At 41.7% G+C, this 144,179-nt stretch overlaps 1 protein-coding gene across 1 annotated transcript; it reads right to left on the bottom strand.

Annotated features, from left to right (window-relative positions):
• Positions 1-50,422: 50,422 nt before the first annotated feature.
• On the bottom strand, positions 50,423-132,932 carry odad2 (outer dynein arm docking complex subunit 2; the record flags this gene model as incomplete). The annotated part of the gene is made up of 27 exons (XM_080793777.1): positions 50,423-54,067; positions 54,325-54,358; positions 66,715-67,149; positions 70,476-70,629; positions 73,128-73,287; positions 76,140-76,338; positions 80,113-80,157; positions 81,460-81,489; positions 86,413-86,524; positions 93,820-94,041; positions 94,274-94,462; positions 98,184-98,298; positions 101,699-101,760; positions 102,067-102,247; positions 109,474-109,628; positions 109,820-109,930; positions 111,073-111,318; positions 112,895-113,104; positions 113,520-113,666; positions 120,925-121,078; positions 123,133-123,353; positions 128,781-128,891; positions 130,113-130,249; positions 131,007-131,116; positions 131,290-131,491; positions 132,118-132,275; positions 132,724-132,932. 27 exons carry the CDS (start codon positions 132,930-132,932, stop codon positions 53,869-53,871), a joined length of 4,308 nt encoding a protein of 1,435 aa, XP_080649903.1. The 3' UTR covers positions 50,423-53,868.
• Positions 132,933-144,179: the final 11,247 nt, after the last annotated feature.

Genomic DNA, 144,179 nt, shown 5'->3' with positions numbered 1-144,179 from the left:
CGCAATTTCCGCAATTTCCGCAATTTCCGCAATTTCCGCAATTTCCATTTCCGCAATTTCCGCAATTTCCATTTCCGCAATTTCCGCAATTTCGCAATTTCACAATTTCCGCAATTACCATTTCCGCAATTTCCGCAATTACAATTTCCGCAATGTCCGCAATTTTGCAATTTCCGCAATTTCCATTTCCGCAATTTGCGGAAATTGCGGAATAAATGAAGAAAAAAAACGATGGGTTACAGCCCATGTTTTTTGAAATTTTGAAAAAAAAAATATCCTCGTTTCTCATCATTTTGGACGGTGGGCTATAGCCTATATCGTACGGCATAACCCCCAACCGTTACTTTTCAGGAAACAGGGGGAGAGAGCACCGTCTCCCGATGGTCCTTCCCAGCACCTTGATGTCATGACATGGGACTTGAACCGGCCAACTGTCTGAAGCTGGCAACTGGGTCAAGCGCTCCACACCATTGAGCCAAGGCACCTTGGGGCATTCAGCAGATGTCTCCTGGTGCTTTTGAGTTTTTATTTTTTATTCAAGAAATTCAGTGTGCAAAGCAAAGCATCACAGAGACACATGAATAATGTGGGATTTGAACCGTGGACCTGTGGATCACAACTAAGTACAGCCACTCATCACACTGAGCTAACTTCTGGTTACTACAACACAGCTTTTCTGTGCTAGTTGATGTTAGTGTGGAATGCAAAGTGTCAGTAAAGATTTGAGTATGTCGGGGTTCGAACCGGCACACTTCTACTAGGTATACTCAAATATCATTTGACTTATCCGTTGGTCCACTGAGGCACACAATCATGGGGAATTTCTGGGGGGGTATATAGCAGTCTGCTTTCACCATATAGTCTGATGCTTTGAGATCTATAATGAGAGAAAAGAGGAGGGTCAGTAAACACTTTAGCACCTTCAGGATCAGCTGACAAAACATGCCAGTGTTTCTCTATGATGCTACGTATATCATTGCTCAAAGGATTAGTAGTGATGCAGGCACATGAGTGTTTCTTTTTGGTCTTTGCAACCTGGTTAGGATTATTTAATTTAGTTAAAGCAGAGTCAAGCCATTTTCTGGGGTACCCTCTATCAACAAAGTTTCTGTACATGATGTCTCTCTCTTTTTCAAAATCTGACTGACTGTTACAGATTCGTTTCAGTCTGAGGAATTGAAACAGTGCAACTGTTTTAATTCAGCTCGGGGCTTATAATATATTACATGATCATGGTGAAAAGTTTTTTTTAAACATTGTATAGTTAACAAGTTGACAAATTAATTCATGAAGAAACATGGGCTATAACCCATCGTTTTTTTCATTTTTGTCAAATCATCAAAAATGATGAAATACGGCGCGCTATAGTATGCCGTACGATATAGGCTATAGCCCATGGTCCAAAGATTTGTTATAAAAAAAAAAATCCGCAATTTCGCAATTAAAAAAAAAAAAATCTAAATTCTAAATTCCGCAATTTCCGCAATTTTTCAAAAAAATCAAAAAACATGGGCTATAACCCATCGTTTTTTTTTTAAACACTCCGCAATTTGCTAATGTTTCCCATCCTTTCCGGTAAATACAACACATTGAGCAGGGCACTGCAGGGAGTTGAACCCCGTTCCGGTAAACCAGAAGTCCGACACCAGTGCCTTCATTTTTGTGTTGTTCATTTACAGGTCCAGGTGTGCATACGCATGTGCGCCTGTGCGTGTGTAGGTGCACGCTTCAATATAACCCATCGTTTTTTTCAATATTGTCAAATCATCAAAAATTATGAAAAACGGCGCGCTATAGTATGCCGTACGATATAGGCTATAGCCCATGGTCCAAAATGATGAGAAACTAGGCTAACTTTTTTTTTCAAAATTTCAAAAAACATGGGCTATAACCCATCGTTTTTGTCATTTCGTCATTTTTTTCAAATCCTCAAAAATGATGAAAAACGGCGCGCTATAGTATGCCGTACGATATGGGCTATAGCCCATGGTCCAAAATGATGAAAAATGAGGATAACTTTTTTTTAAAAATTTCAAAAAACGATGGGCTATAACCCATGTTTTTTGAAATTTTGAATTTTCTTCAAATCCTCAAAAATGATGAAAAACGGCGTGCTGTAGTATGCCGTACGGTAGGGGCTATAGCCCATGTTCAAAAATGATGAAAAATGAGGATAACATTTTTTTCAAAAAATCTAAAAACGATGGGCTATAACCCATGTTTTTTGAAATTTTGAATTTTCTTCAAATCCTCAAAAATGATGAAAAACGGCGTGCTATAGTATGCCGTACGGTAGGGGCTATAGCCCATGTTCAAAAATGATGAAAAATGAGGATAACATTTTTTTCAAAAAATCTAAAAACGATGGGCTATAAAAATTTTCTTCAAATCCTCAAAAATGATGAAAAACGGCGTGCTATAGTATGCCGTACGGTAGGGGCTATAGCCCATGTTCAAAAATGATGAAAAATGAGGATAACATTTTTTTCAAAAATAAAAAAAACGATGGGCTATAACCCATGTTTTTTGAAATTTTGAATTTTCTTCAAATCCTCAAAAATTATGAAAAACGGCGTGCTATAGTATGCCGTACGGTACGGGCTATAGCCCATGTTCAAAAATGATGAAAAATGAGGATAACATTTTTTTCAAAAATAAATAAAAACGATGGGCTATAACCCATGTTTTTTGAAATTTTGAATTTTCTTCAAATCCTCAAAAATGATGAAAAACGGCGTGCTATAGTATGCCGTACGGTAGGGGCTATAGCCCATGTTCAAAAATGATGAAAAATGAGGATAACATATTTTTCAAAAATTCAAAAAACGATGGGCTATAACCCATGTTTTTTGAAATTTTGAATTTTCTTTCAAATCCTCAAAAATGATGAAAAACGGCGTGCTATAGTATGCCGTACGGTAGGGGCTATAGCCCATGTTCAAAAATGATGAAAAATGAGGATAACATTTTTTTCAAAAAATCTAAAAACGATGGGCTATAACCCATGTTTTTTGAAATTTTGAATTTTCTTCAAATCCTCAAAAATGATGAAAAACGGCGTGCTATAGTATGCCGTACGGTAGGGGCTATAGCCCATGTTCAAAAATGATGAAAAATGAGGATAACATTTTTTTCAAAAATAAAAAAAAGGATGGGCTATAACCCATGTTTTTTGAAATTTTGAATTTTCTTCAAATCCTCAAAAATTATGAAAAACGGCGTGCTATAGTATGCCGTACGGTACGGGCTATAGCCCATGTTCAAAAATGATGAAAAATGAGGATAACATTTTTTTCAAAAATAAAAAAAACGATGGGCTATAACCCATGTTTTTTGAAATTTTGAATTTTCTTCAAATCCTCAAAAATGATGAAAAACGGCGTGCTATAGTATGCCGTACGGTAGGGGCTATAGCCCATGTTCAAAAATGATGAAAAATGAGGATAACATTTTTTTCAAAAATTCAAAAAACGATGGGCTATAACCTATGTTTTTTGTAATTTTGAATTTTCTTCAAATCCTCAAAAATGATGAAAAACGGCGTGCTATAGTATGCCATACGGTAGGGGCTATAGCCCATGTTCAAAAATGATGAAAAATGAGGATAACATTTTTTTCAAAAAATCTAAAAACGATGGGCTATAACCCATGTTTTTTGAAATTTTGAATTTTCTTCAAATCCTCAAAAATGATGAAAAACGGCGTGCTATAGTATGCCGTACGGTAGGGGCTATAGCCCATGTTCAAAAATGATGAAAAATGAGGATAACATTTTTTTCAAAAAATCTAAAAACGATGGGCTATAAAAATTTTCTTCAAATCCTCAAAAATGATGAAAAACGGCGTGCTATAGTATGCCGTACGGTAGGGGCTATAGCCCATGTTCAAAAATGATGAAAAATGAGGATAACATTTTTTTCAAAAATAAAAAAAACGATGGGCTATAACCCATGTTTTTTGAAATTTTGAATTTTCTTCAAATCCTCAAAAATTATGAAAAACGGCGTGCTATAGTATGCCGTACGGTACGGGCTATAGCCCATGTTCAAAAATGATGAAAAATGAGGATAACATTTTTTTCAAAAATAAATAAAAACGATGGGCTATAACCCATGTTTTTTGAAATTTTGAATTTTCTTCAAATCCTCAAAAATGATGAAAAACGGCGTGCTATAGTATGCCGTACGGTAGGGGCTATAGCCCATGTTCAAAAATGATGAAAAATGAGGATAACATATTTTTCAAAAATTCAAAAAACGATGGGCTATAACCCATGTTTTTTGAAATTTTGAATTTTCTTTCAAATCCTCAAAAATGATGAAAAACGGCGTGCTATAGTATGCCGTACGGTAGGGGCTATAGCCCATGTTCAAAAATGATGAAAAATGAGGATAACATTTTTTTCAAAAAATCAAAAAACGATGGGCTATAACCCATGTTTTTTGAAATTTTGAATTTTCTTCAAATCCTCAAAAATGATGAAAAACGGCGTGCTATAGTATGCCGTACGGTAGGGGCTATAGCCCATGTTCAAAAATGATGAAAAATGAGGATAACATTTTTTTCAAAAATAAAAAAAACGATGGGCTATAACCCATGTTTTTTGAAATTTTGAATTTTCTTCAAATCCTCAAAAATTATGAAAAACGGCGTGCTATAGTATGCCGTACGGTACGGGCTATAGCCCATGTTCAAAAATGATGAAAAATGAGGATAACATTTTTTTCAAAAATAAAAAAAACGATGGGCTATAACCCATGTTTTTTGAAATTTTGAATTTTCTTCAAATCCTCAAAAATGATGAAAAACGGCGTGCTATAGTATGCCGTACGGTAGGGGCTATAGCCCATGTTCAAAAATGATGAAAAATGAGGATAACATTTTTTTCAAAAATTCAAAAAACGATGGGCTATAACCTATGTTTTTTGTAATTTTGAATTTTCTTCAAATCCTCAAAAATGATGAAAAACGGCGTGCTATAGTATGCCATACGGTAGGGGCTATAGCCCATGTTCAAAAATGATGAAAAATGAGGATAACATTTTTTTCAAAAAATCTAAAAACGATGGGCTATAACCCATGTTTTTTGAAATTTTGAATTTTCTTCAAATCCTCAAAAATGATGAAAAACGGCGTGCTATAGTATGCCGTACGGTAGGGGCTATAGCCCATGTTCAAAAATGATGAAAAATGAGGATAACATTTTTTTCAAAAAATCTAAAAACGATGGGCTATAACCCATGTTTTTTGAAATTTTGAATTTTCTTCAAATCCTCAAAAATGATGAAAAACGGCGTGCTATAGTATGCCGTACGGGCTATAGCCCATGTTCAAAAATGATGAAAAATGAGGATAACATTTTTTTCAAAAATAAAAAAAACGATGGGCTATAACCCATGTTTTTTGAAATTTTGAATTTTCTTCAAATCCTCAAAAATGATGAAAAACGGCGTGCTATAGTATGCCGTACGGTAGGGGCTATAGCCCATGTTCAAAAATGATGAAAAATGAGGATAACATTTTTTTCAAAAATTCAAAAAACGATGGGCTATAACCCATGTTTTTTGAAATTTTGAATTTTCTTCAAATCCTCAAAAATGATGAAAAACGGCGTGCTATAGTATGCCGTACGGTAGGGGCTATAGCCCATGTTCAAAAATGATGAAAAATGAGGATAACATTTTTTTCAAAAAATCAAAAAACGATGGGCAATAACCCATGTTTTTTGAAATTTTGAATTTTCTTCAAATCCTCAAAAATGATGAAAAACGGCGTGCTATAGTATGCCGTACGGTAGGGGCTATAGCCCATGTTCAAAAATGATGAAAAATGAGGATAACATTTTTTTCAAAAATAAAAACAACGATGGGCTATAACCCATGTTTTTTGAAATTTTGAATTTTCTTCAAATCCTCAAAAATTATGAAAAACGGCGTGCTATAGTATGCCGTACGGTACGGGCTATAGCCCATGTTCAAAAATGATGAAAAATGAGGATAACATTTTTTTCAAAAATAAAAAAAACGATGGGCTATAACCCATGTTTTTTGAAATTTTGAATTTTCTTCAAATCCTCAAAAATGATGAAAAACGGCGTGCTATAGTATGCCGTACGGTAGGGGCTATAGCCCATGTTCAAAAATGATGAAAAATGAGGATAACATTTTTTTCAAAAATTCAAAAAACGATGGGCTATAACCCATGTTTTTTGAAATTTTGAATTTTCTTCAAATCCTCAAAAATGATGAAAAACGGCGTGCTATAGTATGCCGTACGGTAGGGACTATAGCCCATGTTCAAAAATGATGAAAAATGAGGATAACATTTTTTTCAAAAAATCTAAAAACGATGGGCTATAACCCATGTTTTTTGAAATTTTGAATTTTCTTCAAATCCTCAAAAATGATGAAAAACGGCGTGCTATAGTATGCCGTACGGTAGGGGCTATAGCCCATGTTCAAAAATGATGAAAAATGAGGATAACATTTTTTTCAAAAATAAAAAAAAACGATGGGCTATAACCCATGTTTTTTGAAATTTTGAATTTTCTTCAAATCCTCAAAAATGATGAAAAACGGCGTGCTATAGTATGCCGTACGGTAGGGGCTATAGCCCATGTTCAAAAATGATGAAAAATGAGGATAACATTTTTTTCAAAAATAAAAAAAACGATGGGCTATAACCCATGTTTTTTGAAATTTTGAATTTTCTTCAAATCCTCAAAAATTATGAAAAACGGCGTGCTACATTTTTTGAAATTTTGAATTTTCTTCAAATCCTCAAAAATGATGAAAAACGGCGTGCTATAGTATGCCGTACGGTAGGGGCTATAGCCCATGTTCAAAAATGATGAAAAATGAGGATAACATTTTTTTCAAAAATAAAAAAAACGATGGGCTATAACCCATGTTTTTTGAAATTTTGAATTTTCTTCAAATCCTCAAAAATTATGAAAAACGGCGTGCTATAGTATGCCGTACGGTACGGGCTATAGCCCATGTTCAAAAATGATGAAAAATGAGGATAACATTTTTTTCAAAAATAAAAAAAACGATGGGCTATAACCCATGTTTTTTGAAATTTTGAATTTTCTTCAAATCCTCAAAAATGATGAAAAACGGCGTGCTATAGTATGCCGTACGGTAGGGGCTATAGCCCATGTTCAAAAATGATGAAAAATGAGGATAACATTTTTTTCAAAAAATCAAAAAACGATGGGCAATAACCCATGTTTTTTGAAATTTTGAATTTTCTTCAAATCCTCAAAAATGATGAAAAACGGCGTGCTATAGTATGCCGTACGGTAGGGGCTATAGCCCATGTTCAAAAATGATGAAAAATGAGGATAACATTTTTTTCAAAAATAAAAACAACGATGGGCTATAACCCATGTTTTTTGAAATTTTGAATTTTCTTCAAATCCTCAAAAATTATGAAAAACGGCGTGCTATAGTATGCCGTACGGTACGGGCTATAGCCCATGTTCAAAAATGATGAAAAATGAGGATAACATTTTTTTCAAAAATAAAAAAAACGATGGGCTATAACCCATGTTTTTTGAAATTTTGAATTTTCTTCAAATCCTCAAAAATGATGAAAAACGGCGTGCTATAGTATGCCATACGGTAGGGGCTATAGCCCATGTTCAAAAATGATGAAAAATGAGGATAACATTTTTTTCAAAAAATCTAAAAACGATGGGCTATAACCCATGTTTTTTGAAATTTTGAATTTTCTTCAAATCCTCAAAAATGATGAAAAACGGCGTGCTATAGTATGCCGTACGGTAGGGGCTATAGCCCATGTTCAAAAATGATGAAAAATGAGGATAACATTTTTTTCAAAAAATCTAAAAACGATGGGCTATAAAAATTTTCTTCAAATCCTCAAAAATGATGAAAAACGGCGTGCTATAGTATGCCGTACGGTAGGGGCTATAGCCCATGTTCAAAAATGATGAAAAATGAGGATAACATTTTTTTCAAAAATAAAAAAAACGATGGGCTATAACCCATGTTTTTTGAAATTTTGAATTTTCTTCAAATCCTCAAAAATTATGAAAAACGGCGTGCTATAGTATGCCGTACGGTACGGGCTATAGCCCATGTTCAAAAATGATGAAAAATGAGGATAACATTTTTTTCAAAAATAAATAAAAACGATGGGCTATAACCCATGTTTTTTGAAATTTTGAATTTTCTTCAAATCCTCAAAAATGATGAAAAACGGCGTGCTATAGTATGCCGTACGGTAGGGGCTATAGCCCATGTTCAAAAATGATGAAAAATGAGGATAACATATTTTTCAAAAATTCAAAAAACGATGGGCTATAACCCATGTTTTTTGAAATTTTGAATTTTCTTTCAAATCCTCAAAAATGATGAAAAACGGCGTGCTATAGTATGCCGTACGGTAGGGGCTATAGCCCATGTTCAAAAATGATGAAAAATGAGGATAACATTTTTTTCAAAAAATCAAAAAACGATGGGCTATAACCCATGTTTTTTGAAATTTTGAATTTTCTTCAAATCCTCAAAAATGATGAAAAACGGCGTGCTATAGTATGCCGTACGGTAGGGGCTATAGCCCATGTTCAAAAATGATGAAAAATGAGGATAACATTTTTTTCAAAAATAAAAAAAACGATGGGCTATAACCCATGTTTTTTGAAATTTTGAATTTTCTTCAAATCCTCAAAAATTATGAAAAACGGCGTGCTATAGTATGCCGTACGGTACGGGCTATAGCCCATGTTCAAAAATGATGAAAAATGAGGATAACATTTTTTTCAAAAATAAAAAAAACGATGGGCTATAACCCATGTTTTTTGAAATTTTGAATTTTCTTCAAATCCTCAAAAATGATGAAAAACGGCGTGCTATAGTATGCCGTACGGTAGGGGCTATAGCCCATGTTCAAAAATGATGAAAAATGAGGATAACATTTTTTTCAAAAATTCAAAAAACGATGGGCTATAACCTATGTTTTTTGTAATTTTGAATTTTCTTCAAATCCTCAAAAATGATGAAAAACGGCGTGCTATAGTATGCCATACGGTAGGGGCTATAGCCCATGTTCAAAAATGATGAAAAATGAGGATAACATTTTTTTCAAAAAATCTAAAAACGATGGGCTATAACCCATGTTTTTTGAAATTTTGAATTTTCTTCAAATCCTCAAAAATGATGAAAAACGGCGTGCTATAGTATGCCGTACGGTAGGGGCTATAGCCCATGTTCAAAAATGATGAAAAATGAGGATAACATTTTTTTCAAAAAATCTAAAAACGATGGGCTATAACCCATGTTTTTTGAAATTTTGAATTTTCTTCAAATCCTCAAAAATGATGAAAAACGGCGTGCTATAGTATGCCGTACGGGCTATAGCCCATGTTCAAAAATGATGAAAAATGAGGATAACATTTTTTTCAAAAATAAAAAAAACGATGGGCTATAACCCATGTTTTTTGAAATTTTGAATTTTCTTCAAATCCTCAAAAATGATGAAAAACGGCGTGCTATAGTATGCCGTACGGTAGGGGCTATAGCCCATGTTCAAAAATGATGAAAAATGAGGATAACATTTTTTTCAAAAATTCAAAAAACGATGGGCTATAACCCATGTTTTTTGAAATTTTGAATTTTCTTCAAATCCTCAAAAATGATGAAAAACGGCGTGCTATAGTATGCCGTACGGTAGGGGCTATAGCCCATGTTCAAAAATGATGAAAAATGAGGATAACATTTTTTTCAAAAAATCAAAAAACGATGGGCAATAACCCATGTTTTTTGAAATTTTGAATTTTCTTCAAATCCTCAAAAATGATGAAAAACGGCGTGCTATAGTATGCCGTACGGTAGGGGCTATAGCCCATGTTCAAAAATGATGAAAAATGAGGATAACATTTTTTTCAAAAATAAAAACAACGATGGGCTATAACCCATGTTTTTTGAAATTTTGAATTTTCTTCAAATCCTCAAAAATTATGAAAAACGGCGTGCTATAGTATGCCGTACGGTACGGGCTATAGCCCATGTTCAAAAATGATGAAAAATGAGGATAACATTTTTTTCAAAAATAAAAAAAACGATGGGCTATAACCCATGTTTTTTGAAATTTTGAATTTTCTTCAAATCCTCAAAAATGATGAAAAACGGCGTGCTATAGTATGCCGTACGGTAGGGGCTATAGCCCATGTTCAAAAATGATGAAAAATGAGGATAACATTTTTTTCAAAAATTCAAAAAACGATGGGCTATAACCCATGTTTTTTGAAATTTTGAATTTTCTTCAAATCCTCAAAAATGATGAAAAACGGCGTGCTATAGTATGCCGTACGGTAGGGACTATAGCCCATGTTCAAAAATGATGAAAAATGAGGATAACATTTTTTTCAAAAAATCTAAAAACGATGGGCTATAACCCATGTTTTTTGAAATTTTGAATTTTCTTCAAATCCTCAAAAATGATGAAAAACGGCGTGCTATAGTATGCCGTACGGTAGGGGCTATAGCCCATGTTCAAAAATGATGAAAAATGAGGATAACATTTTTTTCAAAAATAAAAAAAAACGATGGGCTATAACCCATGTTTTTTGAAATTTTGAATTTTCTTCAAATCCTCAAAAATGATGAAAAACGGCGTGCTATAGTATGCCGTACGGTAGGGGCTATAGCCCATGTTCAAAAATGATGAAAAATGAGGATAACATTTTTTTCAAAAATAAAAAAAACGATGGGCTATAACCCATGTTTTTTGAAATTTTGAATTTTCTTCAAATCCTCAAAAATTATGAAAAACGGCGTGCTACATTTTTTGAAATTTTGAATTTTCTTCAAATCCTCAAAAATGATGAAAAACGGCGTGCTATAGTATGCCGTACGGTAGGGGCTATAGCCCATGTTCAAAAATGATGAAAAATGAGGATAACATTTTTTTCAAAAATAAAAAAAACGATGGGCTATAACCCATGTTTTTTGAAATTTTGAATTTTCTTCAAATCCTCAAAAATTATGAAAAACGGCGTGCTATAGTATGCCGTACGGTACGGGCTATAGCCCATGTTCAAAAATGATGAAAAATGAGGATAACATTTTTTTCAAAAATAAAAAAAACGATGGGCTATAACCCATGTTTTTTGAAATTTTGAATTTTCTTCAAATCCTCAAAAATGATGAAAAACGGCGTGCTATAGTATGCCGTACGGTAGGGGCTATAGCCCATGTTCAAAAATGATGAAAAATGAGGATAACATTTTTTTCAAAAAATCAAAAAACGATGGGCAATAACCCATGTTTTTTGAAATTTTGAATTTTCTTCAAATCCTCAAAAATGATGAAAAACGGCGTGCTATAGTATGCCGTACGGTAGGGGCTATAGCCCATGTTCAAAAATGATGAAAAATGAGGATAACATTTTTTTCAAAAATAAAAACAACGATGGGCTATAACCCATGTTTTTTGAAATTTTGAATTTTCTTCAAATCCTCAAAAATTATGAAAAACGGCGTGCTATAGTATGCCGTACGGTACGGGCTATAGCCCATGTTCAAAAATGATGAAAAATGAGGATAACATTTTTTTCAAAAATAAAAAAAACGATGGGCTATAACCCATGTTTTTTGAAATTTTGAATTTTCTTCAAATCCTCAAAAATGATGAAAAACGGCGTGCTATAGTATGCCGTACGGTAGGGGCTATAGCCCATGTTCAAAAATGATGAAAAATGAGGATAACATTTTTTTCAAAAATTCAAAAAACGATGGGCTATAACCCATGTTTTTTGAAATTTTGAATTTTCTTCAAATCCTCAAAAATGATGAAAAACGGCGTGCTATAGTATGCCGTACGGTAGGGACTATAGCCCATGTTCAAAAATGATGAAAAATGAGGATAACATTTTTTTCAAAAAATCTAAAAACGATGGGCTATAACCCATGTTTTTTGAAATTTTGAATTTTCTTCAAATCCTCAAAAATGATGAAAAACGGCGTGCTATAGTATGCCGTACGGTAGGGGCTATAGCCCATGTTCAAAAATGATGAAAAATGAGGATAACATTTTTTTCAAAAATAAAAAAAACGATGGGCTATAACCCATGTTTTTTGAAATTTTGAATTTTCTTCAAATCCTCAAAAATGATGAAAAACGGCGTGCTATAGTATGCCGTACGGTAGGGGCTATAGCCCATGTTCAAAAATGATGAAAAATGAGGATAACATTTTTTTCAAAAATAAAAAAACGATGGGCTATAACCCATGTTTTTTGAAATTTTGAATTTTCTTCAAATCCTCAAAAATTATGAAAAACGGCGTGCTATAGTATGCCGTACGGTACGGGCTATAGCCCATGTTCAAAAATGATGAAAAATGAGGATAACATTTTTTTCAAAAATAAAAAAAACGATGGGCTATAACCCATGTTTTTTGAAATTTTGAATTTTCTTCAAATCCTCAAAAATGATGAAAAACGGCGTGCTATAGTATGCCGTACGGTACGGGCTATAGCCCATGTTCAAAAATGATGAAAAATGAGGATAACATTTTTTTCAAAAATTCAAAAAACGATGGGCTATAACCCATGTTTTTTGAAATTTTGAATTTTCTTCAAATCCTCAAAAATGATGAAAAACGGCGTGCTATAGTATGCCGTACGGTAGGGGCTATAGCCCATGTTCAAAAATGATGAAAAATGAGGATAACATTTTTTTCAAAAATAAAAAAAACGATGGGCTATAACCCATGTTTTTTGAAATTTTGAATTTTCTTCAAATCCTCAAAAATTATGAAAAACGGCGTGCTATAGTATGCCGTACGGTACGGGCTATAGCCCATGTTCAAAAATGATGAAAAATGAGGATAACATTTTTTTCAAAAATAAAAAAAACGATGGGCTATAACCCATGTTTTTTGAAATTTTGAATTTTCTTCAAATCCTCAAAAATGATGAAAAACGGCGTGCTATAGTATGCCGTACGGTAGGGGCTATAGCCCATGTTCAAAAATGATGAAAAATGAGGATAACATTTTTTTCAAAAATTCAAAAAACGATGGGCTATAACCCATGTTTTTTGAAATTTTGAATTTTCTTCAAATCCTCAAAAATGATGAAAAACGGCGTGCTATAGTATGCCGTACGGTAGGGGCTATAGCCCATGTTCAAAAATGATGAAAAATGAGGATAACATTTTTTTCAAAAATTCAAAAAACGATGGGCTATAACCCATGTTTTTTGAAATTTTGAATTTTCTTCAAATCCTCAAAAATTATGAAAAACGGCGTGCTATAGTATGCCGTACGGTACGGGCTATAGCCCATGTTCAAAAATGATGAAAAATGAGGATAACATTTTTTTCAAAAATAAAAAAAACGATGGGCTATAACCCATGTTTTTTGAAATTTTGAATTTTCTTCAAATCCTCAAAAATGATGAAAAACGGCGTGCTATAGTATGCCGTACGGTAGGGGCTATAGCCCATGTTCAAAAATGATGAAAAATGAGGATAACATTTTTTTCAAAAATTCAAAAAACGATGGGCTATAACCCATGTTTTTTGAAATTTTGAATTTTCTTCAAATCCTCAAAAATGATGAAAAACGGCGTGCTATAGTATGCCGTACGGTAGGGGCTATAGCCCATGTTCAAAAATGATGAAAAATGAGGATAACATTTTTTTCAAAAAATCTAAAAACGATGGGCTATAACCCATGTTTTTTGAAATTTTGAATTTTCTTCAAATCCTCAAAAATGATGAAAAACGGCGTGCTATAGTATGCCGTACGGTAGGGGCTATAGCCCATGTTCAAAAATGATGAAAAATGAGGATAACATTTTTTTCAAAAAATCTAAAAACGATGGGCTATAAAAATTTTCTTCAAATCCTCAAAAATGATGAAAAACGGCGTGCTATAGTATGCCGTACGGTAGGGGCTATAGCCCATGTTCAAAAATGATGAAAAATGAGGATAACATTTTTTTCAAAAATAAAAAAAACGATGGGCTATAACCCATGTTTTTTGAAATTTTGAATTTTCTTCAAATCCTCAAAAACTATGAAAAACGGCGTGCTATAGTATGCCGTACGGTACGGGCTATAGCCCATGTTCAAAAATGATGAAAAATGAGGATAACATTTTTTTCAAAAATAAATAAAAACGATGGGCTATAACCCATGTTTTTTGAAATTTTGAATTTTCTTCAAATCCTCAAAAATGATGAAAAACGGCGTGCTATAGTATGCCGTACGGTAGGGGCTATAGCCCATGTTCAAAAATGATGAAAAATGAGGATAACATATTTTTCAAAAATTCAAAAAACGATGGACTATAACCCATGTTTTTTGAAATTTTGAATTTTCTTTCAAATCCTCAAAAATGATGAAAAACGGCGTGCTATAGTATGCCGTACGGTAGGGGCTATAGCCCATGTTCAAAAATGATGAAAAATGAGGATAACATTTTTTTCAAAAAATCAAAAAACGATGGGCTATAACCCATGTTTTTTGAAATTTTGAATTTTCTTCAAATCCTCAAAAATGATGAAAAACGGCGTGCTATAGTATGCCGTACGGTAGGGGCTATAGCCCATGTTCAAAAATGATGAAAAATGAGGATAACATTTTTTTCAAAAATAAAAAAAACGATGGGCTATAACCCATGTTTTTTGAAATTTTGAATTTTCTTCAAATCCTCAAAAATTATGAAAAACGGCGTGCTATAGTATGCCGTACGGTACGGGCTATAGCCCATGTTCAAAAATGATGAAAAATGAGGATAACATTTTTTTCAAAAATAAAAAAAACGATGGGCTATAACCCATGTTTTTTGAAATTTTGAATTTTCTTCAAATCCTCAAAAATGATGAAAAACGGCGTGCTATAGTATGCCGTACGGTAGGGGCTATAGCCCATGTTCAAAAATGATGAAAAATGAGGATAACATTTTTTTCAAAAATTCAAAAAACGATGGGCTATAACCTATGTTTTTTGTAATTTTGAATTTTCTTCAAATCCTCAAAAATGATGAAAAACGGCGTGCTATAGTATGCCATACGGTAGGGGCTATAGCCCATGTTCAAAAATGATGAAAAATGAGGATAACATTTTTTTCAAAAAATCTAAAAACGATGGGCTATAACCCATGTTTTTTGAAATTTTGAATTTTCTTCAAATCCTCAAAAATGATGAAAAACGGCGTGCTATAGTATGCCGTACGGTAGGGGCTATAGCCCATGTTCAAAAATGATGAAAAATGAGGATAACATTTTTTTCAAAAAATCTAAAAACGATGGGCTATAACCCATGTTTTTTGAAATTTTGAATTTTCTTCAAATCCTCAAAAATGATGAAAAACGGCGTGCTATAGTATGCCGTACGGGCTATAGCCCATGTTCAAAAATGATGAAAAATGAGGATAACATTTTTTTCAAAAATAAAAAAAACGATGGGCTATAACCCATGTTTTTTGAAATTTTGAATTTTCTTCAAATCCTCAAAAATGATGAAAAACGGCGTGCTATAGTATGCCGTACGGTAGGGGCTATAGCCCATGTTCAAAAATGATGAAAAATGAGGATAACATTTTTTTCAAAAATTCAAAAAACGATGGGCTATAACCCATGTTTTTTGAAATTTTGAATTTTCTTCAAATCCTCAAAAATGATGAAAAACGGCGTGCTATAGTATGCCGTACGGTAGGGGCTATAGCCCATGTTCAAAAATGATGAAAAATGAGGATAACATTTTTTTCAAAAAATCAAAAAACGATGGGCAATAACCCATGTTTTTTGAAATTTTGAATTTTCTTCAAATCCTCAAAAATGATGAAAAACGGCGTGCTATAGTATGCCGTACGGTAGGGGCTATAGCCCATGTTCAAAAATGATGAAAAATGAGGATAACATTTTTTTCAAAAATAAAAACAACGATGGGCTATAACCCATGTTTTTTGAAATTTTGAATTTTCTTCAAATCCTCAAAAATTATGAAAAACGGCGTGCTATAGTATGCCGTACGGTACGGGCTATAGCCCATGTTCAAAAATGATGAAAAATGAGGATAACATTTTTTTCAAAAATAAAAAAAACGATGGGCTATAACCCATGTTTTTTGAAATTTTGAATTTTCTTCAAATCCTCAAAAATGATGAAAAACGGCGTGCTATAGTATGCCGTACGGTAGGGGCTATAGCCCATGTTCAAAAATGATGAAAAATGAGGATAACATTTTTTTCAAAAATTCAAAAAACGATGGGCTATAACCCATGTTTTTTGAAATTTTGAATTTTCTTCAAATCCTCAAAAATGATGAAAAACGGCGTGCTATAGTATGCCGTACGGTAGGGACTATAGCCCATGTTCAAAAATGATGAAAAATGAGGATAACATTTTTTTCAAAAAATCTAAAAACGATGGGCTATAACCCATGTTTTTTGAAATTTTGAATTTTCTTCAAATCCTCAAAAATGATGAAAAACGGCGTGCTATAGTATGCCGTACGGTAGGGGCTATAGCCCATGTTCAAAAATGATGAAAAATGAGGATAACATTTTTTTCAAAAATAAAAAAAAACGATGGGCTATAACCCATGTTTTTTGAAATTTTGAATTTTCTTCAAATCCTCAAAAATGATGAAAAACGGCGTGCTATAGTATGCCGTACGGTAGGGGCTATAGCCCATGTTCAAAAATGATGAAAAATGAGGATAACATTTTTTTCAAAAATAAAAAAAACGATGGGCTATAACCCATGTTTTTTGAAATTTTGAATTTTCTTCAAATCCTCAAAAATTATGAAAAACGGCGTGCTATAGTATGCCGTACGGTACGGGCTATAGCCCATGTTCAAAAATGATGAAAAATGAGGATAACATTTTTTTCAAAAATAAAAAAAACGATGGGCTATAACCCATGTTTTTTGAAATTTTGAATTTTCTTCAAATCCTCAAAAATGATGAAAAACGGCGTGCTATAGTATGCCGTACGGTACGGGCTATAGCCCATGTTCAAAAATGATGAAAAATGAGGATAACATTTTTTTCAAAAATTCAAAAAACGATGGGCTATAACCCATGTTTTTTGAAATTTTGAATTTTCTTCAAATCCTCAAAAATGATGAAAAACGGCGTGCTATAGTATGCCGTACGGTAGGGGCTATAGCCCATGTTCAAAAATGATGAAAAATGAGGATAACATTTTTTTCAAAAATAAAAAAAACGATGGGCTATAACCCATGTTTTTTGAAATTTTGAATTTTCTTCAAATCCTCAAAAATTATGAAAAACGGCGTGCTATAGTATGCCGTACGGTACGGGCTATAGCCCATGTTCAAAAATGATGAAAAATGAGGATAACATTTTTTTCAAAAATAAAAAAAACGATGGGCTATAACCCATGTTTTTTGAAATTTTGAATTTTCTTCAAATCCTCAAAAATGATGAAAAACGGCGTGCTATAGTATGCCGTACGGTAGGGGCTATAGCCCATGTTCAAAAATGATGAAAAATGAGGATAACATTTTTTTCAAAAATTCAAAAAACGATGGGCTATAACCCATGTTTTTTGAAATTTTGAATTTTCTTCAAATCCTCAAAAATGATGAAAAACGGCGTGCTATAGTATGCCGTACGGTAGGGGCTATAGCCCATGTTCAAAAATGATGAAAAATGAGGATAACATTTTTTTCAAAAATTCAAAAAACGATGGGCTATAACCCATGTTTTTTGAAATTTTGAATTTTCTTCAAATCCTCAAAAATTATGAAAAACGGCGTGCTATAGTATGCCGTACGGTACGGGCTATAGCCCATGTTCAAAAATGATGAAAAATGAGGATAACATTTTTTTCAAAAATAAAAAAAACGATGGGCTATAACCCATGTTTTTTGAAATTTTGAATTTTCTTCAAATCCTCAAAAATGATGAAAAACGGCGTGCTATAGTATGCCGTACGGTAGGGGCTATAGCCCATGTTCAAAAATGATGAAAAATGAGGATAACATTTTTTTCAAAAATTCAAAAAACGATGGGCTATAACCCATGTTTTTTGAAATTTTGAATTTTCTTCAAATCCTCAAAAATTATGAAAAACGGCGTGCTATAGTATGCCGTACGGTACGGGCTATAGCCCATGTTCAAAAATGATGAAAAATGAGGATAACATTTTTTTCAAAAATAAAAAAAACGATGGGCTATAACCCATGTTTTTTGAAATTTTGAATTTTCTTCAAATCCTCAAAAATGATGAAAAACGGCGTGCTATAGTATGCCGTACGGTACGGGCTATAGCCCATGTTCAAAAATGATGAAAAATGAGGATAACATTTTTTTCAAAAATTCAAAAAACGATGGGCTATAACCCATGTTTTTTGAAATTTTGAATTTTCTTCAAATCCTCAAAAATGATGAAAAACGGCGTGCTATAGTATGCCGTACGGTAGGGGCTATAGCCCATGTTCAAAAATGATGAAAAATGAGGATAACATTTTTTTCAAAAATAAAAAAAACGATGGGCTATAACCCATGTTTTTTGAAATTTTGAATTTTCTTCAAATCCTCAAAAATTATGAAAAACGGCGTGCTATAGTATGCCGTACGGTACGGGCTATAGCCCATGTTCAAAAATGATGAAAAATGAGGATAACATTTTTTTCAAAAATAAAAAAAACGATGGGCTATAACCCATGTTTTTTGAAATTTTGAATTTTCTTCAAATCCTCAAAAATGATGAAAAACGGCGTGCTATAGTATGCCGTACGGTAGGGGCTATAGCCCATGTTCAAAAATGATGAAAAATGAGGATAACATTTTTTTCAAAAATTCAAAAAACGATGGGCTATAACCCATGTTTTTTGAAATTTTGAATTTTCTTCAAATCCTCAAAAATGATGAAAAACGGCGTGCTATAGTATGCCGTACGGTAGGGGCTATAGCCCATGTTCAAAAATGATGAAAAATGAGGATAACATTTTTTTCAAAAATTCAAAAAACGATGGGCTATAACCCATGTTTTTTGAAATTTTGAATTTTCTTCAAATCCTCAAAAATTATGAAAAACGGCGTGCTATAGTATGCCGTACGGTACGGGCTATAGCCCATGTTCAAAAATGATGAAAAATGAGGATAACATTTTTTTCAAAAATAAAAAAAACGATGGGCTATAACCCATGTTTTTTGAAATTTTGAATTTTCTTCAAATCCTCAAAAATGATGAAAAACGGCGTGCTATAGTATGCCGTACGGTAGGGGCTATAGCCCATGTTCAAAAATGATGAAAAATGAGGATAACATTTTTTTCAAAAATTCAAAAAACGATGGGCTATAACCCATGTTTTTTGAAATTTTGAATTTTCTTCAAATCCTCAAAAATGATGAAAAACGGCGTGCTATAGTATGCCGTACGGTAGGGGCTATAGCCCATGTTCAAAAATGATGAAAAATGAGGATAACATTTTTTTCAAAAAATCTAAAAACGATGGGCTATAACCCATGTTTTTTGAAATTTTGAATTTTCTTCAAATCCTCAAAAATGATGAAAAACGGCGTGCTATAGTATGCCGTACGGTAGGGGCTATAGCCCATGTTCAAAAATGATGAAAAATGAGGATAACATTTTTTTCAAAAAATCTAAAAACGATGGGCTATAAAAATTTTCTTCAAATCCTCAAAAATGATGAAAAACGGCGTGCTATAGTATGCCGTACGGTAGGGGCTATAGCCCATGTTCAAAAATGATGAAAAATGAGGATAACATTTTTTTCAAAAATAAAAAAAACGATGGGCTATAACCCATGTTTTTTGAAATTTTGAATTTTCTTCAAATCCTCAAAAATTATGAAAAACGGCGTGCTATAGTATGCCGTACGGTACGGGCTATAGCCCATGTTCAAAAATGATGAAAAATGAGGATAACATTTTTTTCAAAAATAAATAAAAACGATGGGCTATAACCCATGTTTTTTGAAATTTTGAATTTTCTTCAAATCCTCAAAAATGATGAAAAACGGCGTGCTATAGTATGCCGTACGGTAGGGGCTATAGCCCATGTTCAAAAATGATGAAAAATGAGGATAACATTTTTTTCAAAAATTCAAAAAACGATGGGCTATAACCCATGTTTTTTGAAATTTTGAATTTTCTTCAAATCCTCAAAAATGATGAAAAACGGCGTGCTATAGTATGCCGTACGGTAGGGGCTATAGCCCATGTTCAAAAATGATGAAAAACTAGACAACCTCGGAGAGGTCGCAATTTTAAAAAATTGCAGAGTGTGGTTGCCGCAGTGGCTTACATATATATACCCCTCCCACTGATATTGCCAGCCTGTTACAGTTTCAAGTCACACCTTAAATCGTGTGTAAGTAATTCGGAGGGGATTTAACCCCCGAAATTCTGGTTTTTCGACAAACGGTTACATTTATCGCGTTTGCGGCGCCCCCTATGGATGAAAATGGAATTGCTTTTGGAACTCGGTTGAACGAACCACCCCGGACATGTGATTCAAATTTTGGATGGATTGGACATTCCGTTCGTGATTTATGGCATTTTTCGTGCTATAGGCCCCTCCTACTGACTTCGGAAGACGATTACGGCCGAACGATACGCACTACCGAAAATCTGCGTTTGTGTTTTAATCGGATGGGTCCAGAGATCACGTGTACAGATTTTTGTGAGATTTGGACAAAATCTGTAGGAGGAAAAGCAAAAAGTGTGTTTTGGACAAAATTCAAAATGGCGGAAAATCCATCATGGCGGAAATGGGCGTGGCCTATATGGGGAGATGCGTCATGACCCAAGGAATCCAGGGAAAAAATAATTTTGATTTTACGACATACGGTTCAAGAGTTATGAGCCAAAAGGTAAAGTGGGCTGTTATAGCGCCACCATGAGGCCGACCTAAAAATATATATTTTTAAGTAATTTTAGTGATAATTAGGAAATATTCCTCCAAGTTTTGTAACTATAGTGCTTACAGTCTCAGAGGGAAAAATACTTGAATGTGATTTTTTGCATTTTTCCATTGAAGTCAATGGGATAATTTAATTCACTAATAAATTCATATCAATTAAACTATACAACATTTCTCTTAGCAAAGTACACGCCATCGATTCCCGATTTTTCCGGTCAATTTGACATATGGCTCAAGTGCGTACAGTCAAAACTGAGGGAGGGGTAGTGCGTCAAAATAAAGACTAGTGGAAGAAAAATAATAAGTGGAAGTGGAATAAAGTGTTACAATTACAAGAGTCTGGTTGCCCTGTTGGGCAACCACACTAATGAGGATAACATTTTTTTCAAAAAATCAAAAAACGATGGGCTATAACCCATGTTTTTTGAAATTTTGAATTTTCTTCAAATCCTCAAAAATGATGAAAAACGGCGTGCTATAGTATGCCGTACGGTAGGGGCTATAGCCCATGTTCAAAAATGATGAAAAATGAGGATAACATTTTTTTCAAAAATAAAAAAAACGATGGGCTATAACCCATGTTTTTTGAAATTTTGAATTTTCTTCAAATCCTCAAAAATTATGAAAAACGGCGTGCTATAGTATGCCGTACGGTACGGGCTATAGCCCATGTTCAAAAATGATGAAAAATGAGGATAACATTTTTTTCAAAAATAAAAAAAACGATGGGCTATAACCCATGTTTTTTGAAATTTTGAATTTTCTTCAAATCCTCAAAAATGATGAAAAACGGCGTGCTATAGTATGCCGTACGGTAGGGGCTATAGCCCATGTTCAAAAATGATGAAAAATGAGGATAACATTTTTTTCAAAAATTCAAAAAACGATGGGCTATAACCCATGTTTTTTGAAATTTTGAATTTTCTTCAAATCCTCAAAAATGATGAAAAACGGCGTGCTATAGTATGCCATACGGTAGGGGCTATAGCCCATGTTCAAAAATGATGAAAAATGAGGATAACATTTTTTTCAAAAAATCTAAAAACGATGGGCTATAACCCATGTTTTTTGAAATTTTGAATTTTCTTCAAATCCTCAAAAATGATGAAAAACGGCGTGCTATAGTATGCCGTACGGTAGGGGCTATAGCCCATGTTCAAAAATGATGAAAAATGAGGATAACATTTTTTTCAAAAAATCTAAAAACGATGGGCTATAACCCATGTTTTTTGAAATTTTGAATTTTCTTCAAATCCTCAAAAATGATGAAAAACGGCGTGCTATAGTATGCCGTACGGGCTATAGCCCATGTTCAAAAATGATGAAAAATGAGGATAACATTTTTTTCAAAAATAAAAAAAACGATGGGCTATAACCCATGTTTTTTGAAATTTTGAATTTTCTTCAAATCCTCAAAAATTATGAAAAACGGCGTGCTATAGTATGCCGTACGGTAGGGGCTATAGCCCATGTTCAAAAATGATGAAAAATGAGGATAACATTTTTTTCAAAAATTCAAAAAACGATGGGCTATAACCCATGTTTTTTGAAATTTTGAATTTTCTTCAAATCCTCAAAAATGATGAAAAACGGCGTGCTATAGTATGCCGTACGGTAGGGGCTATAGCCCATGTTCAAAAATGATGAAAAATGAGGATAACATTTTTTTCAAAAAATCAAAAAACGATGGGCAATAACCCATGTTTTTTGAAATTTTGAATTTTCTTCAAATCCTCAAAAATGATGAAAAACGGCGTGCTATAGTATGCCGTACGGTAGGGGCTATAGCCCATGTTCAAAAATGATGAAAAATGAGGATAACATTTTTTTCAAAAATAAAAACAACGATGGGCTATAACCCATGTTTTTTGAAATTTTGAATTTTCTTCAAATCCTCAAAAATTATGAAAAACGGCGTGCTATAGTATGCCGTACGGTACGGGCTATAGCCCATGTTCAAAAATGATGAAAAATGAGGATAACATTTTTTTCAAAAATAAAAAAAACGATGGGCTATAACCCATGTTTTTTGAAATTTTGAATTTTCTTCAAATCCTCAAAAATGATGAAAAACGGCGTGCTATAGTATGCCGTACGGTACGGGCTATAGCCCATGTTCAAAAATGATGAAAAATGAGGATAACATTTTTTTCAAAAATAAAAAAAACGATGGGCTATAACCCATGTTTTTTGAAATTTTGAATTTTCTTCAAATCCTCAAAAATGATGAAAAACGGCGTGCTATAGTATGCCGTACGGTAGGGGCTATAGCCCATGTTCAAAAATGATGAAAAATGAGGATAACATTTTTTTCAAAAATTCAAAAAACGATGGGCTATAACCCATGTTTTTTGAAATTTTGAATTTTCTTCAAATCCTCAAAAATGATGAAAAACGGCGTGCTATAGTATGCCGTACGGTAGGGGCTATAGCCCATGTTCAAAAATGATGAAAAATGAGGATAACATTTTTTTCAAAAAATCAAAAAACGATGGGCAATAACCCATGTTTTTTGAAATTTTGAATTTTCTTCAAATCCTCAAAAATGATGAAAAACGGCGTGCTATAGTATGCCGTACGGTAGGGGCTATAGCCCATGTTCAAAAATGATGAAAAATGAGGATAACATTTTTTTCAAAAATAAAAACAACGATGGGCTATAACCCATGTTTTTTGAAATTTTGAATTTTCTTCAAATCCTCAAAAATTATGAAAAACGGCGTGCTATAGTATGCCGTACGGTACGGGCTATAGCCCATGTTCAAAAATGATGAAAAATGAGGATAACATTTTTTTCAAAAATAAAAAAAACGATGGGCTATAACCCATGTTTTTTGAAATTTTGAATTTTCTTCAAATCCTCAAAAATGATGAAAAACGGCGTGCTATAGTATGCCGTACGGTAGGGGCTATAGCCCATGTTCAAAAATGATGAAAAATGAGGATAACATTTTTTTCAAAAATTCAAAAAACGATGGGCTATAACCCATGTTTTTTGAAATTTTGAATTTTCTTCAAATCCTCAAAAATGATGAAAAACGGCGTGCTATAGTATGCCGTACGGTAGGGACTATAGCCCATGTTCAAAAATGATGAAAAATGAGGATAACATTTTTTTCAAAAAATCTAAAAACGATGGGCTATAACCCATGTTTTTTGAAATTTTGAATTTTCTTCAAATCCTCAAAAATGATGAAAAACGGCGTGCTATAGTATGCCGTACGGTAGGGGCTATAGCCCATGTTCAAAAATGATGAAAAATGAGGATAACATTTTTTTCAAAAATAAAAAAAACGATGGGCTATAACCCATGTTTTTTGAAATTTTGAATTTTCTTCAAATCCTCAAAAATGATGAAAAACGGCGTGCTATAGTATGCCGTACGGTAGGGGCTATAGCCCATGTTCAAAAATGATGAAAAATGAGGATAACATTTTTTTCAAAAATAAAAAAAACGATGGGCTATAACCCATGTTTTTTGAAATTTTGAATTTTCTTCAAATCCTCAAAAATTATGAAAAACGGCGTGCTATAGTATGCCGTACGGTACGGGCTATAGCCCATGTTCAAAAATGATGAAAAATGAGGATAACATTTTTTTCAAAAATAAAAAAAACGATGGGCTATAACCCATGTTTTTTGAAATTTTGAATTTTCTTCAAATCCTCAAAAATTATGAAAAACGGCGTGCTATAGTATGCCGTACGGTACGGGCTATAGCCCATGTTCAAAAATGATGAAAAATGAGGATAACATTTTTTTCAAAAATTCAAAAAACGATGGGCTATAACCCATGTTTTTTGAAATTTTGAATTTTCTTCAAATCCTCAAAAATGATGAAAAACGGCGTGCTATAGTATGCCGTACGGTAGGGGCTATAGCCCATGTTCAAAAATGATGAAAAATGAGGATAACATTTTTTTCAAAAATAAAAAAAACGATGGGCTATAACCCATGTTTTTTGAAATTTTGAATTTTCTTCAAATCCTCAAAAATGATGAAAAACGGCGTGCTATAGTATGCCGTACGGTAGGGGCTATAGCCCATGTTCAAAAATGATGAAAAATGAGGATAACATTTTTTTCAAAAATAAAAAAAACGATGGGCTATAACCCATGTTTTTTGAAATTTTGAATTTTCTTCAAATCCTCAAAAATTATGAAAAACGGCGTGCTATAGTATGCCGTACGGTACGGGCTATAGCCCATGTTCAAAAATGATGAAAAATGAGGATAACATTTTTTTCAAAAATAAAAAAAACGATGGGCTATAACCCATGTTTTTTGAAATTTTGAATTTTCTTCAAATCCTCAAAAATTATGAAAAACGGCGTGCTATAGTATGCCGTACGGTACGGGCTATAGCCCATGTTCAAAAATGATGAAAAATGAGGATAACATTTTTTTCAAAAATTCAAAAAACGATGGGCTATAACCCATGTTTTTTGAAATTTTGAATTTTCTTCAAATCCTCAAAAATGATGAAAAACGGCGTGCTATAGTATGCCGTACGGTAGGGGCTATAGCCCATGTTCAAAAATGATGAAAAATGAGGATAACATTTTTTTCAAAAATTCAAAAAACGATGGGCTATAACCCATGTTTTTTGAAATTTTGAATTTTCTTCAAATCCTCAAAAATGATGAAAAACGGCGTGCTATAGTATGCCGTACGGTAGGGGCTATAGCCCATGTTCAAAAATGATGAAAAATGAGGATAACATTTTTTTCAAAAATTCAAAAAACGATGGGCTATAACCCATGTTTTTTGAAATTTTGAATTTTCTTCAAATCCTCAAAAATGATGAAAAACGGCGTGCTATAGTATGCCGTACGGTAGGGGCTATAGCCCATGTTCAAAAATGATGAAAAATGAGGATAACATTTTTTTCAAAAAATCAAAAAACGATGGGCAATAACCCATGTTTTTTGAAATTTTGAATTTTCTTCAAATCCTCAAAAATGATGAAAAACGGCGTGCTATAGTATGCCGTACGGTAGGGGCTATAGCCCATGTTCAAAAATGATGAAAAATGAGGATAACATTTTTTTCAAAAATAAAAACAACGATGGGCTATAACCCATGTTTTTTGAAATTTTGAATTTTCTTCAAATCCTCAAAAATTATGAAAAACGGCGTGCTATAGTATGCCGTACGGTACGGGCTATAGCCCATGTTCAAAAATGATGAAAAATGAGGATAACATTTTTTTCAAAAATAAAAAAAACGATGGGCTATAACCCATGTTTTTTGAAATTTTGAATTTTCTTCAAATCCTCAAAAATGATGAAAAACGGCGTGCTATAGTATGCCGTACGGTAGGGGCTATAGCCCATGTTCAAAAATGATGAAAAATGAGGATAACATTTTTTTCAAAAATTCAAAAAACGATGGGCTATAACCCATGTTTTTTGAAATTTTGAATTTTCTTCAAATCCTCAAAAATGATGAAAAACGGCGTGCTATAGTATGCCGTACGGTAGGGACTATAGCCCATGTTCAAAAATGATGAAAAATGAGGATAACATTTTTTTCAAAAAATCTAAAAACGATGGGCTATAACCCATGTTTTTTGAAATTTTGAATTTTCTTCAAATCCTCAAAAATGATGAAAAACGGCGTGCTATAGTATGCCGTACGGTAGGGGCTATAGCCCATGTTCAAAAATGATGAAAAATGAGGATAACATTTTTTTCAAAAATAAAAAAAACGATGGGCTATAACCCATGTTTTTTGAAATTTTGAATTTTCTTCAAATCCTCAAAAATGATGAAAAACGGCGTGCTATAGTATGCCGTACGGTAGGGGCTATAGCCCATGTTCAAAAATGATGAAAAATGAGGATAACATTTTTTTCAAAAATAAAAAAAACGATGGGCTATAACCCATGTTTTTTGAAATTTTGAATTTTCTTCAAATCCTCAAAAATTATGAAAAACGGCGTGCTATAGTATGCCGTACGGTACGGGCTATAGCCCATGTTCAAAAATGATGAAAAATGAGGATAACATTTTTTTCAAAAATAAAAAAAACGATGGGCTATAACCCATGTTTTTTGAAATTTTGAATTTTCTTCAAATCCTCAAAAATTATGAAAAACGGCGTGCTATAGTATGCCGTACGGTACGGGCTATAGCCCATGTTCAAAAATGATGAAAAATGAGGATAACATTTTTTTCAAAAATTCAAAAAACGATGGGCTATAACCCATGTTTTTTGAAATTTTGAATTTTCTTCAAATCCTCAAAAATGATGAAAAACGGCGTGCTATAGTATGCCGTACGGTAGGGGCTATAGCCCATGTTCAAAAATGATGAAAAATGAGGATAACATTTTTTTCAAAAATAAAAAAAACGATGGGCTATAACCCATGTTTTTTGAAATTTTGAATTTTCTTCAAATCCTCAAAAATGATGAAAAACGGCGTGCTATAGTATGCCGTACGGTAGGGGCTATAGCCCATGTTCAAAAATGATGAAAAATGAGGATAACATTTTTTTCAAAAATAAAAAAAACGATGGGCTATAACCCATGTTTTTTGAAATTTTGAATTTTCTTCAAATCCTCAAAAATTATGAAAAACGGCGTGCTATAGTATGCCGTACGGTACGGGCTATAGCCCATGTTCAAAAATGATGAAAAATGAGGATAACATTTTTTTCAAAAATAAAAAAAACGATGGGCTATAACCCATGTTTTTTGAAATTTTGAATTTTCTTCAAATCCTCAAAAATTATGAAAATCGGCGTGCTATAGTATGCCGTACGGTACGGGCTATAGCCCATGTTCAAAAATGATGAAAAATGAGGATAACATTTTTTTCAAAAATTCAAAAAACGATGGGCTATAACCCATGTTTTTTGAAATTTTGAATTTTCTTCAAATCCTCAAAAATGATGAAAAACGGCGTGCTATAGTATGCCGTACGGTAGGGGCTATAGCCCATGTTCAAAAATGATGAAAAATGAGGATAACATTTTTTTCAAAAATTCAAAAAACGATGGGCTATAACCCATGTTTTTTGAAATTTTGAATTTTCTTCAAATCCTCAAAAATGATGAAAAACGGCGTGCTATAGTATGCCGTACGGTAGGGGCTATAGCCCATGTTCAAAAATGATGAAAAATGAGGATAACATTTTTTTCAAAAATTCAAAAAACGATGGGCTATAACCCATGTTTTTTGAAATTTTGAATTTTCTTCAAATCCTCAAAAATGATGAAAAACGGCGTGCTATAGTATGCCGTACGGTAGGGGCTATAGCCCATGTTCAAAAATGATGAAAAATGAGGATAACATTTTTTTCAAAAATTCAAAAAACGATGGGCTATAACCCATGTTTTTTGAAATTTTGAATTTTCTTCAAATCCTCAAAAATGATGAAAAACGGCGTGCTATAGTATGCCGTACGGTAGGGGCTATAGCCCATGTTCAAAAATGATGAAAAATGAGGATAACATTTTTTTCAAAAATAAAAAAAACGATGGGCTATAACCCATGTTTTTTGAAATTTTGAAATTTCTTCAAATCCTCAAAAATGATGAAAAACGGCGTGCTATAGTATGCCGTACGGTACGGGCTATAGCCCATGTTCAAAAATGATGAAAAATGAGGATAACATTTTTTTCAAAAATAAAAAAAACGATGGGCTATAACCCATGTTTTTTGAAATTTTGAATTTTCTTCAAATCCTCAAAAATGATGAAAAACGGCGTGCTATAGTATGCCGTACGGTAGGGGCTATAGCCCATGTTCAAAAATGATGAAAAATGAGGATAACATTTTTTTCAAAAATTCAAAAAACGATGGGCTATAACCCATGTTTTTTGAAATTTTGAATTTTCTTCAAATCCTCAAAAATGATGAAAAACGGCGTGCTATAGTATGCCGTACGGTAGGGGCTATAGCCCATGTTCAAAAATGATGAAAAATGAGGATAACATTTTTTTCAAAAATTCAAAAAACGATGGGCTATAACCCATGTTTTTTGAAATTTTGAATTTTCTTCAAATCCTCAAAAATTATGAAAAACGGCGTGCTATAGTATGCCGTACGGTACGGGCTATAGCCCATGTTCAAAAATGATGAAAAATGAGGATAACATTTTTTTCAAAAATAAAAAAAACGATGGGCTATAACCCATGTTTTTTGAAATTTTGAATTTTCTTCAAATCCTCAAAAATGATGAAAAACGGCGTGCTATAGTATGCCGTACGGTAGGGGCTATAGCCCATGTTCAAAAATGATGAAAAATGAGGATAACATTTTTTTCAAAAATTCAAAAAACGATGGGCTATAACCCATGTTTTTTGAAATTTTGAATTTTCTTCAAATCCTCAAAAATGATGAAAAACGGCGTGCTATAGTATGCCGTACGGTAGGGGCTATAGCCCATGTTCAAAAATGATGAAAAATGAGGATAACATTTTTTTCAAAAAATCTAAAAACGATGGGCTATAACCCATGTTTTTTGAAATTTTGAATTTTCTTCAAATCCTCAAAAATGATGAAAAACGGCGTGCTATAGTATGCCGTACGGTAGGGGCTATAGCCCATGTTCAAAAATGATGAAAAATGAGGATAACATTTTTTTCAAAAAATCTAAAAACGATGGGCTATAAAAATTTTCTTCAAATCCTCAAAAATGATGAAAAACGGCGTGCTATAGTATGCCGTACGGTAGGGGCTATAGCCCATGTTCAAAAATGATGAAAAATGAGGATAACATTTTTTTCAAAAATAAAAAAAACGATGGGCTATAACCCATGTTTTTTGAAATTTTGAATTTTCTTCAAATCCTCAAAAATTATGAAAAACGGCGTGCTATAGTATGCCGTACGGTACGGGCTATAGCCCATGTTCAAAAATGATGAAAAATGAGGATAACATTTTTTTCAAAAATAAATAAAAACGATGGGCTATAACCCATGTTTTTTGAAATTTTGAATTTTCTTCAAATCCTCAAAAATGATGAAAAACGGCGTGCTATAGTATGCCGTACGGTAGGGGCTATAGCCCATGTTCAAAAATGATGAAAAATGAGGATAACATATTTTTCAAAAATTCAAAAAACGATGGGCTATAACCCATGTTTTTTGAAATTTTGAATTTTCTTCAAATCCTCAAAAATGATGAAAAACGGCGTGCTATAGTATGCCGTACGGTAGGGGCTATAGCCCATGTTCAAAAATGATGAAAAATGAGGATAACATTTTTTTCAAAAAATCAAAAAACGATGGGCTATAACCCATGTTTTTTGAAATTTTGAATTTTCTTCAAATCCTCAAAAATGATGAAAAACGGCGTGCTATAGTATGCCGTACGGTACGGGCTATAGCCCATGTTCAAAAATGATGAAAAATGAGGATAACATTTTTTTCAAAAATAAAAAAAACGATGGGCTATAACCCATGTTTTTTGAAATTTTGAATTTTCTTCAAATCCTCAAAAATGATGAAAAACGGCGTGCTATAGTATGCCGTACGGTACGGGCTATAGCCCATGTTCAAAAATGATGAAAAATGAGGATAACATTTTTTTCAAAAATAAAAAAAACGATGGGCTATAACCCATGTTTTTTGAAATTTTGAATTTTCTTCAAATCCTCAAAAATGATGAAAAACGGCGTGCTATAGTATGCCGTACGGTAGGGGCTATAGCCCATGTTCAAAAATGATGAAAAATGAGGATAACATTTTTTTCAAAAATTCAAAAAACGATGGGCTATAACCCATGTTTTTTGAAATTTTGAATTTTCTTCAAATCCTCAAAAATGATGAAAAACGGCGTGCTATAGTATGCCGTACGGTAGGGGCTATAGCCCATGTTCAAAAATGATGAAAAATGAGGATAACATTTTTTTCAAAAATTCAAAAAACGATGGGCTATAACCCATGTTTTTTGAAATTTTGAATTTTCTTCAAATCCTCAAAAATGATGAAAAACGGCGTGCTATAGTATGCCGTACGGTAGGGGCTATAGCCCATGTTCAAAAATGATGAAAAATGAGGATAACATTTTTTTCAAAAATAAAAAAAACGATGGGCTATAACCCATGTTTTTTGAAATTTTGAATTTTCTTCAAATCCTCAAAAATTATGAAAAACGGCGTGCTATAGTATGCCGTACGGTACGGGCTATAGCCCATGTTCAAAAATGATGAAAAATGAGGATAACAATTTTTTTCAAAAATAAAAAAAACGATGGGCTATAACCCATGTTTTTTGAAATTTTGAATTTTCTTCAAATCCTCAAAAATGATGAAAAACGGCGTGCTATAGTATGCCGTACGGTAGGGGCTATAGCCCATGTTCAAAAATGATGAAAAATGAGGATAACATTTTTTTCAAAAATTCAAAAAACGATGGGCTATAACCCATGTTTTTTGAAATTTTGAATTTTCTTCAAATCCTCAAAAATGATGAAAAACGGCGTGCTATAGTATGCCGTACGGTAGGGGCTATAGCCCATGTTCAAAAATGATGAAAAATGAGGATAACATTTTTTTCAAAAATTCAAAAAACGATGGGCTATAACCCATGTTTTTTGAAATTTTGAATTTTCTTCAAATCCTCAAAAATTATGAAAAACGGCGTGCTATAGTATGCCGTACGGTACGGGCTATAGCCCATGTTCAAAAATGATGAAAAATGAGGATAACATTTTTTTCAAAAATAAAAAAAACGATGGGCTATAACCCATGTTTTTTGAAATTTTGAATTTTCTTCAAATCCTCAAAAATGATGAAAAACGGCGTGCTATAGTATGCCGTACGGTAGGGGCTATAGCCCATGTTCAAAAATGATGAAAAATGAGGATAACATTTTTTTCAAAAATTCAAAAAACGATGGGCTATAACCCATGTTTTTTGAAATTTTGAATTTTCTTCAAATCCTCAAAAATGATGAAAAACGGCGTGCTATAGTATGCCGTACGGTAGGGGCTATAGCCCATGTTCAAAAATGATGAAAAATGAGGATAACATTTTTTTCAAAAAATCTAAAAACGATGGGCTATAACCCATGTTTTTTGAAATTTTGAATTTTCTTCAAATCCTCAAAAATGATGAAAAACGGCGTGCTATAGTATGCCGTACGGTAGGGGCTATAGCCCATGTTCAAAAATGATGAAAAATGAGGATAACATTTTTTTCAAAAAATCTAAAAACGATGGGCTATAAAAATTTTCTTCAAATCCTCAAAAATGATGAAAAACGGCGTGCTATAGTATGCCGTACGGTAGGGGCTATAGCCCATGTTCAAAAATGATGAAAGATGAGGATAACATTTTTTTCAAAAATAAAAAAAACGATGGGCTATAACCCATGTTTTTTGAAATTTTGAATTTTCTTCAAATCCTCAAAAATTATGAAAAACGGCGTGCTATAGTATGCCGTACGGTACGGGCTATAGCCCATGTTCAAAAATGATGAAAAATGAGGATAACATTTTTTTCAAAAATAAATAAAAACGATGGGCTATAACCCATGTTTTTTGAAATTTTGAATTTTCTTCAAATCCTCAAAAATGATGAAAAACGGCGTGCTATAGTATGCCGTACGGTAGGGGCTATAGCCCATGTTCAAAAATGATGAAAAATGAGGATAACATATTTTTCAAAAATTCAAAAAACGATGGGCTATAACCCATGTTTTTTGAAATTTTGAATTTTCTTCAAATCCTCAAAAATGATGAAAAACGGCGTGCTATAGTATGCCGTACGGTAGGGGCTATAGCCCATGTTCAAAAATGATGAAAAATGAGGATAACATTTTTTTCAAAAAATCAAAAAACGATGGGCTATAACCCATGTTTTTTGAAATTTTGAATTTTCTTCAAATCCTCAAAAATGATGAAAAACGGCGTGCTATAGTATGCCGTACGGTAGGGGCTATAGCCCATGTTCAAAAATGATGAAAAATGAGGATAACATTTTTTTCAAAAATAAAAAAAACGATGGGCTATAACCCATGTTTTTTGAAATTTTGAATTTTCTTCAAATCCTCAAAAATTATGAAAAACGGCGTGCTATAGTATGCCGTACGGTACGGGCTATAGCCCATGTTCAAAAATGATGAAAAATGAGGATAACATTTTTTTCAAAAATAAAAAAAACGATGGGCTATAACCCATGTTTTTTGAAATTTTGAATTTTCTTCAAATCCTCAAAAATGATGAAAAACGGCGTGCTATAGTATGCCGTACGGTAGGGGCTATAGCCCATGTTCAAAAATGATGAAAAATGAGGATAACATTTTTTTCAAAAATTCAAAAAACGATGGGCTATAACCCATGTTTTTTGAAATTTTGAATTTTCTTCAAATCCTCAAAAATGATGAAAAACGGCGTGCTATAGTATGCCATACGGTAGGGGCTATAGCCCATGTTCAAAAATGATGAAAAATGAGGATAACATTTTTTTCAAAAAATCTAAAAACGATGGGCTATAACCCATGTTTTTTGAAATTTTGAATTTTCTTCAAATCCTCAAAAATGATGAAAAACGGCGTGCTATAGTATGCCGTACGGTAGGGGCTATAGCCCATGTTCAAAAATGATGAAAAATGAGGATAACATTTTTTTCAAAAAATCTAAAAACGATGGGCTATAACCCATGTTTTTTGAAATTTTGAATTTTCTTCAAATCCTCAAAAATGATGAAAAACGGCGTGCTATAGTATGCCGTACGGGCTATAGCCCATGTTCAAAAATGATGAAAAATGAGGATAACATTTTTTTCAAAAATAAAAAAAACGATGGGCTATAACCCATGTTTTTTGAAATTTTGAATTTTCTTCAAATCCTCAAAAATGATGAAAAACGGCGTGCTATAGTATGCCGTACGGTAGGGGCTATAGCCCATGTTCAAAAATGATGAAAAATGAGGATAACATTTTTTTCAAAAATTCAAAAAACGATGGGCTATAACCCATGTTTTTTGAAATTTTGAATTTTCTTCAAATCCTCAAAAATGATGAAAAACGGCGTGCTATAGTATGCCGTACGGTAGGGGCTATAGCCCATGTTCAAAAATGATGAAAAATGAGGATAACATTTTTTTCAAAAAATCAAAAAACGATGGGCAATAACCCATGTTTTTTGAAATTTTGAATTTTCTTCAAATCCTCAAAAATGATGAAAAACGGCGTGCTATAGTATGCCGTACGGTAGGGGCTATAGCCCATGTTCAAAAATGATGAAAAATGAGGATAACATTTTTTTCAAAAATAAAAACAACGATGGGCTATAACCCATGTTTTTTGAAATTTTGAATTTTCTTCAAATCCTCAAAAATTATGAAAAACGGCGTGCTATAGTATGCCGTACGGTACGGGCTATAGCCCATGTTCAAAAATGATGAAAAATGAGGATAACATTTTTTTCAAAAATAAAAAAAACGATGGGCTATAACCCATGTTTTTTGAAATTTTGAATTTTCTTCAAATCCTCAAAAATGATGAAAAACGGCGTGCTATAGTATGCCGTACGGTAGGGGCTATAGCCCATGTTCAAAAATGATGAAAAATGAGGATAACATTTTTTTCAAAAATTCAAAAAACGATGGGCTATAACCCATGTTTTTTGAAATTTTGAATTTTCTTCAAATCCTCAAAAATGATGAAAAACGGCGTGCTATAGTATGCCGTACGGTAGGGACTATAGCCCATGTTCAAAAATTATGAAAAATGAGGATAACATTTTTTTCAAAAATTCAAAAAACGATGGGCTATAACCCATGTTTTTTGAAATTTTGAATTTTCTTCAAATCCTCAAAAATGATGAAAAACGGCGTGCTATAGTATGCCGTACGGTAGGGGCTATAGCCCATGTTCAAAAATGATGAAAAATGAGGATAACATTTTTTTCAAAAATTCAAAAAACGATGGGCTATAACCCATGTTTTTTGAAATTTTGAATTTTCTTCAAATCCTCAAAAATGATGAAAAACGGCGTGCTATAGTATGCCGTACGGTAGGGGCTATAGCCCATGTTCAAAAATGAAAAATGAGGATAACATTTTTTTCAAAAATAAAAAAAACGATGGGCTATAACCCATGTTTTTTGAAATTTTGAATTTTCTTCAAATCCTCAAAAATTATGAAAAACGGCGTGCTATAGTATGCCGTACGGTACGGGCTATAGCCCATGTTCAAAAATGATGAAAAATGAGGATAACATTTTTTTCAAAAATAAAAAAAACGATGGGCTATAACCCATGTTTTTTGAAATTTTGAATTTTCTTCAAATCCTCAAAAATGATGAAAAACGGCGTGCTATAGTATGCCGTACGGTAGGGGCTATAGCCCATGTTCAAAAATGATGAAAAATGAGGATAACATTTTTTTCAAAAATTCAAAAAACGATGGGCTATAACCCATGTTTTTTGAAATTTTGAATTTTCTTCAAATCCTCAAAAATGATGAAAAACGGCGTGCTATAGTATGCCATACGGTAGGGGCTATAGCCCATGTTCAAAAATGATGAAAAATGAGGATAACATTTTTTTCAAAAAATCTAAAAACGATGGGCTATAACCCATGTTTTTTGAAATTTTGAATTTTCTTCAAATCCTCAAAAATGATGAAAAACGGCGTGCTATAGTATGCCGTACGGTAGGGGCTATAGCCCATGTTCAAAAATGATGAAAAATGAGGATAACATTTTTTTCAAAAATAAAAAAAACGATGGGCTATAACCCATGTTTTTTGAAATTTTGAATTTTCTTCAAATCCTCAAAAATTATGAAAAACGGCGTGCTATAGTATGCCGTACGGTACGGGCTATAGCCCATGTTCAAAAATGATGAAAAATGAGGATAACATTTTTTTCAAAAAATCTAAAAACGATGGGCTATAACCCATGTTTTTTGAAATTTTGAATTTTCTTCAAATCCTCAAAAATTATGAAAAACGGCGTGCTATAGTATGCCGTACGGTAGGGGCTATAGCCCATGTTCAAAAATGATGAAAAATGAGGATAACATTTTTTTCAAAAATAAAAAAAACGATGGGCTATAACCCATGTTTTTTGAAATTTTGAATTTTCTTCAAATCCTCAAAAATGATGAAAAACGGCGTGCTATAGTATGCCGTACGGTAGGGGCTATAGCCCATGTTCAAAAATGATGAAAAATGAGGATAACATTTTTTTCAAAAATAAAAAAAACGATGGGCTATAACCCATGTTTTTTGAAATTTTGAATTTTCTTCAAATCCTCAAAAATTATGAAAAACGGCGTGCTATAGTATGCCGTACGGTACGGGCTATAGCCCATGTTCAAAAATGATGAAAAATGAGGATAACATTTTTTTCAAAAATAAAAAAAACGATGGGCTATAACCCATGTTTTTTGAAATTTTGAATTTTCTTCAAATCCTCAAAAATTATGAAAAACGGCGTGCTATAGTATGCCGTACGGTACGGGCTATAGCCCATGTTCAAAAATGATGAAAAATGAGGATAACATTTTTTTCAAAAATTCAAAAAACGATGGGCTATAACCCATGTTTTTTGAAATTTTGAATTTTCTTCAAATCCTCAAAAATGATGAAAAACGGCGTGCTATAGTATGCCGTACGGTAGGGGCTATAGCCCATGTTCAAAAATGATGAAAAATGAGGATAACATTTTTTTCAAAAATTCAAAAAACGATGGGCTATAACCCATGTTTTTTGAAATTTTGAATTTTCTTCAAATCCTCAAAAATGATGAAAAACGGCGTGCTATAGTATGCCGTACGGTAGGGGCTATAGCCCATGTTCAAAAATGATGAAAAATGAGGATAACATTTTTTTCAAAAATTCAAAAAACGATGGGCTATAACCCATGTTTTTTGAAATTTTGAATTTTCTTCAAATCCTCAAAAATGATGAAAAACGGCGTGCTATAGTATGCCGTACGGTAGGGGCTATAGCCCATGTTCAAAAATGAAAAATGAGGATAACATTTTTTTCAAAAATAAAAAAAACGATGGGCTATAACCCATGTTTTTTGAAATTTTGAATTTTCTTCAAATCCTCAAAAATTATGAAAAACGGCGTGCTATAGTATGCCGTACGGTACGGGCTATAGCCCATGTTCAAAAATGATGAAAAATGAGGATAACATTTTTTTCAAAAATAAAAAAAACGATGGGCTATAACCCATGTTTTTTGAAATTTTGAATTTTCTTCAAATCCTCAAAAATGATGAAAAACGGCGTGCTATAGTATGCCGTACGGTAGGGGCTATAGCCCATGTTCAAAAATGATGAAAAATGAGGATAACATTTTTTTCAAAAACTCAAAAAACGATGGGCTATAACCCATGTTTTTTGAAATTTTGAATTTTCTTCAAATCCTCAAAAATGATGAAAAACGGCGTGCTATAGTATGCCATACGGTAGGGGCTATAGCCCATGTTCAAAAATGATGAAAAATGAGGATAACATTTTTTTCAAAAAATCTAAAAACGATGGGCTATAACCCATGTTTTTTGAAATTTTGAATTTTCTTCAAATCCTCAAAAATGATGAAAAACGGCGTGCTATAGTATGCCGTACGGTAGGGGCTATAGCCCATGTTCAAAAATGATGAAAAATGAGGATAACATTTTTTTCAAAAAATCTAAAAACGATGGGCTATAACCCATGTTTTTTGAAATTTTGAATTTTCTTCAAATCCTCAAAAATGATGAAAAACGGCGTGCTATAGTATGCCGTACGGGCTATAGCCCATGTTCAAAAATGATGAAAAATGAGGATAACATTTTTTTCAAAAATAAAAAAAACGATGGGCTATAACCCATGTTTTTTGAAATTTTGAATTTTCTTCAAATCCTCAAAAATGATGAAAAACGGCGTGCTATAGTATGCCGTACGGTAGGGGCTATAGCCCATGTTCAAAAATGATGAAAAATGAGGATAACATTTTTTTCAAAAATTCAAAAAACGATGGGCTATAACCCATGTTTTTTGAAATTTTGAATTTTCTTCAAATCCTCAAAAATGATGAAAAACGGCGTGCTATAGTATGCCGTACGGTAGGGGCTATAGCCCATGTTCAAAAATGAAAAATGAGGATAACATTTTTTTCAAAAATAAAAAAAACGATGGGCTATAACCCATGTTTTTTGAAATTTTGAATTTTCTTCAAATCCTCAAAAATTATGAAAAACGGCGTGCTATAGTATGCCGTACGGTACGGGCTATAGCCCATGTTCAAAAATGATGAAAAATGAGGATAACATTTTTTTCAAAAATAAAAAAAACGATGGGCTATAACCCATGTTTTTTGAAATTTTGAATTTTCTTCAAATCCTCAAAAATGATGAAAAACGGCGTGCTATAGTATGCCGTACGGTAGGGGCTATAGCCCATGTTCAAAAATGATGAAAAATGAGGATAACATTTTTTTCAAAAATTCAAAAAACGATGGGCTATAACCCATGTTTTTTGAAATTTTGAATTTTCTTCAAATCCTCAAAAATGATGAAAAACGGCGTGCTATAGTATGCCATACGGTAGGGGCTATAGCCCATGTTCAAAAATGATGAAAAATGAGGATAACATTTTTTTCAAAAAATCTAAAAACGATGGGCTATAACCCATGTTTTTTGAAATTTTGAATTTTCTTCAAATCCTCAAAAATGATGAAAAACGGCGTGCTATAGTATGCCGTACGGTAGGGGCTATAGCCCATGTTCAAAAATGATGAAAAATGAGGATAACATTTTTTTCAAAAAATCTAAAAACGATGGGCTATAACCCATGTTTTTTGAAATTTTGAATTTTCTTCAAATCCTCAAAAATGATGAAAAACGGCGTGCTATAGTATGCCGTACGGGCTATAGCCCATGTTCAAAAATGATGAAAAATGAGGATAACATTTTTTTCAAAAATAAAAAAAACGATGGGCTATAACCCATGTTTTTTGAAATTTTGAATTTTCTTCAAATCCTCAAAAATGATGAAAAACGGCGTGCTATAGTATGCCGTACGGTAGGGGCTATAGCCCATGTTCAAAAATGATGAAAAATGAGGATAACATTTTTTTCAAAAATTCAAAAAACGATGGGCTATAACCCATGTTTTTTGAAATTTTGAATTTTCTTCAAATCCTCAAAAATGATGAAAAACGGCGTGCTATAGTATGCCGTACGCCCATGGTCCAAAATGATGAGAAACGAGGATAACTTTTTTTTTCAAAATTTCAAAAAACATGGGCTATAACCCATCGTTTTTGTCATTTCGTCATTTTTTTCAAATCTTCAAAAATGATGAAAAACTGCGCGCTATAGTATGCCGTACGATATGGGCTATAGCCCACGGTCCAAAATGATGAGAAACGAGGCTAACTTTTTTTTTCAAAATTTCAAAAAACATGGGCTATAACCCATCGTTTTTGTCATTTCGTCATTTTTTTCAAATCTTCAAAAATGATGTAAAACTGCGCGCTATAGTATGCCGTACGATATGGGCTATAGCCCACGGTCCAAAATGATGAGAAACGAGGCTAACTTTTTTTTTCAAAATTTCAAAAAACATGGGCTATAACCCATCGTTTTTGTCATTTCGTCATTTTTTTCAAATCCTCAAAAATGATGAAAAACTGCGCGCTATAGTATGCCGTACGATATGGGCTATAGCCCACGGTCCAAAATGATGAGAAACGAGGCTAACTTCTTTTTTCAAAATTTCAAAAAACATGGGCTATAACCCATCGTTTTTTTTCATTTTTTTCAAATCCTCAAAAATTATGAAAAATGGCGTGCTATAGTATGCCGTACGATATGGGCTATAGCCCATGGTCCAAAATGACGAGAAACGAGGCTAACTTTAAAAAAAAAAAGCTTGACTGTATTTGTGTCACTTAAAAGGCCGTAGTTCACATTCTGTATGTCTCTGTGCTTTGGTGGTCACATTGTGTGAAAGAGGACATGTGTGGCTACAAAATGACCAAAGAACATGCGTGTAAAATGAATACTTTGGCCAGGACGACAATTTGTTTGGTACATTTTCAAGGAAAGAATTTCAGTTTCCACACTCAGAAGCCCCGCACTCGAAACGGCCTGCGATTGAACTGCGATTTCGGAAAAACCATTTAACGTATTCGAATACGGTTTGAACCACGAAAAAGTCCAGAGTCGTGTGAGCGTTCTAAAGTTTAAATCACGTTTCTACGACAAAGTATGGCAGAGTAATGAGGCTGCAAAAGTGAGTTTGATTTAGAGATAAATACCATACATTGTCAATGGGAGGAAAAAACTATAAATAAAGTTAAATATTTTAAAAAGTATAAACTTTTTCAAAACAACTTTTTCACCAATGAAAGTTCAAAGATAGATGAACATTATAAAGTTTGAATGAAGTTTCAAAGTGAAAGTATGACGGAGTAATAAGAGCTCAAAAAAGTTAACTGTGAAAAATGGGACCTTTCTTCCATCGACTCTCATTATAAAGGATGTAAAAAAAAGTTAAAAAGTTAAAAAGTATAAAAAGTATAAAACTTTGTAAAAAGTTGTATGCAAGCACACATCACTGCAAAGAGCTGAACAGTTTGAAGTTTGAACTAAATTTCTAGCATAAAGTATGTGGAAGTAGTAGGGTGTCAAAAAAGACAGCGGAATAAAGAATAAAGAAGTATAAATATAGGCTGGCAATAACTAGTGTGTGCTCGCTGTAGCGAGCCCACAAATATAAACTGGCCATAACTAGTGTGTGCTCGCTGTAGCGAGCCCACAATAATAAATATAGATTGGGGATAACTAGTGTGTGCTCGCTGTGGCGAGCCCACAATAAATATAGATTGGGGATAACTAGTGTGTGCTCGCTGTGGCGAGCCCACAATAAATGACCTTGACCAGTGTAAGCCAGGTTTTAAACACATTTAGCAGTATTGCAAATATGACTGAATAAGACAAGACAATATCACCGACCATTGGCGTCTTTGGACTTGGAACATGCCTCGAGTAGCTCTTGCTTCTTGTCTCTGGTGTATTGTTTGTTTGAATGCTCCCTCCAGCCTTTTCAGGTGTTCCAGCTCAGCCAAACGAGCAGCCATCTTGCTGGTGCACTCTGGGAGATGTAGTTACCCGAGTGTGATGTTGGTTTTGACTCAACAATTTGAAAGAAAGACGAAAATCATTCCGAGACCATGGGCTATAGTCCATGGTCTCGAGTGATTTTTTCGTATATTCCTCAGCCTAGTAGGAAAGTCTGTGAAGGATTTCACGTAAATTGCATGCTGCGTTCATCATTTGAGGCATTTTGTTCCAAAAATGGTTTTTGCAAAAATCTACCTGTTGATGTGGTGCTATTACAGGCCAATGTGAAAAGGGTGGGACATATTCCTTTGCCTAGTAGGAAAGTCTGTGAAAGATTTCACGTAAATTGCACGCTGCGTTCATGATTTGAAATATCGGACATATGTCTATACTAGAGATAGTATGTAACGATTTGTGGGATTTTTGGACAGAATCTGGAGGAGTAATATCAACAAATGTGTTTTTCAAAAGTCGTCCTCCTGGTGGCGCTATAACAGGCCGTTCTGGAAAATGTGGGGCAGAGGTTCACCGTTGGCATCAAGGGAGTGTGTGTGTTGTTGGCATCGACCGGGTTAATGGTGCCGGAGATCGCTGTACACAGACACACACACACACAGACCCACACACACACGGACGGAGTGCAAAACATACTCTCTCCCCATGCCTTCAGCCTGGTGGAGACAACGACGTGTGTGTGTGTGTGTGTGTGTGTGTGTGTGTGTGTGTGTGTGTGTGTGTGTGTGTGTGTGTGTGTGTGTGTGTGCGTGTGCGTGTGCGTGTGTGTGTGTTTGTGTTTGTGTGTGTGTGTGTGTGTGTGTGTGTGTGTGTGTGTGTGTGTGTGTGTGTGTGTGCGTGTCCTTGTGCGTGTGTGTGGCTATTTTGTCTACACCTCGGTCCCACCGTGAGTGTCAATATGGCCCAGGTTATTATCCTGCTGGGCTCAAACCTCGCTTAACAGTGGCACTGGCTCCAAAACACTCTCCCCATCTCCATCTCGCTTTACTCACTAACACCATGGCCACAGGAACGGCTCTGTAATAAAAGACCTGAGTCCCCCCCTGGGGCAGAGAACAGATACAGTAACAGCAGTGTGTGGCTATAGCGTGGTTCTGCTTCCCAATGGGGCCCAACATTGGCTTCCTCAACCACAGGGCCCCAGAGGCTCCCATGCTCATGGGTGCTTTGGCACGGCATCACAGAGGGCGGCATGCTCGATGCTCAAATATTTACATTCATCCAATCAAACAGCAGCACATATATATGTGAGTTCATCGCCTGCTTATATCACCTCCACCGTAGAGACATAGGGCTTTATTTTGGGTGTCTTAAGCACCAGGTCTTATTATATAACTTAAGACCTGGAGGCGTGATCAATGCCATTTGGCTATTCTGAGTGGCCAAAGAGCATTGACCACGCCTCCAGGTCTTAAGTTAAGTAATAAGACCTGGTACTTAAGACACTACAGCCCATAGAGAGATACAGTCAAAAGTGTTGACTTAAACGGATACTTCTATCCTTTGCCTATCTGTTTATGTCTGTCTGTCTGTCTGTCTGTCTGTCTGTCTGTCTGTCTGTCTGTCTGTCTGTCTGTCTGTCTGTCTGTCTTCCATGCTTTGACCCCTCTCTCTCTCTCTCTCTCTCTCTCTCTCCTCTCTTCTCTCTCTCTCTCTCTCTCTCTCTCTCTCTCTCTCTTTCTCTCTCTCTCTCTCTCTCTCTCTCTCTCTCTCTCTCTCTCCTAGATGGCTACTATACAGCACCACATGCAGCCAGACCATAATAGCATAGTATTGTCAAAAAAAGCGCCTTATATCAAAATGTCACAGGTATATACCCTATCCATCCATTCTACCTAATAAATTATCACGTACCCTTCGCCTTTTCTTTAAGTTGATTTCATTTGTTTTATTATGTTTTTGTTGTTGTAAGTATAGGGCAGTGTGTTCTCTGACTGTGTTAAAGGGTTTACAGAGTTCCCTGTGGTACAGGCTAATGGTCCTGCATGGAGTCATGCAGCAGGCGCTGTACCGCTACTGTACACAGGCCTGTGGTCTGTGCCGAGGCAGATGAGCCATGGAAGAGCCAGAGACTACCACTGGAGAGGATGGGGGGGGGGGGGGTGACAGAGAGAGATAGAGAGACAGACATACAGAGAGGATGGGGGGGGGGGGTGACAGAGAGAGAGAGAGAGAGAGAGAGAGAGAGAGAGAGAGAGATAGGGGAGGGGGGCAAGCGTGGAAGAAGATGAAGAGCCAGAGTCTGCAACTGGAAAGAGAGGGGGAGGAGGGGGTGGGGGGGATCAGAGAAAGACAGAGAGAGAGAGGCCAAAGCATCTACGATGGCTAGCTTTTAGCCTCACATAACAAACATTTGCTACAGCCAAACAAAACAAAAACACTTGAGATTACCGTGTACTTCCTCACTCCCAATGCCTGCTAAACATGCCAAACTAGGCTTCAACTCGATATACCAAAACACTTTAGCTGTGTTAAAGTTATATTCAGTGATTTCACTCAAAAAACCTTAGGTTTCGTTTTTGGCTGTGGGACCTAAGCCTTCGTCCTTCAGGATAGAGAGTCAAAAACGAAACCTAAGGTTTTTTGACCCCCAGGGGTTAACTGGGGACAGGGAGGAACTCCTTATATGGTCAGCACACTCTATAGTAGAGAGGATTATCACAACAAAACAAAAAAATAAGTGATATTTGAATTAAGTGAAATCACTGATTATACCTTTAACTATAGGTGAATCCACAGCCATAGCTGCAGGCCATTAAGCGCAGTTTTACACTGCAGCACTGATTAGCTATAGCTACACCTGGTTGTGAGCTTGTATCCCTCTGTAGAGAGGCTATTTTCACTAGTTATTATTTTTTATTATGTTTGTTTGTTAATGTACACAAATAATAATAATAAATATATTTGTTTAAATGTAGGAAAAGAACATATTTATGGGTCACGACCCATAAAACTTTGTTTGGGAAACATTGATCGACACTACAGTCTTGCTTAATGTAAATCGCTCTGGATTAAGAGCGTCTGCTAAATGCCTAAATTGTAAATTGTACAGTATAGCTCCTCTGGATTCCTCCATTAATAATAATAATTCTAATAAAACTTTATTTGTATAGGACCTTTTATGACATGAAATGCAGCTCAAAGTGAAAAGGATATACGAGTGGATGATGAGCTCCTACAGAGTACAGGCTGCGGCTGAGGGCCGCTGTATAGCGTCAGAGCGAGGCTCCGCACTGTGAATCTCCGATAGAGGGATGATGAATCCAGACGTCTCTACCGCACTGTTTTACACGGGACACATGTATATATTTATCGGAGGAGGAGAAGAAAATACATAAATAAGGGAGTCCCATGGCCAACATCTGGAGGAATGGGCTCGCGCGCTGGCTGCCTGTGCCCATTTGATTCCAGATTTATGGTAACATTACAGTTTTGGCTGTGGCTTCAGGCTGGAGCAATGTGAGGCGTATTTATTTGCTGGCCCTGAAAAATGGCTGCCACACGTGTGCCGTACTGTCTGCCAGCCATGGGTCAGATTGTCCCCTACTCTCTCTCTCTCTCTCTCTCTCTCTCTCTCTCTCTCGCTCTCTCTCTCTCTCACTTTCTCTGTCACTTTGTCTTTCTCGTTCACTCCTTTCAGACGGATCCTGTGTGGTTAATATCTCATGGTCTTTACAGGAGTGAAGTGTTTCTTGTGTGTGTGTGTGTGTGTGTGTGTGTGTGTGTGTGTGTGTGTGTGTGTGTGTGTGTGTGTGTGTGTGTGTGCATGTGCGTGTGTGCGTGCACGTGTACAGTTATTTCTATGTTCACATTTCCTCTTCAATACCGCTGATGTTCCCTTAACACAATCCCTTTAAAGTATGAACTGTGAGTTTCAGTGGGCTGGCGCACATGGACAGCTTTGTGCATGGTTTTTCCATGCACCGGTCAGAGTGATCTGCTACCCTCCAGCGCAGGCAGACATGCGAATGAAGCCTGCTCCATCCGTCAACAATGTATCTTTGTGTTCCCAAACGCAGTGTTAACGTGAGAGGACCTTCCAGCCTCCTCGCAGCCCTGCACTGTCCGCTGCCAAACCGCATTCCTCCAGGCAGCTGCCATTTCTTACATCTGCAGCATTGACGTGGTTTTGCTTCACTGTACTGAGGAATTTATTTCGCTTTTTCTCTGATGAAATATTACACAGCTCTACACAGGGCCCCTGGCGCACCACTACGTCTTATTTGTGATCCCCCGGCTGTCATTATGTTATGAGAGGCTGTAGCTTCTGTTCTGCTCTGGGTCCTGCCCAGCGCTGTCGCTGACGCTACTTACAACCGCCGCCGCCGGCGAAGAAAGACGGTATGTTATGACCTCACAGGACAACCATGTCATAATGTGGACGTGGAATGCCAAATATGGTTTGAAAGTAGAGGGGAGAGGCGCGGTGGGTAGGCCGTTTGGAGATGGAAACTGAGAAATACTATAGTGAGGATAGAAGGGAGCGCAATTGTCGGAGTGGCACCGTCAGTGTATATTGCAAAACCTCACGAGATCGCATTACATTTTTTGGTCCAATCTCTTGGGCTGAAGCTGACAGTTTAGCTCCGGGAGAATGGCAGGCAGGTTTATCAGCTTTAGAGTACGAACCACACAGGGTGGAGTGGCGCGGTGAGTTGGTGACGCCGCAGGATTCAAAAACAACAATCATGTGTCTGACCGTGGCATGCAGCAGCGCTATACAGTGATTGTTATTTTTGAATTCTGCCGCGTCAGCCGGCTGAAACCGAGGAACCCCCCCCCCTCCCAAGCTCATCCTGCAAAAGTTGATGATAGGACCATGGTGTCTTTTCAATGTCGGGGCTCCAGCCCCAAACCAAACATGGCACCACGCTTCCATGGGCCAAATCTATAGACGGCTCCCAGTGTTAGCGTTCCAACCAATGACCATGATGGAGCTGGTTGCTGATTGAGAAAGAACGTTAGGGTTTTAGAAAACTCGCTCAGCCAAAAGACTCCTGGGAGAACATGCCGGCATTGTAGCGTTTCGATCCCTAACTACACACAAGGGAGCCGTTGTGTATTTTGCTCGCACCAGCAGAACATCAACAAACTGCCACAAGCGACGGCTGCGGCATCGGAGCCCTGACTTCCCGGCTTTCGCCCATCACAATCTGGAAACGACTGTTTTTTCTACTTTTGTCTTCATCCCCCATGATGCTGGCAGCCATGGCCTGGGCTCAGGCTCATTGTCCCACAGGACGCGCGTGGTCTTTGTCTGTAGCAGCTGTTTATCCCTCCGTCTCAGGAGCCTAGAGAAAGGCCAATTACTAAGGTCTGTTTACAGCTGAGAGGCAAGCAGCTATGTCTCCTTGTCCACCAATCTCACTCTGCGTGCGTGCGTGCGTGTCAGCCTCTGGTCCGCTGTGATTCTTGGCCTGGTGGAGATGTGGGATCGAGGGAGAAATTAACAGGCATTATCCTCCAGTAAACAACCAGAGCGATGCACTGCGTTTGGCTGTACACAGCAGGCCTGTTTACATGTTGGCCGTGGACTACACACCCCGCAGAGTGAACTTTGTGCTACAAGGCTTTGTGGTGAGATCGTAAGAAGGATTATGTCAGGTTATGACAGAGAGGAGGAAATGTTGAGTGGCTGGAGTCCGTGTATACTTTTGTCTGACCGAGAACAAGGCACAGGGCATGTACGAGCATAATGCGGTCGATGAAATCATGTACACGAAAATCTAAACTTTATATGCCAGGTACCAAAGCAGATATTTCCTGCTTTGTCTGTTTCGACTCCACCCTAACCATTCTCGTTTCATTATGGAAAGTGGTTCTCGCTTTTTTTGTGAGAAGATTTTCCCATGGCAAGATGTCTTTAATGGAGTGTTCTCGATCCATCCACAGTTGTCCATTTTCCCAAATTGCTCGAGTCAGAACAATGTGCATGCCTCCACATACTGTTCCTATAAGTGCAATTGACCCTTTTTGTTTAATGCTGGCATGTGTCACATTTTCCCCCAGTGCTTAAAGACAGAGGCCTATTCGAGAAGATGATGTCCACCTGGAATAACACCCAGCATGTCCTCATTTGGCCAAACTGAGCATTTTCTTGTGGTTTCTTTCTTGTAAGCGCAGCCTTCCCGCAACTCTGTTTCTGGTGGTTTGGGGGGAAGTTTATTATGATGAGGAATGAATGCAGGAAATATTTTTCAACTGCCTTAGGTTAGCAGTGCAAGGAGTGGACAAAATGGTTCTGGGTCCAAGAGCAGAGTTGAACAAACGCAGCTTTATAACAGAATAAAGAGAGCGAAACAATGGCAGGATTTATCCTACACTTTAGAATTAGCATGAGCAATGGTTAAGGAAACCATCCATTATGAAACAAAGGTTTAAAAAAACAAACGTATCCCAACTGTAGCACCAGTGGTATAGTCATATAAATGAATCATCTAATTCTAATTTCAGATTAAAATGGCTTCAATCAACACGTTCTCGGTTTCCCAGACACATGTATATCCAAGTGTTTTAGTATTCCTTGGTAGAAGTTCAGAAGTGAACGCTAACACTGAAATAACACTTTGTACACATTGCATAACAGCTTTATTGAACTAATTTATCTGTTCAGCAACGTCTCAAGGCATGCTTGCTGCAATTCATCCACTGTATTAGTCCAAAGGGCCAATGAAAAGCTGCTGCTGTCAAGCAACGCTCAAACTGCACTCATCTATAGAGACGTGTCTGCAAGGGCAATATGCTAATCTTTGGGTGGAATTTGTCTGTGCAATAGAATAACACGTCTGTGACCCTATCGACTCCCGTGTGATTAGCCTCGGTCTGCGTCTGCGCGCACATCGTCTCCTCCACTCCAAACAGCCATGAAGTTCCCGCTGATCCAAAACAGCCCTGGACCTCAGATGATTGCAAGGCCAGGCTGAGTTTTAATCAGTCAATTCTTTCAGGAATCTAACAATTAGGCCTCGTTATTTGTGTCCAAGGGCAGGAATCGGCAGAAGACAAAGTCCTGGCTCTAATGAACCGGGCCCTCAGGAGCATCCTTCACGGCAAAGCGGCTAATTACTTCAGCATGCCACGGGAGTCGTGTTCCCTCATCAAATGGGAAATGATTTTCAGAGCGCCTGCACTCTTGGATTTCGTTCCGTGCGTTTTCCGGACTGCAGCGGCACAGTCAAGTTCCTTGGCGGGGCCCAAATGGCCAAGGTGAAGTCTGGAGTCTGTCAAGCCGTGCGCCGCGCCAAGCGAGGATCTCCACTTGTCCGTCTCCTGCACCGAGATAACAGTGTGGTTCCACGACCCCTTTTTTAATCTTTCTGCAGAACAGTGAGGAGGCAGAAAAGTTGGGGGGGGGGGGGAGTGAGCCCAACTGTATGGAATATCACTTAAGTCTTTCAATGGAAAATATGGCTCAGTGCGAGCTCAGTGAAATGAGGGACAGGAGGAACGGGCCGGGGTCAAACCAACCTGATAGGATTATTTTGGGAAGTGTCAGGGTGAGGTATCTCACAGGCCACGTCTGAGATCCACTCGGGCATGCAGCCGGCGGATCCACCGCAACCTCCTCCAGTCAGACCTTTGGCCGTTCAGCAATCTGCAACCTGATTGGTTCCGACTGACACATGGAAACACATGGCTCTGGGCCGTCCAGCGCCCGGGCAGCACCAGCAGCTTGCGGTGTTCGCTGATATTGGCCGGGGATAAAGCCTGCTGTCTCCCTCTTTGTTCCTCTCATGCTGTTCCTCTCTCGCTTTCCCCTCTCTTGCACCACCTCTCCTCTCTCTCTTCTTGGCGTGAGAGGGGCTTTGGCCTCAGCTCTGTGGCACAGCTCAGGTTCGGGACTAGCTGTGGCATGGTAGAGCCATTACTAGACCCATGGACGAAGGGAGTGGGCCGCGGACGCTAAGCCCAAGCCCCGCGGATACAAGGACACACCTAGAGTCTATGAGCCATGAATTCACTCTTCCTCCTCAGACAAACTCATACTGCACAATGGCTCAGTTGTCTAGCATAGACAGTATCACACACTACCTTAATACCCTCAAGTGTTTGACTGAATGTGTGAAATTCCAGACTATATCTATTTCCACATTAGAGCAGCGGATACGTGAACCCAAACTTTATGACATTTATTTATTTTCTTAGACGCATTTATCTCTTGCCATCTAGGCCTCTTTGTATTTCTATCTCATCCCGGTTAACTGCAGGTCAGGAAAATAAAGTGAAATGCCAAACATCCTACTGAAGGTAGCAAAAAAACACAGGAGATAGTAAACTCTGAGGCCCAGACCACTAATGTGTGGTTTGCGGCTGATGCAGGCCCCACTGATGTACCCCGCTGTACTGTATACATTCAGCTGTTCCAAATGCTTGTCTTGATTTGCTTGTTTAGCTCTTAGAAACCACCGCGCCTTGTGTATCGCAAATAAACATCTCCCACATTGCGATCAGTGTCGACAGATCGACCTATGCGCAAAGTGAAGGGCTTAGCAGTGACATATATTTAGTTCAAAGCAAATTACATTGCTCTTTGTGTTTCAAAATTGCTGGTTGCAGAAATGAAGTTAAAAATAGCCACAAGCAGAAAGACAGCACAACAATGGAATTATTTTTTAAATGAAGTTGAAAGTGTCTACAGACAGCAATAGCAACATTTTAAAGATGAGTCGCAAATTCTCGCAATTAATTATTGTCTTTAGGCCTATATTTTTATAGGCCTATACTGTTATGTTTATTGGCAAATTCATGTCTGTATTCACATTTTTCAGAAGAAGACCTTTGGTTTGAATTTGATGGAATCGGACAGATGCCAGATTAAAGGAAGATCTACCTTACTGGAGACGTGCATCACTCGAAAAACATCTGCTCTGAAAGCAACCCGACATTTTGATTCACTATTAATGCATTTTCTTTCCCCTAATTGAATCAACTGGGTTTTTCAAATGCTGAAAGATGACTTCCATATATGTTTTCTCAAACTGGACAGCATTTAGGAGCGAGTCAATATCTTTCCACACTGTGGCTGGTTGTCCATCAAACAAGGGGTGCGAGGAACCTCAGATGCTGAGGTGGTTGAAGTGAATTGGAAGATACTGATTGACTGTACAACTTAAAAAACACTTTTTTTACAAAAGTAAGTTGATAATTATGTATATTGACCAAAAATAAATAAATAAAAATAAAGATATAGAGTGCTGCTCCCATGGAGGGGGTCTAACGCTAGAACTCCTATTCAATCGCGCAATTGTTTTTTGTTCACATCTGTTCTAGATGATGTGACAGCAACACTCCATGCATTGTTGACACTACACTCTTCCTGGTCTACGTGAGCTGAAGTTAGACCCCCTTTTTTTTGGTCAATATACATAATTATCAACTTACTTTTGTAAAAAAAAAAAGGTTTAGGGAGAATTCCCCTTGAAGTCAACAAACCCTTAAATAGGTTAAGTCTATTGTAAGAAAAAATAAACTAATCAAATGCATTCATTCAAAGGTTTATTCATTGTTTTGAGGAAGTAGCAATGTTTAAAAAAAACAAATGAAATCAGACAATATAATGAGATATGCATTTGGTCATTGGATAAAAATCCAGTCTCTATAAAAAAAAAAAGGTCTCAATTCATATAACTTAATAAACAATAATCAAAAAAACTAGTCACCGCGTTTTGTCTTTTACACTCCACAATAATTTATAATTTCATAACGTGTCAAAAAAAGTAATTTGCTTTCCGTGTGAAAGCAGGGTTTGTGCTGACAAATGTATACAGTGCCTACATTTTGGCAGCAGAAACCCAGTTCTTCTATCAGTGTGGTATTTGTCCATGGACTGGCTCTGGAACAAACGCTGCAGGTAGGAACAACAATGGAAGCTCTGTGATTTTGAAGCTTTCTTCACCATGTTCCCGTCTCTCGTTCTCCTTCTTTCCTCTCGGCAAACCGGGTTCCGTGTGAGGTGTGAGGGCTCAAAGTGGTCCAGGGGTTCAGGACGGCTATTAGAAACACGAGGAGCACGTTTTAGCCTACCCTGCAGCTAGCCAGCCTGGATAATGTGTATAAAAAACACATGTGGAGCCCACCGCCCACTGCCCACCCCCTCATACCCACCCCCGCATAAGCAAATAGCGCCTGGGGATTGGCTAGTGCGATTTATTTTATTATGCTTCCATAGGCACGCTAACAGGAATAATATAGGGGTTTCCTTCTTTTTTTTCTCCTTTTAGGTTCACCTTTTGTAAAAAAAATCAACAAATTGTGTTTTAAAGCCCCCCTCTTCTGTCCTACACATTTTCAAGAGGCCGTGTGTAAGTGCAGCTTTTTTTAGTTTTTGTTGTTTCGTTTTTTCTTACAGTTTGCAAATTCAGGACACACAAAAAGAAAATAATCCAACACAGATCAAAAAGTCACTGTGCAGCTTGCCTCCATAAGTCCTTGACCACAAGCACATTCTGGGTTGTCAAACATACAGGCAAAACTGGTCGTTGAGCAAAGCGCGTACATTTTGACACGCACAAACAGTACCTTGAAGATATTCATACAGAGACAGCCAACTTCGGTTATTCCCAAGAGTCCAAGTTGATTTCTCTCAGTTGTGTACTTGGCATAGGACGCTACAATGTAAATAACATATGCGCTGTACATACTTTATAGGCGTTCAAAGGAAGATTTCTTTCCATTGGATCACCAAGAGTTCTTAATGCGGTGCAGTTAAGTAAAACCAAGTACAAACTCTGATTAAAAAACGGAATGACCGCACATATACAAACTGACAATAACAAACACTTTGAAACACTTGCTGGCCGACAGAGAGATAATACTGAAAGGCAATTTCGGAATAACAGAAAAAAATAAAGGAAAAGGAAAATAAAGTTAGGAGAGAAAGTCAAACTTTTAAGTCTGTCCTCTGCAGGCTTCTTGTAAACAACAATTTGAATGTAATTCTAAACAGCTGAGAAGCGAGAGGATCAAAGGAGCGGGTTGGTGAGCTGGTATAGTGGCGTGGCTGTCTTCAATGCACCACCTTGTTCTGAGTGCAAACACAAGCTGTCCACGTAACATAACACTGATAAGGCAAACAGAACAACATCCCTTTTACTGTTAGACACGACCTTGTGTTTAACCACTTTAACCCTGGTGACCCTATTATTTTGGGCATGTCAGTGTATAGGCCGAAACTGTTTCAAAAATCTTCAAAAATATCACATCTACAACTACAAGCTCACAACACGTTGTGAGCTTTGTAGATCGACTACTTTCACTATTTGCCGCACAACAAAGGCATAGGGGCTGAAGTGGTTACACGAAATACCTTACACAACCTTAAAGTGTGTGTGTGTGTGTGTGTGTGTGCGCGCGTCCGTGCGTGCGTGTGTGTGACTTCACCTTCAATCGGGTCCCAGCTGAGCAGCTGAGGTGAAGTTCACTGCCTAAAAGCACCGATAAGGAGTTCTTTCCTGGAAAAAGATCGAAATCTTTAGGCCGTGGCAAGGAAAAGTCTGTTGGAGCCAAGCTGAGAAGCGCTGGCTGCTTATCGATCCACTGCTCACATTAACGCCAACGCTGGTCCCGGACTGAACTCGTCACGTGTGGGTTCACCGTTATTGTTGGCTAGACGGCAGTGTGCGTCCGACTGAGACATAACACTGTTCAATTTACAGTCAAAATGAAGACGTCAGACAAAACACAGCGCAATGCCATCAGGGAAAATATTGCTGGGCATGTGTGTGTGTATGTGTGTGTGTGTGTGTGTGTGTGTGTGTGTGTGTGTGTAAGCTATTAGAGTTCATTCGTGGCGCAGACGGTGAGCTCTTTCTCTTGGTAAGGCACACGATGCATGGGGGAGTTCTCTCATAGTTTTTCCTGAATCACGCCCAGGACTCTCTGTTTGTAGCCTTTTAGTTAAACAATCCTTCACAAATTCCAAAGAGGCACGATAGTATATCTGTACTTTGCATTAACTTCAGTACGTGTGTGTGTGTGTGTGTGTGTGTGTGTGTGTGTGGTTCGTTTGAAAAAGCAAGGCACTTTGGCAAAAATAAAGATTTCGTTGAATATATACGTACGTGTATATATATGTTATGTCGTCAATGTCGGGCAGAAACCTCTTATCTCAACATTCAAACTTTTTGCAATTTTCGTAAACGAACGCCCTATTTGATACATACTACCATGTCACACAAAAGAAGCAAAAGTAGAAGATCTGCTACTTTTGCCGTTTTTGAATTTGAATCCTGAAAAGTAACCGCTTTGGACATATGAGGTTTCCACCCGACCAAGACGATACATATAAATATAACATATATATGGTGTATACTGTACAATTAAAAAAAAAGTCAATAAGAAACAAATCAGTCATCAAAATAATTTAACATTACAAAAGTGTCTCGTTCGGGCAATACTGCAGCGAAGCGGTCATCAACATTTGACTGCTATGTGTGCAGGCCAACAAGTCAAGAAAAAAAAATTATATATAGGATGCTCAAGTACTCTTTCGCACTCAGACACAGATTAAAAAAATAAAAACGAAAGAAAGTTCACTTTCTGTTCCACTATTCCTCTCAACGTTTTCGTCCGCCCCTCCCCCCCCAAAGAAATGTCAGTCTCCCAGGGACACAAACCACTCTCGGACACAAACTGGACTGTTTGTGTCTTGTTAAGTTCTTTGTCGTTTGTTTGCATAGAGTGGGGGGTGGGGGGAGGATGGCATCATGGCAGCGAGGGGACTAAAGGCTCATTCATAGTCTGGACTTTCGGTGGTGAGGTGACCACCGCTCCGGTGGTGAGGTGACCACCGTAGCTGAAATAACATGGAGCGGTGGTGAGTAAAAAAAGAGAGAAGGGGCTGGGGGCGGTGGTTTGCTCTTCACCGCGGCTCCGTGACGTCATGTTGTAGTTCGGTGGTCACCTCACCACCGAAAACCCAGACTATGAATGAGCCTTAATACTTGTGCATCATCGGCACTTTGACAGTCTTAATCTCTGCTATATGGGACGACTTCTGTATGATGCAGCTGGTGGTGGTCCCGGAGGGGCTGTCCTTTCCCTGTGCCAAGTTGGTCAGGGCCATGGCGGCGTTGATCTCCCTCCAGTACGTCTCGTCCTTGCCCTTCACCTTCTGCATGCCGCCGACACTCACACTGATGATCACACGCACACACACGCACACACACACACACACACACACAGAACATTGAGTTAAGAGTATGTGGGATCTATAAATGTCTTCATACAACAAATGGTGAAAATAGCTACTCTAAACACGACACTGTCCACACAATGGATACATTATGAGCTTGCAGATCACACTTTATGTTTACTGTATGTAGTTAAGGAGTGCACTGCACGTTAAGGGGTGCATGGCATGTAGTAAAAAATAAAATCATGGAATACTCACTTGTCACATTTACTTGAACCATGGTCCCCGGTCTCTGAAGGCATGAGAGAGAGAGAGAGAGAGAGAGAGGTTAATTTTCCAAAGCTCTATGGGGTCAATGAGGATTAATTAAGACCTGTCACACTTTAAAGCTCCGGAGGGGTGTGTGTGTGTGTGTGTGTGTGTGTGTGTGTGTGTGTGTGTGTGTGTTTGCTCATGTCTGCATGAGAAATGGAGTATTTTTGTGTGTTCGTGTTTATGTGTGTGTGCGCGCATGTGTGCACGCACGCACATATTCCGCATATGGATAAATACTTGTGTGAGGTCTGAACACCCACTCCATAGCAAACATGTGCTGCTCTGCTTTCCCTCTTGATTCAGATGCTAGATAAATGGACACACTACTGTGAGAGGTCTTCAAGGAACAAGGTGACTAATCGTATCGAACTGAAAGATGTTTCATATGACTCATAAGCTCCATTCTCCAGTATTTTGTTCAAAAACAAATGGGGCCCCGGCCGACGTAATTGAGTTGTCCGGAGAACAAAAGTGAGTTGTCCGCAAAGAGAAGAAAAAAACAGCGAAGCGAGCACCAGAAAATTTGACGGGAGAAAGAAATGCACGGAGTGAGTCAGGCCGCAACAGAGTGATGTCTGCTGAGCTCTGCTCTCTTTCTGTTCAAATGGGAGCAAACCTCTACGCTGCTCACATGTAAAACATTAGAGAAGAATAGCAGTCATTAAACGATGAAACCGACTTCTCTTCAGGCCGACCGCAGTGTTTACCCACACTGTTTACTCCATGCTGTGGACCGAGCTCACGGGCAGACGGTAACAACAGTATGCGTGTGTGGGCGTGTTGCACAGCATTGTTTAGGACCTGTCTTGTGTCTCGGCTCCGACTCTAGGTGAGTTTTACTCCACAGTAAAGATGATGACACAAGCTTGGCAGCCCGCGAGGCATTAAAAGAGACCAGAGCATCTGGATTAGGCCATAAAGTCTCCAGGCACACCCTTTAAGTTAGCTAAACACACAGTCGAGGCCCCATATAAGCTTATAAGAAGGCAGCCTCAAGCAGGTATAGAGGACCCCGCGCCATTGAAAATTCCCGTTTTCCAAAAAAGCCACGAGTACACAGAGAATAATTCACGTCTGTGTTTACTGGTTTGTCCATGCAATAATGCAACCTGCCACTTCGTGCCCTTGAAGTGGCATCTGTTTTGCGGCCGGTCAGAAACACTGGACCTCCGGTGCCCTGATTGAAGCCAGGGTCCGATGCTTTCATATTGGGGCCGACTATCCCTCCCAGACGTCCCGCCACAGAAACACTGCCCCGTGGTGCACATCTCTGGGTACTCCAACTTCTCCTGCTCGGCTCGGCCCACACGACAGACATCCAATAAAAGCACACGTCTGAAGGTTTAACGGTTGGTTCTTTTAATGAGCTGCCGCTCGCAGCCGCCGCAACGCTGCCACTGATGGAGCTTATTTTTTTCTTCTTCCCCTTACCCACTAATGAAAATGAACTCGCCATGTTTGTCTTTAATTTCAACTGGAATTTAATTCCCACACTTGTTAGAAGTGATGGGTGGGGTTGGACAGGGACACGGCGGTGCACGTGAGGTAAAGTGCAGCTGCGGAAAAAAACCAACCCCCGTCACGGCTCTGCCTCCCCTGGGCTCCCAAAAGCCCGCCCTCCCCCATCCCTCCCTGCCCCCGGCCTCTCTCTCTCTGCGGACGACCCAGACGGACTTTGGCGCCACGCGTCATCGCCTCTCACCCATGTCCTGTTCCGGAAAAACCGCGATCCGGCACGTCCAGACGTTGTGCAAGGCGCAACAAGTAGGGTTAATTAATTCCCAACGCATCCCTGTTTTCCAAAAAAACGTTTGCATATACACCGCTGTGTGACCTCTGCTGACAGTACCTGGGCTCTGTGCGTGGCCCTGGGGCCAACGCGGAGCCTGATTATGATGCTTCCTGCTGCTTCCCATTTGCTCTCTAATCGCTGTATACTCCGCAGAGGGAGATGGACCTTGCTCTCCCCAATTAACTTCTTGCTCATCGTTCGCAGAAGGAAGCAAAAGTTAAGCAATTCTGTGCTTACTATATGAGCCTTCTCTCAAGGTTGTGTGTTTGAGCGTGCTCTGCTCACGTGTGTGTGTGTGTGTGTGTGTGTGTGTGTGTGTGTGTGTGTGTGTGTGTGTGTGTGTGTGTGTGTGTGTGAGTGTGATAGAAAAGTGAGCGATGAGGACGTGATAGCCGTGTAGAACAAACTGCCATGTTGAGATTTCAAGGTTCCGTTCCACCAAAGCATTCCAGCTGAATCACCACGCTCTCCTGTCTCTGCCTCCTCTCCCTTATCTTTCAGTTATCAAGGTTCTTATTTAGGAGTCCTTACCCCCTGTTCTTACCCTCCCCATCTCCTTATCGGCCCTGTCATCCCATCTCCCCTCCTCCCATTCACCTCTCCCATTGAGTGATTTGCCGTTAATACCGATGCGATTCAGGTACGCAAGACTGAGCGCTCTCATGCGGTGCGGCCAAAACAAATGCACTGTTTTCACTCTTTCCCCTTTTTACGAGGACGAAAACCGCGTCTGTTAAATGTTAGGACTAATCGTTTCTTCCTAATTGCAGCGCTTTCATGTGCTGTGTTGTTGTAAAGGTATATATTATTTCATTATTTGTCTGGATATTACAACAATGAGGAGGACAACACTGAGGATGATAATACTGCAGACATGTTCTTTGTTGTAGTCAGTGGTATAAAGTAGGCTACACATACTCAAGCATGGTAAATAAGTACAATTTTGAGGTATTTTTACTTTACTGGACTACTTCCAATACTTTCCTCCACTACATTTATTTGAAAACTTTAGTTTCCAGTTACTTTTAGCTCTTTTGTATTATTACAAAAGATACAGTACATGCATTAACCACATTAAGCACTTTTACTTGTAACAAAGTAACTACCGGTAGGCTATTTCTACACTGTGGTATCAATAAGTCCTTACTGGTTGTAAGTCTTGTGAGGTAACGACAAGTGAGAGTGTAGCATCTGTAATGATAGCGTTTCCACCCACAGTTCCAGTGTTGCCAGCATTTCGCTGCAGCCACCGTCCAGATGCTCCATTCAGGCCCATAAAAACTGAGTTTGTGTGAGGGCTCCTGCAGGTGGAGGGGAGGCATGCCCCCCCCCCCCCCCCCCCCCCAGTTCTGTCATGGCCAGAAATGCCCCCCCCCACCCCGCTCTAGGGAACGGTGGACCCCATGATCTGGAATCGAACCACCGCACGCAAGAAAAACCCTTATTTCCAAAGCCGTGTGCCTAAAACATCTAAAACTCAGATTTTCTAAAACAAGGACCATGCCAAAGTAACTATAAATCATCGATAAATCATAGTGGGGCCTTTTATTATTTTCTCGTTCGTTTTTTCCCCCCTTTGCTTTTAATTTTTTTTGTCTTTACTACTTTTTGCTACTGAAAGTCAGTCAATTTCGCTGTTTGCCTTCGGGCTCCACTGACAGTGGGTTTTCATGGACCGCCAAAGGGGAAAGCTAAGAAGTCTGATGGTTTCTGGCGTCGCGTTGAAAGGCCGAAAATACTAGCTCACTTAACGTCACCGCGGGGTGATGGGGAGGCAAGTGAACGCAGAAATGATGAGAGCAAGAGAGAGAAAAAGAAAAAAAAACACATGCAAAAACACCACATGGGGAAAAACAAGGCAAAACAAGCAGGAGCTGACAAATGAGACAGGGGAATTGGGTACACCTGCTCAAGAGTGGGACGTGGAGAGAGAGGAGATGAGTGACTGACTATCATTATTACCATCTGGAGCTGTTGCTAGCAACACACAACAATAAACACGGCAGGCCCTGTTGCACAAACCAAAGGCTGGGCCGAATTAAGAGGCAAATAAACACACACACACACACACACACACACACACACACACACACACACACACACACACACACACACACACACACACACCTGCATAGACAGACACACACTGCACACGTACCCATGGAGTAAAGGGAATGAGCTAAGCCTATTTCCTCACTTAACTCCTGAAGCCAAAAATAATTCAACATGGCAGATGTGACAAGTTGCTCGTCAGTGAATCCTGCGGTGATGATAAGACGACGCAGGTACACCGGCCAATCGGGACGAGGATATGGCGGCGTCACCGTAACGACAAGTGACCCTTGAGTCATTCGGGCCGATGACTCAAGGGGTTTACAGTCAGCCACATATGAGTCAAAACGCTGCGTCAGACCATAAAACCCTTTACGCGCGGGATAATTCAAAGATCCAGCAAAACGTATATTATGACACATAGCTTACATTATACACTCGTGACAAAACAGCTCAATGGGCAGATATAAAGTTGGACAGGTTACAGCTTACTTTCTGCCAAGGCGTCTTTGGTTTCAGCGATCAGGAAATGACTAATTCCTCCAACCACCATATATTACGATGTCTACTGATGCTATCTTTCATTTGAAACCAGCCCTGACACAGAACTATCACTTGCGGACTCTTGGTCTTGGCTTTGCCTGCGACTCCTATTTTTCACATTATTTTTTTAATTTAACGACCTGTGCTTTTTATAATGGCAAGGGGAGTCTGTGAATGAAGTTAAGAGATGCCTTGGCACACTCCGAGCTCCCACTCTGCCAACCCCAGCTTTAGACCGCCCCTCCCAGACGTTTCAAGTCTACTTTCTGTCTCGCTTGACTTTCTCCGACACACACACACACACACACACACACACACACACACACACTCTCTCTCTCTCTCTCTCTCTCTCTCACTCTATGGGTGGTGAGAGAGAGAGTTAAGACTCTGGGTCCTTAGAAGACCCAAACTGACATTCCTACGTCAACACTGTCAAAGACGTCACAGACCTGTCTGTTCAGTGACAAGTATGTGTCATCGCTTCGGATCGGAAAATAAAGAGACGGAATGGATAATGAACTTCAATGCTGTGTGGAAGTGTACACACAATGTGCAAGCACACACACACACACACACACACACACACACACACACACACACACACACACCTCCTTGCCATTATAAAAAGCACAGGTCGTTAAATTAAAAAGAATAACGTGAAAAATAAGAGTCGCAGGCAAAGCCAAGACCAAGAGTGCAAGTGATAGTTCTGTGTCAGGGCTGGTTTCAACTCTCACACACACACACACACACACACACACACACACACACACAGAAGCATTGTACCATTGCTTCTCCCCCTCCCAAATTCACACCATTTGTTCTTTCCGGGCCGTCTGCTGGGCAGATGACGCGGTGGCGTGTCTGCACCACAGCCTACTGGGTGAGGAAAGATAATAAGGATCCAGAAACGAGGATCACGTTTGGCATCCCGAGGGAGATGAAGAAATAATAACAGCGCTTCAGACCGTTTAAACATGGCCAGGGCCGCTGTGTTTACGAGTGGCTGTAAACACACGCTAATCAGGGACCCCGTAAATCACCCCGAAATGAGAGGAGCTTCTCGTGTAGAAAGCATAAATAATGCTGTTAAGAGGGCTGAGACTCATCTGCTCTTTCTAAGCGTGCATCTGTGCATCACAGGGCGAGAGAGAGAGAGAGAGAGAGAGAGAGAGAGAGAGAAGGAAATATCTTCGGCAAGTCATTTTGGATGTCGACGAATCAGGGGCCTTGGTTTGAGTTTGGCGTGACAAAGCTTTAAACATGTCCTCCGCAGATGGTTGGCATGGAGACGTAAAGAAGAGCGACTGAAAGAGAGGAACGTGAAAAGAGCACACAGAGGACGAGATGGATGGAAAGGACAAACGAGAGAGACAGATACAACGAGACGGAGAGACAAACAAGAGACAAAGAGGGAGACAAGAGTCACGGTTTCAAGAGTGAGACTAATTTGTAATTAGTATCTGAGATCAGTGAACGTATTCCAAGGCAATCTCATGGCTGTGTGTCACATTATACTCTGACGTCTGGCGAGGTGGACTTCACAGTGACCCGAGGCTAACCTATTCCATCACATGCCGGCTTGTCTCCCTGTTGTCCCTGCTTTGACACAAGTACAAGAACAAGAAAAAGGTTAACAAGAAGAAAAACGCTCCATTGCCATTTCCTAGTGGATTTCCAGAAGGCCGATGATGGCCATCGTTTCGTGTCAGTCTTATATGCAAGAGCACGCATTAGAATGAAAGTGCAAACCTTGGGTAAACATAATTTGGACCAAAAATATCCCTTTTCAGGCTTTGGAGGCCAAATAACATGTTTGTGCTGCACTGCATCATTATGTTGGTAGGTTGAATCACCCTCTCCCACACATGGTGGCGGTTCTGTGTGTGCGTGTGTGTGAGAGAGAGTGTGTGTGTGAGCGCGCGTGTGTGAGCGAGGCACTTGACCGCCTTTGCTAGGTCACACCTCTGGTCTCTCATTAAACCTCTCTCGCTGTGTGCACCCGCCCTCCTTTATCCCGTGGGAACACAATGGCAGCCCATTGTTCTAGACGCGGCTTGACTTTTTAAAATGGAAACCATTTGTGTTTTATGTAGTGCGTGCCCGAGCGAGCGCCTCGGTTTCCGTTACTGGCCTAGGCAGGACAGCTGTGTTTTCTGAATCTGATGAGCTGATTGTCTCGTGCGTGTGTGTGTGTGTGTGTGTGTGTGTGTGTGTGTGTGTGTGTGTGTGTGTGTGTGTGCGCACGCGTGCCTGTGAAAGAAAACCCGGTCTGCCGACGATTTTAAAACGATCAGGTTGAGAACGAGCCTCGCTCATTATTCTGCACTCATCCCCATTCTATGTTAGGCAGCTGTTTTGTAAACAGCGTCTGAGCCGATGTTAACACTCCACAGAGTCACGGTTTGAATGAACACCCTCTGCTTCTCCATTTGACCTCACACAGCCAGCCTCTGTTTTTAGTGGTCACACTCACAGGCCACGGAACCGTCCTATCTTTGAATGGGAATACCCTGCAGCCATCGGGGTTGTCTGCCCTGTCTCTCATGCAGCGTCTCTCACATCCCACCTTTTCCATTCGCATGAAGCATCACCACAGTGTGTGATTGCCAGGATTATTATACTTCACTTCTGCCAACTTCCAAGCCGTTCCCACCATGGTACCAGCAGCCACACCCAAAGAGACACATACATACAAGCGTCCTGGATTATCATCACGGCGGACTCTGCTTCACTGAGACAGAGTGCAATAAGGAATAGAATGTAATACGTTTCACTAAATAAGGTGCCACACACACAAAGAAGTAGAGTCCTAGGGTTCCCAAGGAGGCAAGAATCCAATGCAAAAAATACAATTGGGGAGGGAGACCACTGTATAATGCAAAAGAATAGATTAAATACCTCCAAACAGCTATTTTTACTACATTTGTTTAGGCAAACAAACAATTGGCTTTAACCGATGTTTCGACTTTCGGTGAGTGTGTGAAATCAGGTTGAATATATAGCGAAGTTGTCACATCTTAGTCACTTGAATAGACAGAGGCAGGGACACACATGCCGTACCTGATGTAAACACACACGTAGGAATTATAGTCATTTCTTCCAGCCATGATCTCTCGGTCTCTTACTCATTGTGACCAGCGTCTCTTTTCTTCTCTCAGCGGGCCCCCTCCACCACTACAGAAACACATCCCTTGATCTGGGATCGGGGCCCTACCTCCCTTCCCTCTCATCCCTTCCACACTGGTTCCTAAAGCCCAATCTGGGGCCCAGTGAGTCTTGGCCAGGACATTTCCCTTGGAACAACATCTCTCCCTTTTTCTCTGTCCCCCCCCTTCCCCTTTCCTATGAAGCTGTGGAAACAGAGGCCTGTGGCCAGTCGGGTCCAAACGCTGTGGATTCCTAGGGTGGAGGATTGAGGAGTCCTCATCCATCACTGTCCATGAGTAGCGCGTTGTCACCGAGTGGGCCCCAGTTAAGCATTGTCTTCCCACTGGGCTGTGGCCTTCCTACCGGCTACAGGAGTTACAGTAAATCAACCCTGTCCCTCGTCGGTCAGCCAGTCCAGTCCACGCTGTGACATCGAGTGTCTTAAATCAGAATGCTGGGTTCCAACCTCACCGCATGCACCGATGTATAAATCAGCCAGGAGGGTTTATCTCTCTGGAAATAGACAGCATCAACGCTATAGGAAATCTGTTTCAGTGTCAAGCCTAAAACAATATGGAAACAGCTCCCATAGTAATCTCTGAGTCACGACTGACCATCTACAGATCTCCCCTCTCTCCACCTGTCTAGGAGCCTTGGGTTGAAAACCACGGAGAGAAATTAGCTAAAGACAAGAAAAACAAACACTTGCAGTTTTCCGTTCTAAGATTACTTTTTTGGGTAAGAGACCGCTTTCCAATTACCGGGGATGACTCCTGAGCTCTCTTTAAGCGGGCCCGAATATTCTCCAGGATTCAATAGCTGTCTGGCACTCGCAGTGACCTAATTCAAAAGGCCCTTACGGTGCTCCACGGCCCCGTCAAACACTACTGGTTTCACTTATAGCATACGTCCTGAGTCGACACAACATATTTAATATAAATGTCCCCCACCGCACTAACAAGCTGAATGCTAAACAGTGGAGGTGAGCTCTGCTGCCTTGTGTGGCCTAGGTACTGCATATCTTATGTGGTGTGGTGGAACTGATGTGGAACACAGTGTTCGCAAAGACAAAAAAAAAAACCCTTAATTATGTGATTCTGGAGCTGAACAATATCACAGACACATAAACTGTATTTTAGCTCGGCTACAGCTGGAAGATATTTGAGGCAGTAATACATATTGAATAAACACTGCATGGTGAATAAACAGTAAGCGAGGGCCCCTTTCATCAGAGAGAAATAACTGTTCATTATCTTGGTTTACTAGATGCGTTTTCGAAAAAAGAAAGCCACATAAAAATCGAATCTTTGGAAAACTCGCTGGAACGCACCAGCTCGCCTCTCAAACGGTACTTTTAACTCATCAATTGTTTTGATGTGAAAGCCGAGTTCCATTTACGCGTGGATGCATAAGTCTTCGGAAAGTCTCTCCATAACTCATTTTGTTGAGGGCCCTCTGGACTCAGCGCAGCGCTGGACTCTGTCAAAGAGGGAACCTGAGAAAACGGGGGCCATACTGTCAGCCTTGTGTTAAACGTCTAAACCTGAGATCTCGCGCTCTCCGGTCCCCAAGAAACGTTTGGAATTATTTAGCGTATAATGATCTATATCATATCGGACGGGGTGAAATCTGGTACCGAGCAAGAAGAAAAACACTGGAGCCAGATTCCTGCCATTTAATATCCCATTAAAGGGTAATTTGGCATGAAACCCCTGGCATGTACGTTGGAATTCTACTGTTCCTTGTTTTCAATGAAATTCCCCACAGGGTTTTGACTCTAGTGCGAGTGTGTGAGTGTGTCTGTGGTTGTGAAAGGGCATGTCTCTACACACCAACCATGTGTAGTAGAGGTGTGTGTGTGTGTGTGTGTGTGTGTGTGTGTGTGTGTTTTACTTTCCACTGTGTGGACTGGGTAAATCTACACTCAGCATCTCCTGCCACGTCTGACTGCCCTCTGTAGTCAGAGATAACACTGGGCTCTGGCCGCTGCCAGAGCAGCCATCGCCAATTGTCCCATTAATGGACGCTTAGCCAATGGGCTGGCGGTCGTCAGGCACGCCACTCGTGCTTAAGCCAATCCAATCGCAAGCAAGAAAGATTTAGGGCTTATGGAAAAAAAAGAAAAGAACCCGCGAGACACTGTTCACACTCTTGTTATGTCCAGTCCACCCCCACCTCTGTCTGTCTGTCTGTGTCTTTCTCCCACTCACTCGCTCACCTTCCCACTCTCCTTCTCTCTCTCTTTTTCGTCCAACTCAGGCCTGAAATTTCAGACACTGTAATTGTAAAAAGGCTGAGGAATTTGTGCACTACAAAAATATCTGGAATGTACAGACAGGAGAGTGAAACGGAGGAGGAAATGATGCAAAGCCCTGAGCTTAAAAAGTCCTGTTGTGATTTTTTCTCCGTCCTGACATGACGACTTCCTCTCCGTCCTCTACCTCAATGAGTTGATTCAAAAAAGTCATTTTCTACTTTTATTTTATCTCCAAGATTGGGGGGGGGGGTCCTCGGCAGGTGTTCATGTGAGCACCTGGTGTCGACACCTCGAGATAACTTTCTGCACAGACAAGTTGTTCCGATGCCAATACTGTCTAAAATGCTGGTATCCGTATCAGCAAGTATGCCATAATTCATTCTGATGCAACGCAATGTATCACGATATTGAATTTACAGTAATATTTTGCTCGCTTCAGTTGATGCTTTATACTTCAGTTTGAACTGCTTTATACTCTTACTGTACTATACTGTACTGTACTACACTACACTTAGCCTGCAGCAGTAGTTTATTAAAACATTTCGGTCTAAACGACCTTCATCAGGATCCAGACGAAGGTCTGTAAGGGTCCATTTGAAACCCCCTCAAAGAATCCAGATTGTCCCTGGACCCTACTTTGCGAACCAATGTCCTAGATTTGTTTAAATTTCACGGTGGTATTGGATCAGTAGGCTACACGCAAGTAAACGGAACCGGTATCGAGAAGGAAAAAATGGTATCGGTACATCTCTGCACCAGAGCTCCAAGAAATCTAAGAGTAGGGGCTGACAGTGCCAAGAAATTAGATTAGACATAGAGACTCGTATTCAACTGGATAGAGAAAGAGCTTTAAGCCTCTCTATTTTTCTAAATCTCTCTATTTCTGTCTCTCCCTCCCTCCCTCCCTCAGCCAGGCCCCGACAGGTGTGGCGGGGGAGAGACGTTAATCCCGGGCCACGGAGGAGAGGGTTTTAAAGATTTTCGATCGTGAGGATGATTGTAAACAGTCACGATCGGCCAGTGCGCTTGTGAAAACACCTCTCCCTCATCTTCTCACATAATTTAAAACACATTTGTCTGTAAGCAGAATTTTGAATGAACCAATAATACGAAAAAAATAAAGAAAAGAAAAACGTTCTATAGTCTTGCCCTATGATGAAAAACTTCTATCACTCCACCACCTCGCTCTCATAAAACCTCCTCGTCGGCCCCCCCAGGCACTTCTATATGTGCTAGACAGACGAAAAGAGTGAAAACATTACAACCAGTTATGAAGTCCCGCTGAACAAAGGCGTAGTGTTCGTATCCTAGGAAGGACTCTCACAGCAAGCACGGAGAGATTAGACCCCCCCCCCCACCCCCCCACCTCCCTACGATTTGGTCGCAGCACCTGCACGTTGCGTATGAAATGGCACGCATTACAACAGCAACGAGTCCTGGCCAGAGGCAATAAAAACGGGTGAGGACAAGGTAATCCAGGCAGGGGAAACTAGAGAATTCAACTTGTTTTCCATGAGATTTCCAGCAGGGTTCCGACCGGCAGTATGGGAGATTGGGCAACATTAGTGTTGCACGTCGTATCTAGAAGACTGGATGATACTTACAGTATTTAATAGAGATTTATTTCCTTGCCTTTTGTTTACTATTTAGAATTCAAGTACAACTCACTTTGACTTTGCCTGCCTGAGGTACGAAGAATAGAAATTTCTTATCTAAGAACACAACATTCTTGACTCGTTACACTGCCTAGTTGCTTAGACTACATTTTTCTTATTTGAGGGTCATTTGGGCTGCAATAAGATACATGCATCAGATATGCAGTTCATATCAGCAAACACACATGTGTGCTAGTGCGTGCGTGTGTATGCGCAGTTTGCGCACGCATGCACGCGCACCACACACACACACACACACACACACACACACACACACACACACACACACACACACACAAGTCTCAGTTAGACCTCATGGCAGGATCAAAGGCATGCCAAACAGTAGTCAAAGAGAGAGCATGTTACACATGGCCTTGTTGTGTCTGGCCGGTTAAACCCTGGATAGACTGGAGGGAATTCCTCTCTGTGCTTGATTGAGCGAGATGAACCGTGTGTGTGTGTGTGTGTGTGTGTGTGTGTGTGTGTGTGTGTGTGTGTGTGTGTTGGATATAGGGAGGGAGAGAGTGTGTTTGTGTGTGTGCACACAGGGGTCTTAAATCTAATATAAGAGTCTTTGTAAGGACTGAGGCCCCTTCATATTGAATCTCTGTTTCAGGAGAGAGTATCACATTGACCTGCAAACATGCTGGATGAGGTGCAAGGGAGGGGATCAACCAGACAGCAACAGTGGAACACACAGACAGATGACGGGGCCAGATGCAGGAATTAAAACAAAATGTGCAGATGGAAGGGTGTGTGTGTGTGTGTGTGTGGGGGGGGGGGGGGACAGAGAGAGAGAGAGAGAGAGAGAGAGAGAAAGAGAGAGGCAGTGCAAGTGTGACTTTTAAAGGGAAAGAATGTGAGACATGTGGCTCGGGGCTTACCGGTGCGGTAAACAAAGTTCCCCTCGGCCTCGGAGGACGAGGGCGAGAGCAGCTCGTCGTCGTACTCGTTGGAGCTGAACGAGCCCGAGTGGTTCCTCTTGCGGGCGTCCATGACGGCGTTGGCGACCATCACGTGGCGCAGCGAGTCGTTCAGGTAGCGGTGCAGCAAGCTGCTCTTGTACTTGGGCGGAGACACGTAGTCCTCGGCCAACGAGGCGGCCTCGGCGGCCGACCGAAGGCCGGCCGGCATCCCGATGCCCATGCCCATCCCCATGCCCATCCCCATGCCCATCCCCATCCCCATCCCCATGCCCATCCCCATGCCCATGGCCATGCCCACCATGGCGGAGCCTTCCTTCTTGATGACGCTCTGGTACATCATGGGCTTGCTGAATTCTCCCGGGCTGCTCTGGGTCCTCTGAGGGTTGTCGCCGTCTGCAGGTGCCCACCACGAACAGAAAAGAAAAGAAGAAAAGTTCAATAACGACAATGTAATATTTATATTCATGCAAGTCTACCCTAATTTGTTATAGCTGTACTTGTAGCCGTCTAGCTGGCAGGTTTTTTGCAGTGTAGAACTCTTCTTACACTAATCTAGAACAATCTCCCCATAAGGATTAATGTCAAAGTTGTAGGCGCTTGCCAGACTTAAATATTTCAACTGAATGGCAGGATAGGGAAGTTCCGGGCCCTCTGCCCTTCAGTTGGCGTCTCTGCCACAGCAGCAGGCCTGATGAGGACACATTACCAGACCAGAACGGATGGTAGGCCATTTCCTCTCCATCAAAAGCACATTGCCCCCTGCCTCCTTCCTTCTGCAGAAATGAAACATTTCCAGGGAGCTCTCTACGAGGCCGGAGAGATTGAATTAAAACATTGGCCCCTACCTGATGAAAGAAACTGGGGGAAAGATAAAACATGGTGCTGAAAAACCAGATATCCTCCGAGAGGAGGGAAATCAGGGGGAACTTCATTGTAGATACTGTCCCAGCCAAGACTGTAATTGGGTAATTTGGGCAGGTTGGGCTTTTGATTCTGTCCCGGGCCAAATTATAATTATATAGTTTCCACATATCAGAACCACATGGATGTAGTTGCCGTCTGAGGTAGATATTCCTTTTAATGGATATCGCTTCTGGTGAAACCACAACTACCCCCCTCCCCGGTGACAGAGAATAAAGTCAATATGTCATTAAAATCCTTTGACAATGTTTTGCTTCATGTCTGTCATTGGGCATTACTGTATCCAGGTCTACACCCTCGCTCTGTAGGACGTATGCACATTTTAAGCCACAGTGACAGGTTGAACACAGGGACCTCCAGACACGCAAACGTGTCAAACGCCGCTGCACAAGCTAGCTGCCAACAACGAGTGATCAGATAGCTGTAGACAACCAGATATCTGCAGACAACAAGCTCGTTGCTGAAAACAAGCTAGTTACGGACAATGAGTAATCTCCCGCTAACATGCTAGCTGCTTCAAACAAGCTAGCTAAAGACAATGAGCAAGCTCCCGCCAACGTGCCAGCTGCAGACAACAAGCTAGCTAAAGACAATGAGCAAGCTCCAGCCAACGTGCCAGCTGCAGACAACAAGCTAGCTAAAGACAATGAGCAAGCTCCAGCCAACGTGCCAGCTGCAGACAACAAGCTAGCTGCATGACAACGAGCGAACTGTAGCCAACGAGTGAGCTGACGCCAACACGCAAGCTGCAAACGAGGTAGCTGCCGCCAACGAGCGAGCTGCAGACAAGATAGATGTCGACAATGAGTGCGGTGCATTGCAGGACCATTTCAGGACAATGAGAGGAAAGTTCACTGGGGTCATGCAGGTTTGGCCCTGTAAAGAGCTGTAAAGAGCTAAAGCATAGGCTTACAAACATAATGGAGGGTCTCCGGCGCAAAGGTCAGGACAGGGAGCAAGCTGCGGACGGCATCACGGCCACAATGTGACAGGGAGATGAGTCAGGGAGATATACTGCCTCCGGTGGTGTGGTGGATGGTGACGGACACAATGCAAGCACCATGCACACATTCTTCCACTGGCCACACTCCCTGTCTCTCCTCCTCAAAAACGTAATTAGGGAGCATTGAGTGACACCGCAGTGCTCTTCCTTCTTCTCGATCACTCTTTCTGTATCTCTCTATCTCTCACTGTTGTTGTGTGACTGAATATTTAATCTCCAGCCCATGTTAAGCTCAGATAGAGACAGAGTTAGAGATTGAAAGAGGGAGAGAGAGTGAGGAGACATAGTGAGACAGAGATAGAGATAGAGATAGAGATAGAGATAGAGATAGAGACAGAGAGAGAGAGAGAGAGAGAGAGAGAGAGAGGGGAAAAACTCCCTGAGAATTTGTTTGCGTGTTTGCAATAAATACACGGCTGACAGAGAGCCACTCATTTCCAATTGCAGGCTGAGAGACGGAGGTTGGCCCAGCGGGGTGTCTTAATGACAGCGTGTCACAGCCCATGGGCCTCTGTGTTCCTCAGCTGGGACACACACGCTCCATTTATAAACCCAGAGCGTGGCCCTGCATAGCTACAGCCTCCTTCGGAGGCACCACCGGATGCTAAGAATGGACAGAGTGTGAGATAAAGGGTGGACAGGCAGTTGGCCTGCTGTCAGTGACAACACTGGATAAGATGGGATCGCCAGAAATGTGTTGTAAGGAGTTTTTCAAGGTCATGATGCATGGATAGAAGTAGTCACAAGTTTGTGTCAGGGCGCCTGGCAGTCGGAACAGCGAAGCCATTCTCATCATTACTTTGACATAAAGGCATGCATGGGCAATCTACAGTATAAATGCACCATGTCTCCGTACGTCTCTAAGTGTGTACGGCTGTAATGCACGTAATTCGAGAACCGTTTGCCCCACCGACTTCAAATTCGACACACGCGTTCCACATCCCCACAGGGAGTGCAATGCCCGGTGGTGAGTCGGTCGGACCCACGGTTGTCCAGAACCGCCACAAAAGGCCTCTGCCCGGGCTCTGGACAGGGCCGCTGACATCAATGTGTCAGTAATGCATCAGGAGCAAACAAATCAGCGATCTCCATATATGGATATAAAAGGGACAAGAACTGCATGCTTGTTAAACTTTAACATTAACGAGAGCTGAGGCCAAACGGTGAAAAGATGGGAACAAGGCAAGAAGGGAGGCTATGGGAGACGGGAATTTGGATTTGACATTTGGCTTTCCACTGTGAATCGTCAACCCGGATCTACGCCAAATGCTGCCAATCAACCACTGTAAGAGAAGGAGAAAACAGTAAAGGTCCATGCAGACTGCTGCATGGGCCTGCGAAAAACGCAGAAAAGAAAATCTGAAAAAAATGCAGCAGTCTGCAAGGACCTTAAGGCTATGCAACTATAATTAACTGTTTAACGAATTCCCCTGGTAACCTAATAGGCTAATTGTTCATTTCTAATTTAAATGCATGCTTTACATGCCACAGCCTGGGGACCCAATATAGCGGATTTATAAGCACAAAATGTGTCACATTGTGCACGTGTAAATCTGCTATTTTCACTACTTCTTAAAAGCTTTGTTTACGCTCTTAAAAAGTAGGACATGAAAAAAAGGGATACCGGTATTTACTTCATACATCATCATCTCATTCTGGCCAATCACAATTTGCGTCCTCACTTTTCCGTCTTCAATTTTCTGCCCTCACTTTTATCTTCAATATTTACTTTTCTCAGCCAATCAAATCATCAAGTAATTACATTCATATCATATGCCATGATGCTGAGCCGTACCGTCTGAGCAGCTGTCGTCGCTGCTGATGCTCAGCCTCTCTGCGTTGCCCTGCACGTATTTGTTGTACAGCTTGATCCTCAGCGCCCAGCTCAGGTCAGGCTGCCTCACTGTGTTCTTCAACCGCCGCCGTGCATTGGCGAACCAGTTGGAGACCTGAGAGTGCGAGTGAGGGACAGAGAGGGAGAAATAGAAAGAGAGAGAAAGATATAGAAATAGAGAGAAAGAGATAGAAACAGAGTGAAAAAGAGAGAGAGAGAAATAGAAGTGAAGCAAGAGAGTGAAACGATAGACAGAAGCCGAGATAGACAGAAAGAGATATAGACAGAAATAGACGGGAATAGTAGAGATATATATAGAGATAGACAGAAAGAGAGAGAGAGATAGACAGAAATAGAGCGAGAGTTCAAATAGATAGAAATAGAGCGAGAGAGTGAGATAGAGACAGAGGGAGAGAGGCGGGGAAGAGAACACATAGCAAATACGGTCAGCTGTTACTGTTTTGATTCCAAACACCTCTACAGTACGTCCCATGACAAAACAAAGATGTCTGGTCCCAACCAAGAGACAGAGACAGAGAGGGTCACATTACAGAGACGCATAATACTGTACCCAACTCCCTGAATGCCAATGCTATAAAAACAATCCCAGACGTATTTTGTGGAAATGGTTCCTACTGTAGAGAGAGAGGGAGAAAGAGAGAGGATGGGGAGACAGGCAGAGAGAGAGAGACAGAGAGACACTCTCACACACACACACACACACACACACACACACAGAGGGAGAGAGGGGGAAACTGCGAGGCAGATAGGAAGACAGACAGAGAGAAAGACACTCATACACAACAGAGGGAGAAAAATAAAGAGTGGTGGGTGGGGGGGAAGAGACAGACAGAGATAGCATTGACCCAGTCTGCAACAAAGACATTCAGAAACATTTAACACCCCGCAAACCAGCCCGGCTGGATGGCCCGGCGAATGCAGCGTTTCATTAACTAATGTTCCGACCGAGACGTGTGTCCCCTTCCGTGCTTATTCTGGACACGGAGAGCCTCCCTCCAATAATACAGTTTTTTCCGCGCGCTGTCTTCAAGAGGCAATAAAAAGGACATTTGAGCTGGGGAAGGGACACCATTAGATGTTATACTAGAATAACTTTTCATGCTCAATAGACTTCAAGCAGCTTATGAAGGAAGAAGGGGGGGTGGGGGGGGGGGGGTTAAGGGTTAAGAGACGAGACGGGACACTCATGCTAGAGTACTTAATTCTTTCCCCCGTCCGTCCGTCCCATGCTCTCATTTCAATATTGTGTTTCTCATTAAGAAACAAGACAGTCCCACGTCCCCTTTGTCCCCAGGCCGGGGGCACACAGCTGCATGGCTGGGGCCGTTCCCCCACTAATGCATGTGGCTTGGATGGGAGCAGAGGCCGAGCCGGGACAGCGCGTGCTGCTAATGAGGGAGGGCAGGAGGAAAGATGGCAGTCAATGTGACTGAGGGAGACTGTAAGAGGGGGAGAGAGAGAGGAATAATGGCACACTTGCTCGAATGACGCCCGCAGATATCAAAAAAGATGACTTGGCGGGCCAAACCAGTCTGTTCTGCATGTCTGGCAGACAGGCCAGGGGCGTTACAGCGTGGCCTGGCGGTGGTGGTGTTTAGCGAGGGTGAAGCGGGCATGGCGCATACCTGTTAGCGCACATGATCAAGCACTTCCCATTTGTTGGGGAAAATGTGACGGAAGACGGGGTGCCTGTCTTGCATCGTCCCAGCTCCGTTTGAACTAAACCGTCCACTGAGCATGACCTTCGACACTGGTCTTTGCTGGTATTATGCTGATTAATTGGTGGTGATGTCTGAATTTAAGCATGCAGCGTGTGTGCGTGTGTGTGTGTGTGTGCGTGCGCGTGTGCGTGCGCACACACACACACACGCACACACACACACACACACACACACACACACACACACACACACAGGACAGCATCCCGGTGTCTAGTGTAAAGCATTCCTCCACACTGTGCTCACCCTCACCAAAACAAACGGCTTCATTAGGACCAAAATGAGAAGCAGATTATAGGCGCAGTGGCCTGAAATAGCAGCCAGAGCCATCTTGGCCATATCACTGACCTCGTCAGCCAGATGATACTGTTTGTATGCAGCAGCATGTGCCAGGCAGAACATAGATATGCGCGCGTGCTCGCGCTCACACTCACACAGTACACACACACTTTCTGTAGCTGTGAATGTCACTTGCTTAATCAGGTCATATTTTGCTCTTGTGCTTGTATAAGAAATATATTGTCCAAAATGCTTTAATGTCTAATAATTAAACATTAAACATATACGACACACACTACACTACTCTATTTTATGAATACTTAAAAATTACAACAAGCTGTAAATAATTATCTAAATACAATGCCTCAACTTCTCAGACTTGAGAAATGTACAAACAATTAAAGATGACATAAGTCAGGTCTAAAGAAAAATCACACCCGTGTGAACTGAGTGGTGCAACAACAGATCAGTGTCACAACAGATCATGGCTGAAGACAGAAGCCTGATTTATTCTTTGATAATGTTACATGATGGAGTCACACGTCGCTGACAGTCTACAAATCACAACACGAGCAAGTAAAACTGTGGGCATTACCTGGACCAGGGTCATTTGGGAGCCGAGGGCCAGCAGTATCTTCTCTGTCTTGGTGGGGTACGGGTTGTCTCTGTGCTTGTACAACCACTGTTTCAACGGCCGCGCCATGTCCTGCAGTGCCTGGCGCTTGTGTCGCACTTTCCCACTGTTTGGACGACCCCTGGAACAGAGGAACAGGTGTTTCAGGCAAAACAAACACTAAAACCCAGTTCATTTCATTGGGTAAATGTCAAATGAAATTCATATTCACTTCAAAGCAACTAAGGGGAGGCTGGAAAGTGTTGCTTTTTGACATATTCCCTGCCAGATAGACATAACGAATAGAATCAGGTCATTCATGAAACATAAAATGTAATGCCTTTATTACACGGTGTATGCACCTATAACATGTTGTAATGTGCTTACAACTCTCCGCCAGCTCTGCTGTTGCTCAATTGAAGTCTGAGATAAGCACAGCTACAAACTAATCAGCCTTTTATAATGTCAACCTTTTTGTGTAGGCTATTTTTTTTTTCTATAAATCTTGCGACCACAATTGTTAGCACCACTGCAGAGGCTATGATCTGCTTGCCAAATAAATATTTCAATCAAAGTCTGCTAAACATTGTATAAAGAAATGACATATTTAAGTTATATTTAAAGGCTGATAAGATCAGGTCATTTAATGAAGTAGCCTACTTTCAACATAACCAAGTTGTACAGAACCAAAGTGAAGTGGGATGTTTTCAGAATTCACCCGTCAAGCCAGGGTCATGATACAGTACGTTAAATTAACATTCTTACACCATACAATTTTCTCACCAAAAACGCTATAATTAAGTTGAAAGACTGTGTGTGTGTGTGTGTGTGTGTGTGTGTGTGTGTGTGTGTGTGTGTGTGTGTGTGTGTGTGTGTGTGTGGCGAAATAGATGGTCGCTTGTCATCTTTTCTTCGCAATGTGTCCCACAAACCAGAAACACGTCCCGATGGAAACAGACAAACAAAACATTTATGTTTAGGGGCAATTTTCTTTCTTCTTGGTTAAATTATTTTTTTGGTTGAATCGCAAAAACAAACAAAAAAAAACAAGCCCACAAATCTCTCAAGAACAATGTACTTGATCACAAAAAGACACAATACAAGGGCATGGTGAAAATCACCGAGCTAAGCTGCTCTTCAAATCACTCAAATAATTTTAGTCGGTTTCATGAGGAAAGTAATTACTGAATTTTAGCAATGCCTTTCAGCCGGGTATTGTGTTCTTCTAAATGTAGGTCTATTATGCAGCACAGCACTCAAGAGTGCTATGAAATTGTTTTTGTGTATACCTCTTGATATTGATTGATTTATTAACAGTTTGCAGAATTACAGTACATTTCAAGTACAACTCAATACAAAAACTGTTAACAGTGCCACTCACTGTTAACAGTGACACCATAAAGCATTACACTTGTTTACAATAGGGCCCACCATTTTCAATTCATCATTGGTGTTATCAAGCTATAAAAGATTCAATTTTGAGCTGAGTTTTTGGATTCTGATGCAAAACACTTCTACGTTTGCCTTAAAAAAGACAAACTTCCAACATAAAGTCTTCTATAAAGTTAACATAGTCAATAATATTATTTATGATTATTAGCCTATATTATTATTAATAATAATATTATTATTATTATTTAGTTTCACCTGCTGCCTCCAGTTGGTGAACCTGTAGATGTCAGTAATGCTCCGCGCTGACTCTCTCAGTCTATCTAAACCCAAAAAGGCTCCTGCTGCAGATGTCACATATTTTCTCCTAACCTCAAGCCTGCCTGAGGTTCGTGTTCTACAAATATTTTCCTTGTAATCTAGATCTGCATGAACATCCTAAAGAACATTTTGACTCCCGTGTTCGTCTGACTCCTGGCAACACGCACATTCACAGTCAGCCAGCCTACCGCACGCACGCCCTTCTAAATTTAATAATCTTCATTAGCACCGATACTCCCCCCGAGGTGGCACCTTACGGCCACCGGTATCACCGCGGCGCGCGCGCACACACACACACACACACACACCAAGTTCAATCGTTCCAAGCCGAGTTAGCCTATGTTTGCATAAGTGGACTTACGTTTCACAGGATCCCGTTTGATTCGATGTTGTTGCACATCCGAGCAAAGGCACTACTGTAGACTACGGTCTGTATACAGTCTAAAATAAATACGCAAATAAGTAACGCCATAACATGCCTTTTTCTACAGCCTTCTCTGAATAAAGAATAACATAGAGAGTCTATATGACTGACTAGACCACACATATAGCTCGGGGGCAAATTGAGTCCCTATTGGAAACAGATGGAGTCGACCTTCAAAAAGCAACAAAGTCAGATGACCCACTTATTAATTCCTAGATGAACCGTGGACAACACGCACATGAGGATGGCTGGGGAGCTTTACAAGTTACAACTTAATGTAATTATTTAGTAGTAAATAAGATTGCGCAGCAAGAAAGATTTACACTCCAAGTCTCGGCTTTGATAACCTTAATTTACCTTATCACTTATTTCCGTATACTTTAATTTTGGAACAGGAAACCATGTTGCTAATTAACGCCATCGGAATTCAAAACAAGTGGATAACGTTGCGGTTACTGTAGATTGCATGCTTGTGCGTAAAGGGCATTACGCACAGGTTACTAAATCACTGATAATCATTTTAGTCAGTTTCATGGAGAAAGTCATTCCTGAATATTAGCTATAGGCATTTCAGGTGGATATTGAATTATTCAAATTTGGGTCTAGCCTGTACGCAGCACAGCACAATCAGAGTACAAGTTGTATTGTGGCTTTTGTCAGGTCAGGTGCAAGGTGACACACACACATACCCTGCCCCACACTGAGCTTGCACGGTGCACGTTTTAAATGGAATCGTCCACAATCCACATATTAGAAGGACATATCCTTATGTGTCTGATGACGCGTTTTAAATTGACTTCACTACACGCTGTTCTAATTCTGACACAGACAGTGTGTAAATTGATTAATTATCCACATACCCTTGCCGTCTGTGTCTGATGGCTGCGTTGTCTTTGATGACTTGATGGTTGCTGGAGAGCAGGTCTGGATGTTGCCCGTCGATTACTTCTAGATAATTTCTGCTGCTCCTCTCGACTTCCTTCGCCTTCTCCTCGAACAGGACCTGGCTGCTTAACTTGTTGAACACAATTGTATTCATCTTTGGACAGATAGATATTCCTTAGTTCGTGTTCTCTTCTAGCTGCTGCGTAAAAAAAGGACGGTCACTCACTCACAGCGCGCTCATTCAAGCTGCCACGGTGTGTCTGTCCTGTGGAAGTGGAATAAGGATGCGTTATTTTTAATAGCCTAAACAACTATAGCCTACAGTCTTTATTGATTATAAGATTATAAACACACTTGACAGAGCGCTGCAGAGTGGACCAATTGCACAGCTCATTTATATGGTAACCGGAGAACTCTACAGAAAACGAGTGCCTTAGCCTACTCGAGTAACATTAATGTATTTATTAAATCGCTCAATGAGTATACAATACTGACAATTCAAAGGCACAGACAATTGAGACAAATACTGCATGTAAGAATAAACACCGTGCACTGTTTGGAATTATTGCGGTAAAGCGTAAAAATGCAAGATACTGCATGGTCCATCGGCTACTGCATGTGCGGAATGATGACATTGTCTGAATGAGGAGCTGCGACGCATTCCATCACAGGTTGAAATATCCAGCGTAAACCGTAAACACACATCTCTGTCTCATCCCAGCAAGTTTATTTTGGTTGCTCAACAGTATGTTTTCAGAACAACCCGTTACTACCGAGCTACCATGCACGGCACAACTCTGCTTTTTCCTCCTTAATTTACATATATAAGCCTAAGCCTGCATCATGAGTTTAACTCCAATCACGGGATATATTTATGTACGAGCATTGTGATATAGGTAGCCTATAGCCTACTGAAGTTTCATCGTTACGGAACAAATTAACAATGTTATACTGGATATAATATTCAATAATAACCGGATAATCGGACGCCTCCGTTGGAACAAGTTTTTTTAACATCGACACAAAAGTAACGGCGATTTGTATATTGTATTCCTGTTCTCAGACTCCTACCTGTTGCGCGCCCCTCCAGTCGTGCGTCTCTCTCTGCTGTGTAGCTACAGTATTCCTCATTCCCTGCTCACATGCTCCCGTTCGGAGATCCTCAGCTCAAACCAACACGCACCACGCTCGCCTCTCCTCTTTATTCAGCCGGACCCGGGACTCTGAATATCTCACCCTTCTCATGTTTCCTTGCACGGGGCCCGAGCTTGCGAACATAAAGTTAATGTTTAATGCGCGTTCCTTCCCCGACTCTGGCTGCAGCGTATAGGTAGAATGAGAATCCTCCCGGTCTGGACAACTTCCATCTGTCCAGCATTGGACCTGAGGCAGTTTAGTGCTGCTCGGCTCAACTTATTGTGGATTCTATTACTCTTGGAGGGAAGGGGGGTTAGTTCTTGAGCAATAAGCGGCGATACAAGACCAGTTCTGACAGCTCCTCTCGCAAACCATGAGGATCCGCATGAGTTATGCGTTAACGTCCAGACAATATACGCGTACAGGTGGCATGCAGCCCTTTTTCAACCGTCGGTATTATTCACAATGAGCTTTGTTTCAACAAAGCCAACTTTTGCCTATCTTTCTGTGCATTCTCTATCTATTCAAACTGCAAATTTAATTTTCTCTTCAGTGATTTTAAAATATCAATACAAAATAGCCTACTTTTTTATAGCTTGCATACAATAGTATAATGATGCTAAAAGAATAACACAAAAAGCACTATAGGAGATTGTTTACATTGTGATCCTAATTTGCAATGTGGTCTGTAATGGGTACATTTGGTTCCATTTTTGTACACTTTCCTTGAATAAAAACAATAAAAAAGTGTTGAGAACCAGCACTCCTGTAGAGAGCATGAGTTCTTCATAATCGTTTGCACAATAAACAGAGGTGACATTAATAAAATGCCACTTGAATGCCACCACAGCTTACTTCTGATGAACCCTCTCATTGACTGTAATGAGTCCCATGAGCCAGCAACCCAGAGGTCCCCAGCTATGTTCTTTTGGGGTTTATCTGAGGTAGTGATTCGAAAGGACATGAGCAGCAAGACCTATGAAGGGGTAGAGACCTGTATAATTATTGTTTATTTGTGTTTATTTTCATTTAACGGGGGAAGTACCTTCTACTAACAGCTTGTGCAAACACATTATGAATGAGTCAGTTCATGTAATCACTTTAATTAAGGTCGGGCCAAGTTTATTTGCTCAAGTTATAACCGATATATAAGTTTGCCTTTTCCTCCGAATTGAACTTAATGTTACCTGCTGTGACCCCTGTTAACTCTTACCTAAACATTTGCCAAGGCCCTTCCCTGGAGAATGGAAATTCACAGGAGTCCATCAATAGCATCTCTTTTATCTTAATCTACCAATTACCTCGCCTCAAGCCTCTGTTCTCACTCACTCGCTTCCATATCTCCATCACAGACGGTCTCTGGATGTCACGGCTGTACTAAGTGTTTCAACGAGTCGAAGCACGCCATTAATCACAGAGGCTTTCTGACCGGTGTGGTAATATGGTGATGTTGGAGCGGCTGGTACAAACTACACATGATGGTGAGTTGGTGACAGCCTCCAGACAGCTCCGTTTCATCTTAATATTTAAAAAATAAATATAAATTTTCTTTGGATTGGACTGACTGGATTGGAATGTAATTTCTTTGTTTGCTGTACCACCACAGCACAACAGTTTGTAGCATTTATATAACACTGATTCATTTTTTACATATAGGCTACATTATATTAACATCACAACCTCACTAATATCATGACTGCCTGTGCAGCGATACTGCTATCTACATTGCAGTGATGGGAACCTCAGTTATGTGCAACACACAAGCACACAAGCTCATACAATGTAAAGATAATTTCACATTTTAATTATCTAGGGGATCCGGGACCCCTAAGGGGTCCTCAGAGTAACTACAAGGGGGCCAACAAATCTTTGTGTGATGGGAAACTTAAGCCAAAAATAGCAGATCTACGAGATCACAACGCCTCGCACTGTGACGCATGTTATTTTGTGTGGAGGGGAAAAGAACAGTTGCTGTACCACGCTGTTGTGACGAAAAGAGAGTTGAGCCAGAAGGCAAAGCACTCTGTCTACCGAGCAGTCTTCGTTCCTATATCACCTATGGTCATGAAGTGTGGGTCACTAGGTCGCGAATACAAGCGGCGTAAATTAGTTTTCTTCAACGTGTGGCTGGCATCTCCCTTAAGGATAGGGTGAGAAGTTCAGTCACACGAGAGAGACTCGGAGTAGAACCTTCATCTGGAAAGGAGCCAGTTTAGGTGGTTCGGGCATCTGGTTAGGATGCCTCTCGGCATCTCCCTAGGGAGGTCCTCGACGCACGTCCCACTGGGAGGAGACCCCGGGCAGACCAAGGCGCAGTTGGAGGAAATACATCGACTCACTGGCCTTGGAACGTCTCAGGATCCCCCAGGAGGAAGTCACTAATGTTGCTCTGGAGAGGGAAGTCTGGAGCACTCTGGCGACCAGACTACGGATAAGCGGTTGAAGATGGATGGATGGATGGGAAAAGAACAGATCAAGTACACAGCCAACGGTCAAGTTCACCAAATATTGAGGGTTTAAAATGTTAACTGTCTGAAAATACACATTAACATGAATCCAACATCAAAACAAGTCTATGGAGCTACTGTATATGAAATCTGAAAAAGTTAGACAATAAGGTATACCTGCTTACTCTCTCTCTCTCTCCGCTAAGGGGTCCTTGCCCTGAAAAACACTGAAGAACCCTGCAATTTTGCAAACACAAAAGATAGCACATCAGTAGCAGATCTACAAGCTCACAAACTTGCGTTATGAGACGTTGTGAGCTTGTAGATCTTGTGACGTGAACTGGCTGGTTCATCCATCGCTCACTCTCCTCGCGCACTGCTTCCAGGAGAGTTAATTTGTGGGTTTGGCCTGTTCCGACAGAGGGGTGTTTGTCATTAAGGTTTTATATCCTTCGCATTCGTTACGTTTGTTTGCTCCTGGAAGGACTAGACCTATTTAGCTCCAAGCCTTTCGCAGGAACGGCATCTGCTTTATCAGACAATTAACTGTTTATTTGTTAGAAATGAAACACTGCTTGCAGCAGAGCAGGGCGGAGGGAGGGCTTGAGGGAGCAGATTGCATGTTTGCAGATGTAAGATTTGGACTTGTGAACGTGAAAAGCAGACATGCAATTGACACTGTGATCAGCAGGGAACATGCCATTTTCTGCCCGAGGATATACTCAAAACATCCATCATTCAGGGTGCATTAGAAAGTATTTGGCTAGAAAGGTGGCCATTATGTGAAATCAGCGTTACGTCAACACCTTATGCCATTACAAGCCAAATGATTTTTTAAACCCCAGGCTCTACAACCCTAATCTGGCCCTCATTTAATTTGACATTTTCACACCAGAGTTGGAATCAATTTCTCCATGTAAACCAAGTTGGAGTTACATGGCGGGGGCCACTTGTAAAGCCACAAGACCTATTTGTTCCAATAATTTGCCAGCCTTGTGGAAAATGTGACTGATGGTAGCCAAAAAGTAAGCTCTCAAGGTTGTTTAAAATGACCCAATTAGTGTTTTTGAGAACGGTTTTAAACATTTGGGACACTAATCAGAAAAGCATGAATGTGCACTGCCTGTCCACACCCAATTAAAGCAATCAAGATGTAAACCCAATGCCATCAGAAGCTGCAACGTTTACGCCTCAAAATTACAGTGCAGAATAATTGTATCTGGGAGCAGCATTGCTCTTTTAACCCTCCTGTCCTGTGTTGTCTCTCTAAACATGGCCTTCCAAGAATATACAAATGTCTATTAAATAGGCACATAGGCTACTCCTTAGCTACTCCTTTACAGGGAGGAGCAGACAGCTCAGTATCCAGTGTGCAATGGGCTTGATGGATACAGCTGTCAACTAACATGCTTTCTGGATGTTAAATTTTGGTTCACCCTGGATCCAAGTCGGATTAAGTCAGACAAAGTGCACTTTTTGTGCAAACAGACCTCGCCAAGACCACTCGCTCATGCAAGAATAACAACAGAGGCGCGTTTGATTCGGTCATTTGTAATGCCAGTGTGAAAAATTCAGCAAAATGTTTCAGTTATCCGTATGTCATCACCTCTATAATTCTGATGGTGCTATCTTTCGTTGTTGAGTCGCCAGGTATTTTCTTTAGGAGACAGCTGAGGAGCTCTGAAGTACAGAGTGTATTTGGGAGGCTGACAGGCAGTGTCGGGCTGGACTGGAGCAGGGGCTGATGCATTGCACAGGGGGAAAAGGACATTTATTAATGTCAGATCCACAGCGGGAGAAAAACAAATGATGAAAGTTGAGAGGTCAGAGAGAACACACCGTGATAGGCAGGCGACGTCACAGCATGCCAGAGTGGAAAATTGACCCGCTTTTACATAATATTCTTCTCATTCTCCTGCTAAATCCAGTCTGTGGCAAGGTACGACACGGATGCGCACCGTGTGCAATCAGTTAGTCTTAAAATTTGATGTTCTCCAATATCTTGCTGGTGATTTGTTGATTTCGTGCAATTTCCCCTCGGTCGTGCTTCTCCCACGCAGGTCCAGAGTCATGATATCTTGATGAAAAGACTCTAATGAAAACTTAAGGAGAATAACGGTTTTTGGTTGGACGCCACAAGGAGCTCTCAGGTTGGTTCACATTACAACCCAGTATGGGGAACTCTGACGGGGCCTTATGGTTCACAGCTGTGCAGCTGGATGCATGTGCCAATTCATCACTGCCTGCATGGTGTGTGAGGAGCTCAGCATTTTTTGTCTCTGTCTATTCCTTGACATTGGCCTTATAGCCTGGATGTGTACCGTATGCCGTCGGCTATCAGCAGTCCCTCACTCACAGCTGTAGTGAAATGGACTGCATTAAAGAGGCGAGCAAGGTTGTAGAGCACTTAAAGCATCTTTTGCAGACACAACACAATTGGTTTACCCTAATATAGTGAATAAAAAGGACCAAGTCCACATGGATCACATTCGCCAGTTTGTTGTTTGGGATCAGGATGTTCTAGTCATACTTAATGCTACAAAAGTTCAGTGTTCTGATCAGGATAAAAAGAAGAATTTTGGCATATAAAATACAACACAGGTTACAGCCGAGAGCCATTCCACTGCAAGGTTTTGGCCCGTATGACAATTTTCCGAGAGTTTGGCTACCATTTGTTCCACACTGCTACAGGTACGTTTTCTACTCAAGAAGCCTGGTAAAGCCCTGTAAGTAATATACGTGAGCAAAAGCCACAGCTGTCATGAGCAATGTAGGCATTATTAATATTGTTGAGGCCTTTATGGAGACGTTACTCTTGCGGCCCTGAAACCCGACCCAGACATTGCGGTATTTGCCCACTCATTTCTCTGTTTATTTATTGTCATGCCAGCTTGTTATTTACACTTTATGGATGGGAACGTCAGGATTAATTAGGGCAATGAAAGTCTTTTAAAAAAATCCTCCAAAAACCACTGAGTAACACAAGCGGATTACAAGACGGCACCTTAACCTTTAAAGGAGCACTGAGCTGTGAGGTCACGTCACCGGGTGAAGCAAAGCGCTGTGCAAACAGTGGGACAGCGCACCACACAACACAGGCCTGGCGGTGTGTGGAGGCTGTAATGACACGAGACCCAATTTACAGGTCGAGAACAGAAGCCGTGTTCACCCGCTGGCCCTCGGCTATACTGGCCTCAGCTCTCTCTGCTTGGAGTTTAGATGGAGCTCTGTGGAGCCCTTGTGTACGTGCATGTTTTTAATGGCCGCATCACAAGCAAACCACGCTGCCACTACTTCTGCTGTGCAACCGTTTGTGATTTTATATTAAAAAAATATGCTTCAGACTCTGGAGGGGGACAGAAAGCCACTTCTAATATCTGGAAGGAACTTTTACAGTTCATTAGACTATTTTATTAAATATTGCTGCAGAGCATTAGGGGAGATGTGGGACATTTTAAAAAAAAAACATCAAAAGAAGGCCATTTTTACACAGTTGAGCTGGTATCACAATGTCCATTTTCTAAAGCGCTGCCCGGCCATTAAAAGAAACACACACACACACACACACACACGCAGACGCACACGCACACACATGCACACGCACAACTGTTGATATGTTTCCACACATTTAAGTCTTGTGTGACGTCTTTGAGCGTGGTCGTGTTCTTTGAGAATCCACTGATGTCTGGACTGTGGGATCCTGAAGGTCAGGCCAATGGTGATGAGCACAGTGAGTTCAAATGCAGGGGTGTGGCAGATGTCAGGACCCGAACGCTCCATCAAAACAGTACCAACATCAGGGATATCCCTCCCTTATTTCCGTCGTGAATCCATGAGAAGCACAGGATCTCCGATGGCGACTAGAAAGGCCCGAGCCGGACGTAATTGCTGCCTCTGCTGAGGCATACAAACGCAACCTCTAATTTCCCGTGAATAATGTCCCTGTTTCAGCCGTCGAAGCCAAAGAAAGTGGCAGTTTCCTTTCTCAGAGGGATTGTGGCTCGGCTAATACACTCAACTGTGGCTTTACGACCAATGGGCCAGAGGGCCAGGCTCCCCAAACCAATGGACTACTTCCGCTCAGCCTCCCCCTGTGCCTTTCACAACACTGACTGACCAGGGTTCAGAAAGTGAATCAAAGCAGTATTTCTTTACGACAACAACACGAAGAGGGATTGTAAATCAAGGCTGATCCTGAACCGAGAAGCCATCATGGAAAGGAAGAATATATATCTCTGGCTTTTTAAGCTCAGAGGATAATGCCAAGCATCTTGCACTCCTAGACGGTGCCTCTGGCCTTCCCTGCCGACGGCTAAAACATGGAGTGGAGTTGCATATCTCATAAATTCTGCCACCACAGTAGAAAACATGCAACATTTGTTTAACAACTTTAGTTATGCATATCCTTCCAGGGCAGCGACCTCGGAATCGCCACACACACAAAAAAGAAGCAAGTTGGAAAAGAGAAAGATGCTGGAGAAAGAATGAATGGATGGAAGGGACACAGTGATTACTCATGACCATGATATAACCATGATAAGGGCTGTTTTTTGCACGTTTTTGTTACGAATGCTTTTCGTTTGAATCGTTCCTTCAAATCCGTTTTGACGTGCAGCCCGTTTTGGAACCCGTAAAAGCTTGTTGCATGGCATTAAAGAGCCATTAATCACTGCAGCTTCATTTGCTTCCAGCGATTTTGGAGAGGCTGCCTCGCTTCAGCCATCAGCTCCCAGTTGGACCTCTCCTGGAGGGAGTCGCTTCTTCAGAGTCATCAAGTTAAGAGTTCACTCATCCTCGCTCCTCCAACCTGTGCTCCGCCGCTGACCTTTCAGCAGCAGCTGGTAGTGTTTACAACATCAAAGAGTGATGAAGATTTTCGAGTGCATATTTTTGGTGTTTTGCTAATTTTCTGCATCAGCACATGGCTGATATTAGTGATGAAAGTCCCACAACTTTTTTCTTTTTGCGGCAGCCTCCGTGGCCGAGTACTGAACATTGAGGTTAATTAAGACCAGGATAGTGGGATCAGACAGACAATGTACCGAGGGAGAGGTGGTGGTGGCGTTTTAATGCAAACTGCACAGTAATAGTGGAGCCCAGTGAGGCATCTTCTTGACTTAACAAGGACATTAAGAGCGAAAGACGTCTTAAATTTCAAGGATCCCTGATTTGATATGGATTAGGTCACGGCCCCCCAGTTTATAGGATTTTTATATAGGACCTCACTGTAAACTCGTCAGCGTTATTTTAACGCTGAGAAAGTGTACAAACGGAACTGCGGAATATAATGAAAATAGCAGATTTACAAGATCGCAACGTGTTGCATCACAGCAGGTTCTGAGGTGGTAGAGCTTCAATTTTCACTATATATACAGTACAGTATATATATATATATATTTGTACTATTTAATACATGTATTTTAATACTTGATTATTTTAAAGTACTCCAGTACTTTAACTCAACTACAAATTTGACAGAGCATACAGTATTTGACCAGGAATATCTATACTTTCAGTACTGGGGTTGAATACTTTATCCACCACCACTAGCCAAATATGCCTCAATGCACTCATGGTTCAGTGATGTCTGGAAATGTACATAATACTCTGTAAACATACAAAACTACTATGAAACTGGCATGGACTGTGTAGGAAAAACCTCCTACAACGACATCGTTTATGTTTATGTTCAGAAAAGTCTTATATTCCTTCCATGATGGATTGTTTTATGGCTGGTGTTGTAGACGTTTTGTGCAGAGATGGTCCCCTTGGCCACAAACAGCTCCAATGTTTTTCCTTTTTACTGACAAAAATAATGAGAAGCATTAGAAAATATGTTCTTATAATGACTCCCTCTACCCTCTCTAAGTTATTGTATTCCCGGGTTGCTATCAACAATATCTTGCTCGTTTATTTCATGAATTCAACATTAATGAGAATGTCTGCAGCTGCATAGACACTCATTTTTACTGGAAAATGCTGGCCTCGCACACAACAACACAGTGTGCTTCCTGCTGTTTATCCAAATTACTCATCGCAGGTCGTATGTCTGTCTTGTTCCGATACGGTGCATACATACAATATTCACCCAATGTCAAGCCACAGTACATGTGCTGAAGTGAGCAACATGGCCAGCTGTAGGTCCCGTTTAGATACCAGGGTCTCGTGTGGATTAGGTAAGGAATGTGACTGCAGGGAACCCGCTTCGCTATGCTCCGAGGAGAGCGGTGGGGTGTCTGACGTCCGTGCAAACGTGACAGAACCGAGCAATTATTGTACTTCAAAATGTTCTCCCAAAAACAAGAACCTCCCCCCGGGAAAACAAACAAAAGGAACCGTTTTCCGGTGTTGCCTACAATACTGTATGTTTGTATAAATTCCTAATGAGATAGTTAATATACAGAGCTGGGGAATGAAAGCTTCCCATGAGATTAGAGACAGAAGGGGAACATAAATATACACCTCACTGCTCATCATACAACGTTTAACTTCAAAGACTGTGTGGAGTAGTGGGATGGAAGGAGTCTGTGCTCCATTCCGGCTGGTGGGCTGGAATGGAGACATAGGCCTACGTAAGCTGGTGTTAAACATTTCACAGCAATGTCCAAAGCATCACTGATAAGAGAGAAGTGGTGTTTGAGTGTTGTGGTTGGTTGACATTAACCGTGTCGGGCCTTCCCGTTGAGAGCGCCCAGTCTGCGTCGGATGTTGGCCACGCAGCCTGCGGAAGCTTCCTGCAGCATCTCGTCTGTGGAGCACATCATGACCAGGAGGAGCTGCATGGAGGCAGAGAGGAACAAAGTTATCCATACCTCTACTTCATGTCTGAAAAGGTTGGCCATATGGCCTGCAGGCAAGGTGGCAGTTGTGTCCAGCCCACAGCTGCACATATCCCAAACTGTAATGCACTATAAAAAAATATCCTGAGCATTAATTTAGCTATGACCCCTGTATGGTTTGTGAAATTCAGGATTTTATAGTGTGGCCACAAATATATACAGTGGCTACATTGTGACTGTCCTCAGCTCTGGTGGCATGTGTCCCAGTGTCCCAGTGTGTGTGTGTGTGTGTGTGTGTGTGTGTGTGTGTGTGTGTGTGTGTGTGTGTGCGTGCGTGCGTGCGTCTGTGTTCTGTATGTCCCATTATAACCATCCAAACCATGCTTCACTCGGCAAAGGAGTTACAGCTGTGAGCACACATGCTTCTGTAAGTTTGTTCAGATGAAAAGTCGAGCGTGGCAAGCTCAACGTTAAAAAACCTGAGCACCAACCACACCAGTCGACAGCCTCCCCACCGCTCCAAAGGTCACATTATTTCCGACTATTACTGGCTTGTATAACGGACCCCGTTTGATCTTATTGCAGAACACGATTTTTCTCTCTCCAGAAATCTCCAGCTTTGGGGATGCATTTTTTTTGGGCTACATAAAATTGTACATTAAAAAAAAAGTTTGTATTCCTTTCAAAGAGTTACTCATTATATGGTCAGGATTATACAGTATATACATTCAAAGCCTATACAGAGTAGCAAAAGAACCAACCAGTGGTTCTGGTACACTGCAGCGTGACATTGTTTATTCTATTTATTGTTTGACTTTTTTTTATTTAAATCTTGTGCAAAATGACTACACCAAGTTTGCGGGCGGTGGTAGGGCTGAATGAAAATGAAAGTAAATGCAAAGACAAACACTCTGGCAACGGACAGACGTAAATTTGTTCAATGTGTGCTCCCCTTGCGAGAGTGGCTCTCCTAAGCCACACTCGCAGTTATTTCGGATACTTTGTTATTTACATCAATAATGAACCACAAAAGGCAACATCAGGGCCCTACATGTAATGCTCGCAAGCACTAAACACAAATTAGCCACTTATGTACCCTATGTACACATTGTTGTGTGGAAAAAAGGGCAAATCTACAAGATCACAATGTGAGCTTCCAGTTCTGCTATTTAATTTAATTTCTATTTTAGAAATCTATTATTTTGTCATATGATGACATGTCCACAATATGGACACCAGGTTGGAAGTGGTTTAGTAGTTATGTAAACAAGTCCATTGTTCAGGCCCAGGCCTCCAGCGGTACCACTTCAAATCCATGGGTGAATCCCTGCAGCAAACAATACAGTACGTAGGTAGACTGCACCACTGTACTACAGGAAATGAGTTCTCTCACCAAATCTCTTTAACACCTGACTCCCTGCATCGGGTTGGATTCAGTTGATCCAAGTTGAAAGATATTTCAAAGGATACTGATCTCTGTGATGCTGTTCTGACTTCTGAGTCTCTCTCCTTTGTCTCGCTCCCAGCCTCCTTCCCTCCCTCTCAGACCCCCCCCCCCCCTGACCACAGACACCAGATGTTGAGCCAGATAGGAAGTGATGAGATTCCATCGTCTGCATCATGCTAACAAACTGTCAAGTGTCAGCCTCTTCTAGGAATGATCCTTGTTACTAATAAGCTGTGTATAGACGTACCCCTTATCGCGCCTTGAACTCCCTTTATCTAACTGCGTTATATGAAACAGCTCGCCGTGGCTCGCGCCCAGCCGGTCAGCTCCGCCCGAGGCACGACTCCAGATTTGTGTTTTCTCCTCAGGTTATCATCACGTGTCATCACGCCCGTTACGCACGGCGGAGGGCGGCCCGAGGTTCGAGCAGTGAACCCGCCGCACTCCATGTTACATGCAAAACCTCAGAGAGGCTGCTCCGCACATTTCGTGTGGTTTGCGCCGAGCCAGGGAAGCAGGGAGAGGAGACATTCCCAGAATGTTCTGCTCAAAGATAAATAGTGAAAGGAAAACAGATGAAAGATGAGGCTGGCCATCTTCTTTTCCCGTGCATACAAGCACGGACGAACAGGGCCCACAGACACAATGTACAGAGCAACCCACGAGAAGCTGAGAAAATATCATGGCTCTTCCTTGATTATAATCACGTAATTTCCTAGAAGGAAAAAAGGAAAGCACAGACCACGGATCTGTCTTGTGTGTGTCTGAGTGCCTCTCAATGCCCTAGTGTCGGTGTAGTATGTCTTTGGCAGCGGTTTTTATCCGACTTTCTAAATAGCATCCAAAACACCTCTGAAAACAAATTTAGTGCATCCACAGGCCCCAGAAAACATGCAGCTACCCGGGACAAGTCTCTTTTGTGAACGGAGAGGATGCCTGAGGACTGCCAGAGGGAGCTTTTTTTGCCAACCTCATAGCATGTTATTCAGAAGTCGCCAAATAAGGTCTCCCGAAGCGCACAGCTAAGCTAAGATAAGCGTGTGTGTCTCTCTCTCTCTCTCTCTCTCTCTCTCTCTCTCTCTCTCTCCGTGCTGTTTTTTTTCTTCTTCTTCTCCCTCTCCTGCACTCTTTCCCTCCCAGCTGGGATCCTCAAAGAATATAATACACCACTTGTTAGATTATTCCCCGATCGTGGTAACATGAACACTTTGCCCTGCGCTTGAGAAATGAATCGTCAAGTCTGGTCTGGGGTTTTTTTGCACTTCAGAGAGCTCCAGTGAGTCCTGACCTCCAAGAAGTGAGCATGAGGTTTAGAGGAGTGAGGGGCACAGTACTGATGGCATGGGGGAGCTGCAGACATTGTTTTACGTACGTGCGTGCGCACACAACCCATCGCACATGGATGTGTTGCGGTGGATTAAATATGCGGTGTTGGGTTGCTTACTCCATGTGCACTAGGTTTGAATTCATTCCCTTCAGCACACAGACCCCCATTCCTGGTCTGACAACCATTATGGCCCCGCCGGCCCCCCCTGGGCTGCAGTTACCATGTTTCAAGCTCCCCCGTGTAGGCAAACAGCACAAACAGACAGCAGTGTTTAGCTGGACGAGGGGAAGTTACTGAGGGAAGTCAAGGTAAACAACATTCCCTACAGCATCCAGTGAGCCAAAAGGCTGTTAAGCCGGTCTCCCTGTGTCTCCTGGGGAGAGGAGGAGGAAGGAGATGGGGAGCATTAAAATCAATGATTTTGAGTGGAAAGTTTCATTGTGATACTTTTTCAGTTTTAGGTCTCGAGCATCCCCGGCCTCTTTGGTATTCCTGCAGTGCAGATGTTGAGAACAGAGGATTGGGTCTTGACGCCATATAGATAATGAATGCACGGTAGTCAGAACGACAGAGCAGGTAGCACATGTCCTGCCTGCATCATCTGCTCACCACAGCCTCACCATCACCAGTCCTGCTACACAGACGGCATGACTAAGAGGAATCGTCTGAGATAATTTACATGTACTGACTGTGCTTGAATTCACCTCGCTCTTGTTCGGTGTAATCGTTGCCCCCTCCCTCCCAACCTCCCTCCACCCCCCCACACACCCCACACTCTTGCTGCTTCACTGTCCACTTTCACTCCCAGAGCATACTTGTAAGACAGGAAAAAGACAAAAAAAAAGAAAAAGGGGAAAACAAACAGTCATCGCACTGGGGCATAAGTGGGCTCATGGCAACAACAGTGCAAACGTTTTTCTCATTTAGATTAGTCACAGCCTAAAATACATACCAGGACCTGGCAACAGCCATGCTCTGGAATACCTTCAGTTGAAAATTGCCAATAATTACCATCCGCATTTTGTAATTTACATCAATTTACTTCACAAAGCTTTTCTTATGAAAGAGGTTCTTTAATACAAAAAGCTGGCTAAAGCTGTCTACATGGATTTATGGTCTCGGCAAACAATCTCCAGTCTTCTGGAAGCAATGTAATGTGTAATGTGGAGGGCGTGTTGATTTTGTACGCAGGACAAAATAAAGCACATCCGTATAAAACTGTGAGATACCAAGTGTAGATGTCAAATCAAACGTCGAGAAATGTGTCTCTGATGCTACATTTCTTCACACTTCCTCTGGGAAAGCAAGCTGCCGCTGAGACCCTGTCCTGAACAAGGTTTGTTCTGAGAAGTCCAGCCGACGTTCTGGCAGCAATATATATTCAAAGATTTGTGCCGCATTTTCACGATTTTTCAAAAATGGCAGACCTACAAGCTCATAGCGCGCCACTCGGTGGCGCGCTATGAGCTTATAGATCTGCTATTTTTCAATAGCTAAAGTATAACATAATGCTTAGTTAAAACACCAAAAGGGGTTCCCGTTCAGAATGGGTTAAGCATCTATGCATGCCTTTTGAAACCAGCAAACAAAACCAAAAGACAAAATTAAGACTTGAGGCCAATTCTACAAATGCCTTCTAAAAACGTAGTCCTCACACTTTCAAGAAATAAAAACAATAAAAAATAAAGAAATAGCAGATGCACAAGCTCACAGCGCGGAATGAAGTGACACTTGAGCTTGTTGATCTACCATTATTGAATAGCAAACGCTAAAATCTAAAATAACAGATGCGTTCCCAGTTTTACGATATACATTCAAAGATGTATTGCAGTAATATAATCATGTAAACATAATATTGCATAACATTAAACATTGCATTATGATATATTATCACTATCATAAATAAATCTATAGTAATGACATATAAACCAATATTTAGGTAGTATGCATTTGCAACACTATTAGACTATTCCACAGTTTAAGAAAGCAATATACAGTAGCTGTGGCAAAAGTTTGAGACAGTGAAAGGGACAGTAAAATAAATAAATAAATAACGAGGCGAGCATGGGACATTAATCTATTTTCCAGTGTGAAATACTTTGGTTTCAATGCTTAATTTCCTTTGCATGTCTTGGGGGACTAGGGGCTGTACAGCGTTTAGAGCGCTGGAGAGGAAAGTCACTTACACTTACGTATACTGTACACTTACACTATGCAGCCTCCGACAACCAGAGAAAGCATTTGAAATCGCATACTACAGCACACAAGGGTAAATATGAGTCTTGAAAGCTTCTCACCGGCATAGAAAGATTTCTTTTTTTGAAATATGGCCACAATAATACAAGAGGCAGTCTAGAATTTTACACCGGGCAATAAATTAAGGCGCACCGTACGATCTGGGCCCAGCGCTGGCCCTCGGTGAAGTCCACTCAGGGCCATTCCCGACCATAGGATATATTGTTTTAACACATTCTCTGCGGTACGGATGCGTATATCACGAGGCTAAGCATTACAGAACAGGCTGAATGGTTCCCTCATTGGAGAGTGACAAACCCTGGCTGTAATGTCTCCTTGGGGCTCAAGCCAGGTATACACATCCCTTTGCAGTCCGGTCCTACTGAACAACGAGCCAGTCTGTGTTTTGTGTTTCCAAGCGTCTGAGATTAGGGAACAAATAGAAACGCTAGTGCAGTTACTTGGCCTTTCTTTAGTAATTAAGCTCTTTAAAAGTCCAAAAATACATTATGGAGTGGTGTTGAAACTCTGAACTGGTACATTAATAAGGGCAAACAGAGAGACAGATTAAAAAGGGTGGTATGCAGTGTGGATAGCAAGTGAAACACGCACGAGAACACACACGCACAGTCACGCACGCACGTGCACGCGCACACACACACGCGCGCACACACACACACACACACACACAATGAGAGAGAGGGCCTGTCCAGTTGTTGTCGTGGCTCAAACTACAAAAACACATTCATCTTAACGACTTTTGCAAATTGGACATAACTCTTTCGGAACACCCAATGTTCAGTCCAGCTACCAATTATGGCTAGTGTTGAACCACATACACTGTAACAGCAGATCAAGCTAAAGTACACCATTAAATGAACATGGGAAAAAATATTTGGCTGCAACGGGCTAACCACTTCATAATTTATATCGCAGTTGTTATTGAAGAAAAAAAAAAAAAAGGAACAATTTTAACTCTCTGTGGCTACAGAAAGATTTCTCATGTGAAAATGTTTCTACGTAGGATGTGACCGAATTAGAGAACGAGCCAGTCATTTTTTCCCAAACATTGAATTATGGTACATGATCATCTGTGACAAGACATCAATTACAGGGTAATCTCGACGTAGAATCTCGACGTCCCTGTCAGGGACAAAACATAACCCATTTAGGCCTGACGTCGAAAAAAAAAAAAATCGGACAGTTTTCTGAAATACCTTCTATATCAGTGGTGCTCAATATTTCCACAAAAATTATATGTAATCGGCCTCCGACCCCCATCTGAAAATATGTTGTTCCAGGGACCCCCCAGAAGCAAAGATTTGAGTTAAAAAAAATCACAACATTTCAAAAATAGCAGACCTACAAGCTCGTAGATCTGCTATTTTTCAATAGCTAAATTAGAACATAATGTTTAAAACACCAAAAGGGGTTCCCGCAATTGTATTGTATAGTCTGTATTATGTATTGTTTTGTTGTATTGTCTGTTTGTCAAAAAAAACAAATGCAATAAATATATTGTTAAAAAAAAAGGGGTTCCCGCCCAAAATGGGATAAACAAGCGGGCTGTGGAAAGAGCCCCGCAGCCTGAAGTGCATCTACAAAACAATGCTCCTTCTCTTTTTTTTTTTACTAACAGAGCTTTTGGAATTGTAACTGCATAATTGCAATGACGAAGACATCTTCAAGAGATGCAGCTTTACAGGGGAGGGGGAAAAAATCACAGGCCTTAAACATAACATTGTAATTATTTAGCGCTAAACAACTCTGACCCTATTCCTTTGGCCTGAAATGTATCTGCATTCTGCCCTGATGTCCAGGGACGGCCCTTAGCAACAGTTTCCCCCAGCTACAGCCCTTTGACTCGCGCTGTGATGGCATCTAGGGTCTACCGAGGAAGTGGCACTTCGCACACACTGAGCTGTTTGCTTTTCTGAATTCCCATGACAGCTAGAGAGTGGAGTCATGTTTCCGCCACTGAATAAAACGCACTTTGTTTCTGCCTCATCGGTCAAAGGCTCTGAAAATAGTCACAGCTTCAAGTTTATTACTCAGTGTTCTTTCACACATGCTATAACAAGGCTGCTGGTGGTGATGGTGATGGGAGGGGGGGGGGGGGGATTTTCCTCAATGCAATAACTATTTACTGTAGGCATTATAAAGAAATAAAAAACAACACTAAACCACAAGAAATTATAATTTTATAATGACTTAATAGGGAAAACTATGCAGTGGAGCCTTTGAACCTTTGTTTGTATGATTGTTGTGTTGTTGGCGACTGACCTTGACGACGCCATTCTGGTGCATGGTGATGCAGTTGCTGGGGTCCTTGGAGAGCTGGAACAGGGCCTGTGCCGTGGCCCGGTGGACGGAGCCGTCCGTGGACCTGAGGTAGTGGACCAAGGGCGCCACGGCGCCGGCCTCCCCGAAGGACTGCCTGTTGCTGCCCCACATGCAGCAGCAGGCGATGGCTCCGGCCAGGTGGCGACGGAGCCCGTCATCGGTCTGTTTGGACGAAAGGGGGGGGGGGGGGGGGGGGACAGTAAGCTAATGGCCTCTGGAGACAAACCTCTAGTCTAGAAACTACCAGCTCAGCTCTACTACGTCTCTGCCACAGACCCCTGGCAACATACTATCAGCTTTCTCCTCATTAGTGAGATTTACGCTATGGTGAACAAGAAAATGGTGCCGTAAAGGAAAATCTTGCTGTTTGTCTCCTGTGGCGAGGTATACTTACTGTGTTAGTGAGCTTGGCTAGCATCGGGACGACCCCGTGATCGGTGATGACTGCCAGATTCTCCCCGTCTTTGGCTATTTTGGCGATGGCGGCGCAAACACTCGCCAGCACCTCTTTGTTTGTTGACTTCAACAAATTAACAATCAGTTCCAATCCACCGACGAAGGAGCGCACCATTTCCCCTGCATCCTAAAAGTCAAAGGGTCTGTTATTAGCTAGTGTTCTCACTAAGTGACAATGAGGGCTGAGGCTATAATTGGCAAAGAAATGGAAGGGGGGCATGCAAGGGCATCTAAGCGGAGAAAACAAAAGACACATACAAGTAAAGAAAATAGAGGGGGCTTTTCATCAGGCCAAGCAACAATTAAAGTCCCATCATTGCAGTCCAATCAGAGAGGTACGGTACAGAGCCACGGCTCTACACTGCTTTACACCAAATGGAAAAAGGCTGTCATCAATGCAAGGCTGTCCCGATCTATCCATCATCAGGCATGCGCAGCAACTCTGTTCCAATCTGTGTAGGGATGTCTCAACGCGCTGTAGCAGAGCTGTCAGTTGGTTGTGTACGACATGGGGACGAGTGTCTTTTGACATCTCTGTCAAGCTGTTGTCGTCTCCTCACCCTCAACTTGTCACATGGAACATAGCATTAGAGCTTTAGAGTAATGGCATTCAAAGCTTGTGCCCCGACCTGACGCAGTGTGACGATTGGTTCATGACTTGTGGAGTTCATGGCACCAGGATGCCTTGTGGGTACCACAGGACTCTCAGCCACTTATGAGGCCGTGCCTTTCCGCGCCAAAAGGCTGGTGGCGAGTGCTGAGGGAACCACAGCGGAAGAAGTGGGCACTGGACACTGCCTTTAGTATGGCTTGGCACATCACGGCCGCTGTTTTAAATCACAACTCCGCCATATCGCCAGCCCGCCAAATAGGGAGGAATACATAAAGGTGGCTGACTCTGTAATGTTCAATGCTATGAAAATAGCACAGATTTAATTTTCTCCCAAAAGCATGAAATTATAGATGAGTGAAAGTCAAATCACAAAGCACGCTTAATTTGAGTCCGTTTCAACATCAATCTAAATGTCCAATACTGACGTATGACACAGTGCGATTCAGGACAGTAAACACGATAATCGACGTGTGTACTGTGCTTTTTAATCGACGTGTGTACTGTGCTTTTTCGTCCTCAGCCCTTTTAAAATAGGCCGGCCGCCGTCGACAGGGATTTCAGGAAATGCACTGTTGACAAAGACCAGGTCTCGATGTGTGGTTTTTCTGTACGGGTTATACTTTGGGAGAGCTGGGATGTGCTCTTCTCACTCAACGGAGAGAGAGCACCAGAGCTGAGATGCGGCCAGCAGTATACAGGGGTCTATGGGTTCTGTGATGCTGTGCCAGAGGATGAGGCGTGTGCTGCATGGGCGCAGGGGCCCAGGGGCAAGCAGCCTGACCCCCTACCCCCACCCCCCCACCCCAGCCGCAACACGCACAGGAAGCCCTTCCTCAGGAATACTGATGACGGCCAGGCCGGGAGTCCCAGCGACAGAGGAAGTGCTCTCAAGCCACCAGCTGCGGCGGACCAGCCAGCATCTCTTTCAAGGAGCTGGACTGGCCCCCAGATCTATGAAAACCACAGCATTATGAGGCTGCACACGGAAAGGCATCTCTCACCCAGGCTCCCCGAGTCTGTAGTCCTCTTACCCGTTTACAATCAGAAACACATCATCCGCTGTTGCATCGTGATTTTAAGCTGATCAGGGGTGGGAGGCATATATAGAAGTCTGTCATAGAAAGCTAACGTGGCCCTTTTTCTCTTGCAAATCAGCCATGTAGCGATTAAATTCAATTGAGTAATTTATTTACTATGGTTACCCGCGGCAACCGCATCTAAAACCACGATCCGCCCATGTACAGCATACCCAGGTACTGTACTCTGTACAAAAAAAAAAGATCAGGCATACAAAGTTCATATTGTCCACAAAAATGAAAAACAAAACATAATTGACTGCCGCACATATACAGTACTTAAATAATAATTTAAGTAGAGTGGCCTGGGCTAGAACAAGCGTGTCTGTGCCTTTCTCTCATGCAATCAGGCCTAGTGTACAGCATACATATGCACTATGTTAGAGAAAAAAATAAAAACTAATCTGGCATCCAAAGTTCATTATTGTCCACAAACTAAAACTAATTGACTGACCCATAAGCACTTACAGTATGTGAATAATGATATGTGGATTTAAGTAGAGTGGCCCGTGCTAGAGCTGCCTTTGTCCGTGTGTGTGTGTGTGTGTGTGTGTGTGGACTCGGAGGGGGCAGTTGTACGGAGCATCCAGCAGATGCATTTATAGCATGGGTCTCTCATAAATCCACGCTGGAGCTGCTAACTCAAACCACATGTTTTTTTGTTTTTTTTATCTAAATAACTACTGCACCAAGGCGGCTGTATCAGGTTCCCCGGCTCGACGGGCAAAAAAAAGCAGCGCTGTTTAGCTCTTGTCATTGCCCCCATCTCCGAAAAATCACCCGAAGAGCATGTACATGCATTTCCCTCAGAATTGGCACGATGACGTCCAGACAAACATTGTCAAACTTTGTTAGTGTTCAATAGTGTGGTCCGCCGTCCTCCGGTGCCTCCCATATGGTTGCCATACATCATTTTTCGCCACACTTCTGGGGCGGAGAAATTCCAGCCACCAGTGAAAAAGGCTCCAATCCCGAGACACCTGCCTGGGCCAAATATATCTGTTTAAACTTAACCAGATTGTCCCCACTGACAAGCTGTTTACCTTAATCACGGCGATAATCTAATAGAACATACGTTGCGTTTGTATTTGGAAATTATACAAGCTCTCTGGGGATCAAAGGCCCACTGACATCTGACTGAAATGAGAGCTGATTGACACCAGCGCTGTGTAATGCTAGGCCACACGCTGGGAAAGGTGGGGCCATGCGACGGGAGACTTTGAGGGGGCATAGCAGAAGGCAGAGTATCAAAGGGAATATGTGATAATATTACACAGGAACACCAACCCAACATCTGTTTTTCTATTAGCAGCTTTCATCTAGGCTCCTCGAACAGTTGTTCTATTTAAAATGACAAAAACTTAAGATGATTATTACTTCCTGTGTAGACATGCTGCATACGGCCGATGACAGCGGTATTTAGGAGGACACGATGACCTTTTTAATCTTTTTTTGCGAGCGCCTGTTTTTCTGTGTGCTTAGCGGCGGCTTGCATCCTGCGGCGGGGTTAAAGGAGAGGCCGTCTGTCACCCAGTGTGCTGTGATGCGAAGCTGCTGCCTGCTTTGTGTTCCTCTGTACACGGTAAAATCCTCAGTTATAGGGTTAGGTTAGTTATCTCAGAGTGTACAAATACCACCAAATAGACCCACAGGCGTAAGGGTCCAATTGGTTCCATTTGTATACTCTCCCTTAACAGTTGATGATTTTAGTGTGTTTAAGGAGGTTTTTCTTCAGCTGAGGAATCAGAAGCCGTGCAACAGGATATTACTCTGAATCTCTCTCTTCCCCCAGTGCCTGCTTCCTTGACACGAGTGTGCCAAGGACTAAGGAGGCATCTCTGCTTCGTATTAGCCCCAGGGTTCATGTAAGCCCTCCACCGACACAACTCTGCCCCTGTGAAACCCTCTCAGTAGCAAGGCTGTAGAGGTTGCAGGCTTTGGAGACAAGAGCGCCGATATAAGCATGGCTTTCTCTTGGGGCGAGTACAAACCTGCCCACATGATCCTTGAAGTGACAGGAACTGCTGCAGACTCATTTAATTTACAGTGCACACGTGTGCCCGCGTCACTTGCACAGACAGAGGAGAAAATTTAACTATAGAAGACAGATGTGCTTGGAGTTGCAGACGAGTGAAAAGTGCCCGGCGTTTCACTTGTACCTTTGCATTCTCGATGCACGGACAAATGGCCCATGCAGCGCTGGCCTGCACATCTGCATTGGGGTTCTTCAACAAGGACCAGAGCAGACGTACTCCATCCAGGCTGTCAATGATCCTGGAACCAGAAATGGAGAGACAGCGGGAGGGGAGTGGAGAGGAGGGAGATTAAAGAAAAGTAATGAACACGTAAAACCATAAGAATGACTTGACCGCGAGCCCACGGCGTTAGAACACAGCCATTACTCTGACACTACCAATCAAACACTCAGGACAGTCAGTCAGTGTTCAACCGTTATTTCATTCTTTTCTCTTTGTGAGTGTGCCTATTATCACGGCCATTTCTTCTCAAGTGTTCTTTGACCATATCGGCATGCTTGAGTGCAGGCCTTGAACAGCCGTTACTGAGCCGGATCAAAGGAGCCATCCATTTAAAACATGGGCTTTCCATCACAGCCCGCCTTGATCCCTGTAGGCTGCAGTTCTCCTCTGCTATAGCCCTGAAGCTCACCCACTGTCGGCCCAGTCCAGCGATGCCAGGGGCCACAGGTTTACATGGTGTACGTGTGTGTGTGTGTGTGTGTGTGTGTGTGTGTGTGTGTGTGCGCGCATGTGTACTAGTCCATACATGCATTTATATTTAGTAACTGAGACAAACTCATACTGTATAGTATACCATGGTGGTGGGCTTGTTTTTCAACCCGGGCAAAAGAAGAAGAAAAAAAAAGAAAGAGAGAGAGAGAGAGTGGGGACCTCTCTCCAAATCAAACAGAGCAAGAGACAGGTCTCTCTATATTTCATTGGTTCCGAGCGTAGTTTACTCAAGCGCGAGCAGTATTTCATGCTCGCATACATGACTGTAGTCGGGGGGCTGCAGTCGGGAGTCTGGGAACCCAAAAAGAATTACGCCACAGTACGCCCGTTGTCTGGTATAAATAACATGTAACGTGTTCCCCATGTGTGCTTCCACCAACAAGGCCGACATTGAATGCTGTCATAATTGCTTAAACACTCCCTAATCACGGTATCTCCGTGACTGGCAACGAGCGAGCACTCGGCGGAGACGTGACGTCCCCCACACGCGCACGTGCGCACACGCACACACGCCATCTGTCTTCCGTTTGCGCATAAATCAGTCTGAGGGCTGTGGGGGTGGGGGGTCTGGTTGTGAGGGGGTGTCATAACACAAGGTTCCAGTCCGCAGAGGCCTCTTAAAACCAGCCGGCGAAAAACAGAAACAAAATACAAGCCGCCAAAATACAAGCCGCCAAAATACTATACGAGGCCGCCAAAATACTGTACAGGCCCTCCGTCCCTCCCAAAGAAGCAGGTATGAAACCCATTAAGAGGATGAAGATGCAGCTGACAGTGATGGATTGGCGAGGGGAGACCGCAGAACCCCGGAGGCATTCAGCGATGCATGTTCCTCTCTGTGTAGCTACACGGGCATTTGTCTGTCTAAGGAAACGCTACGTTATTAAATTGCGCTGGTCTTACCGGTCGAGGAAAAGAAAACAAACATTGTTTTATTTGTGTAATTTTTTTTCCCATTTCCTCCCCAATGTTGGAGTTGCCAAACCGCCCCAAGTCTACAGCGGTCCCTGTCACCCCCTCACTGTTGGTCTTGGGAAGGGTGTAGACAACCACATGAATCCTTCTTTACACATGATGTCGCCAGCCACTTCTTTTTACCTGACGGCAAGGACCTGTAGGAAGGACTCACTAGTGCAGCGAACGGAAACAGAGTTTTACACAGATTTGTCCGCTGGCGAAAGCTGAAGTAATCATGTTTTCGGGTAGTCCGTCTGTCCGTATTCTGTAATGTACAGTACAACCGTCTGTCCCAACCTTGTGAACACAATACTTCCTGCTTCAAATTTGGCAAAAACACCCACTGACTCATGAGATGAACTGAATGAATTTGGTGGACAAAGCTCAAATGGCCTCCACGGGCAAAAGCCGTGGCTGGAGAGGCAAATTTTCACTTCTTCTTATATAAATCCAACATCCTGCTTAATAGGTTTATATGTCAATCCCAATGTCCACCCTAAGGCCTAAGCCCTGAACCATCACAGACTTAATTGATGTCACCTGGTAAGTGCGTGAGTGCATGGGAGAGGCAATAAGAGCTTGCCTAAAACTACAATTGATGCCTTCTGTAAAGTCTGCACTACATTATATGAGCATGAACAGAGATGTAAACTGCAACTAATTGGCAGGAGCATGCAGCCGCCATGCAGTCTTTTTCTGCAGCGGGGGTGGACAGTTGTGCAATGCAAGCCAACGCTTTTGCTGGCATACTGTACTTACATACTGTCAGGTGGTGCGTTGAGATTGGAATTTTGTCACTGTTGTAGCAGCACAACACATATGCAAACATTGTCATCATCGTTTGTTGGCAAACTAAACGACTCAATCGAAAAAGCAAAAATGACAACACTGGACCCGGGCAGGAAACAATCAAATGTGAGTTATGTTAATTGCTTAGCAAATGACTGTACACGTTCATGTCTCAAAATAAGCCCTTTGCCACAAGATGCCGAAAAAGCCCCTGTGGAAGTCGCAACTTTCTGTCCACAGCTAAGTGTAAACGCCTAAAGATTACAAGGCCTTGGCCTAAATATACATGTCGTGAGAAAACATGGGGAACACGACTGCGGAATGATCAGGCTGACTGTAAAACACTTCTCTTTGTTGAAGCTGAATCTCCCGCAGTTAGTGGCTGAGACAGCCTTATTTTGTCCAAACACGCTGGACTTTTTTTTATTGCACCCCTGCGGTTCCACTCCCCCCACAAGCGCGTTACTCTGACACACACAATAGTGTTAACGGCCAGCTCAGAGCGTGCACTCAGACGCGCAAGCATCGACTTGTGTCCAGTGTTAATTAAGGAGGGTCCCGGAGTCCATAACAACCCCATAAAAAACAATTAGATTCAGATGGGGACGGTGCAGTGTTGTGCAGTGCTTGCGGCCGCGCGAGAGGAGGAACATGGACTGGAGTGTAATGTTCGCTGTGCTTTTTCCAGCACACGAGGTCTTGGACGGGGCCTTAAGTTATGCTCCCCTGACCACCTCCGTCCCTGACAATGACCGCGGAGCTACAGTAAAACACTGGGGCTCCAACCACAAGCATATTCATTCGCAGCAGGTACAATAAACAAAACCTTTAAAATCTGTCATTATGCCGAGGATGAAAGAGGACCCTACCTGTGTAATTACACACTAAAATAACTGTTTTAACCGTTTTAATTTTATAATATTGGGATGTGGTGACTTAAATGGTACCATCTTTGATCTGGGAAATTATGTCACTGTCCTGTCATAACACATGATCCTGTTACACAGACAGGACTATATGTTTGGACCTAGTTCAGTAATGTTCTAGGTAAGCCGCCGGTCATCTATTAAAGAATTACTTGGGAAAACACTGCTGTGTGTGTTCATACGAGTGTGTGGCAGAGAGAGAGCAGTGTAACCTTCGCCTAGCTCTGTATGTTTGAAGGGAGAGATACTCACGCCATGTTCTCCATCTCTGTGGCACAGGCGCCCACCGCTTTCGTCACATTCACAAGCAGTGCCTTGATGATATGAACAATGGAAGAGAGAGAGAGAGAGAGAGAGAGAGAGAGAGAGAGAGAGACAAAACAAACAATAAGCCAAAAGGTTTTCAGATAGATGTTCAAGTGTATGTGTGTGTGCGCGCCTGTGCATTCGAGCGTGCGTGCGCGTGTGTGTGTGTGTGTGTGTGTGTGTGTATGTGTGTGAGAGAAAGAGAGTTAAATGTTTTACTTTCTGTTTGTGTCATGTTGTTGTGATGTTTTAATTTCTTGTATGTGCACTGTACCATTACATAAACAAATAAAGTAGCAAAGTAAAATCCTTGCCTGGTTGGTTCCAGTGAGCAGGTTGACCAAAGGCCGGATGCCTCTACACTGGCGGATGGTGTCTCGGTTGGCAGGAACCTGGGCACACTCCCCCAGAGCGCCGACCACGTTGACCAGCACCTCTTCAGGCTGATCTGTGAGCAGAGCAACCAGCTTCTCCAGGGCTTTGTACTCCTGAAACCTTAAGGAGAGGGGGTGTCAGTACCTGAAACCTTAAGGAGAGGGGGTGTCAGTGATTCAGAACCTTAAGGAGAGGGGGTGTCAGTGATTCAAACCTTAAGGAGAGGGGGTGTCAGTGATTCAGAACCTTAAGGAGAGGGGGTGTCAGTGATTCAAACCTTAAGGAGAGGGGGTGTCAGTGATTCAGAACCTTAAGGAGAGGGGGTGTCAGTACCTGAAACCTTAAGGAGAGGGGGTGTCAGTGATTCAGAACCTTAAAGGAGAATTCCATACTAAAAGGCTTTCTTACCTTTCTTTGTAGTTGTTACGTCCCCATCAAAGAGGTCCAGGTGTTATTTTGTGCAAAAGCTCCTTATTGGCTATTTCCCCTACCATAAGCCCTAAATGAATTGCATTGAATTGAATGGGATGTATGGGGTGTTGTGCTAATTCGCTTATTTCCATCGAAATAAGTAGTAAAGTGTGCCGCTTGGGTTATTATTTACATTATGAAGAGAGGATATATACAAAGAAATTATAATTTTGAGCGATGGAAATAAGCAAATTAGCACAACACCCCATACATCCCATTCAATTCAATGCAATTCATTTAGGGCTTATGGTAGGGGAAATAGCCAATAAGGAGCTTTTGCACAAAATAACACCTGGACCTCTTTGATGGGGACGTAACAACTACAAAGAAAGGTAAGAAAGCCTTTTAGTATGGAATTCTCCTTTAAGGAGAGGGGGTGTCAGTGATTCAAACCTTAAGGAGAGGGGGTGTCAGTGATTCAAAACCTTAAGGAGAGGGGGTGTCAGTGATTCAAACCTTAAGGAGAGGGGGTGTCAGTGATTCAGAACCTTAAGGAGAGGGGGTGTCAGTGATTCAGAACCTTAAGGAGAGGGGGTGTCAGTGATTCAGAACCTTAAGGAGAGGGGGTGTCAGTGATTCAGAACCTTAAGGAGAGGGGGTGTCAGTGATTCAGAACCTTAAGGAGAGGGGGTGTCAGTGATTCAGAACCTTAAGGAGAGGGGGTGTCAGTGATTCAGAACCTTAAGGAGAGGGGGTGTCAGTGATTCAGAACCTTAAGGAGAGGGGGTGTCAGTGATTCAGAACCTTAAGGAGAGGGGGTGTCAGTGATTCAGAACCTTAAGGAGAGGGGGTGTCAGTGATTCAGAACCTTAAGGAGAGGGGGTGTCAGTGATTCAGAACCTTAAGGAGAGGGGGTGTCAGTGATTCAGAACCTTAAGGAGAGGGGGTGTCAGTGATTCAGAACCTTAAGGAGAGGGGGTGTCAGTGATTCAGAACCTTAAGGAGAGGGGGTGTCAGTGATTCAGAACCTTAAGGAGAGGGGGTGTCAGTGAGTCAGCCTTTATAGAGTAACATCATCATCAAACCCGGAAGTTATGCAGGAACGCCTACTGAGTGGCAAAAACTGCTTCTCGGCCTTGACAGCCCATTCATCCAAACAGAAAAGTTGTACTGCATTAAACGACGTTAAACAATATTAAACAGACTTTGTCACTCACTTTGCCACTCGATTTATGCAAGTGCATACCCTCTATACTCTCACAAGTCAAGTTGTGGCAATGTCAGTTCTGGACTAGACCTTCCCAAGACCACCTGTGTGGGTTATTTGGTCTAGAAATAATTTGTGTAGGTATCGTTTATTTTGATGGAGAGGTCTGTGAGAAAAATAAAGGGAATCTCCGCACACTCAGATCTGCGCACAATCAATGTATTTATTTAGTAAGCTTTCGGTCTACTGACCTTCTTCAGGCTGAAGAAGGTCAGTAGACCGAAAGCTTGCTAAATAAATACATTGATTGTGCGCAGATCTGAGTGTGCGGAGATTCCCTTTATTTTTCTCATGTTCCCTTTGTGGCTCCAGCACCTCTCTTAAGTTTTTTCAGCGGATGAGCGGTGGTTCTTTTTACATTTTTGATGGAGACGTCTGTCAAAATACTCTGGGTGGTTGGTGTTATACTGAAGACGAAGGATGGGCTGGGTGGAGGTGAACGCTCCATTTGTTTCGCTCTCAACTGAACAAAAAGCTGCTTTGCATGCATGACTTTTTAGTTTTTATATCTCCTAAGAACGAGGCAGGTGCGCCAACAGTGAGGCTTGTGAGCCCCGAGCAAAGCGGAGCCAGGCGACCAAGTGCCAGCACAGAGCGCCTGATGGCTTCGCATGTTGACAAGCCTGCCGTCCGAGTTGGCAAGCTGGGGTGGACAGCCCTCGTTTCCTTCTCAACTGCAAGTTTTTTACGACGTTTTACAACACTTAAAGATAAGGCGGGCGTTCCAAATGTTTGTCTTGTGGAATGTTGATATCTTTCCCCGAGTGTACTAGTAAAGTTGCAAATGTCCTGGTTTTTTTCCCCAACATATAATACAGATAATTCATAGGTTCTCTGACAAAGAATCAGTAAACAGCCACAAATGGTGCCATTTGGCCGCATGACACACAACAGCAACAGCAGCAGCAGCAGCAACAACAGTGTAGGAACTGGGTTGTGTAGGTCGTCGGCTGGCATTGGCACAGATCATTGACACAGTAGCAGAGAGGCAGTTTTCCCATGCGGCTCCTCGCAGCGCCCCCACATGTACTTTGCATGACCGAGGTTCAGCTGTGGCTTGGCAACGCACACTCTCTGTTTTGCTGCAATATTGCATTGTTTGCCAGCCCTATAAGAGCAGTAAACTACAGTAAACATTTAAGAGGGATATAGTGCGGTTGCAAAAGAAAAACCCCAACAAACCTCTGATGTACGGTTAGGTTCTACGGCGGCTTTTATTCACGGTTACGGTTGCTGGCAGGCCGGGTCCGTAGACCATTGTAGAAAGTGTCCAAGGTCATTTGGTTTCGGTCAGGGTCCGCTGAAACACAGCGTATTCTTGCAAGTGAAAACCCTGCTAATGAAGAGCATGTCTGCCAAAGTGAAATTCACAGAGGGAAAAAAAAGAGAAAACAATGGTTTTCCTATGCGGCCACCGAAGTGCCATCTGCATTGCACTATGGTAGAATTATCTTGTAATCTCGCACATAACTTTTGATAAATGAACGACTAAGTTATGTCTATTTTTCTAAAAGCCCAAATCCCAACCCGCTTAATTACGTGATGGCAGCAGTTGCCTCGAGCAGCCCGTCCTCCAAACACTGGGTCTCATACAATTGGAAGCTGTTATTAAAAGCCTCGGAAGACCCAAGAACCACAGTTTGGCTTTGCAGGAATTGGAGCGGCGCCTTTTTTTAATGATTGATTGTCTTCTTCTCTTTCTGCCATTCATCTGCTACTGTAACACTTTAACCCATTTAGACCTTGAGGCAGATTCTAAAAAAAATGTCTTCTAAATCCTAAAGGTTTTCAAAAAACCTACGTTTCTATGTCAGTGGTGGTCAACCTTTCCATGTCAAGGTCCACCATAATTATCCGTATTTGGCGGCGGACTCCCATCTGAAAATATGTAGTTCCAGGGACCCCCCAAAAGATTTGAGTTGAAATTTTCCGCTCTGAAAGAATATATATATATTCAAAGATTTGCGCCACATTTTCCCAATTTTTCAAAAATAGCAGATCTACAAGCTTGCCACGCTACAAGCTGCCATTTCTCAATAGCTAAAGTATAACATAATGCTTCAAACCCCAAAAGGGGTTCCCGTCCTGAATGAGTTAACTGATGGTGCAGAGAGCTAAAACGCTGCCCTCTATGCCAGCCAGTGTGTTTAGGAGAGCCCCGGGTGAATGAAAGGCATCATTTCAGGGACCCGGAGCAGAGAAAACGGGATTCGAAAACATTTCAAACCGACTCGTGCATTAGAGGTGACCTGCAGTGTATTAAACGCATCGAGTGATTCCAAAATGGCAGAACAGGGAATAACTCTGGAGTGAGCGAAGACAGAATTTAGACAGAATGTGAGGTAAGGAGATGTATCATTTGGATGTGTAATTATGGTCTGCTCATCATAGGGCTGGAACAGAGGTAAGACAGAGGGGTAGTGGCTAATTGGAAGCGAACCCCACAATCTTGACCCAAAACATTATTGTGCTGGCAAACAAGGCCGGTAAACTTGGCAGTCACGACTTTCCATTGCAAAGATATTCCCTCACTCTTTTGTTATAAGTCTTTATTTTTTTGTTTTGTTTTTACACTACTCGTGTGTGTCCCTAACGCCTTGATATATGGGTGCAAGAGGCCATATATCTATTCTACATTAAAATATGTACACAGTAAGCTTCTGATGACTCCAAGGTTGGCTTCTTTATAAAGGCCTTTCATTAAAGAATAACCTCTGCCCAGACTCCAAATCCTTTCTTTAATGCCGCAAGTCTAATGGACAACACAAGCTTCTGGGCCTTTAAACGATGGCCGCTTTAAACAAACACACTTCGGTTATGAATGTAATTATATTTCTGGCCATCAATCATCTCTCATTGTGATGCATCATTAATCAGTAAAATGGCTAACACATGCTGCTGCTGTTGCTGCTGCTAGCACAGTAGGTCTCTCCCCCTGCCCTATACTGTCCAGACCAGGCTGGAGATCACTCACACAGAAGCATGCAGGCTTTTGTTATGGGCCATGCACTGTGTTACAGTAATGTTGCTTCATGAAAAAAGAAAGGAAGAAAGAAAGAAAGAAATCTCCCCCTCTCCCGCTCATTACTACTGCAGTTTATTCCAAACTGATTTCCATCTCGGAATGCCACTCAGCCTGTGATTGATTCTGAAATGAGCGCACGCCCGGAACAGCCGCTCAAAGAGACCGAGTTACCATTAGCAGTCTTTCCCCCTTTCGACAGTAATGGCTTGGTCAAGCCATTCCAAGCCTTTGCATGACCTTGACATTTTTATAAGTTATTCAAATAACCCTGTGAGAGAAAGAAAAAACACACACAGTGTGTAGACTGGCGATATTTTAAGAAAATAAAGAACGTTTGCTGTACATCATGCTGGTTTGCCTCCTGCAGCGGCGGCCAAGGTTCACCTTCGTTCACACCCAGGTGCGAGTGGCGTCCAGAGAACTACAGCCTAAACTCAACAGCACGCAGGAAAGGAGCAGTTAAATGTGAACCGTCATGGCCCTTTGGCTTCTCCCAGCTAGGTGCCTCGTGAAGTATTACATTAGTCCTAATGATAGCAGGGCTATACCTTCTGAATACCCTCTGATGTTCGCAAATGAAGTGCCACCAATTGTGGTTTTACATGTGGTTAAAAGGTGCCATTATCATCATTCCGAGTGTTTATTATTACCGTTGCCTTTTTGCATAGCAACAATGTTATGAGTAATTACGCAGGGCACCAGGCCCATAATGGGAGCAAGTGTACGGAGGTGCCATATTACTCACATGGCCAGCTATAGCACACTTAACTTGTTTTATCGCCATGCCAAGCTGCACTCAGAAGGGTTCCCAAGTTGTTGCCATTTCTGTTGTTTTTCTGACGGCTTTAAAAAAATAACTTTGGTTCAGAAGTGGGCTGAACATATGAAAAGCTGTCTAGTATAGCCAGTGGCCCGTGGCCAGTGGCAGGGGCAGTGTGAGAGGTTCACTCCGCACCCAGACAACGGATGAAATGTGTAGAGTGCTGTTCACGGTGACATGAACCTCATTGAACTTGGCCTGTGAGGAGGAGATTCCTCCACCCGTTTTCAATGAGATGTTATTGTCATGCTTCTATAATGGGATCTTTACTAAATTGAATATGGCAACAGGCATCCATTTTACAGTTGGGGGGGACTTAAGTCTCTAAATGTAGGATATCACTCTGTCAGTTATGATATATGACGTGCTGAAAGATGTTTGTGAGAGCTACTGGCCTTTCTATTGTTATTTTTAGAATTCCACAGTAATTTGAATTATATAGCGTTCCCAACTCAGAAGCTAAACATTTCCACATAATCGTACCTCAACGTAAACCTATAAAACTCTCAAAACAATCTTATCGTAAAAAAAGTGATTAACGGACAGCGTGTTATCAGTTCGTTGGCTCCGTTGCGAAAAATAAGCCTTGGATTTATTGTGAGGTTGCCACGGTATTCATTTAATAGATGTGGGTTGTATTCTAGGTCTCCCGCCTCACACTGAATGAGAGAATAAGTTATGTTAAATCATTTTCTTTTCTTTTCATGGGAGCAGCACCACTGGAGAGGCAGAGGCCTGCCAGGGCACGGACTCAGGGCATTATTTATTTTAGAGGGAAAATTACTGACTTAAAAAATCATCTGACACGAACGCAAAAAACCCAAGGAGCGTTCCAGAAATGTCACTGCTGAGGGAACTGCGCTAAATGACACTTAAATAAACGTCTGTCATACATGATAAATGATTAAAGGCTCTGTCAGCGTGCCTTTTCTGACATTAGCAAATAGCTGTCGCGCGGCTGATCCTTCGAGTATGCTCGCTTTTGTTCAACACACTGACAGAGGACTGCCTCGACGAACACGTCACAGAAGACTATAAAATCAACACCTTTGCTTTGTCTGTTGTTAGCAGTGGAAAAGGGCGAATTCCATCGGCAGACAGTCACGTAAAAGATTAAAGCTAATAGAATCTGTGCAAAAAAATAAAAGACGTGTTAACATTAGCCAAATAATCGCTTCGAACAGACGCGACGTAAAGCGACAGGGACATATGACAACAGCGTGAGGGTGGAAAAAGTGAGATGACTAGCATGTGAACCAATGGGCGACCCCCATAAAAAAGCAGCACATGTGATGGTGATTGCACGGATATTCTAATACGCTCAAGGAGTCACCCGGTTTGCCTAGGGCTCCCGCTCTAACCGCAGCGAGTCAGCAAACATAATTTTCCAAACACGACGAACACATGCTAAATTGCTATTAACCCCCGCTTTTCAAAATTGAGGCTCATTAGATCGCCGCTCGCATGTAAGTGATTTGTCAACGTCAGGGTAATCCGTTACCGGCTAATTGCAAACACACAGACGTAGGCCTCGAAACACGGGGCTGTTCCATGATCAGCCCCATCACGCAAAACAAACAGCAGTAGCACACCAGCTATGGCCGTTTATTAACGCGTGCGAGCGTGAATGCATGTGCGAGACAAGAACATGTGTGTGCACCACATGTATGCAAGTGTATGCCAACCTGACTGACACGCATGTGTGTGTTTGTACATGCGTGCAAGTCAATGTGCGTGCGTATGCGAAGGTGTGCGTGTGCCCTCATGCGTGTCAGTGTGTTAATGAGAGGTAATAAGCTGAGACCCTGAGCAGAGAGGCGTACTTAGCCACGTTCTCCATGCTGATGGAACACTTCCAGATGGCTCCGGTGGTGGCAGCCAGCAGCAGCTTGTTGTCCCCCTGGCTCAGCAGGGACACCAGGGGCTGAAGGCCCTTGTAGCGACGCACCAGGTCACGGGTGAGCTTGTCCTCTGCACACTAAGAGGCCAAAACGAGAGAGATGTCGGGGTGTAAACGTCAGCTCACGCTACAATGTGCTTCCAATTAGAACACTTTGGAACAGGACTACATAACCAACCATTCGACTTTTTACACGACATAGTATTTGTATAGTCCTGGTCAAAATGCTGCACTGTCATCTATAGGGAATATTAGAGGAAAACAGTCACCTTAAAGATCGCACTGGCGCAGTGCATTTGAAGCTCTTGGTTTTCACAGCTGAGGTTTTTCACCAGGTCCTTGATCATGCCCTCCGTTTGAATGGCAATTCGGTAGCTTCTCTGTAAGAGAAAGACGAAAAATGTAATCCATATTACGGTATGCAGCCATCATAATAGGACTTCACTAATGTAAACACATGAACGGCTACTGTATTCAGGAAGGCTCTATGTAGATCTACAAGCTGACAACGCAACACGGTTTTTGGGTTGGCTATTTTTGCCAAAGAGATTTGTTGTAGTCTAGGGAGAAAAAAGCAACCCTAGGGGACTACTTCTAAATCTTGCATGTCGCCATAGCACTTTCTACTAATTTGAACAACAAACATTTACAAATAGTTCAAATAGCCAAGCTCCCAACGTGTCAATGTAGATGGGACATTTTCACCATTTTAAAATGTTTTTCGAAATAGTAAACAATGGGGTTTGGCAAAAGGGCCTTTCTGTGTGGAGTTTGCATGTTCTCCCCGTGTCCCCTAGGGTAGGTGCCCTCCCAAAAAACATGCAGTAATCCTGGTCTCTAAAAAGTCCTCCCCCTGGCCAGCCCATCAGGCGCCCCTGATGGAGGGGAAAGGAACTCGTTGGAATAACGTGTTCCTTCCACACGCAACGTCCAAAACGGGGAAAGTCCCCACTGTCAGGCGAATAGAAGCAGCTTGGACTCATCATGCATGAGGTCAGTCCGTTGCTCTCCCCAGGTCGGCAGAGGGAGTGTAGCGCCCAGGATTACATTAGTTAATTGCCACTGGGTGAAAAAAAATTGTGGGATACATTTTTATTTTTCTAACCCATTCTGTACGGGAACCCCTTTTGGTGTTTTAAACATTGTGTTTAGCTATTGAAAAATAGCAGACCTACAAGCTCTTAGCGCGGCACTAAAACATAGTGAAAATGTGGGGCAAATCTTTGACTATATAAATTCTTTCAGAGCGAACGTTTTTAACTCAAATCTTTGCTTCTGGGGCATGCCGGAACCACATATTTTCAGATGGGGGTCCGCGGCCAAATACAGATAATTCCGAGAACCACTGAGATAGAAACATAGGTTTTTCAGAAAACTGTTAGGATTTACAAGACATTTCTTCTTATTATTCTTATTATTTTTTTTTAATCGGCCTCAGGTCTAAATGTGTTAAATAAAACAATTCCGACCGCATGTCGCCAATGCCATACCACCACATACACGCCCCCACACAGACGCCCACCTCTGAAGCACACTCCTGCAGCGTGCCCACCACGGGGATGAGCATGTTGTGGTGGGGGGACTTGAGCAGGCGCGCCAGCAGAGGGATGCCCCCGGCCCGGCGGATGGCCTCCTTGTTCCGGGTGCTCTTGCTGCAGCTCCACAGCGCCAGCGCTCCGCAGCGGGCCACCTCCATGTCCTTCTCCTGCTCGCCGCTCAGCGCCGCGCTGCCCGGGGCGCCGCCGGGGACGCAGTCCAGCAGCTCCACCTGATATACAGTGGTGGAGCAAGAAGAGCGCTCAAATGTTTTACTTAACTTGAAATACTCTCCGTTACATGTAAAGGTTTATACGTTCATATATGTATTGGCATCAAAGTGTACTTAAAGTGCCAAAAGTAAAAGTACTCCTCATACAGAAATGTCCCATTTCAAATGTCAAAAAAATCGTAAAAGAAATGGCAGATCTAGAAGCTCACAATGCAGCACGTTGTGAGCTTGTAGATCTACTATTTTCAAATGGCCGAAATGTATAGGGCGTGTGGTAAATATATGTTTTGTAATAATAATGAAGTTTCCAAATAATTGTAGTGGAGTAAAAGTACAATATTTTCCTCTGAAATGTAGTGGAGTAGAAGTAAAAGTACTAAATACTCCAGCAAAGTAGACGTACCTCTAAATTTAACTAGTACTACCAGTACTACCACCACTGCCCCTGAAGAACCCAAGACATTCGGACATGGACCGACATCGATGCACAAAATGTGACGAGGAATGCAAAACACTCGCATACCGTACATGCACGCAGAGACAAGCAAAGCACGTAATATGCCTGGGTTTATACTTATTCGCGTTGGTGCTGCGCACCCAAAACAGCAGATCTACAAGCCCACAGTGTGTCGCATCTCCACACATTGTGAGCTTGTAGATGTGGTGTGTTTGCTGTGCGACATGATGCGCAACCGACTGTATAAATAAATCAGCCGTACGGTAACAGGCCTGCAGTGCAAACAGCAGTCACCCACTGCTGCACTGCAGCACGGCAAACTCTGTGAACCTGGATTGGACTCGCGTTCAAGGATTCCGAGATCTCCGCTGGCTGCACCGGGGCGATAATGGCCGTCTCCAGATGAGAATAGCTGAGAGTTGTTGGCTGTGATTAGGGGCGTAATTAAAATTCTATTACCACGGGGGCTGACAGGATTAAAAAGCCAGAGATGGCGGGGAGTGGAAAAGCGTCAGGACAGATGTTGACGTTAGGTCTGAGAAGCCCAGTGTGACGGCTTATGGCCGTCCTGTCGGTGTTTTAATCCGTAGTTCCTGGCCCGTGAGACAGAGCAGGCAAATCTATTACACACACACACACACACACAGACACACACACACACACACACACACATATATACACACACACACACACGCTCGCACACACACACGCACACACGCTGCACAGTTCAAAGGTGGTCTCGTAGCCGTAGCGTGAAATTAATCTGCCCTTTGCGAGTGACTCGCACATGAGAACATCCGATTCGTGAGCTGGGGAAAATATACAAAGCACGGGGGCTTTAATCACAGGTCCCTCTGTCAATAAACATGAACGCAGGTCGTTGGACGTCAGGGACATTCTATCTGTTTTTCGGGCCTGGACCTGCTCTCGTGTGAGGTAGAGACTCTTAGTCGAGGCACTGTGCAGAACCGGGGGACGGCGGGAGACGTGCTTTAGCGAAGGTTGTGACCGTGTCATGTGCTGTATAGCATACAGGGGCAAGAAGGCATCTGTGCGACATTGCCCAACACCACGTTTACAGTGTTTCTGTACACCAGAGTGCCATTACATCAGACTCACCAGTTTCTTGATGCCTCCGGACTGCCTGACGGTTCTCCGCGCTCTGCGGAACTTGGCCACGTTGGCGATGGTCTCGGCGGCCAGCGCCTTCAGGTCCTTCACCGGCGAGTCCAGGATCTTCACCATGGTCTGGAGGCCGCCCAGGTCGGCGATGGCGTGGCGGATCTGAGAGCTCTGGCTGATCTCCCTCAGGATCTTCAAGGAGCCGATCTGGCCACGCACGTACACGCACGCACACACACGCACGCACACACAAGTTAAGCAAACGGAGACTTGGGGGGAAGAAAAACTGTGCCCTGATGCAAACATGAGGTGAACATCTGTACGCCAGGGGAGCAATAACAACACAGACTTAGCTGAACGTTCACCCTCTCCTCCTCCTACTAAAAATAGTCGGAACAAGAAAAGTCTTAATAAAGTGGGTTAGCCGGCGCCCACAGATGTCATTAGGTCTATGAGGATAACTGCTACCCTGTGTCTTTAAAATCAGCACTCTCTGGCACTGGGGGATTCAATGAGGATGTGTGGTTCTCTAGCTTACAAACACAGGCTGGCACACCACAGTGCTGGCTCTGTTTGGGGCCCGCGGGCCCATCTAGGTCCAGTTCTTGGCACGGCTACTCACTTTGCATTTGATTTCTTCTGTATCCAGCAAGTTAATGAGGACTTCAAGGCCACCTACGTCCCGGATGGCCAGTTGGCACGTCTCCTGCACTAAATTAAAGTCCCTCATGGAGCACAGAGCAATCACAGTGGCCGTCTGGTTCCCTCCCTGAAATAATAATGCCAAGCACGATTGAATGAAAACGGCAGGCAGAGAGGCAGAGAGAGAGGTGGAGAGAGCTGAGTGGGAGAGTTAAACATGAAACAGGCATTTAGAAAATGGAATGAAGAGGACACAGGCCTCCCTCCCTCCTGTCCGTCCCGCTGGGAGACCACTCCTGCTGGTGTACTGTACTTTTGTTTATAACCACAGCCTGGTAAGTGTTTAGCTTTGTGGCGGTACACAGCGATGGAAAGAGAGTATTTGCTAACAGAGAACCGCTCCCTCCCCGACTACCCAGCTGAGGCCAGAAACCATTAGACAATGACCTAAGATTGAAAAAGTAGTAGCAACGGAGACCTCAAACTAATAACGACTTTTTGGGCATTCCGAAGAAGAAGAGACAAAAAAAGAATAAAGCAGGGGGCCGGGCTCTGTTTTGACAGTTGCTATATACACATATGACATTTAACTCGCACTTCCCAATAATTAGCAACTGTTACACTACTAAGTCAATAAGTGGTTTTTGTGAGGGGGAGAAAAAATAAAGAAATGGGGAAAAAAAAACATTTGATTTAAGTGCAGCTCAATATGTACACATGGCAGGAAATTGAACATATTAGATTTTATAGCCTCATAATGCATGTGTGCACCAAAAAAAGAAAAAGACAAAAAGAAAAAGACAAAACCAAGTGACATAAGGTCAAGATGTGATACACACTGTAGTGGCACTCACTTTACTCTGCTCTCTTATGCTAAGTGTAGCGTCTAGAAGAGGGAATCTTGAAGCAGGTAGACAGAATCCTAGATTCTGTTTACCTGCTGTCCTAAATAAAATACTGGCACTCTGGCTATTGGCATGTGCGGCCACTTTCTTGTTGTTTCAAGATTCCCTCTTCAAGTTCTCTCCCGTGGGCAGGCACCGCTAAAAAGCATTTTGGTGTGCGTTAGCATCCTTGTGCAAAGTGTAGTGTCTAAACACGTGTTGTGGCTTTTATTTTTTTTACATTCTCCTCCTACATAGATCCACATAATGTCCTGTTTGTGGGTGGAACTTGACAGCGTTATGGCACAGAACATAACAATCTTAGGGTGAGGTCATGGAGGTATTTAAAGTACAGTTTGAGTAACAATAGCCCCTTTTTTATATTTGGTCACTATCATATCTAGCTGCATAACAAAAACCCTGTTGACGTGAGACAGGCTTTTTCGATCACAAACCGAGGGGGGGGGCAGTCAACGTTGGGATGGAAACAGAAGTTCATGGTAGTAGGTAGAAAACGCAACAGTTGAGAGGCTGTAATTCTAGACATGGTACGCGGCTTTGATATGCGACACTGAAAAAGCCTGGTCCAAAATCTCCTGGCAAGTGAACAATCCAATCTTATTCTGTATTTTTTTATACTCATATAGTTTAAATGCATGACAGATAGACTTGAACGTGGGTAAAGTCAAGGGCGCTTTTAAACTTGTTTTTTATTATAAGCACACTTCATAAACATTTCAGACATCCCAGACTCATCCTCCCGTGGATTATTTCACCCGCACGCATGGGAATGTTATACAGTACAGTACATGTCCTGCAAACAGTTATCCATGTAGAAGGCTTATATATACTGAGAGAGAGAGAGAGAGAGAGAGAGAGAGCTACTGTACTGTATATATTCACACACTATATAGTAGCCAATATATAGAAGGCTGGCAGAGTAATCTGTTTCAGGCGGCTATGGGAGGATCCAGCTCATCAGCGTAGGGCTGCACTACAATCTCAAGCTCTGTTTGATCATATCTCCCCCGAAAAGGAGGGCTCTGACACGCTGGGATAACGGGCACATGTGTTCCCCATATCACAATGCCTGGCCTAAATGTGAACCATTTGCCCATTAACAGCAGAGAATATACCGCTTCCTTTGTCTCCCACGTTCTCGCACTTCAAAAGCTTTCGCTTGATTCGTAGTACCTTGTAAAAAAAAAAAAAAAAAAGGGGGTATGTTTTGAAACGGCGAACTGGTGAGAACAGTAAAGAAAAGGGTCATATGCTTCCATTTTCGTTAGCTTCGGTCTTGAAGTACAGTTGACATTCTTTAAAAAAACACTGACAACATCTGACAATCTTTTATGGTGGCGGGATCTTCGACTCCCCCCCCCCACCCCCCCCGAGCACACGGCCAGGGCAGGCGGTCAAAAGCGGATCCCATTCCATGCAAACCATGCACGCGACGAGTCTCTAAATACAGCCCTATGGAAGTGCTCTGTCTGTGTGAGGACAATGTTAACTTGAATTACATGCTGCATGCCGTCACCTCGTACAGGCTCAGTGTTTCATTACCGGCAGATCAGAGCAATAGTACGTTGATTTAACTTTGCCGTGTGCGGTATGGGGGGGCAGTGAAAGGTTGCAGAGCCGTAATGTGTTTTATTTAGGCTCTATAAACGCCACAGGTGAAAATGTTAACTTGTGAGCTTCATAAACCCGAGGAAGGTGACCCTTTTCAAGCAGCAGGGATCAGTAATAATAACAGCAGTGACTAATGTCCTTGTAAATTACACCCTAAAAGGGATAAAATATCTTTAAACTGTGGCACAAATCACCGAGGTACCGTACGGCAGAGCGAGAGATCGGAGGTGTAAATCATTTGGAGATCCGGCGAATGTTGCCCAATGCCTCGCGCGTCCGAAAACTATTATTCCTAAATGACTGTGGTTTATTGCAAAACACAATAGCGAGTGCAGATAACTCCCACATGCTGAGAGACCCCATAAAACACATTTACTTTTGGTATTGTGGAATTCACATTACGCTCATGTGCTGTGGGTGAGTAATAATCGTGTATCTACAATTCAACAGTAATCCTTCTAGGAAACGGTTAAGATCATTATGTAAGTGATGTATCCCCTCATCTGAAAAAAGGGGATTTACAGGAGATTTACCACGCTGAGCGGTCAAATTAAATTCACAATGTGAAAGTGATATGAGCCACTTAAAGATGCTTTATGCATTTGGTCTCCTCCTTCGGCCTATAGGGCTCCAGCAGGTCAAAAGGAAACGTTCACACACAGACGCACAAATAGCAGACACACACCGCTCAGCAGAGTTCTGGTGGTTGTCAGACGGCCCTGCATGCCTCAGCCACGCCTGGCGTATAAATCACAGTGCTAACCCTGCCAGAGCAGGGACAGGGTTAATAGAACTGTCAGTGATGCCGTGTTGACCCCAAGCCCCTTCTTTTACAGCGTAGCGTAGCGGTGTGTGGTGTGTTGTTGTATGCATGCGCCGCTGGTCAAGAGGGCAACGCGTGTGCTCGTACAACGTGCGCGTCGTGCCTGTGAGTCTGAGTGTGTGTGTGTCACATGCTGGAGTGGTGACAGGTGGACAGAAGCCACTGCCTGTGGTTCACGGACGTCAGTGTGCAAGAAAGAAGCGCTGCGTTCTGGCAGAGGTCGAGTCCTGGAGGACGCATGTGGTTTCAACTTTCTCCCAGAGTCGGCTCGTCTCTGCAGCCCGCGGACTCGGAGCAAAGTGGTACTAATGAAAAGAGCAAAAACCTCGTCCTGCGACTCCTGCCTGTTCCATTATGGGCAAACGGACAGGGGGAGGGAACGGATAATTAACGGTGGTCTCTATGCTTCGTATTTGACACAGGATCTCCAATAAAGCAAAACCTGATCGCTCAATTGGGCCCCCACCGTTCCTCGCGGTAAGAACGGTACGTACCGAGCAAACAAATGAGAAGCAAAACGTTCTTTGAATTATAGAAGGTTGCTGTACTCATGAGTGTGGAATTATGCAACTATTTCTGCTCCTTAAGAAAAACGAGGAAAAACCTCCAGACTAGACATGTTGTAAAGGCATTACAAGGGTTTTAAAAATGTTAAGGTTTTAACAGAGCCCTTTGGTTCTTAAAATAGTACCTCCGATGCTTAACGGCACACAGCATAATTAACTACAAATTCACCTCTGGTGAGAAAATGAGCCGGCACTGGCTTACCTGCACTGGAGGCAGGATTAACTTTTTACTGTAGCAATTAGGAGAATGGTTCTCAGGAGAGCGTGCTGGAACAGTAGTACCGTCACTGGCCAGCAGAGGGCAAGCAGACTTACAGAGGTCTGCAAACACAAGGTTCAAATGAATGGATAAAGCAGCTCAGCTCTGCTAACCCACTGACACCTTACAACTGCACGCACCTAACACTTGCCAAGGTTTTGACTGAAAACTTTATTAACAGCTTGTAGAATAAGTGCAGGAAAGCACATTTCAATACAAAGTCTGCTAAGAGGATTAAAAGACAACAAAGCACTACAGCTTTAGGGTTCACGTTAATATTGATTTCAGAAAACTTACAGTAATTGGAAAAACAACTATGGGGATAGTTCATTTTGTTGGATGAGGATGGAATATCTGGAACTTCATCATGCATCCAAGTTATACAATATTTCTTAATGTACATGATCCTGAAATCAGTGAAATGTCAAACATTAATCTAGTAATTTATGCAAACAAATCAAGCTATAACACATTTACTAAAAAAAAATTAGAGCTGAAAGGATGTTAACTTAAAATGATTCAAGGTGAAGAAAGCCTCCTCTGTAGAAGTGCCTCACCTCACCTGCCACTGATCAAAACCAGCAGGGCACAAGCAGGGTAATTGACAGCAGCTTCGGTGACACAGTGAAAGTAAAACAAATTGGCTCGTTGCCAAACGCACCATGTAATTATCGTGGCTATTTGGTTCTGGTAAAAACAACCATACAAAAGTAGCCTGGTAGGCTAATCACAAAATGATTTTTTCATCACTAACTGAATTGCCTATACAGTCTTAAGCCTTATTAATACGCCAAAAAGAGCAGAGCTACAAGCTCACTATGCGTTCCACCCATGACATACTGTGAGCCTGTAGATTAGGTATTGTTGGCGTGTGATTGAGATATTACTGTGCTTGTTTCCAGTGCCATCGCGCGCGCTCGTGCGTGTGTGTGTGTGTGTGCATGTGCGTGCGTGTGCATGTGCGGGTGGGGTTGATATGACATACTGTTTAACAGCACATGTTGAATGCATACTCTAGGTATAGACTGTATAAACACATTAGCGCCCACCAGGCAGTATCGTGAAATGAATATAATAATTTAATTGCGATGCCAAGCAGAGCAATCCTTGATCTGGTCTGTGTGTTGTCTGCAGCTATAGAGCGCCGTGGGGAGGAACACAACGGAGCTCTCTCCTAAAATAAAACAGATATTTAACTTGGCCCATGATGAGCTTGAGCCTGCGATGGTAATGATATTATAACATGACTGGTGGACAAACCCCATAAATAACTGTGCGGTGTGGTTTCCAGACAGATAGAAGGTTGGGATACTGTATGTCAGATCCTCGCGTTGCGTGGATGTGGGAACACGCACATACACAAAAAAAAACAACAACTAAAAAGCGGCATGTGGACCGTCCTGCAGAAAATTCTAATATATACAAGCGCACTGAGATTTCTTTATCTGAAATTGCCACTTTTTCATATCGCTCACATCTTGGCGTTCAAGTTTTTTGGATAGGAGCAGGCAGCTTGCTTTTAGAGCGCATGCCAGCAGAGGTACATTTTCTTCCATTATATATTCTATTTGGTTTAGCTAAAAATATCGATGGCGAGCCGAACTTTTGCAGGCGTGTTTTCTTTACGAGATTTACGCCGTCGCCCTGGTGAATGATCTTATTAGGCACCGCGCCACAAAACACAGCTCACAAATCCCCCCTATATCTAATAATGCTATTCATAAATTCATACAAAACACTGTAATGTACACTATTTTTCCACACTGAAATAACAGCAACTTTTTACACACATATATTTGTCCAACACCTAAAGTTTGCCTTCTATGTTGTCATGGAATGTGCAGGCTGAAACTCTACCCCAGGTTCTACCTAGAGTCACAAGCTTTGTGTTGTTTAAAAAGCTCTACTGTATATTCTGATAGTAGTGAGCTATGAGCTTGTAGATCTGCTATTTTTCAATAGCTAAATTATAACCTAATGTTTAAAACACCAAAAGGGGTTCCCGCGCAAAATGGGTTTCAGATGTGGCACCAATTTGAATCAATCTGGATAAAGAACACATTTACCAGCGTCGATTTCATTCCATTTAAAATTTCGCCTTCTTATTTTTCTTTTGTTTCATAATTTCCAATTGCCCTTTTTATATCCTGTATGAGTTCTCTCTCCTGATTGGATGAAATTTGTATCATGAAAATACAAATTATTTTCTTCTTTCTCTTTATTATCTCTGTAAAGTGTAAAAACTGACTGATTTGTACACTGTGGATTGTACTGTGTAGCAGCATCGTCCAGAGAAACGGACATCTGAAGTCAAGTGGCCCGCTGCGTTCACAGTCAGCCTGGGTCACTGGCGTTTCTGTCCTCTTCTCCCTCCCCCCCCCCCCCCCCCTCCCGCCATGTGTTTTGACACATTAATATTCACCATATGCACTGTCAGACCTTTCACAGGCGCGCTTCATTTTTATGCTTCTGCGGTGTGGGCAAACAGAGCGTACAGCTGCCGCTGTCAAGACAGCTCTCTTTCCCCCTCCTTGTGCCTTGGCTCACACGCGTAACCAAACAGCCCTGTGTCAGAAACCCAGGAATCCACGGGCCGAGCCAACCACTTCAATACGCGCCCCGTCCCCCCCCCCACCCTACTACAAAGCACGGCTTGGAGCTTGGATCGCCGTGTAGGTTATTTCATCTGACGTCCGCCCTCCTTATCGAATGACAACCTGATGCAACGCTACACAGGCCGATGCGGGCAGGTGGAATTATGATGCATTGTAATTATTCTGTGTGCCGTTTGGACAGCAGTCATAACCTCTCCTTGCTGTATATTCATGGCAGTTTCAAGCCCCGACGACATTTTTATTTTCGACTACAAGTGAAGCCCTTCAAGGGAGAAGGCCTTTGATGTTTGAGTATTGACTCGGGGGTCGGCATCAAAATTCCAGTACGGATCACAGGATTTTACCATTTCCTGTCAGTTGCGACCTTTGCCTGCGGTGGTACAGTACATGTTTCTCTACAGAGCACTATTTTTAAAAGGTTGGATACTTAATGGTGATGATTTATATTCGGTTGCATGCCGGTGTTGCGCGCCAAAAATAGAAGCCGATCTAGAAGCTCACAAAATGTTGCAGCGAGACGGCGCGTCGTAAGCTTGTAGATCGTGGGTGCACGTCACGACATACACTTATTTCTTGTGTGGGTGGGGTGGCAGTGCTTTACTGTACCTTAAGGTACTTCACCAGCTTCTGGATCTGCCAGTATTCCGAGGGCAGGTCTATGTTGCTCTCTGCCCGGCGCTCCGGCTGCTCCTCGTCCTCCTCGCTCTCCGAAGAACTCTCGCTCAACTCCTCCGCCAGCACACCTCCTGCTGTCGAGGTCCTGCTGCACACAAAGGTCACGATAGGTAGATAGATCCACTGCACACACACACACACACACACACACACACAGGATTGCAACCTACAAAAGCGAGGGCTAGTATAACAACTAGACAATACATATAATTCCTAAAAAAGGGATGGAGAGTGCCATGTTATGACCATCAAGAATATCAATAACACCCAACGTTTTATATTTCTTTTGTGTGCGCATGTGCGTCTCGGCTTCTAAGTGCTTTCCTGTGTTTTGAAATAGGAAAACGATCAGTGACCGTCCTACACGACGAGCTCCATTGAAAGAGTCTTGCTGAAATCCGAGCGTCGAGTTTGAACTTCCACAAAATCTAAGGAGCAGCGGCACGCAATGGCTGGAAGAAAAGTGCCTGGGATGACTGGAGTCATCATCATACACACACGACCATGCACACACACGCAAACACAAATGGCAGATGGCGTTTTTCAAAGTCGCCCGGGCCACTCGGATAACTGTATCATGAAAATTGCGCACCGCGGAGCAATGAAATTTGGTACGCGTTCAAATGGGGCCGCGGGGACATAGTTCCCATGTAGACGCACAGATAGCATTTCCAGGGGAGCCCATTGTGAGAGGAAGTGCGCCGACGACGTGAACCAAGCATTTTCCAAGCAGTGCCATGATAAGCACCGAAACAACAGCGACAACAATGCTTTTAGCGTAGCAATTGAGAGTGTGTGTGTGTGTGTGTGTGTGTGTGTGTGTGTGTGTGTGTGTGTGTGTGTGCGTGTGTGTGTGTGTGTGTGTGTGTGTGTGATCATCAATGTGCCTGAGATAACAGTTGCCGACTGCTGAGCCCCTTTTCAGAAGTATACCCACATTACCCAGTTTTAACTGGCGAGCAGCGAAAAACCGCTATCATTGAACAGTGGCTAGAATCGTCCCAGTAAATTTATTACAGCAGGGGCCCTGTGTACATTGGCAGGCACAATTATAAGGACAGCTGTGGGGAGAACCTCAGCTGCCAGGAGACAAGAGACGTGTAGGTTGGCCTATACGCTGCCTCGAATTATTTGCAGTTTCCACTGAAGATATCGCCGCCGTTAAACCCACCCCCCTACCACCAAAAATAAGCATTTGGGCCAATCTCTGCATGTGATTTAATCTCATGTAACGTACTCCATCTGCAGAGGGGGAATAACCATTATGGCATCGGGCCAAGGAGAAGTCATTGTGTGGGGGAGACTTACGTTTTGTGCGTCGACTGGTGCCCGGGTGAGGACGACGCTGAGAGAGCTGACTTCTTCTTGCTCTCTGATCTCAGCGTCTTGTCCCGTATCTCAGCGGGCTTCTCCCTCCCAGACGCCTTTCCACCTCTCTTTCCCCCCACTTCCCTGTAATCATCACATGAAATGAGGAGCCGTTATGCCCTTTTCTATTTTGCAAAATGGTTATGTCTCTAACGTGATCATTATTTAACAATTCTAGACGAGGGATCGCTGTGCTATTTAGGTACTTTTATCATGAGCCAATTGCCCCTCAAATGGTGAGGGTGGGGGTAGTTATCACAAGGTACAACTGCGAAAGCTCAGCCCCTGCTAGATCTATTTATCAATCAAAGACCATATGTGATAGATCATTTGGGGATTTCTTGTGAGACCTCTCCCGGCTTTTCCGTCTGTAATTGGGAGAGGGTTTTCCACGCTGCGAACACAGACATCAACTTAAGAGCATCTGTAAGTAAAGAGGCATATTTGCAAACTGCCCCCCAGAGCGTATAAAACATGAAACCATGGCTTGATAATGTGTGACTGCTGGCATTGGAGAAGATGCAGTGAGAGCATGCTTGTGGCATTTCAACCCCAGCGCTTAATTTATGCTCCGTTGTACAAAGGAATTGCACGGAGAAAATTGGAGATCTACAATGCGTTGTGAACTTGTAGATTGCCAATTGTGCAAAACGGTCTTGCGACCAAGTATGAACTTAGCTTAATGACGCCAGAGAAAGCCATCCCATGTTTGGGACGCAGTGACCCAAACAATATTTCAAACCACAACAGGGTAGTGGAATTATCACATACTCATAGGGAGACACGAGGCCGAGATTCTTCCACTTCGGAGATGGTTCTAATTTCTTTCTGCCGCCTGGCTTGTTCGGCGTGTGCTGTTGTCTCGCCTTCTCATGCACATTCTTTTCCTGATGCTCGTAAGACCTTCGGGCTTGGCCTTGTTCCTCCGCATCAACCGATTCCACATGTTGGATTTTCGCTGTTGATGGAAGTTCTTCTTGAACTGCGAAATCCTGTTGGTGAGACAGGGGGAAAAAACAGACAAGGGTTTGGGAGAGTGAGGAAAAAGACCTCTGAAATAGACGCTAGCAGTGAGATATACAATAAAATTGGGTTGTTAAAAAAAAAAGTCCTTCCTCTGCAGCACCCTTCTTTTAACAAAATCCTCAGTGCTATTATATTGTCCCCCAAGTTATGGGACATACTTTCCATCAACATCTTGACATGATGCCCCTTCATTCACTGTGTAAGAGTTAAGACACATCACACGCTGATGCGTACAGTAAGAGGCTGCTGGCCATCGTGAGCTGAGAAGAGCCATATAAAAAACTAATCAGGGTTCTGAAACAGTATCAGTGACTGGTCACATAAAAACTCTCAACAATCCCCAGGCCTGGATAACAATTCAGCCTTTATTGAGCCTTGGGAATAAAATAACACATTCCCTGTGTTTTACACAGAAGAGGGTCCCGCTCTCTGTTAATTGGCTGAACAATATCAAAAGTTTATTGTTTCTCTACATTCCTTGAGGTTAAACCTTGCAGCTTGGCACGGACAAAGTAGAGCCTTTGTGTCACTGTTATTCGGCGATGATTTTTTTTTCTTCTTTTTTAAAGTTTTGAAGGTCTTTTTGCCCAACTTTACAACCTACATAAGAATGCCAACAAGACACATATGAATGGTTTGCAGGCAGGAACGTTATTTAATCACAGACACCTGTTCCGTAGAAAATAGCCTGGACCGTCATAGGTTACCCCGAGCTCGGGTTCTATTATTATTATTTTCTTCATGGCAGGGGAAAAGAGTTAACATGGATTTCTATGGGTTGTTTTCACATATAGACCAGAACCAAGCATGCCCAGTCTCTTTTCCAATGAATTAGCTTGTCATAAAACATAAAGTGACCTGCTGCTGGAAGGCCACGCGGACCAATCCACTCCAACACAACGCCACACTTGGGTTTTATTGAGGCATGATCCGACCTTATTCAATCCCATTATACTTGGAATGGACAAAGTCCATGAGCTGAAGCAGGAGGACGCAGTCCAGATTCTATGGCATGCCACAACGCCGGGCCCTATTACAGGTGCCTTTTTCTTCATAAGGACAAACTAAAGGCCAGCAGACAAAGGCCATGTTAAACAGAACTGACGCAGGCTGCTCGCCAAACATTTCTCAGCAACAAATATTTTTATAGTAGGCAATTTTCAGTCATTAGCAAGACTTATATCTTTCACTCGCTTTGTTTCCGTCCAAGTCTTCAGCTCAGGCACTAAAACCTGAACCTCCCAAATATTTACATGTGTTCGGGGAAGACTTGAATCTAATTGCTTCAAAACCACACCGATGGAAAATCAGCAGTGCAGCAAATTTGCAGCTCTAAAATAGCTGTCAGTGACGAGATGCAAACAGCCGTCTGCTGAGTGATTATGACAGAGAAGCTGGCCATATTAATTTCAAAACCCGAATAACAAAACGTCTCGAGAGCAAAGAGAGAGGTGGGGGGAGCTTGCTTCTCAGCGAGTGTGCGTCGCACATGCAAATACACAGCAATGTCCAATTTCCAATCACGCCACAATGTCAAAAGGAATCGACAACTAGCCAACAGAGAAGTTGAGCCTGCTTCCTCCCCGTGTTGCAGCCGTTCTCTTCCCTCTGGCTGCCTCCGCATAGGTTTGATGGAGACTGTCTGATCCTATAAAATTCTCAAAAAGATATGCTTGCTCATGCTGGAAAACGAGTAGATATGTTTTGAAGATTAAGTGTTGTTATCTTTGGCCATTACCTGCCGTGCTCGGGCTCTCTGTGCGTTGCAATCAGAGAACTGGGCTGGAGCTGTTCTGGATCGTGTGACCTGACTTTAACTGTGATTGTTCTTGCAAATTTACATGCTGGTCAAGCTGGTTCTCGACCTAAAGAGTGGCTGCAATTATATACAGTAATTAGTTACTGTCTCTATAATGTGGGATATCAAAGGCCCTTTGCACCCCAGGCTGTACGTGCTACTATCAGCCACAAACAAAACACATTGAAAACACAGCATAGTTCTCTTAATCAGGCCCCTAAACACCTACCCGCAAATGTTTTTTGTGGCTTACGCCTTTATTTTATATTTGTTATAGAGAGATAGACAGTAGGCTGACAGGAAATGGGGAGAAAGATGGGGGGGTGACATGCACTAAAGGCTGTCGCGATCGGGAGTCGAACCCGCGGCACACTGCCAGACTGGATTACCAGAACAAGGTGCCTGGACCACTGAGCCATGGCCCGGGTCACCCATAGATTATTTCATTTAAAATGAAAGGGTTATATGACTTATATCTAGACTCTAGAGTTTACAAGATATGTTATATCTAAATGTGCTCATCATTTGTAAAAAAAAATATAATAATTCAACATGGGGGGGGGGGGGGGGGGGGGGGGGGGGGGGGGAAGCATAAAAATGACAAATCTACTAGAACAGTCTTGGTCAAGTAGGACCAAACCTTCCAATGAATTGATTATCCGGTCATAAAAGGGGATCAACATGCAAAACGTTTAAGAAAACGTTTTGTTTTCTAAATGGATAAGTGCGTATAACACGTTGGACCTACATCCCAGCTATGTTATGTTGGATATAACCAGGCCAACTTCAAAGGAGCAGAAGAGACAGAGAGAAGAAGACCTTGACATGATTTGTGTCTCAGCAAACTCATTCACAGCGGTTTTTACGGCCTCTGTTCATCATCTTTACATAGTTCTGCTCATGGCATCACTCTTCACACAGGAATCATAAAACATAAAAGCCTGGATGTGCTTCTTTTTTTTTCTCTCTTTCTTTTTATACACGCCTCAGGCTGGAAACACTCATCGGCTTAAACCATTCAGGCCTGACGTCGAAATAAAATAAAAAACGTTTTCTAAATGACAATTTTCGGAAAGATTTGAGGCACATTTTAACGATTTAAAAAAAATAGCAGACCTACAAGTTCATAGCACGGTGGCGCATTATGAGCTTGTAGATCTGCTATTTTTCAATAGCTAAATTATAATATAATGTATTTAACACCAAAAGGGGTTCCCGCTCAAAATGGCTTAATAATGCCTTCATTTACCCTGCCACTCAAAGGCTTGGCTCGCTGTCACTATCACCTTCTGGAAAAAAGTCACACTGACCAACCACAATTTGACAGATATCGCCGAAGGTCTACTGTACTCTGCTGTGTTCTGTATATGAGCCCAGTATAATGTTATTTCAAAAACGGCTGAACAGAAATTGCTGCTAAAGGCCACTTACAGCAGTAAATGTCCTGGCATTTACGTACAAGCGTACGGAAAATCCCTTATGGCAATTAGGGTCCAGTAAGCATTTTAGTTTTTTTGTTAAAAGATTTCTTTTGTCGCAAGCTTCTTGGTCCCAGGGGTGCCTCACATGCCGAATAGTTCAGTGAACTCGTTTGGCCCTTCTCATGCAGAATAGTTGCTAAAAGCCATCGGAAGAAAAAATACATCTCCTTGTCCACCCTGTTTTACAGCCGGGAATCCCATCACTCCAACAGATACTCTTATTTTTGGAGTGTCTCATTTTAAGCGCAAGATGTGCAAAGTAAACAGTGCTTCATCATACATTTACATTTTGATTGGCAATTAAAATGATGAGTGGCCCCAAAAGTATGCAAATGGCACAATATAACATCACAGCAACTAGAGAACGACCGATGGCAGGTTTTTGGGTCCAATACCAATTCCCAAGAAAGTCCTAGACCATCAATTATTACCGGTGTTTTGACGATATTTTATTATTATTTTTGTTTTAAAGGATAGAAAAGAAAAGACATTTGAAATCAATATGAAAAAGTTTAAATTTGAGAACATTGAACTTAATAAATAAAAATATTAAAACATATAATATATACTTTGTTTAACCACTTATTAGGCCTAAAATCTAATCTTTTTGAAAATGTTTGAAAACGAAAAATAGGGGGACACATCGACTGCATAATTGCCAAAATTGACGAAATGACCTTATTGGTCATGCTGTAACAGCATCTGCCTCTTCTGTCTACAGTACTCTACAGAGATGGTGGGAGAGTTGCATGGTGAGCAGCCACCCAACAATGAGGGGCTTCAGCCTTCTGATGAGCCTGTGATGATGCCACATTTTCCAACCAACATCAGCACGAGTGTGAGAAAAAAAAAAAGCATTCTCATATTTTCAAAATGATGAACAGATTTTGGTGCACAGCTGGTAGCCATTATCGAGGTGATTTGTTATTTCATCAAATCACTTAAGCAGGAAACGGCACTACTGAATGAATCATGTGCATTTTCAATGTCTGCACATGACCATGTGTGTGTGCGACTGTGCGCACATGCATGTGCACACGTCTCTACGGGGCTGTTTGACATCGTGTTAAACCAGGGCGCAGCAGCGGGACGCGTCACAGAGTTTTCAGCACAGTGACAAGCAGACACTAGCTCACTAGCGAGAGGAGCGGCGCAGACACTGCCTTCACAATCCCAGCACACATGACTCATATACAGAATCAGTCAAATCAGGAGGAGGAGGGCCCAGTTAACAGACAAAGAGGCACTTGAACGCACCCGGCTTGCATGCTTTTGTGGGGCAAAAAGTGTGCTTAACCACTTAAGCTCTATAAACTTCGCCATGCAGCGAATAGCGACGACAGCCAAAATACGAGCTCACAATTTGCCGCGTCACAACGCATTGTGATCTTGTAGATCTGCCATTTTGAAACATTTTTTTTTTCTAATATATTTTTTATCCCACGATTTTGTAACCCCTTTTTCACCCCTGTGTCAATCATCTACTGTGATCCTGGGCTCTACACACCCTCCGCCAACCTGGGGAGAGCAACGGACTTAACTCATGCTCCCTTCATGCCTGAGTGTCCAAGTTGCTCCTTTACACCTGACAGGGGGGAGTTTCCCTGGTTGGACGTAGCGTGTGGAAGGAACACGTTATTCCAACCAGTTCCTTTCCCCTCCATCAGGCGCCCCGGCTGGCCAGGGGGAGGCAGTTTAGAGACCAGGATTACTGCATGTTTTTGTGAGGGTACCTACCCTAGGGGACACGGGGAGAACATGCAAACTCCACACAGAAAGGCCCTTTCGCCAACCCCGCCTTCGGGTATGGGCACTGATGACGCGGAGGAGGAAACACGCCGCCAGCACCCACAGCGCCCCGAGTGGGAATCGAACCCAGGACCTTCTAGCTGTGAGGCGACAGCACTATCAACTGTGCCACCGTGCCCCCACCATTTGAAACATTTTGAACATTCCTAATGACATGCCCAAAATAGGCATACCATGTTGAAACTGTTAAAAGTGTACATCTGTCGCTGCAATGAATTCTGCAATACCTTAGACCTTTTTTAAATGTAATATTAATATTGGTTAGTACAAAGTGCAATATAAATAAAAAGTATTATTATTATTACCTGCTCGTATATGTTCTCTGAAAAATAGGGGGACTTGCTCTTCAGGAGCGTCACCATGTCTTTGTAGACATCACTCGTTCGCACGTAGGCATTCTCCTCTTGTTTAATGCCCTGTGAAAACAATGTTGGGGAAAGGGAGAAAAAAAGGTCATTAATACTGAAAACCACAATTATAATGTTGCCCACATGTTTGAATAACTGAGGTTTGAAATTGCAGACTATCGATGGGCGGTCTAAAAAGGTTGGGATGTCTAAACGCACTTAAAACAGCTTAATTATGGCTAAAACCTTCCTAATCTTTGGGGTTTGGTTTGCCTCAATGTCACCCATTGGGCAACACCCAGATATTTATAGTGTAGATTTTTTTTTTTACCTTAGCTGAACTATTTCCAGGTGAATAAATAAGACAGGAAATGTAGGGGCTTGTCACCAGAGGAAACTGAAGAGTGAAAGACAGCACGTGGCATGCAAAACGTTCTCTTATGATTAATTGCACACAGATTGAGGTCCGTGAGTTGATGTGAACATTGAACAAAGGCCTCATGGGAATCAGTGTGAATCAGTCCATATAACACAGATTGATGAATCTGCTTTTCATTGACACTTACTTAATCGCTTATGCTCTATTTTACACTATGAAACTTTTTCAGAAATAGCAGATCTACAAGCTCACAACAATTTACGATTTAGAAATTCTAATTGTCAGTGGTATGAATGAAATGTGTAATTTTACTGTTCATTAGGTATGCACAGTGACACCGCACAATTTACAGATGCAGTATAAAAAATGTGATTCATATGGTCAAAAAGCATAGAAAGCAGATGTGCCAGCTGTGCCAGCAGATAACCGTGGCCGGAGGTATTATGTATTCAGGTTAGTCTGTCAGTACATCGTCATCCGTACAAACGACACAATATCTCAGGAAACTCTCTTTCATGTCCATCGGAACAAATTATCCACTTGGACTCATGGATTAACCGACTAGAAGTAGCTGGTCAAAAATCAAGGTCATTATGACCTCAACAAAATAAATTCCATCAAGGTCACTACATAGTACTACAACACTATATGAGTCTGGCCAGGAATGGATGTACACCGCAACTGGTTGGCGGAGGCATATACAACCGCAATGTGGTATTTATTTATATTTCTTTTTCTTTTACAAGGGTTGGAACTTCTAAAAGAGATGAACTGGTCAATAAAACAGTTTGCCAACATTTAAAGTACTGTATCTAAAACATAAGTCATATGGAGGGAAGATTCTAAACCATACTCATTCATGTTAACGGTATATACAGTAGTGCACTGTGGCCCTATCTTGTCAGTCTTACCCCATTCAAGAAGACCCCAGCTGTGCTACAGGTGATGGAGAGGGTCTCAGTGTCACAAGGCTCAATCACAAGGTAACATATCTCATCGTGCACCTGCCTCCAGGGAGGGCTGCGACAGCCATTGGAAAACTGGTAGTCTATGGAAAGATAACACACCCGGACAAGCCCGGGAAGAAATACTACAACAGGCTCTGTAATCAATATGTAGCAGTGCTTGGAATCAGGTCAGGTCACATCACCATTTTTCCCCCCCGAAGAAAGAAGGAGAAAAGGGGGGGGGGGGGGGGGGGGGGAGTACATTTCCATGGATTCAAAGAGTACAGCATCACAAAAGGAGAAATCATCGCAAATGCCGGGGCTGCCAAGTCGCATGACAGATCACTCCGCACGGCGCAGGTCTGAGAGATGGACCCAGGTTAGTCTTGATTTGACTCCCTTTTATAAATCATCTGCCGAGAAACCAGGGCCACATCATGACACCACCATAATTTAAGGCCGCCTTGGTATTGCAGAGTTGAAGTCGTATTTGCATAGAAGGTTTCAATTTACCCGTAGCAATATGGGGGGACATATTTTTCAAAGGCCGCATTTATCACTTTATCACGCGTGGGGGATGGCCCTCTCACGGATGTTTATTGGTGCTGCAAATATGCAGCACCGAGGCATGCACAGTAAATAAATTGACGAAAGTCTCAGTAAACTGAAGTCTGACAGATATAATGACTTCCATGTTTTTTTGCAGAGGGATGCGTGGGTTTGGGGAAATGTGGGGACGGGGGGGGCAGTAGGTTGAAACACAGACGTCTTATATTTTGGAACATCCAGTATTAGCCCCTAATAGCAAATGGCTTCCCCTCGCAACGCATGGTGGAACGTGGCGGCGTAAATTCAAACCTGATGTGTATCGAACAGACTTCAACAGCCTCCTCTTTTCCCCCTCGCCGCAGAAACATTTCAGCAGCTCCACTTCATTGTCCACCGCCGTCGGGCTCAGCATTACATCTCTGTCGTATGAATGTAATGAAATGGCAAAACAAAAGAAATCAAAACAAACAAGGAAATTCATCTCATTCATTTGTGGTTCTGTCTCTAAAACCGCCTGCCTGTTCTAATCGAAAGCAGGGTGCTGTGGTGGATGGTGGTTAATATTTGGAGGAAGGTACAGTGCTACACTCACGGTGGTATCTGTTTGAGGGACATGCTGAGGAGCTGGTTGTCCAGGTCCTGCAGCAAGACGAACAGTTTAACGTTGAGCTCAGAGTCCCCAGTCTCGTTCACGGCCTTCACGTTGTCCACCAGACCCAGCGTGGAGGTGTCCTCCGCCTCCAGGACGCTGGCGAAGCTGGCATCCAGAATCTTGATCACAGGGTGTCTATTTTCTGAGCAGGGACAATGAAATTGGTGAGACTCACTGTATGTAGCATCTGTGTTTTCAGGTTACAATGGTGTGTATAGTATACTTTACAGCGGGCCCTCCAATAACATTATGGTGGCCCATAATGTTATTGGAGGGCCCTCACCCTCACGTGAAAGAGCTCTGGTGTGATTTAATGAGGCCGGGTCCCACAAAAAGGCTCTCAGTTCCGTGACTAAATTTAACCGATTTAGGTCCCAAACTGCCCAAGAGCCTCTGTTACACAGAGGGCCAATATGCTTTTGCTTTGGTCTTTTTTTTAAACTAAGTTAACAATAAAACACCCCTCCCTTGGCAATGGAAATAAAATAGGGTATGTTTTACAGTCTTCTATCCCTTTGGCAGACTATAAACATCTACTGTATCACGGCATCACCATTACCATATCTGGTTTTGGCACTTGGCCCCCCCACAACAAATGTACATATCTGTAAAGTATTACAAACATTATCTGTTGGCAGTGTAATTGGATAGAAGTAGAAGATAACAAGGAGTTATGGGTTATGGAACTATGCTGGCGGCTGGACTACTTAGGATGCAAATGCTATTCAAATCTCATCCTGTTGTGGCCATGCTTGCACTGTACAGTACCTTCCAGACAAGCTCGAACCTCCTTCAGCTTCTTATCGTGTGACAGCTGAACCAGTTTAGAGAGCTGGCCAAAGCTCTGCACAGAAATAGTTGGAGGCGAGAGCTGCAGCAAGGGAAGTCCGTTGCCGTCCTTCTCTTGGGACTGTACGGTCGTGTCACTAAGGAGGAAAGAAAACTACATTTTTTTAGAACTTCATTGATACCAACGTCATCAAACCTACAGGCTGACATAGCCAAAATAATGAGAACTATTAAATTGCTCTAATTATCTTTTTGTTGAATCATTTCTGTCATTGTGGCCCATTCTGTTCATCAGCCAGGCTTGCACATTGGAGAAATGGAGTCTGTGTTTGGCATTTTGTGGCCTTGCTGCTTGCGGCTATGAGGTGAAAAGCTAACCGCAAGCTGAAATTAGCGGAAGAGAACCTTGCCACGGAGTGGGCTAGAAAGAATGCTTCAAGTCTCTGCTGAAGTTGAAAAACAAATTAATATAGAGCCAGGACACTTATGTGGAGGTAAAACAGATCTGGACACCACTGGTGACAGCATATCCTGCAGAGAGAGACACATAATACTGGAGGCTGCCTGGCTCATGATTAGACTAACCTGATGTCATAGTCTGTTTTGAAATCAGAAGCCTCCATGGTGGTGCTCCACTGCAGTGGCTCTTTGAACACATGCTTTGCCTCCTGTGGGTGTTTAGAGCTGAAGTGCTCCACGAAGCTCAGGATCTCTTTCAGCAAGGACTCGTTGATAGGTGTGATTTCCAGCTTGCCAGCGGTCCACTGAACTGCTCTGGTCAGCGATGCTCCCATGACATCTGCTGCAACATACTGACATTTCAACAGGGAAACATTCTGTAGGCGATTCTGGATTCTGTATTAAAATGCATCCTGCTATAACTTACATTGTATTCATTATCACTATAGCCCGGCCCCTATAGCACTTTGAGATACAGTGCATTGTGAGCTTGTAGTTAAGTTGGGTCATTTTTTTTTAAGCTTTGGACATTTTTGAAAATGTTTTTCTATAATGATGATGACATGCCCCTTGCCAGTGTGAAATTGAATGGGACAAAAAGTAACAACAACAGGACATTTCGATTGATTTGAAAAGGAAACGGCAATTTTATGCCAGCTCTGTGCAAATTGGTTCTGGCTAAAACAATGGGAAGTAAAGTGTTGTCAAATAATCGACATTCCGTTTACTGCATTGCTTTATAAAATAAACATTCTTGAACTTGTCTATAGCTGCAATAATTATGCATCCTGACTTCTGTTTACATGGCTGTCATTTTGGATAAGAGGCCTACGGCAAAAATCAAGCAACGCATGATATGAGCCAGGTGCAGATGATGCATTGATTAGACAATCAGCGGTCTGTTGAAAAAATAACAATAATTAAGCTATCATTAAAATAAAACCACGTTACCATTAAAGCTGTACGGAAGCAGATAGTTATAGGTTTGTTCTAGCAATTTAGTGATTATATATGCATTCTCTTTTAGTTGTTTAAAACAAATGTTTGTTAGTACAAGTCCGTTTCACAACAAACAATGACATGGCCGGCTTCCCTGCCGAAATAAATCAATCTTGAACGTCACTAGAACAACCACCACATGTGTAAAGACAACATATAAAATATATATTGCACACTTACCCAAAGTTAAGTTACTTATTTCTCGTGTGAAATGTTTGCAGTAGCCTACAGCCTGTTAGTTAGCCGTATGGTTGGTTACTATGGAGACTCCCCCACCCCCCCTGCAACAGCAAACCTGTTGCCTTGACACGCCTCACTCGCAGCCAAACATTACAGAGACTCAGAAGGATCAAAATAGACCAAAACGCAAACGCATATATTATGGGGGATAAAGCGAAAGCAAAATCGATTGACGATCACTGATAGTATCATCGTTTTTTTTATCACCTTATTGTATCAGTCTGATACAGATACAATATAAGGTGATAAAGAAAAAAAGAAGCAAACTTTTTAAAGGACTGTAACTTTTTAGGTTCATGTTTAAGGTTGTTTAGTCTAATTCATAGGCCTGGATTTTTTTTCTTCAAAATTTAAAAAAACATAACCCATCGTTTTTTTAATTTTTAATTTTTTGTCAAATCATCAAAAATGATGAAAAATGGCGCGCTATAGTATGCCGTACGATATAGGCTATAGCCCATGGTCCAAAATGATGAGAAACGAGGATAACCTTTTTTTTCAAAATTTCAAAAAACATGGGCTATAACCCATCGTTTTTTTCATTTTTTCATTTTTGTCAAATCATCAAAAATGATGAAAAACGGCGCGCTATAGTATGCCGTACGATATAGGCTATAGCCCATGGTCCAAAATGATGAGAAACGAGGATACCCTTTTTTTTTGGTGACAAAAGGTCACCAAACTGGTGACAAACTGACATATTGAGCCTACAACACACAGTGTTGCCATATTTTAGTACTCTAACTTCACATTCAATAGATCCTGTCATCGTGTGTGGCCAGATGTAATGTCTTGGGGTCTTGTAGAACTATAGTAAATATTAATAAAGAAATCGCCATAATATTTGTATAAATACGTATTTACTATTTAGCCCTATGTTCAAATGCCCGAACGAAAGAAAGCAGCAAATGTAAAACAAATAACACTCACCTTTTACTTTCTCTAATAACAACCTAAAACATGAACCGTGGTTGAAAAAAACAAAAGTTGTCCTTTAAGCTCAATTGCCTAAATTAGCTGTGCAGGAATGCATTTGTATTTTGTATTGCTTTTCTATAATTTAATATAGGCTGCATTTTGTATTGCCTATTTCTATTTTTAATTAACAGTGAAAGATCAACTGAATATGGCCGTGTGCCAGTGTGTGCAGGAGACAACAACTTGCATAGTCTGAGTATCTCAAAATGTCAAATAATAACGAAATTGCTGTATATGCTCTGAGCGTCCACAACCACATATTTGAGAGCCTATTTCCTCTGACTACTGGTTTGGCAGTGATTTGGGGACAAACATTGGCTAGTGAAAACAGTCTATTTGGGTTAGGATTTTCTCAGTTTAGACACAGCAAATAAGTTCACTCAGTTCAAAGTTAATCAGTCTTGAGACTCTTGACGCCAATTGGACATCTAATTTAGGAACGTATTCTGAGAAATGTCCTTGATGGAGGGAAGTTAAGACAAGTAACAAATCGTCTCACATGTAAATGTCATCATTGAAAGTCATATACTGGCAATCTTATTTTGAGATTCTAACTACCGGTACCTTTAAGATGAGGTTAAAATACTATAAACTGTAGGCCATGTACATTTTTCCTAGATGTGAAATATGGTTCTATCAGAGGGTTTGTGATTGATGTGGGGGAAATCCATGTCTCTGCTTTTGATATCCCTTATTTTCCTTTTGGGATATATTTCTGTCAGATAATATCACAATTAAAAGTGTTTTTGATTATTAAAATGTATATCAATGATCAATTCTGGCATCCCTATTTTGGGAACATTTTCAACCTTTTTGTCAAATATTTTCAAAAAGTTTGTAAAAAGAATTGTGATGCATTGTGAGGTTGTAGATCTGCTATTTTCGCTTGTTTGTCATATGACAGGAGTTAAGCAACGCAATCAAATAAACTGCTTATGACAGCAGCCATTATTATCCTATTCAGGAAGATGCCACTGGAGAAGAAGCAGACGGCTGAAGCAGTTTTTAGACACTGCACACTCAGACCAGTCGCATGCAGTCAAGCCTGTCAGCCTGTCAGGAGTCCTCTCAGAGAGTAAATGGGGCAAGTCTCCAAAAGAAAGATAACTCGAACCAATTCTAGACCCTCAGCAATGGCGGTGGACGAGTCCTAGCTATGAGCTCAAGCGTGCTCCCAGACACATAATTTATAACTGGAGTGCCGACATGTTTTCATTCGATTTGAATAAACCCCCATCTTCTTCATCCTGACTAAAAAGAATGGCAGGGCAATTTGTGCAAATCAAACCCCTGCTCCGATTCTTATTGCCTGCCTGTTGCCTGCATGTCCCATGACTGACTGGTATGACAACACACACAGTGTACTCCCAAAGCAAATAAGCACAGCAGGTGGAACGGTTTTGTCTTCTGAGCTGTCAGGATTCGAAGGAGAACTGGCCTGCATGTAAATCAATCAGCATGGGAGCCTCGGGAGGAGGGGGAGGCCGCAGCAGCAGCATGCAGCAGCAGCTCATCTTTAGAACGAAAGAGAGATCATTCTGGAAGATGTTGTTGTTACAGCGCTGAATTTATGAGTTTCACTCTCCCTCCAGGTATTTCATTTGGAACGATGATGATGGCCAGTCTAAAATTAGGAAGCACCGAAGATCCACGTAGTCGCATGCAGCGTTTGCATGTGGGTGGGTTTGTGGGGTCTGCCTGTGCAGTAAAGAAGAAAAAGTCTAGAGAGTGCATGGGTGACCAAGTGAAACAGGGAAGGAAGAAAGAAAGCACAGGATAAATGAGGGTCTTAATATATAACCCTGGGTCTCATTAGTGGAGCCAAATTGCTGTTCGTTAAAATGACATAAATGAAACGGCCTGGCAGGCTGGGGTCTTTTACACAAGTAAAACAAATACACTGTGGTCAGAAGCACCTGCTAGATGCACTTTAGACTTCAACTTAATACGGCATAATAAACAAGGCCATTCTCCACAGGCAGTTCTCCAAATGCATGAGTTGAGCCGTTGATTGAACTACATGGAAACATGACACACACACACACACACACACACACACACACACACACACACACACACACACACACACACACACACACACACACACACACACACACACACACACACACACACACACACACACACACACACACACACACACACACACACACACACACACACACACACACACACACACACACACGTAGTGAGGAACTGTGGACTGGCCTTTTAAAGCATGGCCGGTGTGATTGCATCCGTTCACAGTGACTCTGACCTCCAAAACACCCCATTAAACACTGAAATTAAACCATATACAAAGAATGCTTGCTTGAGTAACTAGAGCAATGAGGAGCAGAACTACTGCTCCTGTCCTGTTTTGAAGGTAGTTTAAGACCGTATCTCCTATATATTTTTCCTTTCAGGCATAGATTCCCGTACTGGATTATTATTTCAGGCTTCGTGTCAAATCCAGTTCAGCATAGTTCATGGCTGCACGGTTTAAAGCAGGGAAGGGAACCCAGGGCAGGAAAAGACAGGGGTGACACTGGTCATCGTAATGAGCACCTGCGAAATCTGTCACATTCATTCACATATGAATTTCCAAAATAGAAGACAGTAAAAAAAAAAAAAAACATGACTCTAACAAGAGACCGTGACCACATTCCCTGACTGTTGTAAAAGCTGTTCTCTTGCCCAATAATTCTTTGTCCCCTTTAATAATCCTGTGTTTTTAGGGACAGAGTAAGGGGCAAGTGCTATAAGGGGATCCAGCATGAGTGACTTATGACGAACAGGAGACTGGATGACCTGTCATATAACTCTCTTCTAGGGAGCAATTTATTGCACACATGTGCTACTTTGCAGGGCAGTCGTGCACTGGGCCACTGCTAATAAGGTTATCTCTCTAGTTAATGTTCTAACAGACAACGATGAAAGCATTGGTCGTTATAAGTAATTGCCTGCTTTATTGACTGTTTGAATAGGCACCAGTAGAAGTGGCTCATGGAAAATATGTTAGCCCTATTCACTCCTCAGTCAAGCGACAAGCGAGGCAAAGGCCACGGTGCCAAAGAAAACTGCACTTAATTATCTCATCCTGAAAGCCAACGTAAGGAGAGCATCTCAATGTTAATGGGCTGAGGTTCACAGGCGACTGTCTTTGAAATAAACAGTGTTGCTCTATGCCATAGTAGAGCAATAGTAATTAACAAAGCCATTGTAGCTAAACCTTCCTGTTTGTTGAAATAACTCTTACAACCACGTCCATTAAGGTCTGTTGTAGAGCCAGGGAAAATTACTATTCTATCTATTCTAAATGAGCCTCAGCAAACAAAACCTGATACTCTTGAAAATATTTCCTCCGTAACAATGAACATCATTGCTTGAGCGTCTTATAGATGTAAACCTGCAATTGTGGTTTCAAGTACTAACGTGTATGTATTTTCATGTTGCGAACACACGGTGCCAATGCTTTCTTTGGAGAAGAGAAGATGGGTGCTTGTCAAATATAGAAGTGAAACATGATTTATGGTCGTAAGAGTTTATGGGAAAACCAATGTCAAGCTGGATATTCACATGTATTAACATTCTGTTTATTGGTTGCTACTGTGCGTGTTGTGATATTTGGGATTTCCTACTGCTAGGTCTACATAGTGTCAAAACTTTACAAGAGCCTTGTATTGTGAGTTTCCAGAAAAGCTGAACAAGCATGTGTAACCTCAAAACCTTCAAAAAGTCACCATCACCATCACCATGAACTTTAATATTTCCAACCCATGTACATGCACACAGCAATCTACAAATTAGTTTTTAAATCTATGAGTTGTCATTCAACGTAAAACATAGAAAATGCAAATGTAAAGACATGCAAAAACTCTCATGTCTTTGACATAAGATTGGGTACTCTGAAGTTGAAGGGTAAAACATGGCACTGTAAAACAACATTTTGTCAGTGCTTTGTCCACATTTTGAAAGTTCTTCTGAGTACACGGGCGTCAGTGGCTCAGGGGTAGAGTGGCCGGTAAAGCGACTGATGAGAACCGTAATGTTTCCACTTCCCAGCTCGATCCCAGGCTGCCAGAGTTAGTGTCAAAGTGTCCTTGAGCAAGACCCTGAACCCCTAATTGCTCCTGATGTGTAGGTTGGTGACTTGCATGGTGTCGGTGTGTGAATGGGTGAATGTAATCTATGTAAAGCGCCTTGGATAAAGGTGCTATATAAATGCACCATTTATCATTTATTTACACATCTCATCAAGTGGCTGCTTGGCTGTGTAATAATAAAGTATACGTAGCCTATGACTGTACTAAATACGTAATATTGTAATGACCGTGGTTTTCAGAGCCAAATGAGCAGTCGTGATGGCTTTCTATGGGAACACTTTGATTCACTAGCTGGCACACAAAGTACCAAACCATCTCCCAAGCTGGGAGACAGATGGGAGGAGGTGCTCGGAGCCATTAATGGTGATAGATGACAAATCACATGTTTGATCATCACTTAATTATACCACATGCCATCAGATGTCAGCAGTGAATGTAGGCTAGGCTAAGATAACATCATTTGTCGTTTCCTTGATTCTCTGTTCGGTTCATGCAAGGTTATGACCTCACTATACGTTGTAAACCCCTGTGATAATTTCCCGTGATAAAACACTGTACTTTGCTTAATGTCATTATGCTCTCCCCATCCCTCTCCTCCTTCCACCTCCCAGGCTCTTTGGCTGCAGATACGTAGCTCTTTGGCTGCAGATAGCAGCTGCTTCTGCTATTTTGAGTCATTCAGCGGAGCACTTAAATAAAAACACAGATCTCCGCTGTCTCCCTTTCTCTCTCCTCCTGCTCTCTTGTCTCCCTCGCTCCATCTCTCAAAGTGTAATTATTATTTTGAATGTGCGGTCTGTGGGTCCGTCCACGCTTTGGCACCGCCTCACTCGCTAACGCGCGGGGAGCTCTAATACAATTTGACTTTTGTTTTAAGAAGCGCTCTCCAGGAAGACATCAGGGGCCCTTTGTTCCTGCCCTCCTCCGTTACAGGACGACCAAGGGCTGAGGCACCGGAGGGAAAGGAGCCAGGGGGGAGTTGAGAGGGTATAGGCATTACGAGAGAGAGAGTGAGGGGATGAAAAGAGAGGGAGACAGGGGAGGAAGTGTACAGGAAAGACTGAAGGGTCCGTTATACAAGCGGAGGGAAAGTACATATGAAGAGCTGCGAGGTGACAGCGTCGACAGACGATGAGTGGATTAGAAAACAAGGTGAGGAGATAGAGCAAAGGAGGGAAGGGAGAGTGGAGACCAGACGAAGAGGGAGAGGGGTGAACACAGTGAGAGAGAGGGGGAGTCAGAGAGGCAGAGGTGCCTCTCTCCTCTCCTCCCGTCATTAGTGGAGGTGGTGTTTGAGAGCTTGTGTTGGTCAGACTCCAGCGCTGGCACCAATGGACAGAGACAGAGAGGGCATACTTACCACTCCTTGGAAACAATTACACCTCCAACCACCGCCAAAAAGAGTCTTCCCTGTGAACAGACAATATAATATATGGAAATGACACCACTTTAAAACACATTCAGAGCTGGAATATTGTGTGTAGATTGTATTCATTTGCAATTTTGCCTTCTTTCAATTATTGTATTAACTATATTATTGTATTAACTATATTCATGATATTAATCGGAGGGAGATTTCTTTTTTTATTTTAGGTTTATTATTTTCAGTTTTTTATGCGGTATTGCAATAATATTCCTCAACTTTGGTCTACAAATGTGAAAATAATTTGTGTAGGCTACACATGTTCCTCTCACTTCACATGCTTGGAATATATTCAAGCGTGTTTACTGTTTACATGTGTTTTCATCGTTGCTGGATGACATAATCTTAATGTCAAAATGCTTACCAGGCGCTTTTAGAAGATATGTAACCAGGTTACAGAATGCTGAAAAACTTAAGTCCAAGTATACTGGACTACGGCAAACAGTGTCATTGTGTGATGGAGTAGCCTATGAATTATATACCTTCACTGACCTGAGCCCACAATGCAGGAGTTTTGGTCATCACAATAATTGGCATTGTGCGTTATGATCAGATGGATAAAAACAACAAAGGGATACGAATAATACTGACATGCTAAAGCTGCACACTGTCTGCACACCAGGACATTAATTTGCTATTAAACTTCCAATGTCATATATATCAATGACAACAGGAAACAATGAAAAACACCCAAGCCAACATAGCAGCTTTGCATAACATTAAACAAATGTCCACTTGATCATCTGCATGCTGAGTTATATAAACGCCAATGTAATACAATTCCACTGTGTGTGGTTTTATAGCTTGTGCTTCTAACAAGCAGGAAGTGGTTGAGCAGTGCACCACCACTTCTATCTGCCTTTTGTTAGTTGAAGGCACACTTATTGTTGTTCTGCTTGTGGTGGTACAGCGAGTGTAGTAACATCTGTAAATACAAACTTTTCAGTGGTTGGAGAACTCTGGTGCATCTGTGCTAAAAGTCACACTGTGCACTTCTCATTTATAAATGGAGACAGAGATAGAGGAGTGACAAGACAGGCGCTGTACTAGAACTCTGGCCCACAAGGATCACATGGCAACCACATCAAAGGCCTTGTTTTGTTGTTGCCAGGAAAGTTTTCTCCTTCAATGCTTTTGCAAAAGGATGGTATTACAAATAATGATCATGTCCTATGAGTGTCCAGTAATCATCATCATCACCCGTGTGACAAAACTAGACCTTTTGTTTATAAACAGTAGTATGTCCAGAGCGTTCAAACACAAGGACAGCCGCACTCAGGGAGTATCCCGCACTGGACACTTTGAAGTTCAGTTTTTGGAAATACAATATGGTTCTGTACAACTTCTCCCGCAAGCCAAGTGAGAGGCCCGCAAAGGTTGTGCCGTTCCAATGCTAACAATGTAGTCTAATCACAAAGCACAGCGGACTAATCAGTCTGTCTGCAGACTGCGTGCGAGCGTGTCTGCTGCTCTACTAAGGGGGGTTGCGGGGGCTATGGTCTAAACGTTGGGGCTCCTCTCTGGCGGCTCGCCGCGCGCTCTTGCCAGGCAGCCAGTGGGCATTTCAGCCTCCCCCCATTCAGATTCATTCAGGAAGGTGCTTCGCTCCCTGAAACCCTGGCTGGAGATCAGGCAGCCCCTGTGGATCATCACTCACTATAGGGCCCCGTTGTCTTCAGCCAAAACCTCAAGTGCTCCCAGGAACACTCTCGCACCACTCCCCACCATCAACACCTGCTGACACATGACACACAGGCTGGGACTCCCTGCGGTGAGGAACCACCCGTCTGATCTTGCTCCTTTTGCGCTAACAAGCTCCACAGCATCGCCTTTCTACAAAGGCTTTGGAAACATTTTAATTCTGACGAGTTTCTCTGCATTTCCTCAAGGGCACAGCGCTGAAAGCAGTCACGCTTTTTGCGTAAAACGTAGTGTCATTATTAGTGGGCAAAGGTGAGGTGCTTTACGGTTTGTTTGCGTTAGGGCCCAGGCCACCTGGATCCTCTCATGCAACTCATGGCCGGGGTTGACAGTTTTAGCACGTAGTGAGTGAGTGGACCAGACCTTTTCACAATGCCGTTTCCCTTTCCGCCACATAGGGCTGGTGCTATATCTGGCCCAGTCGAGACCCACTAGCCCAGTGCCCTGTCGGCGGCCGTGGCCCACCGGTCGGACCGTGGCTCTTTATTGGGGGATTACATCAGCTTGTGAAGGGACACGACCCATTAGGAAAACACGCTGCTTCTTGTTATTCTTCCTTAGCAAAGTGGGGGCAGGGTTTCCCCCGTCTCCCACTTTATTATTACGGCCGTGCTTTTCTCCTTGTATCTTTCAGTCTTGATTCCTTTGTTTTAATCATTTGGCACCTCGCACGTCTTTCTTCTTCAGTCGTGTTTTTGTTGTTTTTGACACACGGTGCAGATCGATCATGTATGAGTTCCCGCCATACCTCCCAGGCGGGCAGCTAGACGTTCGAGGAGGGCTTGATTGGAAATAATAACAGCAGAACATGGCGGCGCGTGTGTGTGTGTCTGGCCACCCCGCGCTCCTCTTCAAACCAAGTCTTCCAAGAGATGAACGACAACCTGTCAAAACAAGGCCTGGGTGTGTGAGTTCAGGGCCCTGGCTCGCGCTCTGGGTCTCTGGGAAATAACTTGGTGAGATACATACAGTGATTGTCAAGATAAGGCCTGGCCCGTCTCAACACCATGCTGTGTTGATACAGAGATGCCAAGTGCTCCAGTAATGTTGTCACTGTGTCTCTCAGACGCCTGTTGATGACAAAGTGGGCCTGTGATATCTGTCATGACATGGGGCCTTTGTATTGCAGGCCAAATACAAACCTATACAAGGTTTCGTTAAAAATGCTTGTTAGATCTGGATCGTGAACAAAGCAGTGATTTCATAAAGACAATATGGACAAAGACAATCAAACACTGGTAATGGGCAGCTACGGTACTGTACATGAATTCCTGCTGTCATTGTCAAAGTTAGAAATCAGCCTTCTACATCCTGAAAGAAGGCTTGCTATAACTAAGAGGCGTATGTTTACTACAGTATCGTTTACTACAACTCGACTCAAGCCGACATGGGATTAAAGTGCTGAGGACGTATCCAAACTTGAGTAAAAATGTTTGCCATTGCAGGGATGCAAATTAGGGGTTCCGTATAGACTCATGTAATGTTCTAGTTTAAAATGTCACCTGGTTACAGATCAATGATTGACGTAAAAGGTCGAGCCAGTCTATATTTAAATTTATTAGGGTTATTACTCTGCCCACAGCAATGCATGGCAGGGTACAGAGTGCTACAGTGTGTAGTTTTTGCCATAGGGTGTTTGATTTACACATAAAATAAAGTCTGCGGTTAACATAAGTCTAAGATATTTTGACGTTTTCTGTGACATACAGTAAATTAAGGCAGTACATTTATATTGAAAGTTGCAACCATGAATTTTGATGCCGTTATGTGCTTTTTAAAACCTTAATTAATGTGTCAAAAATCGCAGGAGGAAAATAAAAATAAAATATTATATATATATAATTTTATGTGTGTGTGTGTGTGTGTGTGTGTGTGTGTGTGTGTGTGTGTGTGTGTGTAGAGAGAATATATTGTTTTTAAATGTATCCAAAACCCAATGCAAACATTCCACTGGAAATTGGGCCCCATGGCGGAGGTACAGACATTACATTAACATCTGAAATTTAGAATAAAAAGTCATATAGCTAAATAATAATAGCTAAATAATGTCTTCTTTCCACCAAGAGATGTTGGGTGGAAACCTCATATGTCCAAAATTGTTACTTTTCAGGATTAAAAAAACAGCACGTCCACATGCT

This window comes from Protomyctophum bolini (genome assembly GCF_963924005.1).
Source record: "Protomyctophum bolini genome assembly, chromosome: 21".
Classification (NCBI taxonomy): domain Eukaryota; kingdom Metazoa; phylum Chordata; class Actinopteri; order Myctophiformes; family Myctophidae; genus Protomyctophum; species Protomyctophum bolini.
Note: the sequence above shows the minus strand (reverse complement) of the source record. Positions and strands in the feature narration are given on the sequence as shown.